Source organism: Sinohyriopsis cumingii, chromosome 6 (genome assembly GCF_028554795.1).
Source record: "Sinohyriopsis cumingii isolate HCF-2022 chromosome 6, ASM2855479v2, whole genome shotgun sequence".
NCBI lineage: Eukaryota > Metazoa > Mollusca > Bivalvia > Unionida > Unionidae > Sinohyriopsis > Sinohyriopsis cumingii.
In genome coordinates this window covers 27,367,394-27,504,816 of record NC_142966.1, presented here as the reverse complement: position 1 = coordinate 27,504,816, position 137,423 = coordinate 27,367,394, and the positions used below count along the sequence as shown (strand labels likewise).

Here is a 137,423-nt window from a genome sequence, read left to right as displayed (position 1 = left end):
CTACCAGCGCATGTGTATTCTGATCTGCTGTTGCATTCGTTTCGTTGTACCAATTATTACTGATGATAAGCGTATCAACTGATCTGTCAGCGTGTAATGCAACAGACTGGGATCTACACTGATGTATCCATGATACAGTTGATCTGCCGTATCATAATGGGACCATAGATCTAGATCTTATGTTGTTCGAAAATGGGATCCGCTTCTTATATAGAAAAATGCGGGCATTCCTTTTCAATCAGCCACCATTATAAAACATTATCACCAGCAGCATATCAACGTACATAATAAGACTAGAAACAAAAAGACTGAACACCGATGGACGTCATGATTACAAAAATAGTTTCTATATCATGAAGGGCGGGGTAAAATTTTTAAGCCATGACTACTCTAAATAGGGGTTTTCATCAGAAGACTTCTTATCATATTTATATGTATGGTCCTAAATGAAACTGGTGCCCATCTTGCATCAAGTATATCCTGTTATCGCCACTCGAAGAGGAAAGCCATATAACAATTGGGTCTTTATGTATTCAAAACCAAAATGGTGCCGATCTGATGTGAAATTTAATCACAATGACAGCCATCTTGGAAGACGTTTATCTCGCTACTCTTTGTAGATGAAAAGTCATGTCGACATAGAATCGCTCTGGTGGCCTAGTGGTTAAAGCATCCGCATCGGGTGCGGAAAGTCGCGGGTTCGAACCCAGGCCGAGCCATACCAAATACCTATAAAAATGGTACTAACAGCTGAATCACTAGGCGCTCAGCAATAAGACGGTAGTCTTAGGACTAGTCGGCCTGGTGTCAGCATAATGTGACTGGGTGGGACATCATGCTACATGTCTGCGGCATGATGCCCCAGTGAGGGACATCACTATAAACTGCCACACTGCAGACATCATAGCAATATACTGAGAAATTGTTAAAGCTATGTTAAAAAAACACACACTTGTCACCATAGAGTTTTCATCAGATGATGGCTGACTTCGGGGGGAGGGGGGCTACATATAAATGATGCCGATCTGATATCCATTATGTGGTCATTTTGAAATTCTCGTAAGTGAAATTGGTGCTGATATTACACCTAATATCAATCAATTAAAGGATTTAAGTCGCCGAGTGCTTTTGCGACTGTACACCTAATATGACGGCTAATTTTAAAACTTGTTATTGCTAAAACACAACAGAGATACTTTCCAGCTCCCAACAGTTAAAAAATATAGTTGTATTCTGAATTCCTGGAAATTCATTTCGGTTGGGTGATAGTCACTCATTTATAGGGAATCTTGTCCTTAGAAAATACAAAGAAGTTAATGTTCTTTTTTTAAAATTAATAAAATCGTTTAAGAAAGGAAATTACAGAACTTTTAAAATCCTTGGCTTATTCATCTTCTGCACAACGTTTATTATACGTGTTCGGCGTATCGTATTTTCAAAATTGCTAACAAAGGGAAATTTCATGGAATCAGATTTTCACATCATGAGATGATATAAACATCTGATTTAATATCAAAATATCAAGGTCACATTGAACTAATTAAAAGTGTATCATTAAGTCGTTTATCCGTGTCAAAAATGAATGGCGGAGAAACCCCTTTTACATTGCTGTGAAATACGGAATATTACTTGTCTCTAGAAAACAATTTATTACATGTTTTAAGCAAGGCATAGAACAGAATGTTGCCAAAGCAACATGAAATTAAACCATTTTAATCAGATCAGTTGACAAGGTTATCTTGGAAAAGCTTACATTAACAATATAAATGGTTCTAAAGTGGTCAGCGTTTATCTACTGTAATGAAATCGCGTATCACGAGATAAACGTTCATACCAGTCGGTAACTTAGCGTAACTTACAAGCTTCCGCCCCGATAAGAAAATTCTGTGGATAAATGTGTTTAAAAAGGAAAATCAGAATGGTCCAGGAAATACAAGTGTACAATGAACGGCATATTTTAGGCTGCTCCGTGTTTAATAGTTCTCTGTGTAGGAACCCGTATAGAATGGTTGACGTTGAAGATTAGTAGCCGACGGGTCTCAATGTCTCGACCTTTGGCAAGGTATGCGGTCATGAACGAAACTTATTATTCAGAAACCTTATTTTCTTATTAGATTTACCATGACCTTTAGACGCCAGGAATTTTATACAGTTTCCTTTATCACAAGTGCAAGCCATCCACGTTTGGTTAACAAATCTAATCTAGAACAAACGTTATCCCGCATAACTCGTATTTCTCTGAGACATGATGACTTTAATATTTGACTTATTGAATCCACACTCATTAGACGGCTTCTTTACCTTAAGCGAAAGCCCTCAACACTCTCTGGGCATGGTACTTAGTCTACCACCAATATTATTGTGCAAAATGTATTTCCCCACTACCAGAGCATGATATTAAAAAGACAAAACAAGAATAGAACAAAAAGAATACAATGTAAACAAATTATGTCAAATTAAACTTTGAATGAAAAGGATTTACTGATTTAAGTGTACTGATATTTCCAGTTGTATGTTCTAGTTCTGGTTGAAGCAAGAGTCAGCTATTAGTCAGCAAGAATGTCTACAACGTTGTGGGTGATCTTATATAGCAAATTCAATTGTGCCTTGGTCCTTCTGGATTTCAGTGATTCCCATTGTGGGCGGTACAGCATTGGGATGACGCTGTTGATATTCCTATACCGATTATTGGTAATTTAGCAGCCCGTAGCTATCCCATCTCCAGCTTGTGTGTCCGACCCGTGGTATTGGGTTTCCGGACGGTTGAGCAGTGTTCGAGGCCTGGTCTCACGAGAGAGAAGTATGATGCCCTCTTTAATTGCTTATTCGAAGGTTGCGTTTTAAGAAACCCTAGGTTACTGTTACCATTCATAACTATCTTGTCAATATGGTGTTTCCACGACAGGTCCTTGGATATTTCCACTTCTAGGTGCTTTGCAACGTCCTCTGTATTAAGGATGTGCTCCCTGAGTGTATAGCTGGAGACGATTGGAGACTTCTTCTCGTATACTCTAAGGATGTTAAATTTATCTGGATGAAAGTTCATACACCATATTTCTCCTATCTAAAAGTTTAATTAGGTCATCTTGGGGATTTTACAGTCGCTCAAAGCATTGATCCGTCGATTGGCTATAGTCATCTGCAAGCAAGCTCCTGCTGGACGGAACGGTTGGTGGAAGGTCGTTAATGAAGACCAAGAAGAGGATGGGTTCAAGTACACTGCCTTGCGGCACGCCGCTGAGGACTGGTTCAGATGTTGCTCTATCAACTGTAACTATCTGCTACCTGCCTGTCAGGTTGTCCCTTATCCGTGAAAGAGTTTTACTCTAAATACTTGTCCATTTCACATGAAGAAGTTCTTCATGGTAGTCACGATCGAAGGCCTTGCTGAAGTCGAGGACCGCAAGGTCGTACTGTTTCCCTCTGTCTAAACCTTTGGACAGCTCATCCACCAGTGTAAATAGCTTAGCTTCGCAGCTCCTCCTTACGCGCAAGCCATGCTGACTATCTGTAAGGGTATGATGCTTCTTTACTTTCATTGGTCGTAAGCTACATCCAATAAGGGGCGGTTCTTGGTCCCCAATAAATGGGGTAATTTCACATTAACTGATGAGTGTCGTGTTGTTAGTGAAGAAGAGGACAAAGATATTTGATGAAGATTCTGTGATTCTTGTAGGTGCATTGACAACTTGCTCCAGGTAGGTATCTTTTGTATCCGTTAGAAGCTGTTGACTCTGGGCGCTGTTTGTAGCATGTGCACCAGGCTCTCGCTTTTCCATTCTACGTTTGGGATGTTAAAGCCAATTCCAAGATATAGATGTGCAGCCCGAGGAATCCTTGACAAATATCTGGCGTTGCTCTAAGTAGCTAGGGTAAATTTTGGACGGTGGTTTGTAAAATCAAATATAGAGACAAACCTTACTTTGGTCCTTACCATCTCAGAACTATTTCCTATGAGCTCTTCGGGTTCACAGTTAGAGTGCTGATCCGAGACCAGTATAAACACATCACCCCCTTGTCTACCAGCTGTACGATCTTTTTGATAAACTTTGAAGTTAAACGGGAAAACGTCAGCTGACAGGACGCTTTTTGTCTAGTCAGGATTTTGTTCCAATAATGTTTGCTTGCGTTGATGATATCATGTTGCTTAACAGTTCTTTCTTTCAAAGTAATTTAAACAATCGACAAGTTATGACAAAAGTTCTCAAAGGTAGATAGAATTTCTGCCCAGGAAGAGTATCTGCTGTAGATGATATGCATTGTTTATGTGATGATGTGGTATTTAGATTGTTGAAACACATTTCGCTGTCTGTTTAAGGACAGTCAATTAAGCAGGAATATATGTTGCTGGATTCAGGGAGGGCTATGTCGAATATTCCAGTTGATTAGTTTGGAGCTCCACATTGAAAGCACTCCCAACTTACGTTGGTCAAGGCCTTGAAGACTCCATCCACTATACCCATACATTTTTGATGGTACCATACTTCGCAGGTGTCACAGCAGATGCAAGGTGTTGACGGTTAACATGCTTTATTACAGACTCCACACGGGAATTTAATAATTATGGGTCCAGGGTGGCTCAAATGACGCAGCCAACAATGAACTACATAGATATAATATGACCAGCATCTACAAGATGGAAGTCTTATCTTGGGCATTTTTAGTCTCATGCTAGCTGTGAGGTAGGTGGAGAGCGATGACCGTGGTTTATCAACAACGAAAAGGGCATGTGTATTAACTGTTTCATTTCCCCATGGTGAAATGGTAAATATTTTGTTTATGACTGCCAATGTACTTTGAAAGATGTACTGTGACATTTTACCTTCGCTATAATTCTGTATAAAGCTTACCGCAAGTGTCAGATGTTGACACCTAAAAACATTGCTTGATGAGAAAGTTTATCCTGGGACCCAATTACTGTCCGAAAAGGAATTTTAAAACAAAAGCTCTTTCCAGAGTTTTCTGAGTGAATATGCTTATATAATCTTACTCAGGAAGCATTCATAAAGTAAAAATAATTGTTACGTGTTTGGGCTTTTACAAAACGTAACAAAAAAAAGTGAAGACAACAAGTTTTGTAAAATTTAACAAATAATTTATTTCCCTCGAAAACCAAGATAAAAATGAGAAAAAGAACTTATAGTTTTACGAATCAAATCCAAAAACAATCCAAGCATTAAAAAATAGAAGTCCTAGTAATGAAAAAGTGCTAATTAAACTTATTTCGAATCCCAATGAAATCCAAAATGGAAGGTGATGACATATGTTGTGGTCAGCATCGTACTGATGTGTCAACAGTTCTTTGTTGAATCACAAAAAAATAATATTCCAGTTCTTGAATTCTGTATAAATTTCGATAAACGTCCATGTCAAAGAATTAATTTAGAGCACTAGTATTTCCAGGGAAAAGAACCACTTTTCTTTGAATAAAATAAAATAATTAGCCCAAAAAATGGTTACAACATAAAACACATGGACTTCTCCAGTGTTAAGGCAAGTATCACTATTATTTCTCAAAACATCAACAATAATTCTAGCTACAACGCATAACAGATGCCTGGATGTGAGTCAATCCTCTGGAAAAACCTAATTGATACATGTTATTTAACACTAATCCAAGTATGGCCTTGATTCTACGTATTGAATCTTACTCTGAGAAAGAATTTTAAAAAACGTTGTTTACTACAAACAAACACTGGTTATGAGTCAAGGTCAGGAACTAGATCAGCATTAGATACAATGTTTCTATAAAGTTGTTTACCTCAAAAATAAAAAGAAATTAGTCAGTACTGAACTCTATTCCACTAAATAAAGTTACATTACAAAAGCATGTAATGGAATACAATTTTTTTTAAAACAAACAAACAATTAAATTAAATCAAATATAAATTAAATCAAATATACATATCATAATCAAAATATTAATGTTGCAAAAAATGTCTTCTGTCCATATAATATAGAAATGTCTGGAGATAGAAATTGGGAAGTAACCACCCATTTGATTGTCAATCACGATTGTAGAACAAAATTTACATCAAAGACCTTGTCAATAAATAACCTGTTTATGTTGCTGTGCACTAAAACAATAAACCTATCCAATAATATTACCCTTTAAATAATTCTTACAATTCTATTAATCTGAGCATAGTGTTTCCATGATAAGGAAGTTATGCCTCTCTGCATCTTCATTTAGAACAATGCTTATGTGAGGTAGTGATGCTTGCATGTCACTGTTGATTAAAAATAATATTGTTTTCAAATTAAATTGAAGATATACAAGGCAACAGTTACTGTCTAAATCACAACTTCATAGTCACTCCATATGGATACAATCAACAACTATGAAAGGGATTGCTTGGTAGGGTGAAGTACTGTAGGGGTCCATCCCTTGCCACCCAGCCAGTATGGTAGCCATTAAGGCCTGCTACCAATCCAGAAATGCTCAGCTAATACGGCTCTGGTGAAGTCCATACTGGCTTAAGTAGGGAAAGAACTTAAACACTAGATGGAAATCAACATTGCTTTAGTCAGAGGATGACTAGATAAGGAAGTATCTCCACAGGGTGAGAGGTAAAATCTTCACCAAACCTGACGTCTTTCTACCCTACGTTTGTCTGGTGAGCTACTAGAGGTAACAGTATACAACAAAAGAAATAGATATGAGTTTCGCCCAGTATAAAATCATCCCACCTCACTTGTTGCATGATTTAACAAGGGGCATGCAGCCTAAAACTGTATCATCCAAATGTTTTCCCGCCACCAATGAACTTGAGGCTGGAAAAAACGACACAAAAGGAACAACAATTTATAACCATTGGTGACAATATCTTTACCAACCTTGATTATGCTACAAATCTGACTGATTAACATTAACGTCATGCAAGAGGAAGTATACATTTTCAGCCCTGAGATCAACTGTTGCAAAAACAAAACTCCAAACAACCAGTCAACAAGCCATCATATCTGCAAAAGCACCAATGGGGCATGCAGGGTCATTTATACACATCAGCTTCATTCCATAGCTCAGAGAGCCGAGAGTAAGAGATCTGATGCCACACAGAAATTGTTCATGGCTTCATGTAAATCATGGAGAGATAGGTCTGGCACTTAAAGATCAGATTTGTTACAAAGATCTGACTGTAAAATACATATTTCTACCAGTCTTCATGTATAGTGTGTATACATGGATGTTTACAGAGGCGATGACTTAAACGAATAATACTTTTGACCCACCGTGGCTCTGCAGTATCATTCACATCACATACACCCAACACATCACAAATGCAGAGAACAGTGACAGAATGAAGCAATCTTCAGATACAGCAGATCCCATCAGGTCCAGACACTTGAAGCTGTCTCTTCCTGGCAAACAATTTCAGAATGACAGCTTCCTACTCTAGATAATGTCAATCTTTCAAATAAAGAATGAAAAGAAAATCAAATTATTGAAGATGTCTTGGAAAATCTGAAATAGCTAGAGTCTCACAGGTCATATTTCATATTTAGTTTGTCAAGTCTTTTCATGCATTGATGTTTCCAGGTCACAAAAGGTTAGGTAGAGCCAAATGAAACCAGTTACTTTGTGTGTCAATGCAAACTAATTATCAACGCATAATCATCTGCCTCAGAGTAATGCCTAACACTGAAAGTAACCTATCACTGAATGTAACTCTACACTTAATGTAACCCAACAGTGAATGTAATCTAAAACTGAATGTAACTTAATGTTAAATGTAACGGAGCATTGAATGTAACCAAACAGTGAATGTAACCCAGCATTGAAATTAACCCAACACTGAATGTAACCAAACAATAAATGTAACCCAGCATTGAAATGAACCAAACACTGAATGTAACCAAACAAACAGTGAATGTAACCCAGCATTGAAATTAACCCAACACTGAATGTAACCAAACAAACAGTGAATGTAACCCAGCACTGAAATGAACCCAACGCTGAATGTAACCAAACAAACAGTGAATGTAACCCAGCACTGAAATTAACCAAACACTGAATGTAACCAAACAAACAGTGAATGTAACCCAGCATTGAAATTAACCCAACACTGAATGTAACCAAACAAACAGTGAATGTAACCCAGCATTGAAATTAACCAAACACTGAATGTAACCAAACAAACAGTGAATGTAACCCAGCATTGAAATTAACCCAACACTGAATGTAACCAAACAAACAGTGAATGTAACCCAGCACTGAAATTAACCCAACACTGAATGTAACCAAACAAACAGTGAATGTAACCCAGCATTGAATTTAACCCAACACTGAATGTAACCAAACAGTGAATGTAACCCAGCATTGAAATTAACCAAACACTGAATGTAACCAAACAAACAGTGAATGTAACCCAGCACTGAAATTAACCCAACACTGAATGTAACCAAACAGTGAATGTAACCCAGCATTGAAATTAACCCAACACTGAATGTAACCCAACACTGAATGTAACCAAACACTGAATGTAACCAAACACTGAATGTAAATGGTTCATAGCCAAAATATAGCTGTATTTCCAACTGTAACTTGCCACAAAACTTAACCATCTAATTGTAGCCATTGATGAAAAGTATGACTTTTTGACTTGGAATAGTTTAATAGATTCAGTACTTTGCCACTGGGATAATGCCAGACCTATGAATACGAGGAACACTGCTGTCAAGAATTGTTACGTTCATGATTTAGGGTATTTTTTTAAAAAGTTGTCATCATTTGATCCAAGTTGCATAATCCCTTTTTATTTGGACATAACACTAGGGTGTAATTAAAATACTTGTTTAAAATGTTATATAATGAATAAAGAATGTGATAAACATTTTAAATAACATTTTACATGTGATTAATTTTATTGGATTCTAATTTGTGTTATAGTTTGGGATGACTGATGGTGACATTTTACTGCTTACATTTAGTCATGTTATAATTTTGTACCAACTAGTGACATTTTACTTGTTACATTTTAGGCTGACTGGTGACAACATATTACAAAATATATTTAGTTGTGTTACAGTTTTGGGCTGACTGGTGACAACATATTACAAAATATATTTAGCTGTGTTACAGTTTTGGGCTGACTGGTGACAACATATTACAAAATACATTTAGCTGTGTTACATTTTGGGCTAACTGGTGACAACATATTACAAAATATATTTAGTTGTGTTACATTTTGGGCTGACTGGTGACAACATATTACAAAATATATTTAGTTGTGTTACAGTTTGGGGCTGACTGGCAACAACATTTTACTGGTTACATTTGGAGTTTCCTTACTTTTTCTTGTAGATTGTTATAACATACATTCATGAGAGTATGATTTCTATCCAAGCAAATTAAAACCAGATGCACTTTGTCAGGCCTAGATTGTACACAATGACTGTTGATAAACAGATCAAATTCAGCTTTTCCACTCAATCATTGTCCTGATATCTTACTCTCAAAAGATTTTTGAGTTGGCTCAGTTCCAGTACATATTCTGATTGTTAAGATAAAGGTTAAGTTTGGTTAATCCATTTTTTTATCTTTTGTAAAATAGAACATTTTGAGGACTGATGAAGGATGGTATGCAATATTACATAATATATGTAAAGCTTTATCATATATATTTAGTCCCAAAGACATGCTTCTAATCATGCATTATGCCTAGTCAATATGTCATATATAAAGTCCCAAAGCCAGGATTTTAATGATGTGTTGTGCCTAGTCAAGATATTGTATATGTAGTCTTAAAGCCAGGATTTTAAATGTGTTGTGCCTAGTCAAGATGTCTGACCTATTGCAGCACCAAATAAATGAGGTAATTGAAATCATGTCAACTAAATGACAAGATCCCACACAAAGTTATATTTTGATTTAAACTTCTAAAGTGCAGATGTCAGTTTAGTGTAGGAAGCTGAAACATCAAACTGATACTTCCTTTCAAAATGGTATTTTTTAAATAGCATTAACAAGATCCACACTTCCTCTCCTCCATGGCTGGTGAAATCCAATGCCACTGAATCTTCTAAAGCTGTTTATTCTTGCTGCTGTCTTTACACATGAACAGTTATCCCTTACTGCCCATGTATAACGCACATCCAATTTTAAACAGCATAGATTGCTGCAGTATGTGCCAGCAGACCAGAGTCTAACCTGCTCAAAAACATTTATTAGTAGAACAAGCATAGATCAACGGGCACATTTTGCAGTGGCCAATTTGGGTCTACACTCTTCACACTGGAGTGCACTCTGTATCCAAGCAATACAGTAAACTTCTTGAAACATACAAAATGTATGGTATATCTAAGTGGTTTCTAATTGGAACTGGTCCCCTGTTGTTTATGTAACATCTGCAAATCAAATTACACTTAGATGACAGCTAAAGAGGTTAGCTGTAAACAAGATTATTTTACTCAGAATTGAACAAGATCCCAAAAAGCTGTTGTCTTAATCACACTCTGATAAATGACTTTTACCCCCACATAAAAGTGGGCATGATTCTTCACATGTCAGGAATGAGTGAATCATCACATAGCACTTGGACTGAACACGAATTGTATATGCATGTGAATAAATAATATGCATGTGCATGTGTGATATGGATTTTTAATGTCCTGGAGGTTTTAACAATTTTTCAGTCCTATCTCTACAATGTCTGCAGTGTTGCAGTTTGTAATGATGTCTAGCACTGGGGCATCATGCTGCAGACATGTGGCATCATGTCCCACCCTGTCAAATTATCCTGATACCAGGCTGACCAGTCATATCACTAATCTCTTAATGCTGAGCACCAAGTGAGGCAGCTGTTAGTATCATTTTTATAAGTCTTTGGTGTGACTCGGCTGGGGTTTAAACCTGCAACCTCCTGCATCCAAGGCAGACACTCTAACCACTAGGTCACCGGAGCAGGGTTTGTGTGAGTGTGTAAATGGCGTGCACACTTGGATGCTCCTAAATACACCTAATCACTAATCAACACTTTCTCTTTAGACAGATAAGAGTGACATTCCTTTGCATAAGGTCAATCAGAGATAACAAGACATTCATTCCAATTTGTCACAAAGAAATTTTAAGCACAAAAATAAAAATATTCAGTCACAATTTACATCAGACAAACTTCAATACAACATACTTAAAATCTGCATTATTTCAACATGTAATTGTCAAAATTCCTTGTAAACAGAATATTGCCCAAGTAACTTTTGATCTCTTTAACTCTTCAGTGCTTGGAAACCGACATTGTTTGTAAATTATCAACCAATTTCTTTCCCACATATGGGCCTGGGATTTTGTAAAAAAATTCTTTCACCAAATAATCTTGAAAAAGACATTCTTGTTTTCTGATTTGTAACATGAAGGAATTAATCCATTATATTAGCTGAAAAAAACTGAATTATTATGAAGTGCAAGGAAAGAAAATCCCTCGCTCCAAATACTAACCCCTAAAAATGTTTAATGGTAGATCCTTTATGACAAGTGAAATGTCGATTAATGTATACAAAGGCTTTAGCTACATTTCTTATAAGCAATAATGCAACATTTGTGTTTGTTTTCTTTTCTCATCTGCTGATGCAGTAATGTCCATTGATCAATACATTTGCTGGAAAAGATGACTTACAGGTATATTGGCAGCCTGACAGACTTTCAGGCCTAATGTCTACCACAAATCCAACTGCCGCTGTTATCATACACAAATTCTGATCATCATAAGTAACTATTTTTCAACCATTTGTAATGAAACTTTCAGTATGTACTAAAACTAAACTAATTCATGCTGGGTATGTGTCAACATAAAAGTAATTAAACTGAATTCATACGATATGCTATGCTAATGAAAGGGCATGGTTATGTCTGATCTTTTACATGCGGGGAAAATAAAATTACGAAACAACTTTTGATTATGATATTCATTTGCATATTTACAGGACAATAATTTTAATTAGAAATTTAGTGTCAAATTATTTGCATATCATTATCTAGCATTTTAATGAGATCAAGAATTTTCTTTTTTATTGTGTGGGAAGGGCAAATTTCTGGCGATCTATGAAGTACACATTGACATGGGCCAGATAACAATTAATTAGATTTATGGGGACATGCGCATATCAAATCGCCATACTGCCATGATCGGTAATGTCTTTTTAAGGGGAGAATTTTATTCCTAACTAAGCATTCATTTATTTAGCCAACAGATGACTGGTGGAAACAAAAGGTAACTTCCATTGCATAGTGTAAATGTCAGGATTGAAAGATTGCAGAACTCTGTTACTTAAACTACAAGGTTAAGTTGACCACAACTTTGGCGCCTCTGGAAAAATGTTGTTGTTGTATGGTTTAACGCCATTTTTCAGCACACGATAGGCTATACATGGTGGCCAGTATTAATGGTGGAGCAAGAACCTGGGAAAACCCCGGAAAGAACCACTGACCCACAAGAAGCTACTGGCAAGCTTTCTCACATACCCACATTAGCCGAATCCGAGACTCGACGCCTCTGGAAAAAGGCGGCAGATATATTTAATCCTGATTGGTTACGCTAAATAAGAGGCATGTTTCCCACACTAAATTTCCTAGTTTTAATATCGTCACATCAAAAATTTTAATCAGTCTAAGCTTTTCGGCAAGAGAAAACAAGTGTAAGAAGACACCAAGAGTAAATTTGGGAGGAATTATCTCGTAAAACTGTTGTCCTAGAGGACTGTTTATCGAGGAAAACCTACAAACAAATTTGGTGATAGAAGCGAGGAACGCTGAAAGCTCAAAGGTATTTGTGATAATTCCATGTAATTTGTGATGCCCATATATAATTCTGTGCTGAATTTATTTATTTAAATTTGCATGAATCTATTTGCTACAGTCGTATATCAATTTGCTTTATGAAGTATAACTGTGTTGAGTTTATGCATAGGAAGTCATACATTAATCTTTAGATAAGTTTGATGAATTGTTTGAATTTGTCGTCTTATTTGCTTAAGAATTAGGTTCTAAGAATTTCATGCATTACATTAGTTAATATGAATTATGAGAATCTGTGTGAATTCACTGAATTTAGAAGATTCAACATATGATTAAGGTTGAGCGTCTATTGACTGAAATGACATAGTAAGACATGTAATGTATCTCATTCATTCACTTGTGTATATTGAGGCTAGCTCGGAATTGTTATGCCTCGTGTGGTGTTAATGTGTGGTGTTAATGCATGATGATATAACCATTAAACTAACTAGGGTTATTATAGGACATGTGCAGCCGACTGATAGCCTTAGCATCTGTTTAGCACCAATAGTAAGATCTGATAACGAGAGGGGGATGATACAAGCCCATTATCATAAACAAAAGAAAATTTAGGTTGTCTCTTTTTATATTTTTTTAAAAGGGAGAAAATAGCTCCTGTGACATATTATCTCTGCGACGTATTTTGTGACGTATTTACTGAGACTTATCCTGCGACGTATTATCTCTGAGACATATTCTGAGACATATCTTGTGACGTATTATCTCTGAGATGTATTCTCAGACATATCCTGAGACGTATAGTGAGACGTATTATCCTGAGATCCCGGTATCTGTGAAACTACGTGCCACGCATAGAGTGAGGACCGAAAGAGGCAAGACAGAGGGAAGCTGAAGGAACAGCTACAGTGGAAGTGGAGTTAACCGGAGAAGCAGGTTATGCAATTGTACAAGGCATTGACTTTGATTGTTCACTGATTGATGCAAGCGAGATTTTTTAATTCTGTGTCAAGGATTGCCCAAGTTCCACCAAATACAGGCCCAGCAGTATTTTGTTTTCAGTGAAATCTTAAGACTGAACACTTAAAATAGAATAACGTTTTGGCTGAATATTCTGAGCTTGTAGTTTTCTTGAGTGTACTCAGGTGATCTTAAACATTTCAAATATGAAAAAGTATTTTTGTCTAACATTTAATCTGTGGAAATTTATACCAAGTAGATTGGTTACCATAGTAAAATGTTTAAAACAATGCAGTAAAATTCTAAGATACTGTTGTTGTTTTGGATTTAAAACCATTTCACAGTGCAAAACAGGTCAAACTTGGCAGCAAGTATAACTGGTGGAGGAAGAACCCAGGAAAACCCCTATAAGAATCACTGACCCATGGGAAGCTATTGGCAAGCTTTCTCACATACCCAAACTGGCTTGAACCCACATGGACAGAGATGAGTTGCCAGCGACAGATAACAGCGGGATTTTAGACCAATTGACCAGCTCGAATAAATTAGGCATAATGATACGTATATCTTGAAATAATCACCTACAATAACTTTATAAAATGAAACCAAATAATGAATGGATAAATGATTTTATCTGCCTCAGACAATTTGATTGGTTATCCTGGAAGTATGTGCTCTTTAGTCTGTGACAGACAATCGGTACTTTAACTTTTCCCCTTTCACTAACATGTAGATTTACAAACCAAATTAAGTTATAAAGACATTTAAAGATATCTCTTGAGTGCACAAACAAGTTTAGTCTCTTTTTCACTTCTCAAACTTTTCTATTTGGACTGTTTAAAATTACTTGTATGTATCACTGTATGTACTGTATTCTGTACATCTAAGATCTGACACATTTTCATGAAACTGAAACTTGAATGTGTTGTATATACCTCAAAATAATTTTATATCCATGTACTATCATCATTGTTTTTGTTGAGTAAGTTACCAACATGACATCAATTTATCCCTTCTCTATATCTTTTATCGACAAAAAAGTATGATGCAACCTAAGTCTTATCCTTCTGTCATTTTTCTGTGTCGAATATGTTTGCTGAGTTTTCAAAATCAGAAAATTAACTTTTAAATCCTACCCTCTCATTATCATTGCTGAAGAATTTGAAATATGTTTCTCGGAGCAGTAATTAAATTGCTACTGATTAAAAACAAAGGACTATCATATCTCTGAAAAGCTAGGGTGGGGTTGGAAGGGTGGTGGCAACAGATTATGAAATCAATATTGGTGCGCAATATTTAGTATATTTCACAGCTTTAACAGTTTTAATGGCTTTGAAATATGAATTGCTTGACTCACTCATTGAGAGACTTGCTATTATGAACGAAATTAATCAAAAATGATATTTGAAATTATATGAAGATTTAAAAGTAATGAAACATGTTTCTCCATGGACAAATACAAAATTTTACTGCAATAAACAAGCACTATTTATGAATGGGGATGAGCAGAATTGGCCGTGCCATGTGGCTAACAGTGTTTCCTTGTTTCTAAAAAAAATCGATGAATATACAAAAATTTCATTTTTGTGCTGATTAGTGTTAAAATTTGCCAATAAATGTTTCTTTAAATACTGAACATCCATCTTTTTGATGAATTGGTGGTTCTTGATCATGTATGTTTGCTGAATGATGGATATAAACTTGAGAAGCAAACATATAACAGTAAATATTTTTGGTCTAGAGCCTCATTCCAAAGTTTTGAAGTTTGCTCTAATATTCCTTTCTTGGTGAAAACTTGATCACAGTAAATGTTAATTCAAAGAATGTCATAATCCCATGTATATTATCACAAATATCTAATCTGTACTATTCAAAATTTCAAATAACTTCACCTTGCAAAATGTAAGATGCAGAGCGCATGTTTACCAATGGCAAACATGCTGTTACATACAACTGTTGAGTGTAGACAGAACAGCACATTTGCTTTAATCCTGCTGAAAAACTAATTATATGCTTCATATTTATTTTCTAGATTCATTCTCCCAGTCATATAAGTGATAGTTTTGCATAAAAAGACTTAAATTTCGTAGTATTCGGTATCTTAATTGGATTTGTCATGAAAGGCGTCATTATACAGTAATGGGTTAAAATGCAACAAATTATCTGACTTCTCATCTGTAAAATTAACTTTTATTTACCTAAATCTCTTGATGATTATTTTCCATATATATATATATATATATATATATATATATATATATATATATATATATATATATATATATGTATGTATGTATATATACACACACACACACATGTATACACACACACACACATATGTATACACACACACACATATATATATATATAAATCTCTTGATTATTTTCCATATATATATATATATATATATATATATATATATATATATATATATATATATATATATATATATATATATATATGTATGTGTGTGTGTATACATATGTGTGTGTGTATACATGTGTGTGTGTGTGTATATATACATATATATATATATATATATATATATATATATATATATATATATATATATATATATATATATAATTTCTTTGCATGTTTATGAAGAAAAATGGATAAAATTGAAAAAAGCCAGCATATATTTAATCTCTTATTATTACAATACATATATTTTTCAATAACATAATAACTTGCAACCAACTTCGTAAAACATCCAAATCTGCATCAATTTCCAAACTATGATTTGCACATATATTTGACATTGAAATATCTAATGCTCTTTGATCAACAAATATTGACCCATCTATTATATGGAGAGATAAGAGACGATAGTGTGTATTCTCAAGAATTGTAAATATAAATAACATTAATTTTGTCTTTCTTTGAGAATTTTGCCATCATTTCTTTCTCCCTTGCCAAGAATATGAAAGGAGAATGAAAATGTTATATTACCATATTATTACCATATATACCTGTGCGACACCTGGATCAAACTGAAAACTGCATAGACCCATTAATGATGTCACAGTGTACCAGCATATGCTGTTTGTTAGGGTTAATAAGTAGAACAAAACTACACAGACCCTGAACTGCAGTGCACTATGTGATAGCTGGTCATGGTCAATGTTGCTTGCAGTTGAACTAGACTTAAAGGCAAGTATTTATGGTATCCTTGTTTGTTCCTCCAGGCACTTGAATTCTGCATTTTGATCAGTGTGGCATGTCATTTAGGTGACTGTGACATGATATTTGAATTCCATGAACACATTTCCAGTTTAGAATATAAACTCTTTAGTACTGCTCTTTATAAATTTATGTTAGCAGCATTTTTTCAAATGAAAAGCATCAGAATAAATAAAACAGACCATGATATCTGTCCATGTAGATATAGCAGACCATGATATCTAAGTAGATATAACAGACTACTATATCTGTCTGAGCAGATATAACAGAAAAAATCTGTCATGTAGACATAACAGACCATGATATCTGTCCATGTAGATATAGCAGACCATGATATCTAAGTAGATACAACAGACCTCTATATCTGTCTGAGCAGATATAACAGAAAAATTCTGTTCATGTAGAGATAACAGACCATGATATCTGTCTAAGCAGATACAACAAACCTTGATATCTGTCCATGTAGATATAACAGATGATATCTGCCCAAGTAGACATAACAGACTATATATCTGTCCAAGTAGATAAAACAGACCCTGATATCTGCAAGTTTCAATGAATTGTCAGGCTATTTCTAAATATCATAGCTCTGTGTGGGCACCTGGCACTCAGATTCCCTTTTCCAAATATCCTAGCTCTAAGTCAACATCAATCATTCTGAGTCCCTTTTCCAAATATTATAACTCTGTGTGGACACCTGTCATTCTGGGTCCCTTTTTGATTTCTTTTATTTTCTTCTTATCTTTGCTATCGTTCACTTTTTTCACTGGATCATCTGTATTCTTCAGTATGCTCTGCAAGTAGAAGTTATTTTTCAGTAATATTTTGTTGTATTACAGAATTTTGTTTAGAGTATATGTATACTTAATTTAAATCTCAGTAATGTATCCATGACAAAACCAAGATTATCACTCTTCTTGACAATCCCAAATTACATAGATAAATGAATGATTTTATTTGTTATGACATCATTCTGTATGAATTTGTGACACCTAAATCTTCTAGCCATTTAAAAGCACTAGCCTAGAAGAAATTAAAACAGCAACAAAACAAAAACAAAACCATGGGTAATACCACAATACTGGAAAAAGAAATCAATGGATTCTTGGAGTAAATATGTGACTTAAATGAAATTTGAATTTCTCATTTTAAAGATGAATGAAGATATCAAAAAAATGGATGTGTTCAATGAATATATTACATTGGTTGGTTTTTGTTTGCAGACATTTGTTACCAATACTAAAACAATGCAATTCAGAAATGTGAATAAATGTATCAGTTGACTGCACAAATTATGTATATATGTATGTAAATGTATACATGTCAGCTAAATCTTTGTATTAAATAAAACCTTTGATCTGAAATGTGTCATGAAAATTTGTTGTAACATATTTTACAGTTTTGATAGTTCATGCAGATCTCCTTTTAAAGACTGCTTCAGTCTTCTGTTACATACTCATTCTATAAATGATACATAAAACCGTTGCTAAGCCAAATAAAAAACTTACATATATAACTTGAAGGTTGTTTACATATAACTCAGATTACTTACATAAAACTCACAGATTACTTACATACAACTCATAGATTACTTACATATAACTCATAGATTACTTACATACAACACATAGATTACTTACATAAAACTCATAGATTACTTACATACAACTCATAGATTACTTACACCCAACCCATATATTACTTTCATACAACCCATAGATTACTTTCATACAACTTGTAGATTACTTACATAAAACTCATATATTACTTACATAAAACACATAGATTACTTACATACAACTCATATATTACTTACATAAAACTCATATATTACTTACATAAAACACATAGATTACTTTCATACAACCCATATATTACTTTCATACAACTCATATATTACTTACATCCAACCCATATATTACTTTCATACAACCCATAGATTACTTTCATACAACTTGTAGATTACTTACATAAAACACATAGATTACTTACATACAACTCATAGATTACTTACACCCAACCCATATATTACTTTCATACAACCCATAGATTACTTTCATACAACTTGTAGATTACTTACATAAAACACATAGATTACTTACATAAAACACATAGATTACTTACATACAACTCATAGATTACTTACATATAACTCATAGATTACTTACATAAAACACATAGATTACTTACATACAACTCATAGATTACTTACACCCAACCCATATATTACTTTCATACAACCCATAGATTACTTTCATACAACTTGTAGATTACTTACATAAAACACATAGATTACTTACATAAAACACATAGATTACTTACATACAACTCATAGATTACTTACATATAACTCATAGATTACTTACATAAAACACATAGATTACTTACATACAACTCATAGATTACTTACATATAACTCATAGATTACTTACATACAACTCATAGATTATTTACATATTACTCATAGATTATAAATAACTCATAGATTACTTACATCCAACCCATAGACTACTTTCATACAACTCATAGATTACTTTCATACAATTCATATATTACTTACATACAACTCATCAGTTGTTTACATAACTCATAAGCCACTAATATATAACTCATAAGCCACTAATATATAACTCATGCACTACTTTCATACAACTCATAGATTACTTACAGCCAACCCATATATTACTTTCATACAACTTGTAGATTACTTACATACAACTCATGGATTATTTACATATAACTCATAGATTATTTACATATAACTCATAGATTACTTACATATAACTCAAAGATTACTTACATACAACTCATCAGTTGTTCACATAACTTATAAGCCACTAATATATAGCTCATACACTACTTTCATACAACTCATAGATTACTTACAGCCAACCCATATATTACTTTCATACAACTTGTAGATTACTTACATACAACTCATAGATTATTTACATATAACTCATGGATTATTTACATATAACTCATAGATTATTTACATATAACTCATAGATTACTTTCATACAACTCAAAGATTACTTACATACAACTCATAGATTACTTACAGCCAACCCATAGATTACTTTCATACAACTTGTAGATTACTTACATATAACACATAGATTACTTACATAGAACCCATCAGTTGTTCACATAACTCATAAGCCACTAATATATAACTCATACACTACTTTCATATAACTCATAGGCTGCTTACATGAAACTCATAGTTTGTTTATATATAACTCACAGGTTACTTACATTTAACTCATAGGCCACTTATAACTCATATACTCCTAGGTCAGGCCCCAGGTCTGAATATCTCTAGATTCTGATGCTTGCCTGCCAGTGTTTGCTTTATATGTCATCACCTTGTTATCAGCAAGTGTGAATTTCACTCATGTCAAATATAATTGCTTTTAGACTCCCAGCTAACTGTCCAGTTATAATGCCCCTGTTTCAGTTCCATGTTTGAAAGCTAGCTTTGAATATGGGATTTCTATATTGTATTGGGCATAAAAGATTGTTGGTCTATATTTTGTACCAAAATAAGATTAGCTGACTGTTGTTATGATGTATTTGATTGACAGATGCTTCAAATACATTGTCTAAATAGTTTTGTGACTTTTTACAAGAATACTTACAGTTTTATCTTGAAGACACGGAGTATGTAATATCATCAAGATTTTAAAGAGGAAGAAATGGTAAGAATTATATATTACTTGCAATCAGTAATTTGTATTATCACTTAGTGTATCATATTGATACACCTACTATTGTGAGTTTCTATTTGAGATACTTTATATATATATATATATATATATATATATATATATATATATATATATATATATATATATATATATATATATATATATATATATATATATATATATATATATGGAATTGTAGAAATATAATAGTTTTTATGCCACAGTAATTTGCAACTGTTTATAGAATTAATGTATCAATCCAGTTTAAATTCATTGACAGTTCAATAATAATGAGTTAATTTCAATAACAGTCCTCTCTCCAAAATCCACAAATCAAGAAACCCAGTATATTGGAAGTGTATCATCATTAGATAGTAGTACCTTTTTGCCCAATGTATATTATAAGTAGCATAGACAGAGACTATGGTAATTAGCATATATGTTTGTAAATGAACATGGAAGCTTATGAAAGGCATATAATCATACAGTTGATTATTACTGACACCAGCTTTCTGTAAATAGCATTCAGGCAATGTTGAAGCAATTGATAAAATGGTCCTATGTGTTTGTAGTTTATATTTCTGTCCATCTCTCATATCCTTGATCAGTCATACTTGTAATCTTTAATCTTCCAATACATAAAATCTAGCATCAAAATTCTAACTTTATATTTTATGTGATTACCTAGTTTGACTGAATTGTTGAAGTCAAATAGTTAAATAGTTCATTGTTCAACAGGTTTCCATCTGTATACCATCACTAGAGTCTCTACCTTTCAACAAAATCGAAGATGGAACTTTCATAGCCATATATGATCTTGTAAATCTAACCATTCGATTCATGACAGGAAAAAAATTGTGATGAAAGAAAATATTGTACAAGAATTACAGAGACATGATACTGGGATAATCCAGAGAGAAAAAAAGAATTTGGTTTCGTTGTCATCTTTCTTTCAATATATGTTCCATCACTATGATGACTTCCATGTTTGCAAAGTGGTATGTGATGAACTCTTAGAAAAACAAACACAGTCTATAACTTCAGACAAATGGAATAAATCAACATGGAACCTTTATCAACAACTAGCGTCTGTTGAAATTTTAAGTTTGGGTCTGTATGAAGAAACAATTAATAAGCTACAACTTTAATTATTGATTATAAAACACAGATCACCGACAGCGAATGGAATAAAATTCAATTGTTTGAATGGCATTATAGTTCCATTTGTACGAAAGAAGCGTCAGACTATGAAGATGAACGGGGAAGTAAATGAGAATTCTTTACATTATGCAAAGAGTTGGCAGAAAAGGGACAAGAACTCAGCCAGTTGTGCTTGAAGGTCTATCAACGGAATGTTGCTCGGAAGTTTGCTGCTGATGCAAAAATGGAATTACTATCCATCTTGAAAGTATCCATTGACCTGAGAAAATTGAAACTAACACAGAAAATGCTCTTAGAGACATACCTGCTCCTCAGTTTCAAAATATCATTTGTTTTCAGTGCACAAATGTGTGTGCACATATAGCAGGAGTACACATTGGTATCGAATTGCAGGAATTGCAACATAATGTTGAAATGTATGATGATATGTCTATGATAGTTCGTGCCTCTCTGAAGAAAAGTCACAATGTTTATGTGCCTGTCATACCCTTCTTTTCCAAAGGATGCCTTCTGCCTGGTGAACGTTTTCTTGCAAGAAGTCATCTAAAATCTGGAAAACTCCAACCCCATTATGTGTCCCTTTCATCTTGTCTGGATGACCAAGACCTCCCAGAGGAATGTAGAATTCTTGACTCCTTTTGCTTTCAATGTTTTAAAGAGAAGAAACATTGGCTTGCGGACCCCTTAGATATGAACCACTTTAAGATAATGAGAGAATGACGCTTGCACGTTCCTTTACTATTCCAGTGTTTATTAGAACAAACACTACTGAACAAAGACAGCCTCAGGCGTCGATCATCAGATGATTTCTACACATCAAAACTATCCTCTTTATATTGCCATTTCGATTCATCACTGAACCTACTTAACAGAAATTACAGTGGTCTCATACAAGATATTGTCACAGATGAGTTGTTCGTCAACTACTATAACATCATGTCTGTTTTTTCCATCACATCAGCTAACAATATGAGTCAAAGTTTGCGAAATGGAGACAGACATCTTAAGAAAGCAGCAGATCCAGAACACTGTCACTTTAAAACGTATCTGAAACCATATCCACTTTGCTATATGAAAGCAAGTGACGTCTCATCTTCTGAACATTTGGTTTAGAGACTGCCATCTTATATATTTCATGGACAATCTGGTCCAGCTCACCATCAGTAACAGACCCACAACCTGGTGAAAGGAGAATAAATCAACTATGCACCCTGCCCATTACAATCAAAGACATTCCAAAGAATTCAAACAATGTATTAACATGGCATCTTCCACCATGTGAAGAAAAAGAAGATTGTGCATGCAAGGAAGCACCACAGCTGAAAAAAGAAGTCATGTGACTAGTAATGCAAATGGCGAGTACTGGGTCAGGTTTCATCTACGCCTTCTGTCATCAGAATAATGACATAACGATTATAATATTTGCCATTTCTGAGAAATTAAATCATTTTCCTAATGCAGGTATGAGTCAATATAACATAAGTTTAAATTTTCTAGGCCCGCTGGTAAGCGACTGCCATATGTCGCTACCGCACGATGGCTGCAAATTCCAAATTTTTTATATGCAGTCGCAATGACCCTACATCCCAACATAAATATCCAAATATGAAAAATGTGGTGGGAATATTTGGAGGAAACTTGAATTTGGAAACGGACTGCTATTCGTTTTAAGCCAAATTTGTAGTCCAAATCGTTGAATCTCATATCTGAAATGAGAAATTGTCATTCCTTGAATTAAAAATGATACGAGCCCCTGTATCAATACAGGTTTGGGGACTGGTTTAACGAATTACAAGAAGACAAGTTGATTTTACAGAAAACTCAGTCGTTGTTGATACAAGAGTATATAATTTTGAAGGTCTTCTGTGAAAATTGTAACTCAACCCTTTTGAATATGTTTTTTAAATGATGGATTTTTAACCAGATCGTCTTAAGGAGATTAGGTTGTTTTGAAAAATCTTGTTTGGGATTTTATTGACACAGATAAATTCAGAGTTAAACTATTTTCGTTACAAGACAAGAATCAAATTATTTACGTTTATTGATTTTTTATACTGTAATAGGAAATGTTACTTTATCTGAGATATATAATTCTTTAGAATTAAAAGTTTGAAAGGAAACAAAATATAATTTATGTTCATTTTGTTGTTCCCACTTAGCAACATAATGCAGCAAAACAAAGTTAGAATTTTTATTCTGTACCTTGAAATGACTTTACATGCTAATTTATAGGAATATTGTCAAACTTGTTTCGTGTGATACATTTTGTGGTTTTGTACATGATCATCTTTTCTGACTTAGTTGTTTTGGAGAGTCTTGAAAGAGAACCATCTTTAGATTTAGAAAATGCATGTTTTATAATCTAAAATTTTCTTTAATTCCATTTAATAATGGTCATATCTGAACTTTGAAAAAATTAATTTCATCCTGTAAAAACATTGGAAATGACCTGGAAATTTATCTTTAGAAAAGCATGGGAACCATGATAATACCCAATGAGAATTAAATGATGGCCAAATTTCAAGTGACAAGTGAATATATATGTGTGTATGTGTGTGTTTAGGGGGTAGCCTGGGGTGGCCCTGCAAACAGTTATATAACATAAATATTACATATACTGGAAGGTGATACTGCAAGAAATCTCATATAATGTATGATCTCGTTCTATGGTTAACATAAACTTCATTTTCACCTCATATATATATATATATATATATATATATATATATATATATATATATATATATATATATATATATATATATATATATATATGTGTGTGTGTGTGTGTGTGTATGTGTGTGTAATTAGTCTAAATGGAGTGTGATTTGGATTTCAGTATGTACGAAATGTTTATGTAAACTTTGAAAATATTTTTAGTTTACATATCATCATTTGGAAAATAAATATCAAGTTCGTTCATTGGACTTTATTGATTTACAGTTCAGTCTGCAAAAGATGTTGAACATATTTTGTACAAAAGTGTTCCAGTAGAAGAGTCATATGTAAAAAATGTAGCAAAAGACTTTTTCATAAGTTCATGTGTTTACCATCTTAGAATTTCTAAAAGTATTATGTGATTTTTTTAAAAAATTTTTTAAATGTACATTCATTGAAATTAAGAAAAGCAGGTGCATCATTCTTTGCGACCAACACAATTACAATGTTGGATGTAACAACATTTATATGGACAATTCATAAAACCATTTGAAATGTTTCTTTGTGGCTGGAAGAAAAAAAAGCATGAAGTAATAAGCCTTTATAGTAATGAAATGCATATAAAACGACACTTATTATATTGTCCAAACACTTGCTTCAATTGCATGTTTGGAGGTTCTGTGAACTAATAATCGGGTGCATACAGCAGTTTACACCAGCCTCATCAGGCTCACACAGGCACCAGCTTGGGATGTTAATAGCAGAGGGCCATTCAGCTGGGGTGTCATATTACCATGGATAGAAACTATCCAAATTGGGGCCTGTCCTATGAGTATTTTTTACATAGGCTATTTGCATACATATAACAAAGGTTGCCTACATATAACACAAGTTACAAATAACTCACATGTTGTTTACATGTAACTTACAAGTTATTCACCTATAACTCATAAGTAACTTACATACAACTTTTGTAAGTTGCATATATACAACTCATTGGCTAGTAACTATGTGTACTTACACATTACTCAGGTTATTCATACATAACTCATAGGTTATCCAGATAAAAATCAATTGTTACTCACATATAACTCATCAGTTACTTGCATATAACTCAAAGGTTACAATCAAAGTGGTGACTTTAAGATAGAGCTTTGTTCTCTAAATAATTTTCATGGGTACTAATGGGACGGAATACATATCTGCTTGCCAAGTGAAACCTTACTCCAAGTTTGCAAACAGGGATGCTTTTCTCTTCCGCCTTGTAACTCAAGAAAACACAAACATCATTAATCACTCAACATCAACCCTAAACCATATATACTCACATGTATGCAAAGAACACAGACCTAGATTTGCCAGTGCAGAATCAGATCAGGGTCTATGTTATTTATTGTACTGATTAGTCTTAGTAAACAGCACAAACCAATATCTGCCAAAACATTGTGCACTGGCAGATCAGGAACTGTGTTGTTTTTGAATGGAATTCCAGTGTACATGGCATTACAATAAGCTATAATTTCCTGTATGTTGTACCTATATTATTTGATGTCATGATAGCTACAAATCAGGGCCTTAAAGACCAAGCAAAAACAAATCTGGACTATAAAAGACTAAGCAAAAAACAAAATAACCACTTAAGAAACAAGAAACCATGAACATCCATGAAAATAAGTACCAAAAATAACATCATTTTTTGCATAAACACAAAAAATTGTGCCTATTATACACAACAAGAATAGAACAGCATACTGTTAGTACATGCATGTTCAGAGAATTCAATTTTCACATTAAGTCTTACCACACAGGCTCGCTTTTAAGTACACTCCAATTACAATCGGTACAGACACAAATCTCTGTGGCATAATGTGCTGACAGATCTGGGACTATGCAGTTTTCTAGCAGTAATCGGTAGAACAAACACCATCTGCTGGCATTGCCAGTTTTCTAGCAGTAATCGGTAGAACAAACACCATCTGCTGGCATTGCCAGTTTTCTAGCAGTAATCGGTAGAACAAACACCATCTGCTGGCACTGCAGATCATGGTCTATGTTGCCTGCAGTTGGACTCCGCTTAAAAACATGTATTGATGGCAGTTACTCCATTTAGCATCTATTTCGCCATGGCTGTATTATCTGCTGCTACTATGATTCTGGCAGTCCAATGACTTGATTATATTACCATGAAAGGAAATCATTCATGTGTGTTGAATGGGACATTGTTGTCTTCTCTGCCACTGAAGTACAGTTTGTGTCCCTCCAAAGTAGTTGTTTCTCCAATGTTCTTCCATCATATCTCACAGAGTCCTATGATATTCCAGCGGTATCTGTTCATTTCATATGTAAGCTCCTTAAGTTTTCCTGTTGTTCTCAGTGTTCTCACATTCCAGGTGCCAATGATGACATTCTTCCTGACACGAATCTTGCTGCTCTGAGCACCAGTCATACACTTTCCACCTTTGCCCTGGTGCACGAGGAAGGCACTGCCCTTGTTGAATGGGGCGACGACTTAGCCAGTAAGGGATGAGTAATGGTTGTCATTTTTCATGTGGTGTGTAAAGGGCAGCTGCTGCCTGGTGGAGCCCAAACCTCTCCAGGCCTCACCACAGATGATTTTTATCCAACCTGGTGGCTCGCCTTGGTCATGAACATGTAGCCGTTGAGCTGTTTGGCAGTCTTTCCATTTGGCTGTTGAATTCATGTCGGAAGTTCTTCTGCCCAGTTAATATCACACTATTTATCCATATCTGGAAGACTTGTGGAGGGCGGGAGTGTCTACCTTCCCGTGCAAGTCCGGATGACTTGCCCATTGCCCAATCATTGTTGGAACAGCCTGTGTTAAATTAGATGCTGTTAAAACAGCCTGTAGTAAATGGGTTAATGTTGGAACAACCTTTTTAAGTGAGACACTGTTGGAACAGCCTGTGTTAAATGATGCACTGTTTGAATAGCCTGTGTTAAATAGGATACTGTTGGAACAGCCTATGTGAAATGGGACACTTGGAATAATCTGCATTAAATCAGATACTGTTGGAAAGACCCATGTTAAATGAGACAGCTTGAATAGTGTGTTTTAAATGGGATTCTGTCGGAACAGATTGTGAGCTTTAAAGACCTCAAACATAATTGCTTCTATTCATTTCAACAGTACCAGTAGTCTCCAGGATATGGGAATTTGGCCTCTGAAGACAGGTGGCTACATAAAAAGGGTTCATAACTATACTAATTTACTTTATTTGACCTTGACAACAGTGTCTTTAACAAAGAGGGTTACTGAACCCTGCATTTATCAACACAAATTCTCTTTTTTTAAACTTTTTAAATAAATCCACATAAAATCAATCAGTGCCAGCTAGAGGTGTGCTGTATTAGCATTGGTTTACCACAGTATTCTTCTCCAGTGGCATTTTTTCTCTGTACCAGTGTCACAGGTCCCCACCCACCACTGAATGTTTGGGGTGGGGGAATTAGCTATCTGGTTCTTTCCCACTATAACACAACAAATGTAGTTTCTGTCAGCAAGGAATGTATGGAAATTCCCAATAGATCTTGTAGCACCTTAAATGTTATTAAGATATTCTCTCCATTATAAAAATAGTTTACATTTTTTTTTAAAGGGTTGTGTCTGTCAAAAATTAATGGTGAATATTACAAATATAGTTTTATTACATACTCACTTAACCTTACATAGCCTGATTTGGCATGCAATATAAATGTTTAATCTGATTCCATATCCTATACATAGCCTGATTTGGGATGCAATACAAATGTTTAATCTGATTCCATATCCTATACATAGCCTGATTTGGGATGCAATACAAATGTTTAATCTGATTCCATATCATACACATAGCCTGATTTGGGATGCAATACAAATGTTTAATCTGATTCCATATCCTATACATAGCCTGATTTGGCATGCAATATAAATGTTTAATCTGATTCCATATCATACACATAGCCTGATTTGGCATGCAATATAAATGTTTAATCTGATTCCATATCCTATAGCCTGACTTGGCATGCAATACAAATGTTTAATCTGATTCCATATCCTATACATAGCCTGATTTGGGATGCAATACAAATGTTTAATCTGATTCCATATCCTATACACAGCCTGATCTGGCATGCAATATAAATGTTTAATCTGATTCCAAATCATACACACAGCCTGATTTGGCATGCAATACAAATGTTTAATCTGATTCCATATCCTATACATAGCCTGATTTGGCATGCAATATAAATGTTTAATCTGATTCCATATCATACACATAGCCTAATTTGGCATGCAATACAAATGTTTAATCTGATTCCATATCCTATACATAGCCTGATTTGGGATGCAATACAAATGTTTAATCTGATTCCATATCATACACATAGCCTGATTTGGCATGCAATATAAATGTTTAATGTGATTCCATATCATACACACAGCCTGATTTGGCATGCAATACAAATGTTTAACCTGATTCCATATCCTATACATAGCCTGATCTGGCATGCAATATAAATGTTTAATCTGATTCCATATCACACACATAGCCTGATTTGGCATGCAATACAAATGTTTAATTTGATTCCATATCATACACATAGCCTGATTTGGCATGCAATATAAATGTTTAATCTGATTCCATATCACACACATAGCCTGATTTGGCATGCAATACAAATGTTTAATCTGATTCCATATCATACACATAGCCTGATTTGGCATGCAATATAAATGTTTAATCTGATTCCATATCACACACATAGCCTGATTTGGCATGTAATACAAATGTTTAATCTGATTCCATATCATACACATAGCCTGATTTGGGATGCAATATAAATGTTTAATCTGATTCCATATCACACACATAACCTAATTTGGCATACAATACCAATGTTTAATCTGATTCCATATCATACACATAGCCTCATTTGGCATGCAATACAAATGTTTAATCTGATTCCATATCCTACACATAGCCTGATTTGGCATGCAATACAAATGTTTAATCTGATTCCATATCATGCACATAACCTAATCTGGCATGCAATATAAGTGTTTAATCTGATTCCATATTCTATACATAGCCTGATTTGGGATGCAATACAAATGTTTAATCTGATTCCATATCATACACATAGCCTCATTTGGCATGCAATATAAATGTTTAATGTGATTCCATATCATACACACAGCCTGATTTGGCATGCAATACAAATGTTTAACCTGATTCCATATCCTATACATAGCCTGATTTGGCATGCAATATAAATGCTTAATCTGATTCCATATCACACACATAGCTTGATTTGGCATGCAATACAAATGTTTAATCTGATTCCATATCATACACATAGCCTGATTTGGTATGCAATATAAATGTTTAATCTGATTCCATATCACACACATAGCCTGATTTGGCATGCAATACAAATGTTTAATCTGATTCCATATCATACACATAGCCTGATTTGGCATGCAATATAAATGTTTAATCTGATTCCATATCACACACATAGCCTGATTTGGCATGTAATACAAATGTTTAATCTGATTCCATATCATACACATGGCCTGATTTAGCATGCAATATAAATGTTTAATCTGATTCCATATCACACACATAACCTAATTTGGCATACAATACCAATGTTTAATCTGATTCCATATCATACACATAGCCGGATTTGGCATGCAATACAAATGTTTAATCTGATTCCATATCATGCACATAACCTAATTTGGCATGCAATATAAGTGTTTAATCTGATTCCATATTCTATACATAGCCTGATTTGGGATGCAATACAAATGTTTAATCTGATTCCATATCCTATACATAGCCTGATTTGGGATGCAATACAAATGTTTAATCTGATTCCATATCATACACATAACCTAATTTGGCATGCAATATAAATGTTTAATCTGATTCCATATCCTACACATAGCCTGATTTGGCATGCAATACAAATGTTTAATCTGATTCCATATCATACACATAACCTAATTTGGCATGCAATACAAATGTTCGTTCTGATTCCATATCCTATATATAGCCTGATTTGGCATGCAATATAAATGTTTAATCTGATTCCATATCATGCACATAGCCTATAATTACTTTTACAACTTGAAATATTACATGACAGCCCACTTATAAAATATCCAGAATGATACAAATACATCTTAAATTATTAAAAAATTCCTTGTAATTTTAAGAAATGCAGTCATATTATTATTGTTATTATTACTATTATTATTATTATTATTATTATTATTATTATTAATTCTTATGATTATAGGTTTGAAAAACATAAAATGATGTACAAGTGATACGAATATTTCCATTATAATTTTAAACATAGCACATGGAATGATGTAAAAGAAATATAAAGATTTCCATTATAATGTTAAACATAGCACATAAAATGATGTAAAAAACAGATTTCCCATCCATCATCAGTTTGTCAAATAACTACCTCAGTTTATCAAAATAACAGCTCTCATCAGCAATCATGGGCCACAGGAGCAAAGTAAAATTATCCAAAGATAAGGATGTTATTATAAGATGGTTGCCTGGTAACTGAATAATGTGATCTGTCTTTCAATGATAAATTGATTCCTCTCAAAAGATTTTACAACAGTATGCATGTGACTTAAAAATAGAACTTTTTCCTACATGTCTACATCAATAGCTAAATACCGTAAATCTGAACAAGATTGAAATACAGTAATACCTGTCGAGAGAGAACAATGATATGGGAGATTACCTGTCTTGAGAGACCAGGTTCTCCATGCAGATTTATTATATAGTATTATGACCTGTCATAAGAGACCACCTGTCTTGAGAGACCACTGTTTTGGCAGAAGGGGTGGTCTTTCAAGACAGAATCTACAATATTTTTGAAATATTTCAAGCAAAAATAGTCTTACAAGGTAAACTGGATTGCAGCCAACCATATTTTGACTACCTATTGTTTCTTGCCTAAAAGATATTGTCAGCATTGGCAACACAAGTAGGTTATTTAGTAACTGACATAAAGTGTCTGCGTCAATAAAAGTAAAGTGCCTTGCTCAATGTCACTGAATGGAAGCAACTATCTGCTAATGTGATGGCAGGATTCTAACCCATACCCTTTCAGTCACGAATCCAGCACACTGACCATTCAGTAACCATGGCCCCTAAAACTGTCAGATAAAACTGTTAATATAAAAAATGCCAAGAACCAAAAGCAGGTATATTTGAATTATATCAATTTTGTACCTGCAGTGCTGTATACACTCAATGATATGTAGAGTCCTACCAATAACTGCATAGTCCCAGATCTGCCATCACATAAAACATTAACAGATACTGACCTGGACAGTTAAAGTAATCAAACAACATAGACCCAAATCTGCCAATGTATTTCTACTGGAAGATCACTGTCTATGCCGTCTTTAACTGGATTTGACTTATATGCAAGTATATATGGCAATCAAAATAGTATCAAGATATATATTAAGACTTTATATATGCCAGGGAAAAAGCTGAATGCCGTGCCTCCATGAAATGGTACATAATAAATTCTGTGATTCAAAGTATGCTTTGATTTGCCAATAAAAGAAGGCAAATACATAATTTAGGAATTGCAAATGTAATTTAGAATCAAAGAAATGTGGGCATATCTTGATCATAGCAATGGTAATGCAATCTGAAAGATTTATCTACATCAGCCACTGATGGATGCCATATGGATGTCAAGGTCACATCTTTTTCTACCATGTGACTATCAACCTGCAAACTTAGACTGCCACAAGTACATTGATAAGCCCACCATGCAGCCTGTAACTCAAGGGGGAAAATCAACCATCCAAGTCTACTTCTTTCTGACTGGGGTGACTTGACAATACTTTAGTCCGGACAAATGTCCTTTCAGTGGGTTCTAGACATAAAAACAATCTGCTGCAGTCAGGTTTAGAAGAAATTATTTTGTGGAATGTCCATACTTGTGTAGTTGCAAAATCTTGAATGCTTGCTTTTGCAGAGTAAAATACTGATATGGAACCTGGATATATGGGTCAGCAGTTTTGCCCTTAATCCATGTTCACATTTTAGACCCAGATACACATATTAATGGGTGAAGTTGATGACATCACAAAAATTTTGTATTTAATCATGTGTGCATCAGCATTGCAAATAAATTACAAAATCAGCCATCCCTTGACAATTTGTAAGAAATTTCCAAAACCCTTGTTAAGTGACTTTAAAACTAGTGCAAACTTAATGATAAAATCATTCTAGCAAATGAACAATTCAACATTTTTATTACTGACAAACAGTCAATTAAAAGCAAACAGGAAGTATACATAAATATTAATTGCCTACCACCAGGCAATTAGACTTCTGTAAATTGTATGTGTGTATGTGTGTGTGTGTGAATGTTTGTGATTTGGATTTTTAACAAAGCTTTAATAATTTTCAGTCATATCACTATGATGTCTGCAGCGTAGCAGTCTACAGTGATTTTCTATCATTGGAGCATCATGCTCCAGACATGTAGCATCATGTCCCACCCAGTCACATTATCCTGACACTAGATCAACCAGTCCTAACACAAACCTCTTATTGCTGAGTGCCTAGCGAGGCAGCTGAAGGTACCATTTTTATAAGTCTCTGGTATGACTTGGCTGGGGTTTGAACCCACTACCTTCTGCAGTTGTAGATTTTGTCAAACAGTATATGTCAAAGTATTTGTCATAAATGAACTAATTAAACTGAAATACCAATTGTTTTTCTCAGCAATTACTGTTGACCTAAATTAGCTTACAACAATGTAAGTATATGTTGAATTACAATATTTACTTTGAAGCTGCATTATGCATCAATTTTCATTTACATATTATGTATATTTCATATTAAATGAAGATCATTCCCATAAAAAAAATCTGTGATAAATTTAAATTTCATTTTTAAATAAAATGATTTTGAATCAAATATTTTCATGTTTGTGTACTGAATAAAGAATTCAAAGAGACCAATACACCTTAAAGGAAATTCCTTTATTTTGGTGGCGCTAGCTCAAGTCATCTGTGATAAGGTTAATGCTGCATTTAAACATTTATGGAGAAAACAGAGAGAGAGAGCAGAATGAATGGTGCACCAGGTATTTTCTTTTTAAATTTATAATAAGGATTATAATATCAGATAAATTAGTGTTAATGCAGTGCCCAATAATTGATTGGCAGAGCAAAAACTACAAAGTTTTCAAACACAAGATTAAGCTACAAAATAGACAAGTTGTGATTATATATAACAACCATAGATTTGCTAGCTGAACAAGTCAATTTTGAAAAATGTCATAACATAAGCTATAATGAAGATTTTCCAATGTAAACTTTATAACTTTAATGAACTGTTGTCACTCTCCTTATATATATATATATATATATATGTCATGGCCAGACACCATAAGACATTCTGATTAAGTCTAAGACTTTCTGATATCCCACTGCATGTTCAAAATATTGAGTGTTATTATTCTCAGAAAATCTAACAAAGGTTGGGAAAGGTCAAAGGAAATGTGGACTAAAGTATTTATTCACTTGAAGTTCTCGCTTAGTAGTTATACTTATTGTTCATTTTTTTTGTCTTTACAAATAAAATGATAAACTGCAATTTTTTAAATTTTTTTTGTTGTGGAAATATTTATTATTAAAAGCAAGAAATATTTAACCCCAAGTTTTTGGAGTTAATTTGGGATATATTCCCAGAATTACTAAGGTTGTGAGCTCAATATGGGACAACACAGATAAGAACTACAAAAATGGAGGATCTTCACCAACCAGAAACAGGGTAACCCATATGTAACCATTATGGATGCCATCTGCTGCTATGCTTTGAAAATGAAACCTCAAGCCATGTAACCTATGCCACTGCACTCTATGGGGGGCAAATAATTTAATTTTGTGTTTGAAAATATTCTGTACTGGTTACATAATACTGAAAAACAAGCAGCACATGTTAAACAAAGCACAATATTGACAGCTAGACAAATGATAGAAAGGTGAAGAAGGTAAAACATTAAACAATCTCCACCCAAGCAACAAACTGCAGCTTGACTTCTGTTTGTCAGATCCTATTCATTAAATTTAACCTAGGGCAAAGCAGACTGTGCCACATGCATTTATGCATTTTCTAAACGAACAAGATACAGTCTAAGTTTGCTAATCCAATGAAATGGTTCCTATTAAAAGTATGAGGTTAACCCAAATATCAGAAAATTATATAATATTAAATGACCTGGAGTAAATTGTTCCTGTCTTGGTGTGGAAAGGAAAAAATGTCATAATTATCAAACAAGAAAAACCCAAACCACCCAAATTTTGATCATTAAAAACAGTGCATTAGAATAATGCTTGTACGAAGAAAAAGAACCCAGATGATCAGAAAAAAACATGATCTTCCACCTTATATTAAAATGGATGTGTTTTTACACAATATATTGTATAATGTGCAACATCCAAACAATAATAAGTGTAAATGTTAAATTTTACACATTTGTGTGTTACATCAATAACTAACAAATAATAGGTGTAAATGTTAAATTTTACACAATTTGTGTGTTATATCAATAACCAACAAATAATAAGTGTAAATGTTAAATTTTACACAATTTGTGTGTTACATCAATAACCAACAAACAATAAGTGTAAATGTTAAATTTTACACAATTTGTGTGTTACATCAATAACCAACAAAAAATAAGTGTAAATGTTAAATTTTACACATTTGTGTGTTATATCAATAACCAACAAATAATAAGTGTAAATGTTAAATTTTACACAATTTGTGTGTTACATCAATAACCAACAAATAATAAGTGTAAATGTTAAATTTTACACATTTGTGTGTTATATCAATAACCAACAAATAATAAGTGTAAATGTTAAATTTTACACAATTTGTGTGTTACATCAATAACCAACAAATAATAAGTGTAAATGTTAAATTTTACACAATTTGTGTGTTACATCAATAACCAACAAATAATAAGTGTAAATGTTAAATTTTACACATTTGTGTGTTATATCAATAACCAACAAATAATAAGTGTAAATGTTAAATTTTACACAATTTGTGTGTTACATCAATAACCAACAAATAATAAGTGTAAATGTTAAATTTTACACAATTTGTGTGTTACATCAATAACCAACAAATAATAAGTGTAAATGTTAAATTTTACACATTTGTGTGTTATATCAATAACCAACAAATAATAAGTGTAAATGTTAAATTTTACACATTTGTGTATTATATCAATAACCAACCAATAAGATGTGTAAATGTGCAATATCCAAGCAAAAAGATGAATACATGTGTCATTTTCTTACAATGTGTACTGTATCATCCTCGAATCAATAAGACGTATAAATTTTTCATTTTCATACATGGTGAGCTATATCATTATCACAAAATGTGTAAATGTGTCATTTTCTTACATGGTGTACTACATCAACCTCCAATCAATATGACATATAAATGTGTCATTTTCTTACATGGTGTACTACATCAACCTCCAATCAATATGACATATAAATGTGTCAGTTTCTTACATGGTGTACTACATCAACCTCCAATCAATATGACATATAAATGTGTCAGTTTCTTACATGGTGTATTACATCAACCTCCAATCAGTAAGCTATAGAAATGTGTCATTTCAAACAAAGTGTGCTATATCAACATCACAAAAATGTGTAGCTGTGTCATTTTCATACATGGTGTGTTATATCAACCACCAATCAATAAGATTTAATATGTGTTTTTCATACATGGCATGTTATATCAACATCTCAAAAATGAATAACTGTTATTTTCATACACGGTGTGTTATATCAACCTCCAATCAATACAATGTATAAATGTGTCATTTTCATAAATGGTGTGTCATATCAACCTCCAATCAATAAGATGTATAACCATGTCATTTTCATACATGGTGTGTCATATCAGCCTCCAATCAATATAATGTATAAATGTGTCATTTTCATACACGGTGTGTTATATCAACCTCCAATCAATATAATGTATAAATGTGTCATTTTCATACATGGTGTGTCATATCAGCCTCCAATCAATAAGATGTATAACCATGTCATTTTCATACATGGCATGCTATATCAACATCATAAAAATGAATAACTGTTATTTTCATATATCAGCCTCCAGTCAATAAGATGTATAAACATGTAATTTTCATGCATGGTGTGCTATATCAACCTCCAATCTATATGATGTATAAATGTGTCATTTTCATACATGGTGTGTCATTCAACCTCCAACCTATATGATGTATAAATGTGTCATTTTCATACATGGTGTGTTATATCAGCCTCCAGTTAATAAGATGTATAAATGTGTAATTTTCATACATTGTGTGCGATATCAATATCCTATCAAAAAGATGTATACCTGTGTGATTTTGTACATAGTTTGCTATATTCAACCTGCCAATAAAACTCAGTCTGCCAAAACATAAAAGCTCAGGGAGGTGTTTGAAGGCATGCTCTGGCTATTCAGACATGTACTTACCATTACATGTATACTGCAATCAATTTTTAGCATAGCAAATCATCTATGAAAACTGCAGTAAAGCACAAGGAAGAAGCTCAATCAAAAATGAAACCATTACACATTAACTCTATTCTATAATTCATGTTTTGGTATAGGGGAATAATACATCACACATACAAGCTAATTTTCAAAAACACAAGCTATTTTTTGAAAACATAACATAAATATAAATTTATCAAGTACTTGTTTCTTCTAAGTCAAGTCCAACTGCAAACTGCACAGACCCAGATCTGCCATCACATTATGTGCTGGCAGATCAGGGTTAATACATTGTGTTGGGAGTAATCATTAGAACAAACAGGGTATGTGTTGTCTGCAGGTGAACTCAATTTGTAAACGAGTATATACGGCAGTAATAATTTAGTAATACTTCAATCACATTGCCTATAACTTAGACATCTTGAAAAATGAGAACCAAAAGAATATGGTGTTTCTAATTTTAGAAAACATTTTATAGCCAAGGATAAAGTTGCCAAAAAAATATACAATTAGAGTTTTTCTTACAAATGCATATATTCTTCACCCTCCGAACTGCAGTATAAGATTCAACTGGATGATAATCAGAACAATTTGCTCCATCTTAATAGTCATATCTTACAGATGACACCATATGCTGTCTATGGAGAGACACTAGAAACAGCAACATACACATTAGCTTATAAAAATTATCTCCACTGATATGGTTATAGCAGCAAAAGCAATAATTGGTTGTTTATTGTGTACAGGCTGCTTTTGAGATGCCATGAAAAAGTTATCATGCTTATCCACCAGCAATGTGTTAATAGTTCTATACAGTCTTTTGCCTTGCACATGATCAAAGGTTTTCTGCAGTGTTTAGTTCTGTTACCTAAATCTTTACCCTCTTGTGTGCCCTGGATCACATAAAACAAAAGCAAATAAGCCCACTACTTTTCTTCAGTGCACGTCAATCCATGTATATGTTGGCATTAGCAGATATCACAATTTTGGCACTAACCGTGATCAATATTGCTAAAGGCATCAATTAATGTCTATGCTGGCACAAGCAATGACTAAAATTGTTAAAGACATCAATTCATGTCTATTCTGGCATTAGCAAAGACCAAAATTGCTAAAGGCATCAATACATATCTATGTTGGCACTTGTAGTGAACAAAATTACTAAAGGCATCAAGTCATGTCTATTCTGGCACTAGCAATGACACAAATTGCTAAAGGCATCAATTCATGTCTATGCTGGCACTGTCAATGACTAAAATCGCTAAAGGCATCAATACATATCTATGTTAGCACTTGCAGTGACAAAATTGCAAAAGGCACCAATATATGTCAATGTTGGCACTAGCAGTGATCAAAAAATAAAACAAGATATATGGCAATCAAAACATTCAAGGCTTGTGGTAGTTTAACAATCAGAACATTCTAGGTGTGCTAATCTGGTGGATTTCAATGTAAAGTCTTTGATGGCTGCTAGAGTAAAATATTTTTGAGGTTGAAGGCACATCTATAGTAGTGATGACTTTACTTATTTCAAAGTTGAATTAATAACAAAGTTGGACTTAATTGTTGCAAATAAACAATTCATCATTTATTCAATTAATTGTTAATCTCAAAGAAGTATTTCAGAAAATAATGGGGAATTTTCATACAAAATGATGGTGGATAATGAGCGAACACTAATTTAAATGGGAGAATGACACAGAACAGACAATTCATAGCACAGCTAATTTCAGGTCGACCAAATATTCAAACATGTTTATATTTCATGAGTTACTTGAGCACTTGACAAAAATGTGCACACCCATGGAAAATATGATAGCACAGTGTAGATGAAAAAGTTAAGGGAGCAAAGCTGCTGAAGCAAATAAAAATATCTAACATTTTTGCACATCCAATGCACTAAATACTTTTTATTTCTAATTTTCTTGTTAAGATTGTGTATCCTCCAAATTTGGAGAATGGCAGACACAGTGTCCCTTGTCCAAGGCATTCTAAATGTGACATTGCTCTATGAAGCATAAACCATTTTCTTCTCTCAGTAACAGTGACTAGGACCTTTGATCTCTGAACCCAATATCAACTGGCTTCTTCCTTACCCTACTTGTTGTAAACCATCCAAAATAGATGGTCTATGTCTGTCAGAAAGAACTGATGTTATTATGTGGAAACTGTTTTTCTTCTTCCAGTCACAATGACCCTGACCTTGAACCTCTGACTCAAAAAAATCAATACATTTCTTTCTTACCATAAGAGCAAGCCATTGACAAGTATTGGTCCACATTTTGTGATGTAGATTATTAGTATCTATGTTGGAGTTTTGACCAAGACAAGGAAATCTCAGTCAAGGGGTTATATTATTTACTCAGCATAGCCTCATGGGGAGACAATGTATCCCCATGACTGGGATTTCCTTGTCTTGGTACAAACACCAACATAGATTATTTTTCTCAATTTTTTCGAGCTAAATTAAAATAGCCCTGCACCCTTGCAATTTAGTTAGCAGATTCAAAGCACAGTATTCATCAGGTACTATTATTGCTTCTCACTCTACACAAAGGTCATCAGTTTTTGTACTCTTTATTGAAAATCAGAATAATTATCTAAGAAGAATCTAGATATAAATATTACTATAAGAATAGAAGAAGAAAAAATAAAGAAAAAAGTTATAATTGATATGTGTTGGAAGTGTTTTGCTATGAGCATTTAGAGCCACATGCTTTTGTTTTTTCCAAATACTGTGTATTAAGACAAATATGTTAATGTGGCCAATGGGATGAGCTGTCAACCCTAAGTACACAAGTAGTCTTACGCATGAGAAAATAGAAACATAAAAACATTTGATATTATTAATGAATTATCACATTTAATCGATGGATGTGATATGAAATTAACAATAAATAACAAATATCTTTTATACAGTTAAATTTGAACTTTCAGCAGTTCTAATCTGGAAAACGTTATATGGTAAGCAATGTACTGTGCTGTACATTATGCCTATTTGGCACAGTTCTAATGAAGTGTGGAGTGACATCAGGAAATTTCTCATGACTTTCTTGGAAATTTATATTTTCTGTCCTGGAAATATTGAAAGTGTTGCTATCACTAGTGCAATGATATGATACATGGAAATCTGTTTGTGGAAAAGCATGTGGACTAATGACTGAACTGAACCACTCTGGTTGGTAAGTGAAGGAGTTTACATTGCAATGGTATTATTATGTTTGATTTGACTGGGGCAGATTGTGAGCGTTTGACAAATTTAGAGGAAACCAGTCTGACATAACACATTTCTGCTTTTACTGGCTTTGCAGCAGCACTTGAGAGAGTTTGGATTTCTGTGGCCAGTGATGTGTATTACTTGTGTGTGTGGATCTCATTCAAATAACATGAGTTGTATGTGTATGTGTGTGTAGTTGTGTGTGTGTGTGTGTGTGTCTAGTTGTATATATATATATATATATATATATATATATATACATGTCTGTGTGTGTGTGTGTGTGTCTCAAAATGTTTTGTATGGTGTTATCAAAGTTGCTTTGTGAGTGAATTTTTTTCTGTTTATATATATGTTGTTGTTGCTGGATTTTATAGCAACTCCATCAGGCACAGCTGAAGACAACAAGAGATGTATCTTTAAAAGTAGTTCCTAGCATATGGACACCATGAATGAGTTGACAGGATTCAGATAGCCAGACAAAGATGGGAAATGTAAGGTTAGCAAAACAGGAAGATTTCTCTCTTGCATGGCTGAAAACAAATGTTAATTATAGGAAACCTTTGTTTTCTTCAATCACAGCCACTTTGACCATCTAATGCCAAGATCGACAAGGTTTCTCCTTACCCCAGTAGCAAGCCAGCCATCAAGATTGGTAATCACAGATAATAAAGAACTCATGCTACTGTGCAGAAAGCATATTTCTAGTTCCAGGCAGTGACTTTGGACTTATTGACCCAGAAATTAACAGGTTATTAAGTCCTACACAAAGTCTGGTCAACTGTAGATGGTAGAGAAGCTGAGTTATTGTGTAGAAGCCAATTTTCATCTTTCTTTTACAGTGCCCATAGCCTCAAAGTCTGAGCTCTGTACCAAAATATTATTCCAAGTGCAAGGCATCCACACACAAAGTCTGGTATCTGTAAGTGGTGGACACTGGAGATACTGCATGGAAATTAATTAGGAAACAGACAGAAATGCATGTTAGTTGATATATATCAAAATACAACAGAATTAGCAACTTGTCATGTACAACTCCTCCTAAACATGAGTTAGAAGAAAAGAAATGAGAACCGATCAAATGATTTGAAGTTATTAGGAAAGAAACTGGCAGTTCAAATAAGGCAATGTTAAATACAATCTCAATTCTGAGTGTGTGATTTGGATTTTTAACATATCTTTAACAAGTTTTCAATCATATCGCTACAATATCTGCAGTGTGGCAGTTCATAGTGATGTCTTGCACTTAGGCATCATGACGCAGACATTTAGCATGATTTTCCACCCAGTCACATTATCTTGACACTAGGCCGAACAGTCCTAATAAGAACCTCTTAATGCTCAGTGCCTAATGAGGCAGCTGTAAGTACCATTTTTATAAGTCTCTGGTATGACTCAGTCAGAGTTAGAACCCTGTGACCTCCCACATCCTTGGCAGATGCTCTAACCATGATCTCCATTTAACAAAAAGATTATGCCCCATTCTAATATTTATGTGCATGACTAGTCCAGCATTAATATAGCACATGCATATATAATGTGCTTTCTGGTTCAATGAACATTATTAAACCATATATACTCAATTTTAAGTTGGGTCTAAATAAAAAAACTTAAAGGAGACCAGAAACAAAAATTTTCCTTTTATGTATGTAATTCTCTACAAATTTTAATTGGACTGGGATGTTTATAAATTAAATATTGTAGGCGGGTAGTGATTACATTGTGAGGAAGATATCACAATTCCAGAAATTGTCGAGTTTTTCCGAGCTTTGATGAGACGACAGATCACATGGTCCTTTGACACAATACTAGCCAGTCCTCAAATACAAACATACATGGCGAGCGAGACAGACAGGAGGAGACCAGATTTGGGTTGCTAAATCAAAAGTTGAATATGCTTCCGAGTCATGCTTATAACTATATCTGTTGAATTGTGTGTTAACAATGTGTTTAAGACATGACAGCAGAAAAGTACAACAGTAAGGAAGGTGCTCATATTTCATATTTTGGAATTTTAAAAAAAAAGCAATTAATTTTTAAATAATTACTTATACATCGTATGCTGTGCAAAAATATAATAAGGATTAAGTGATGGTGCCCAATGTAAAAATTAAAAATTTACCACAGTGCAATAAATTCATTTAAGAAGGATGAGGTTCAATCGTATTATATATAAATGACATATTCATTACCTACCCCCAACACACACACACACACACCACCACCGAAGGTATGATATCTTGAAATATACATCCAACACTGAAACACTGAGAGATAATACTGAATTCTGGGCGAAGAGACTAGAACAGGGACAGACTTGTGTGTTCAATATCCATTACCTTGCGGTATTTCCACACCTACCTCCCGATCTCGTACTATTTCCCCAAGTTTTCACAGGGAACTCCCTATTATTACATTATGTCTGCCAATTTTCATTTCTCAGAAAGAAAAAAACCCATACATAAATAGATAAAACATATACAATCCATAGATTGTAAATATTGTAGTGATGAAATAATAGATATCACACGAGTTTTTTTCTTCAGTAAATAGAATGTTAAGATTAAACATTATTCACGTAAATTTCAGATTTTTCAAAACACTACAACAGAATTGTAGTATTAAAAACATTTAAAAAAATAAAATTGTCACCAATCAGCTTAAATCCCATGAATGATCACTGAATGTTGCCTACTTTTTCTGCAAACAAAATCAAAAGCTCCTGTTCCACCAAAGAAACTCGGCCAGTTAACGCCTGACATTCCTCTACTGTATATGTAAAGTTTAATTACCATGATTAAATTCAAAGGAATAAAAGAAAATATGCCACGCAGTATATGTGCCCCCAAAGAACTAATTCAGAATAAATATTTTATTCAGTAAACAGTGTTACATGCCATAAGACTTAAACATAAGAAAATCAGGTGGGATTTAAATGTGTGAAAAACAAATTTTAACTGTTAAAATGAAATCCTAGGCATTGTAAGTTATAATAAAATAGGGCATAATTTATTTGCCAATCTGCTGATGTTTACACATACATATTGTAGAACATGGTTTCTTTGAAGTATCTCCGAAGGTCAGTACCTTTCACAAGATAAATAAATTGATAAGGATTAACTGTTAATTAGTCACACTGGCTTTATGCTTGTGTACTCAAGTCTAACCTTTAGCTATTATGCAGTTTAACCATAGCTGACCAGAATAAGATGCAAGGGTCTTGTCCTGGGGGATAATAAGGCGTATCACAGGGAGAAATGGCACATCCCATGGGCACTCGCACATCGGGGCAAGGGGTGGGGTCAATAGTAGCCTCCCCCCAATTTCTATTGTCAGCCAGTTAAATTGAAACTTTGATAACTGACTTATTTTCTTTTAGTTGCTGCAATTTAAACATCCCAAGGGATAGTTTTATATCAGTTCCAATCACTACAGATTACCGTTTATACATACTATGTGTAACATGCATAGACTGAATTATTATTTTTAATCTTTAATTTTTGTTTAAGATTACTGAAAATTGTGTTTTCTCGAAACATGACCGTGTCAGGGGTTTAGAATCTTATTTTTAGCAAAGCTTCCATTTGATTAAAATCAGATCTCAATTTTACCTAGGAGAGAGGTGATTTGATTTTGATTATGCCGTGTTAAGGTATGTATGTCAAAATCTTGAAAATACATTTACTCATTTCATCAGTGCGATCAAAGTTTCCTCAGGCAAACAATTTTTTTCTGACAAACCTCACGGGCACCTAACTTTGAATACAGGATGGGTCCGAACTAAAATTAGAGGGACCCCGGGTGTCTGGCTATCACATTTTTAGCACTGCTGGTGTAGATAAAAGATCTGTGAATTGATTGTTGCATTTTGTGGTCACTTACTCGACTTTCTGCCTATTTTCATAACTCACATGTTTAACACTTTTCCCAGGATTTAAAATATCCAACAGCATGTCTGGAATAGCAACAACTTTTAGTCTAGGCCTAGCATTTGCATATCCTAGAGCTGTCATTTTTTTCAGGATCATTCTCGTAACATTTGTTTAGAAATGTAATGATCACAGAGTGCTGTATGGTGTTGCTTTGAAATCGATTCACTTGTAATAATGTATCCATACTTTCTTTATGCCTTCATCTTTGGAAAAGAAAAAACAAATGTTGTCCACAGGCTTTTCTTAATGTGCTATTACACCCATAAGCAATGCAAAACGGCATTGTCTTTTACTCTGGCAACTCCCAGTTGGGATGCTGGAGTCACTACTATGACGTCACACCCCGAAAGTAACTGAACAGGCGCGGAAACTTTGCATACAAGGAAACGGAAATTCAGCTCCTAGAAGATATGCCAAAATTTAAATACTGGCATTACGGTCGCAGATGATACTTCAGAATCAGGTTTTCTTACGTAGTGATTTTATTATTATTCTGTATTTCCATTGGTTTCTGGTCTCCTTTAAGACTCTGATCCAACATTGCATAATACACTGGCAGATCAGGGTCTATGCTGCTTATTCTAATGAGTATTCCTAAAATAAAAAAAAACTGCACAGACTCTGATCTTCCAGTGCAATCTGCAGTTGGACCATACTTACAAGCAAGTATATATAGTGGCAAGAATGCAATGATCAGAAAGTCTGATGTTATTACAAAATGACAGCTCTCCCTCTGACATACCGTATATACTTACCCATAAGACAAGTCCAGCTGCAAACCACACAGACCTAGATCTGATGTTGCATGATGTGTCGGCAGATCTGGGTCTGTGCAGTTTGTTAGGAGTAATCAGTAGAACAAATATCATGGACCCTGATTTGCAGGAATAATAATCTATGGCAGATAAAGATCTCTGTTGTTCGCAGTTTATGCGAGTAAATACTACACTGCAAAGAAGGATTACATTTTTGGCTATATTTCAATCAATATTTGTCAGATTGTTTTAGAACAAGGAAACAATCTCTGTATTTATGGATGTTGATGGCATTTAACTCTTGCAAAACTATTTTATCACTAATGCATTACCCCTAAAACTCCATCTGCAGCATTAAAACCACAATTAACATCCTCAAAGGCAACACTGTAATTTCCTAATTGAAGACCATTAAATGCATGATTGCTAAGCTTTACTCATTGCAGGATATAAAGGACATACAAGAATTTGAAATGAAACAAGATATAGTTTTATACAACTCTCCCAAAATTGGTGCAACCAACCTCAAACCCCTAGTTCTAATGTCTCCATTTTAGAGTAATGCAAGACACCAGTAACTAGTGATTGCGTGAGTACTGTTCACAGTCCACTCAGTAATACCATAATGGTTGTCTAATGATCTTTACTTACTGCTTTCGATGATCTGACTTTGTATGGATTGATATATCCTTCCTCTTTTGGTATCAGATCGATTTCTTGAGACATCTGCAACAAGAATAAATACCAATGATTTCAAAACACTATATTTCCATACAATTTGTCCTATAAAAAAAAGACAAATAAAAAAATTCTCTAAAACTATTTTCTGTACATAAAGAAAAACATAACCACATGACATGCATTACTTTAATAAACTAAGACCAGGAAATAAGTATAACTAGCATTAAGTGTCTATAGGTAATTTCCCCTTTTTAAACCCCAAAATATCACAAACTGATTGTACATTTATACCCACAATGTGTATTGTTATTATTGTTATTATTATTATTATTATTATTATTACTTTTACACAGTGTTGGTTGGCTATGCAGCTACTAAGATGCAGTATTCATTGAGCTTGTGAACTATGCCACTGTCACTACAATCTTGATATCTGACCTCTAAACCAAAGTCTTTAGGTTTCCTCATTGCTTCAAATGCAAGCCAGACAAATAATTTCCAATAAAATAGGCTACTTATTAATCTTGGACTGACTCTTCCTAGAGACATTGTAACCTTGACCTTTGATATCATGAATCTGACATGTCATCACTGTCCCAACTGCAAGCCATTTACATAAACAAGGCAAGATGAAAGATATAGAACTAAAATTATTTTGCAAAAGACATTTTTATTTCAGTCTTTGTATCTTGACCAATCAAAATAGAGTCCTTTGTCATTTCAAATACAAGCCATTCAAAAGCTGACCATGGTTTTTGGCACAAGACTTGAGTTACTTTGCAGAAACTTAGATCTTTGACTTTTAAACCCTAGTATGTATAAGTCTCTTCCTCGTCTCAAGCAAAAAATCTGTCATGAAGTACTGAACATCTTTTATAAAGAATAAAATGTAGGTCACAGAGACCATTTTTGGTTGATGGGTGTGATGAGGGATTAATGCTCATCAAGATGAATCCCCTCAACAAGTTTCATAATTTGTACACTTGCAAAAATACTACATAGTCATGAGCTTAAATACAAAAACTTAAATTAAGTTAGTAAAATGTCAAATGTAGGTCACACTGGCCTTTATTGTACAAGTGTGATACTAATAAAGATGCATCCAAATTAATGACTCTAGTATAAACAGCTGAAAGGCAAATTTAACAAAACTCAATGAAGCATGAGAGATGGGTCACAGTAAGTTACTTTTGTGGTGAGGGTGCAGGGTGTAATACTGATCGAGATGCATTCCCTGACCAAGTTTAATGGTTCAAGGTTTAACAACAAAGAACACACTTGGTCAAGAGCTCAACACAGAAACTTAACTAAACCATTAAAATGTGAAATGTAGGTAACAGTGACCTATATTTTTGTAAGAGTATAGCACTAATAAAGATCCATACAATCATTTAGTTTGATGAAACTATCATAAACAGCACACGATATAAATTTAAAACAAAAAAAAAAACAACATATGTCAGTTAGTGTGAAATATTGGTCACAGTGACCTATTTTTGTGAGGAGCCTATAGTATTCATCAAGATGCATCCATTACCAAATGTTATGCCCCTAGGTTTAACAGTATGCATGCATGTGGTACAAGCAGAGATTTATACAATCATGTAATTTGATGATTCTAACAGTGAATGAGAAATAAATCTAAAACAAAAAAAATGAACTCCATGTCAGTGAAGTGTGAAATATTATTGGTCACAGTGATCTATTTTTGAGAGGAACTTGTAGTAATAATCAAGATGCATCTCTCACCACATTTCATACCCCTGGGTATAACAGTAGGTGGTCATGAGCTAAAAGCAAAAAAGATTAAAGCCAATAAACTCTGAAATATAGGTCACAGAGACCTTTATTGTATGGTTGGTACTAAAAGAAATTCATACAGTCATGAAGTTTGATGGTTTTGACATAACATAAGCTGAGAAATAAACTTAGAACACAAAATTTGACCAGAGTTCATGAAGCATGAAATATGGGTAACAATGACCTACTTTTCTGATGAGGATGCAGTATAATTTAATATGCATTACCATCAAGTTTTAAAATTCCAGGTACAACTATATAATGTGTATACATATAATTTTGATTAGCTTGAGCACCAAATGATCTATTAATAGTGATAAAATCTTCAGTGAAAACACTGCTGCAATTATTCCCAAAGTAGTGTACTGGAAGGAAATATATTAGATTCAGATTTGCAAAATAAACGCTTTATAGAGGGAATGGTAACTCAGGTATGAGATATTTAATCTAAGAATGGAAGATTCATGACAGGACAGGCTAATGATGATTACGTGCTTACAGACACTCAAGCCATACATTTATTACTCTCTGATATAAATATTTATTTTTCCAGCATTATATACTTTGAACCAGTCATACCAGCAGCAGTTTGGTATAATTTATTGGTGCCCTAAATTAAGGACAACCTGAACAGTGGATGTGGACAATTTAGTCCACAAAGAACTGCAGACAACCATGCTGTAGTCTGACTCCATATTGACTAATTTAAAGCTTTTAATGCTGGAAAAGCAAATATTAATTGCACAAATTAACAATTAAGCAATTTACTCTGACAATGATGTGTTTGAATTTCTTGAATAAACAAGAAAAAGTAAGAGCATTTGTAACCACTATTTATTTCTAAATTACCTCACCTTTCACATGGTAGGGAATATTGGGCCCAACTTTGTCCATTTCTTGAATAAACATTTTTACATGACCTTAACCAGGAAATGTGATTCCATGTAAAATGGATTGAATGTCACAAACCATGATGTCACAATAAATGGGTCACCATGTACTGGATAAAGATTGTAACTATACCTTGCACTGGAAATGATTAGACTTGACATCCATTTTTCTTAATATAATTTCGTGCCAGTTTTTGTCCTGAGGTTTTGTGATGACAACTAAGGTGCAGATTATTCACTGATCAGAAATGAACAGCATTTGGAAAAGCCATTTTAGTATTCAGTTTTAAAACAATATTTATCTAAGATCAGTAAAGATGCCTACATGACTGCACTGAGGTATACTTGATGAGTGCTAAGAACAGTATGTGTCAGAGAGAGACAGACAGACAGAGAGAGAGAGAATGTTCACTACTTAAGAAACATTTCAGTTTTAAACATGTTAAGTGTCCTTAAAGCAAGTTTACTTTGGGTTTTTTCAGAAAAGGACATAATGCATAATTGGGAAAGAAAACAATCTCTAACATACACACACACACATGAACATACACACACATGCCTAAAGAGAATGAGTCTTTTTACTCTCACAGATACTTATAAATAAGGCAAGTCAGCAGGCATGCAAATATGATCACACCAATGTAGTCATGTTATAGATAGGTTATGTGAAGACTGTAATGCTGACTGGCACATACTGTATGACTGCTAGTTACCAGGTAGCAGGCAAGAACATCACTGGTCACATTTTATAACAGTAAGTGACAAATATGTCACTCAGACATTAGAACTGAAATCCATAGTAACTCTGACTACACAGCCCATCCCAGGGGCTACATGGCCCATCCCAGGGGCAGGACATAAGGACAAACTACTGGGACAGGAGTTATTAGGAGATAAGATGGGTACCCCGTATGTGATGATATTATTTTCCAAAACTATAAATATGAATTGAGCAAGCAGTAATTGAAATGAAAGTGATAAAAAAAACTTTAAACACACACACACACATACACAAACACCCACTTTAAAAAGACAAGCAAACATAATACAGATTCCCACAACTCTAGGATAAAATAAATTATGGAATGGTCAAACCACTATATGCCTCCATCCTAGTAATGTATGAGTAGCTTCTCTTCTGTAATCAAAGTTTTCTAATTCCTACACATCTTCACATTTTCATAATCAAAATTTTCTAATTCCTACACATCTTCACATTTTCATAATCAAAGTTGTCTAATTCCCACACATCTTCACATTTTCATAATCAAAATTTTCTAATTCCTACACATATTCACATTTTCATAATCAAAGTTTTCTAATTCCTACACATACTCACATTTTCACAATCAAAGTTTCCTAATTCCTACACATATTCACATTTTCATAATCAAAGTTTTCTAATTCCTACACATCTTCACATTTTCATAATCAAAGTTGTCTAATTCCCACACATCTTCACATTTTCATAATCAAAATTTTCTAATTCCTACACATATTCACATTTTCATAATCAAAGTTTTCTAATTCCTACACATACTCACATTTTCACAATCAAAGTTTCCTAATTCCTATACATATTCACATTTTCATAATCAAAGTTTTCTAATTCCTACACACATTCACATTTTCACAAAGTTTTCTAATTCCTACACATCTTTGCATTTTCACAATCAAAGTTTCCTAATTCCTACACATCTTTGAATTTTCATAATCAAAGTTTTCTAATTCTTACACATCTTCACATTTTCATAATCAAAGTTTTCTAATTCCTACACATATTCACATTTTCACAATCAAAGTTTCCTAATTCCTACACATCTTTGCATTTTCATAATCAAAGTTTCCTAATTCCTATACATCTTTGCATTTTCATAATCAAAGTTTTCTAATTCCAGCACATAATCACATTTTCACAAAGTTTTCTAATTCCTACACATCTTTGCATTTTCACAATCAAAGTTTCCTAATTCCTACACATATTCACATTTTCATAATCAAAGTTTTCTAATTCCTACACATCTTCACATTTTCATAATCAAAGTTGTCTAATTCCCACACATCTTCACATTTTCACAATCAAAGTTTCCTAATTCCTACACATATTCACATTTTCACAATCAAAGTTTCCTAATTCCTACACATATTCACATTTTCATAATCAAAGTTTTCTAATTCCTACACACATTCACATTTTCACAAAGTTTTCTAATTCCTACACATCTTTGCATTTTCACAATCAAAGTTTCCTAATTCCTACACATCTTTGAATTTTCATAATCAAAGTTTTCTAATTCTTACACATCTTCACATTTTCATAATCAAAGTTTTCTAATTCCTACACATATTCACATTTTCACAATCAAAGTTTCCTAATTCCTACACATCTTTGCATTTTCATAATCAAAGTTTCCTAATTCCTACACATCTTTGCATTTTCATAATCAAAGTTTTCTAATTCCAGCACATAATCACATTTTCACAATCAAAGTTTCCTAATTCCTACACATCTAGACATTTTCATAATCAAAAATGTCTAATTCATATGCATTTTCACATTGTCATAAAAATAACACCAGAATAAACAACTAAAAAATGTAGTTTCCTGTATGATGATTTTATATATTACATAAATATTCTCAGTTTTGTGCAGCCTTTCCTCAACTACTACATAACTGGATAAGAGTAGTAATTTACTTTTGACTATTTGCAGTAGTGTCTGTTTGATTTCAGAATAAACTGAAGCATTTACAAGGTGTTGATATCATATTATTAATACAAAGTTTATGAGAAAAGCCGAGTAATCATTTTAGGTGGAAATATTTTTCAAAATTGGTGAACAAGAACAGAGATCCAACTTATTATAATTGGGATTACACATACTTCAAAAAGAATGAAATTTAAAAAAAAAAAGAAGAAACAAAAGGACATTTTACAGATTTCGTTAAGTTGTAGAAGAACGCAAGCTATGCAACTGTAAAATTAAAAACAAAACATCTGCACTAACACAATTAAACAAATCTAACAATAATTTTTTTTTTTAAAAAGCTGAAGAAAGAAACTTAGGAAAATACCAGATGGAGTAGTTTTTTATGGGCTCCATCATATATTTTGGACTCATTGCAAAACCAGACAGCCCAGCTTATGGTTAGCCGCCACTCATTGTTTTTCTTGTAGATGGCATGCACTATGTCCGGAAGCCTCAAGACCAAGTCCCCAAACATGGCAGTGTTCTCCAGAACTAGGGCTACAGCTGGAATGGAGAGCAAATTATGTATATGTACCATCATTACTCAGTTTCTGAAGCATTGACTGAGATCTGCCATTGCATACTGCACCAGCAGATCTGGGTCTATGCAGTTTGTTAGGACCAATCAGTAAAACAAACACTGACCCTGATCTGTCAATATATTATTTTTTGTATCAGATAATAAAGTACTATGTGGAAAGCAGTCCTTCACATAGAAGAGAAAATGAAATTCATAATGTCCTTTATGAGTAAGTGTCCTTTGTATTAAGGTATATGCTAAGGTATGTCTTTCAGTCATCAAGATCATATAATTACTAGGCACAATAAAAATTTAAACTCTGTGTGTGTGTGTGTGTCTGTCTGTATATATATATATATATATATATATATATATATATATATATATATATATATATATATATATATATATATATATATTGTGTGTGTATTAGTAGCAAAGTAAATATTAAATATTTTACAGAGATCTGATATATTTAACAGCAGAAAAGGTAGAAATAATAAAACATTTTATTAAGATCCTATAATGAATTCTAAAACTCATTATACGAATGTTATGTTTGCTTTTCACTTCTACTGGATGTAAACTTGGATTCTCCTGACACAATGATAATAGAGATGTGATGAACAATCATTTAACATGTGTTCTTGTGATTGTGTTTCAAAAGGCTTTCATCAAGGTAAACTAAGTTTATGGAGATTCTATCGATTCTATTCATAATTTAAATTAATCAGCATTTGGATACTTGATATTTCGACATATTTTTATTCATACAACATGCTCAGCATTCTTCATATTCAGGCAATAGCTTGTAAACAGTTGTGGCAATATTTTGTACTTGCTTCCATTAGGAATTTTGACAATCCATTAAGAAACAATGCAAGATATAATACACTGCATTTGACCTTTACACTAAAGACCTTGACTGTTAACCTACAGATAAAAATATTTTTTGATAAGGTGTAGACCTGGTTAAAGCCTCATCAAAATTCATGAATGGAGTAAAAATGACTTACTTGGTTCAAAAAAGTATACCTGCACATGGATTTATATTTTCCCCTGCCATGACCTAGACCATGTTATTTTTCCCTGCCATGACCTAGACCATGTTATTTTCCCCTGCCATGACCTAGACCATGTTATAAATGTACATGGATTTATATATTAACCTACCATGACCTAGACCATGTTATAACTGTACATGGATTTATATTTTCCCCTGCCATGACCTAGACCATGTTATAACTGTACATGGATTTATATTTTCCCCTGCCATGACCTAGACCATGTTATAACTGTACATGGATTTATATATTAACCTGCCATGACCTAGACCATGTTATAACTGTACATGGATTTATATATTAACCTGCCATGACCTAGACCATGTTATAACTGTACATGGATTTATATATTAACCTGCCATGACCTAGACCATGTTATAACTGTACATGGATTTATATATTAACCTGCCATGACCAAAACGATGTTATACCTGCACATGGATTTATATTTTCCCTTTGCATTTTTATGTTGTTGTAGGGTTTAACGCCATTTTTCAGCACATGATAGGCTATACATGGCAGCCAGTATTAATGGTGGAAGAAGAACCCAGGAAAACCCCGGAAAGAACCACCGACCCACGAGAAGCTACTGGCAAGCTTTCTCACATACCCACATTGGCTGAATCCGAGACTCAAACCCATGCAGACAGAGGTGAGATGGCAGTGATCCGTAACGGACAACGCTTTAGACCACTCGGCCACTCGGAGGCCCCCTTTTCCCTTTGCTAGGCCTTTGTTATTTAGCAATTATGAATGACATGTGATTATCATACATTTTATCCAGTAAATTTCTTGTTTTACCGTTTGTAATTTAAATGAATGACATTGTTTATCTGTCATTGGTGCGTCAGGTTATAAAATTGTTACAAATGAGGAAATTTTCTCAGGTAGACAACAAAAATTAATCCTATAACCAATTAAATGTCCAAATAAAAGAATGTTATAATGAAGCTGTTGGAATACATATTAATGAATATGTTGGCCATCAACATTGTATGCATGTGTGTGTGTGTGTGTGTGTGTGTGTGTGTGTGCACGTGCGTGTGTGTGCGTGTATATGAGAGATAGAGTTATACTCCTGGAAATGTTATAAGTTAAAGAACAACATTTTCTATTGCAATGGTCTTGATAGTGAGATAAAAGGCTGAACTGTGTACTAATAACAATCTTGGGTACAGCTTTTTTGAAATGTCTCCAACAATTATGAAGTTATGGGCCAGATAAGCAAATGTCAAAAGACCAGTGTACATGCAGATAGACAGACATGGCCACATCATGTTATACCTGGCTTAAGATATGCATGTAAAAATATTGTCTTCGATCTAATCTAGCTCAAAATCTTCAAGAAACAGGAACTTTTTCAAACCTCTATACTGTAAGTACCAACCTGTCTAATTTACATGTATGCCACATAAAAAGCCTAAATACTTAACTCTTTGATAGACAGATTAAAGGATTTATGCTGGCTTGTTCCCCATATTTATAGACAACTTGACCCCAACAATCTCCAGAACTTTGAAGCTAGTTTTTATCTACAAGGCTAATTGACATATCTCCACAAAATACCATCATCTTCAAATACAAACATACCAAAATCTCCAGTATCATTTAATTGCAGGGCCCCCCAGTGAGCTTACAGGAAGTGAATCCAATGGGTGCCCACCTTTAATATCATAATCATAACTGTCCAGAAGTCAAAATCCTGTGCCTCCATGGGCACTGGAGTCAGAGTTCTAACAGACACTGCCTGCTAGCAGATAATAAAATTACCCTCTCCCTGCCTAATCTGGCTCATGTCCACTTTTAACCCCCTTAATCATTAATTGAGGCAATTTATTATAGCTTGCCAATATGAGTATTAGTAATGTCCAGCTCTCTGTCCTGCATGTATAATTTACATACAACCAGGACTAGCAATTTAACACAGGCCATGGACAACTAAAATTTGATAAGGATGTTCCTGTAAACATGCATTACATGCAAGCTGCCTAATTAACATACATAGCCACTTTTAATTTACGTCCAACAGCAAATATGAATGACCATGTCCTGCTGTTGCACAATGCATTGGCAGATCTGTGTCTGTGTTGTCTGTTCTGCTGACTACTCCTAACAAGCTGCATAGACCCAGATTGGCTGGTGCATTATGAGATGGCAGATCTGTGTCTGTGTTGTTTGTTCTGATTACTCCTAACAAGCTGCATAGACCCAGAGTGACTGGTGAATTATTATATAGGACTGTGTTTTCTGTATTTGGACTTGATTTATAAGCGAGACTATATCGTAATTATCAACTAACTTATGGATGATTGCTTCAAAAATGTTGGGAGTATTTCACATTTTGAAAAATGGATACTTCTACATCCAAGAAACCCATGATCACTAAAAATGTATATATATAGGCTTTTTGTGCATTTTTTTAAAAAAGTGCTCTTACCAGAATATCCATACAAAAAATATGCATCACTACCGGTACATAGATGAAATTACCCTAGCTGTAAAACAACAAATCAGTATTTAAAAAGTTTCATTACAAAAAATTCCATAGATTGAAGATATCGACTTTTATGAAATAAAGAAATGGCTATATTGGTGGTTGGTGAGAGAATCTTTCAGATCATGTCTTGCAATTACACCAGTTTTCCACACCAGAAACACTGCACAGGAGAATAGAAGGCAAGTTGTAAATCAGTAAAGGTTTCCCTTCTTGTATACTTTTATTTAGCGACAACATGGGTTTCTTTCATATGTCTGTCAATGGAATTACTTAACTTGCATTAGCATTTTTCTTTAAAGTCACAACAAAGTCATTTGATTCAGATCCTGTGTCAAGTTTAAGCACTATCATTTGTAATTAACCCTGACATCATATCAATGACATCATAATAATGTTATAATCAGGTCATTCCAGACTGTGCTGATCATTTGAGAATATCCAATACAAATTTTAAGATTCTTAAAAGTTACTTGTGATTTTAAATTGGACTGTTAGCTTTTGCAGAGACTTTATGAACCTGACTTGTTTGACTGCAATGCGTATACATATTTTTTTAATACTTTTGTAAGTTTTTGGACTTTGTGAACTTGATATCTTTGGCTATAGCAGGGATATACATATTTTTAAAACACTTTTTAAATTTTGGGGGACAGTTTGAACTTGATTTGCCTGGTTGCAGTGGGGGTATCAATGTTTTTCAGACACTTTTGTATATTTCTGGACACTGTCAAATTCACTAGCATGAGTTTATTTGGGGTATACATGTTTTCAAATACAAATCTAGCTCTGTAACTGTATGTTCATTTTTCCTGTTTTCGTTTTTGCTGGTTTTGATGGCACGTTTAACATTGCTAGCTATATAATGCCAAGGAAATGGTAGACAGGAGTGCCTTTCCTGTGGCCAGGTGTGACCAGGACAAAGAACCATAATCTCCTCTCCCACGAAGGGTCCAACCGCTTAATTTTCCAGTTGAGAAGAGATGGGTGGAATTTCCAGACCAATAATGAAAAAAAAAAATAATCACAGTTTAAAAGAAATCCCTGCCATTCCTACTTAAATTAAATGACCAGATGCTAAATGCATCTTTGCTACATACCAGCATTTACGCAGGAGTCTCCAACATACAAATTATATCACCCACATTTTGATCAATACAGCCTAGAAATTTATAATACAAAGAACTTCTCTTGAATGACCACCCCTTCTGCCCAAAAATTATGGTCTCTCATAACAGGTCATAACACTATATAATCAGTAAATCGGTGTATGGTGAATATGGCCTTTCAATACAGATGGTCTCACATAGCATTGGTCTTTCAAGACAGGTTTTACTGTATATATTCACCTAAAAGTAAAATTCAGCTGCAAACAACATTCGCCATCACATAAAGCACTAACTGATCAGGGTCTATATTGATCAATCCAAACCAAAATGTGTAGACCCAGATCTGCCAGCACAGTATGTGATGGCACACTTTTTTCTATGATGATAGCAACTAGCTCTAACTTATACATGAGCGTATACATTACAGAGTGAAACCTGCCTCATAAATTTCATCCTTCATACACAAGACAGCAGTTCATAAAAGATCATACCCTTTACAGATGTCAGCTTTCATAGTTTGTTGACCCATGTTTGGAATATAATAAATTTCAGAAACACCAGCCTGTAATCCTTCCCTTGATATTTTTTTCCTTCTTCTATTGTTTCTAAGTATGAGGGATCTGTCATTTTATAAGTTTCACTTATCATTGATCATTTTGGTATTTTCTTGCTTCACTGAACAATGTATACTATCAGCATGTCAGTCTGATTTTGAGATATTCATCTTTGAGTTTTGTTTCAGAAAGTCTCCCTATTTTTCTTGTCAAATTTCAGGCACTGAGCTTTTAACAGCTATAAAACACTTTAAAACACCATTAAACACAAGATGATACTGAGAGAAATTGCATATGACAACAAAATATATGAGGTTTCAAATATGCCTGGATGTTGTTCTCTTCTAGTAATGTATGAAGCATTGCCCAATAGACTAAACCAGTCAACTCAAAAGAGAATGAGGTATAAACAAAACTAGGTGTTAATATAAACAAAACTAGCCAGAACATAAACATGGCAACTCTGTTCAAGGTGAATTCAACCCTTTTACAAACTACCAGACTCCCTAATCCAACCAAATCCAGAATTAAGATGCATTCCAAGAATTTCAATAATTCCTCCATCCAACTAGCGGTCAGAGAGAGTTTCTTGAAATGAGAAGTTTACTATCTTTACTTATCTGTACTGGAATGCAATAAATTCTTTATACTGCAAAGCAGTGCTAAAAAATTCCTGCGATAACATAATTTGAAGTCAAGAAATCAAAATATATCTTACACACACACATATTTTATTTCAAGTAAGTAAACATTATAATAGATATAACTGTGGAGCATAATTCTACAATATAGCAAAATGCTTGCCTAAAATAAAACATATGCAAGTAACCTTGACGATCATGTCCTAAACAAAATTTCTGACAGGCAAAAGGATAGATACATGAACACTAAACATAGAATTGCTCCAGATTTTAAATTTATGGAGTAAGCAATGATAATATAAACAGTAAAACAGATAATTTAAACTTTTTCCTGCTAAATATTCACTGAAATATTTATTGACAACAAATTATACACTGTATATACTTGCTTAAAAGTCAGGTCCAACTGCAAACAACATACATCAGGGGTCGGGAACCTATGGCATGCATGCAACAAGGCAGCACATCAACAGGTTTTGTGTGGCACCTAAAGGGTAGCCAAAAGTCTTGATTTTAACAGTGTTACTCTCTTACTGATGGCACACATTCATTGATTTTGTAATTAATCCAGAAAGAAAAGTTGCATGCTATGTAAAATAGGTTGCCGACCCCTGATATAGACCATTACCTGCCATATCATAATGTGTCAGCAGATCAGGATTAACGTGGTTTGTTTATTTGTTATTTCTAAGACCCAGATCTATTGGTGCATTATGCATTGTCTTTTCAGTTTGCAGTTGGACTTAATTTATAAATGTATACATATGATGAAACTACACTGATATCACAATGCAATATCTCATTCCATTCAAAAATGCCCACACTGAAGACACTGACACCCATTCACAAAAACAAATCCAAACAAAACAAATTCTATAATAAACAGAGAAATCTGAAGCCAGTCTTTCACAGATCCATCACCTCCATCCCTGGCCTATGTAAGATTTGCCAAATAAGCATTTTCACTGGTTGTTTAATGTTGCCAAGAGTCAGTCAAAGGTTACTGACCAAGCACCTGTTGATTCTTTGATTGGTGGAATGTTTTCAAGTTTGTGCTATATGAGCTAGAACAACCCAGAACATTTCTAATGGATGAAAGGGGTCACAATGTCTATTTTTTTTTCCAGTATAGATTCCTGGCAACTGTGCCCTCAGTCAAATCACCATAAAGATTTTGATTGATGTCTCTCATAGCAGAATTCATGATTTAAATCCAAATGAAACAGCATATTTTTAAAGTCAGATGTCTGTCTGCTTGAAATAAATCGTTTCAAAGTTATCAAATAAATGAATTTTAGTTTTTTTGTTCCGTAAAACAAAGACTAATCCTTTTACCAACATATGGTCTCTAAAGAAAAGTGGTATTTCAATAGTTTTAATTACTTTCTGTCCATTAAGTATCTGGTCTTAATTGACAGGTGGCCTCCTAAAAGGCAGTTATCTTTCAAGTCAGGTTTTTCTTTCATCATGTTGGAAACATGAACTTGATATTTAGCAATTTGTTCAGCAAAGATAGGAGTAAATGAATTTGAAACTTTCTAAGATTAGAAAAGGTTAACCGATTACAAGCACTTTAACAGGATATTAAATCCCAGAAGTCACATTTTGTTAAATCAGTAAAATCTGTGATATCTTTAGCCTGAAGTCAATATTAATTAAGATCATTAATATCTCTATAGACTCATTAATGTTTTCATTATCTTCATAGACTCTATATCTTTATTTTCAAAGACGCATCCTCGTGGGCACTTAATAAGCAGGATATTAAATCCAGAATTCACATTTTGTTCAATCATTAAAAATCATTATATCTTCAGCCTGAAGCCAATTTAAATTGTCAAAGATCCATCAATATTTCCATAGACTCATTAATATCTTCACTGACTCATCTTCAGTCTCATTAATATCTTCACAGACTGATTAATATTTTCATTATTTTCATAGACTCAGTATACTCAGACTATTTAATATCTTCATAGACTCATCAGTAATTTCATTATCTCTATAGACTCCTTACCCGCATTAATATCATCACAGACTCATTAACATCTTCATAGGTACATTAATATCACAATCGACTCATTAATAATTTCATTATCTTTATAGACTCATTATCCACATTAATATCTTCATAGACTAGTAATATCTTCATTATCTTCACAGATGAAATATCCTCACAGACTCATTAATCTCTTCATAGACTCATTAATCTCTTCATAGACTCATTAATGTCTTCATCCACTCATTAATATCTTCATCCACTCATTAATATCTTCAAAATCTTCATAGACTCAATATCCTCATAGACTATTTGATGTTGTTGTGGGGTTTAACAACATTTGTCAGCACACGATAGGCTATGCATGGCGATCAGTATTAATGGTTGGGAAGAACCACTGACCCACGAGAAGCTACTGGCAAGCTTTCTCAGAAATCTACATTGGCCGCATCCTAGACTCAAACCCACGCAGACAGAGGTGAGATAGCAGTGATCTGTAATTGAGAGCACTTTAGACCACTCGGGGCCCCCTCATAGACTCATTAATATCTTCATAGTCATTAATATCAACATAAACTCATTAATATCTTCAATGACTTATTAATATATCCATCAACTCATTAATATTTTCATTATCTATATCGACTCAATGTCCTCCCAGACTCATTAATATATTCATCAACTCATTAATATTTTCATTATCATCATAGACTCGATATCCTCACAGACTCATTATCTTCACACTCATTAAAATCTTCATTATCTATATACTGGCAGACTCAATGTCCTCATAGATTCATTAATATATTCATAGACTCATTAATATCTTCATTAACTTCATAGACTAAATATCCTCACAGATTCATAAACTAATATCTTCATAGATGCATTAATATTTTCATTATCTTCATAAACTCAATATCCACATAGTCTCATTAATATTTTCGGACTCAAATTCATAGGCTCATTAATATCTTCACAGATTCATTAATATCTTCATAGACTCATTAATATCTTCATAGACTCATTAATATTTTCATAGACTCATAGTCATAGGCTCATTAATATCTTCACAGACTCATTAATAGACTCATTAATATCTTCATTAACTTCAAAGACTAAATATCCTCACAGACTCATTAATATTTTCATAAACTAATATCTTCATAGATACATTAATATTTTCATTATCTTCATCAACTCGATATCCACATAGACTCATTAATATTTTCATAGACTCATATTCATAGACTCATTATCATCTTCATAGACTCAATAACATCTTCATACTTCACAAAACATTAAGACTTTTAACTACTGAACACAAAGATAAAGTTAAAAATTAAGTATAAAAACAGAGTGGGCACCACCTTCTCCAACATCTATGAGCAAGAAATGGCATTATTTTATCTGTTACTGTTTTAAATAAAGTTAATAACATTATGAAGTATTTGTTTCCTGGTGTGCACTGCTCTATATATGTTAATAATTTCATAATATGTTTATCAATTGAAACATGTGCATACAATTGAAAGATAACTGCAACAGAATGTAAACAAGATTCAAAATTAATTAATCTTAAACTCACACTGGACGGAAATACTTATTCTGGTTTTTCAGAAAACAATGTTTTTAGGTATTGTCTTCAACAGAAAACTCACCTTCATTTGACACAATAAAAAAACTGAAAGCTAAATTCTTGAAAGCCTTTGATTTATGCTAAGTAGTACTGCACACTGACTGGAGTGATGTTAAGGATATAAAATCTATAGTTTATCCAAACTGGACTATGTTTGTCTTGTTTATGTTATAGCCAGAAAGTCTTATACAGATGCTTGACCAAAATTCAACATCAAGCAATATGACTTGCTTTGGGATTGATTAGGACAACTCCATGTGAAAGTCATATATTTGCTTGACTAAAATTCAACATCAAGCAATATGACTTGCTTTGGGAGTGCTTAGGACAACTCCATGTGAAAGTCTTTTGGCTGAAGTGAATGAGCTATCTCTATCTGATCACAGTTAAACATTATCTTTACAATATTCCCTAACATTAATATACAGAGCCTATTATAAATCCAATCTGGACTATGTTTGTCTTATGTTTCAGCTATAAAGTCTTACTTTAGATACTAAAATTATGATCCGACCCATTCAACCCTGCATTTGCATGTTTTCAAACCCAAATACAAACATTATACCAAAATGAAACAAATGGCATTCCAACATTAGAATATCTTCCTGCCTTGACAATACAAAAAATGACCTTTCAAAAATCCAAAAAGTCATTTGTTCTCGAAACATCTCCCTGGCATCTAAAATAACAAAAGGAACTTATTAAGTTCTTAAAGGATAAACATCAGAGACAAATTCTTCCATTTTTCATTTAAGGAATGTCTCGCCAAATTTATGAACTACACATACTACCCAAGAGGTTACAATGACAGCTCAAAGGATGGTACAATGGTGGCTGCAGCCTGCATTAGTGGAGATGGTGCATTGATATTTTCAGCAGAAATCAGGGCAATATACATTGCACAGAATTATATCTAAACAAAACATTTTAAGCTCCATTATTTTCTCTAATTCATTAACACTACTTCAGTCACTACACAACAGGAAGTTGAAAAACCCATTATTTACCAATATTCTCGTCAAACATACTGAGCTGTGTGCCTTCTCACAATTTTAAAGTACTGTATAATGTTGGTTACCCAGCCATGTCAATATCAAAGGTAATAAAATATCAGACAGTGCTGCAAACATTGGCATATCTCTACAACCATCTGATCTTAAAAATCCCATACACTGATTTTAAACCTGGTTTTAAAAAATCCTTTTTTGGTAAGTGGCAGGCCTCATGAAAAGATGCCATCAATAGCACGTTCAATGTGATCAAACCTACCTTAGGTGAATGGCCTCCTTCCTACAGAACCATCCACAGGGACCAGACAGCCAACATGTGTACTGTTAATCACTGTTATGTATATTTAGTCTATACTGTGTACTTGGCCTTTATCCATGATTGAGGGTACAGTTTTAGCTTCTCTGACTATTGTCTTGGCTGGGGGCTGTGTCTACCAGACTTTTGTCATTTTTTTAAAGTTGTTTACATGAATTTGCGTTCAAGCCCTGACCATGTTTAAAACAAATTAGTGAAATATTTCCATTTGGAATGACCCACATCTTGTATCTGTAAAAAATTAATTTAGACAACACTAACTACAATTAAATTTAAAAACTTTGAATCACAAGTACAACACACATCATGTATGCCATCATGTCAGTGGAAAGGATGTTGTGTTGTTTTTCAACCTTTCAGCTAATCACCCATGGAGACCACATTCAAGATCTTCAGGAAACATGATAAAGAAATCCATGAACCTCCTACAATCGACTGGTGTAAAGAGAGACAATGATTGATCACATTACATCAAAAGTGAAAATATAACATGACATTTAAAGAGTTTCTAAATGCAGCAAAGCTCAGTGTGTAGACGATGTGTATGTTATTGCTGTATAAGTTGTCTTCTAAAAACTAAGTAAAGTGTGATAATTACATTTACACTATAGCTGAAAACCTCCAATCCATACATTAGACACATACATTAGAGGGCTTGTTGATAATAATAGAAAGTATTTACAGTGAAGCCAATAAATTACTAGGCACAATATGAATGATACAGTAATAGAAAGGGAGATTTGATGTCAACATGCCAGTTAAGACATTTATCAGAGAGTGCCATAAACACATTGACTCAACAAATGAGAAAATAGTTAATACATTAACGTACATTAACATATAACTTTCAAAAATTACATTTTGTTCTCCTTGTTTTAATAAACATTTTATAAAATGTTCTGGCCTTAATATCTTTCACAACATAATTTCCACTGCCATGATGTCATATGTGATGCATGTTGTTCATGTGATTCAAGGTTGATAAATATAATTGTGATTAGTGTTGTCCAAATTAATTTATGACAGACAACAACTATTTTGTAAAAACATTAATAATATTTGGAATTATTTTTCCATTAGAATTGGAAAGATACATAACATATTATTAAATTCCTAGAGGGGGCCCCGAGTGGCCGAGTGGTCTAAAGCGCTCTTCGTTACGGATCACTGCCATCTCACCTCTGCCTGGGGCGGTTCGAGTCTAAGATTCAGCCAATGTGGGCATGTGAGAAAGCTTGCCAGTAGCTTCTCGTGGGTCGGTGGTTCTTTCCGGGGTTTTCCGGGTTCTTCCTCCACCATTAATACTGGCCGCCATGTATAGCCTATCGTGCTGAAAAATGGCGTTAAACCCCACAACAACAACATTAAATTCCTAGAAAACTTTGAATCTGTGCATTCCTTACTAATTGTAATTAATGAAGTACAGGTGCAGTGAGAAAAAAAAAGTACTGTCACACATTCCAATGGAAAAACATATTGTAGTAAATAGGAATGTTGGTAATATTGCACACAACATAGAAATTAGTACCATACATACATGTACTAATAAGTACTGTATATACAAACAAGTGCCATACATACTAATAAGTACTGTACATACTTATTAGTCTGATCAAACTGCAAACGTCAAAGACCCAGATTTGCCATATATGTGTTAACAGATCTGGGTCCAGGCAGTTTCTAGAAGTAATCAGTAGAACAGACACTCTGATCTGCCTACACATTATGCAGTGGAAGAACAAGGTCTATGATGTTTTCAGCAGGACCCAACATATAAGCAAATATCTACAGTACATGTAACATTTTATGATTTTCCAGCTTGGAGAAGCCTTATTCAAGTAGTACAAACCACCATGACTCTAATTCTATGCATCTTGATGGCTATGTAAGATCAATAAATGTTATCTGTGAAGATTACAAACTTGATATATTGGTATATACAATCCTATTTTTATCTGTGTCATCCAGAATTTCATCTGTATAAACTATCTGTATATTATATCTATGGCAGCTGTTCTTTGTCCATACCACATAGAGAGATCTGACTAACCCCACATCTGGTCTTTCTCAAATTTGAATAAAGGAGGTATTTACTAAACATTCCCTGAGGCCATGTAGTTTCAGAAAGAAACATTATGGAAAAGACATGATTATTTTTCTTCCAATGTCTATTTGAAGTCAGGGCCCCCGAGTGGCAGAGTGGTCTAAAGCGCTCTCTGTTACAGATCACTGCCATCTCACCTCTGTCTGCATGGGTTTGAGTCTAGGATTTGGCCAATGTGGGTATGTGAGAAAGCTTGCCTTTAGCATCTCGTGGGTCTGTGGTTCTTGTTGGGGTTTTCCCGGATTCTTCCTCCACCATTAATACTGGCCGCCATGCATAGCCTATCATGTGCTGAAAAATGGCATTAAACTCCACAACAACTAAACTCATTTGAAGTCCTGAAATAAATAATGACCAAAATGACTAAGCAGAGCTAGTTGTCTTTAGAGAGGTACATATATGAAGTAAGGCCAATTAGTTGTTTACTGTACAGCCCAAATTACACCCATAAATCACACAGCAAAAAATAAAGGAAATAAAAGCTATTTAATAATACAAGGTCTATTCTAAATAATCAAGCCCTTTGCAAGGAACCAAACTGCAGAGTGGAATCTTCAGGATACTTTAAACACCTTAGCAACAATGACTAATGTAGAGTGCTCATTCAACTGCATGGTTCTATTGAGTGAGTGTTCTCACAGTGATGAATTACTATCATTTCCAAACATACATGGAATATTCGGAACTTGTGCTGATATCCTAGTTAAATACTGGTCAGTTTCTCATATATTTTATGTGGCCAGTTTCTCAAGAATTCTATGTGATCAGTTTTTAAAGAATTTTATGTGGCTAGTTTCTCAACTATTTTATGTGGTCAGTTTCTCAAGAACTATACGTGGTCAGATTCTCAAGTACAGCTCGCTATAGTCATGTTACTCGGTACCTGGATCTAGATGTCAACAACCCCAATTTTCCGAAAGCTCTGGTGGCAGGGTGTAACTTAACAGGCATGCCAGAGCAAACTTCTTGTACCAATTTAATGTGCCATAATAAAACAGGGACTGTGCATATTGCAGAAGCAATGTGATGACAACTTGTGGTTAAATGCTTGTTTTGCATAATCTGTATGTACTTAATGATTTCTGTATGCATTTGTAGTGACCCTGTTTGCAGAAAATAAACAAATCCACCACTTATTAAGAGTCCTGTTTGTGCTGTCATTATCAAACTACTTACAGCTGTAGAGTAATTTGTAAGCAGTCTAGATTGGAACATGATTAACAAAAGTTAATAATCCACACCCAACTTTCAACAGCATAGACCCTTTCATGTACACACTGTTTCCAAAAGCACAGACCATTTGATACACACTCTATTGCCAACAGCATAGAATCTTTCATGTACACACAGTTTCCAAAAGCAGACCATTTGATACACACCCAACTGCCAACAGCATAGACCCTTTCATGTACAGTTTCCAAAAGCACAGACCATTTGATACACACCCTATTGCCAACAGCATAGACCCTTTCATGTACACACTGTTTCCAAAAACAGATCATTTGATACACACCCAACTGCCAACAGCATAGACCCTTTCATGTACAGTTTCCAAAAGCACAGACCATTTGATACACACCCTATTGCCAACAGCATAGACCCTTTCATGTACACAGTTTCCAAAAGCACAGACCATTTGATACACACCCTATTGCCAACAGCATAGATCCTTTCATGTACACAGTTTCCAAAAGCACAGACCATTTGATACACACCCTATTGCCAACAGCATAGACCCTTTCATGTACACAGCTTCCAAAAGCACAGACCATTTGATACACACCCAAATGCCAGCAGCATAGCTCTCTTAATGTACATCCAAAAGCATAGGCCTTTTCATGTCCACTCAAGTGCCAAAAGCAGACTCTGACCTTCCATTACACGAAGCACCAAGACATCTGGGTCTACACTGATCATTATACAGACGATTTCATGTGTGCAACTAGACCCAGATCTGCTAGTACAATACATTTAGAGAGGAAATTTTCCCTCCACTTAAAATCTGAAAACTATTGTACAAACCACCTTTTGGGTAGCAATAAAAGACATACAGAAAAGAAAAGCTACAAACTGTAACACTGGGGTTAATCTATGGCATAGACAGACACATGGATGGACATGTACCAAGCTACTGCCATGATGCCTTCGATCCATTTGCTCAGTAATTTCTTTGAGAAATTAGAGTAAATCCTGCAATAGCCCATTCTAGAAGATACCCTGCACAGGTTGTGTTGACAAATTCTAGAAGATAAGGTTTCAATGGTATATTGTAGAAGACACACTGCACAAGTTGCAATGGCACATTTTAGAAGATTTCCTACACAAGTTGTATTGACACATTCTAGAAGATACCCTACACACGTTGTATTAACACATTCTAGAAGATACCCTACACAAGTCATAATGACACCTCCTATAAGATACCCTACACAAGTTGTATTGTTACATTCCAGTAGATACCCAACACATGTTGTGTTGACACATTCTAGAACATACCCTATACAAGTTGTATTGACACATTCTAGAAGATACCCTACACACGTTGTATTAACACATTCTAGAAGATACCCTACACAAGTCATAATGACACCTCCTATAACATACCCTACACAAGTTGTATTGTTACATTCTAGTAGATACCCAACACATGTTGTGTTGACACATTCTAGAACATACCCTATACAAGTTGTATTGACACATTCTAGAAGATACCCTATACAAGTTGTATTGACACATTCCAGAAGATACTCTACACAAGTTGTGTTGACACATTCTAGAAGATACCACACACAAGTTGTAATGACACATTTTAGAAGATACTGTGCACAAGTTATACTGACACATTCTAGAAGATACTCTATACATGTTGTATTGACACATTCTAGAAGATACCACACACAAGTTGTATTGACACATTCCAGAAGATACTCTACACAAGTTGTGTTGACACATTCTAGAAGATACCACACACAAGTTGTAATGACACATTTTAGAAGATACTGTGCATAAGTTGTAATGACACATTCTAGAAGATACTGTGCATAAGTTGTAATGACACATTCTAGAAGATACAGTGCACAAGTTATAATGATACATGTTGTATTGACACATTCTAGAAGATACCACACACAAGTTGTAATGACACATTTTAGAAGATACTGTACACAAGTTGTAATGACACATTCTAGAAGATACCATACACAAGTTGTAATGACACATTCTAGAAGATACCATACACAAGTTGTAATGACACATTCTAGAAGATACTATACACAAGTTGTAATGACACATTTAGAAGATACTGTGCACAAGCTGTAATGACACATTCTAGAAGACACCATGTACAAGTTGTAATGGCACATTCTTGAAGATACCCTACAGATGGATGCAATGGCAAATCTGTGTCTACACTGCCTGTAGTTGGGTGTTCATACATACACATGTCTTACTTCTGCATTGCAGACATGTGTAGAAGAAATCAATTCCAAAATGTGCAAAAAAGCATTCACACTATTATTAACATAAAAAGTGTAACTATACGGTCCACTCTCAATGCTATTGCTTTTTGCACTTATACAACATCTGGGTAGCAGTCATTACAGAAAAATAAATTAAAATATAATGGTTTTTGAATAAAATTAAAACACTGCTTGCTCTATAAATGTCACAATAAACAGGTAAATTGATGAAATAAATATGTAAATGATGAAAGGAAAGACCCAATTCCTCAAACATCACAATTTTTTAAAAAAATCCAGTTAGTGGTCTAATTCAAATACTAAGTACACAAGTCTATTCAGTTTCTCCCAACAACGTGTATCATACACCTTTAAATCCCAGTTAATGATGATAGTAAAACCCTGCCTTTATCCTGAAGGGAGATAACTCAAAATGCAAAGAAAATACTGGAGTAGTACCTAGAACAATTATCTTTCCTTCATTCAGAAATAATAATAATAATAATAATAATAATAATAATAATAACAATAATAATAATAATAATAATAAATGATAATTGATTTATAAAGGGTGATTCAGTCAGTCAAAAACTGAGGCCCTCTTTAGAAAATGTGTAACAATCTGCATAATACACGGCTATAATAGTAATTACATGTATATATTTTATTTCTTGTGCAATAATGTATGGCATTATGCATGTATATTTATGTGACAAATGTCATGAGATTGCTGTTGTCCATTCATTGTGAAATGTTTAGTATGATACAAGAATGAAAATCTGATGCAAGCAAGACTGCTGATAAATGTGATAGTGATTTTCAACTTTAACAATTCTCAATCACTAACCATGTCATTCCTTAACTTTGTGTGTAAGCAGAAGGAATCAAGGAAAAGATCACAGTGTCTTTTATGTATCAATTAATCTTAATTCCATACACAGTGTCTTTTATGTATCAATTAATCTTAATTCCATACACAGTGTCTTTTACATATCAATTAATCTTCATTCCATACACAGTGTCTTTTATGCATCAATTAATCTTTATTCCATACACAGTGTCTTTTACATATCAATTAATCTTCATTCCATACACAGTGTCTTTTATGCATCAATTAATCTTTATTCCATACACAGTGTCTTTTACATAACAATTAATCTTCATTCCATACAGTGTCTTTTATGTATCAATTAATCTTAATCTTTTACATATCAATTAATCTTCATTCCATACACAGTGTCTTTTATGTATCAATTAATCATTATTCCATACACAGTGTCTTTTACATATCAATTAATCTTCATTCTATACACAGTGTCTTTTACATATCAATTAATCTTTATTCCATTCATACTCTCTTTTACATATCAATTAATCTTTACTCCATACACAATGACTTTTACATATCAATTAATCTTCATTCCATACACAGTGTTTTTTACATAAATTAATCTTCATTCCATACACAATGACTTTTACATATAAATTAATCTTCATTCCATACACAGTGTCTTTTACATATAAATTAATCTTTATTCCATACACAATGACTTTTACATATCAATTAATCTTCATTCCATACACAGTGTTTTTTTTACATGTAAATTAATCTTCATTCCATACACACTGTCATTTTTATTTCAATCATTAACTAACATTAATAAATTCTCTGGCCATGGGAAAGTCCAATTCCATGATTCATTCCATGAATCTATTTCTCAGGGGTACTATTTTTTATATCAGAATTAGATCTACCAATGTTCTATCTGCCACTCTTGCTAGAATCATATTCAGCTGAAGTCTTAGAGATGTTATCCAAGAAAGTATGCAAGGTTGCCATTGGAAAAACATATATTAAATTTGATAACTGTTCAAAACTGAAAGTAAATCTGCAAAACACTGACAAAAATCTCATTTGTGGACAAATTTTGAGCACATTTTGATAACCTGGCCACTACATGATCAGATCAAAAGAAAGTGGGGTTATAACTCTGTACTTGACTCATTCAACAGCATTATCTCTATGTTTTTCTAAAGGTTATTTTTAAATCTATGATTTATGCCATACGTCAATAAAATGATAGCCTGTAATTTTTGTAGTGAAAATAGACGTGGCTTGGACAGTTGCTTATCTTGATAAACATCCAGACATGGATATTGAAAAAAGAAAGTATGTCAACTTTACACTCAAATCATACTGCAATTCAAAATTTAACACGAACGTTGACAATGATACTGTTAGAAATCTAACTGCTATGTCCCATTTTCCAATGATGTGGGCTTGACCAGCACACAGGGTAATCCTAACCCATGCAGACAGCAATTGTCCCATTTTATTCTATACATAATTCTTACCTTCCCTGACTGTTTCATTTTCTGGAAATGGATCACCTGGTAGATATCCCATCTCTGTCACATTCACTTTGGCTGTACTTAAAACCTGTAATACATTTTTTAAAATTATAAAATATCATTTTCCTCATATTATAATGCAACCATAAGCTAAACAATTTCTGAAACAATTAAAACATTACCACTCAATGGATATTGTTCCATTACCAATTAACAATGTTACCACTCAAAAGAATATGTTCTAATATCAGTTACAACATTACCACTCAGTGGACAATGTTCTAACACCAATAACAAAATTACCACTCAGTGGATATTGTTCCATTACCAATTACAACAATATCATTCAAAGGCAAAGTTTTAACACCAATTACAAAATTACCATTCAATGGACAATGTTCTAACACCAATTTCAAAATGACCGCTCAATGGACAATCTTCCATTACCAATTACAACATTACTATTCAATGGACAATCTTCCATTACCAATTACAACATTACCACTCAATGGACAATGTTCTAACACCAATTTCAAAATTACCACCCAATAAGCAATGTTCTGATGCTAATTACAACACTATCACTCACACAAGTTACAAAATTACCATTCAATGGACAATGTTCTAAAACTGATTACAACATTACCACTCAATGGACTCTGATCTAATACTGATTACAACATTACCACTCAATGGACAATGTTATAATACTGACTACACAATTACCACTCAATGGACAATGTTCTAAAACTGATTACAACATTACCACTCAATGGACAATGTTCTAAAACTGATTACAACATTACCGTTCGATGGACAATGTTCTAATACTGCTTACAATATTACCACTCAATGGACAATGTTCTAATACCAATTACAACATTACCACTCAATGGACACTGATCTAATACTGCTTACAACATTACCACTCAATGGACAATGTTCTGAAACTGATTACAACATTACCACTCAATTGACAATGTTCTAATACTGCTTACAATATTACCACGCAATGGACAATGTTCTACTACCAATTACAACATTACCGCTCAATGGACAATGTTCTAGTACCAACACTATTACTCACACCAATTTCAATATTCTACTCAATAGACAATGTTCTAATATTGATTACAACATTACCACTCAATGGACAATGTTCTAATACCAATTACAACACTACCACTCAATTGACAACTTTTCACTTAAAGTGGTGAGAGAGAGAGAGAGAGAGAGAGAGAGAGAGAGAGAGAGAGCTACACGTTACAGGTAAAGGAAGACAACCTGTACCTGCTAAATATATTGGTATCTTAAAGTGGTGTCTCTAAATCAGCTGATTGTACAGTTGATGTTATTCTTATTGTGGGGTTTAACGCCATATTTCAGCACACAATAGGCTATGCATGGCATCCAGTATTAATGATGGAGGAAGAACCTGGCAAAATCCCGGGAAGAACCACCGACCCATGAGTGATTGTACAGTTCATAAAAGTTGATTATATTTAAATTCAAGCATACAAATTATATTTGCACTTAATTTCTTTGGAGAACATTTTGAAAGGTATAAGACAGTGTAAGACCATTAAGCAAACTCTGCATGTAAAACACACACTGATACAATGGTAATCTAACATGAAAATGAAGAAAACAAATATGTTCTCTGAAATAGTGTCCAAACAACAGTTTCAAACTTTTCCATAAATCTTTAACACATATCGTTAACCTACTATAAGTACATAATATTGAAGCTCAACTAAAATACTTTGGCTGGTGCTAATGTGAGAGTCCAGTTATGCAATCTAATTAGCACTGAACGTCATCAACTACACGTTTTCCATTAAATTAAATATATTATGACTCAGCTGAGTAGAACATTACTACCAATCACAGAGTTCTGCCAGCAAGCATTATTCACTAAATTATTTGTCACCAAAATAATATTATAGAATACAAAGCATCAGTTATTCTCCATAATTTTATGTGACCAATTTGTATAATCAAGTATTTATTATGATTTACAAAATATGCTAATTATGATTTACAACATGCACTGATTATTATGACTTGCAAAATCCACTGATTATTATAATTTACAATATCCACTGATTATGATTTGCAATATGCACCAATGATTTACAATATCTGCTGATTATCATGATTCACATTATCCACTGATTATTATGATTTACAATACGCTCGGATTACTAAGATTTACAGTTGTAATGATTATTATGGTTTAAAATATCCATTGATTATTATGATTTTCAATGTACAATGATTATTATGATATACAATAAACACTTATTACTATGATTTGCAAGATGTACTGATTATTAAGATTTACAATATGTACTGATTAATTTGATTTACAATATGTACTGATTAATTTGATCTACAATATGTACTGATTAATTTGATTTACAATATGTACTGATTAATTGGATTTACAATATGTACTGATTAATTTGATCCACAATATGTACTGATTAATTTGATTTACAATATGTACTGATTAATTGGATTTACAATATGTACTGATTAATTGGATTTACAATATGTACTGATTAATTGGATTTACAATATGTACTGATTATTAAGAGTCACAATATGTACTGATTAATTTTATTTACAATATGTACTGATTAATTTGATCTACAATATGTACTGATTAATTTGATTTATAATATGTACTGATTAATTTGATTTACAATATGTACTGATTAATTGGATTTACAATATGTACTGATTAATTTGATTTATAATATGTACTGATTAATTTGATCTACAATATGTACTGATTAATTGGATTTACAATATGTACTGATTAATTGGATTTACAATATGTACTGATTAATTTGATTTACAATATGTACTGATTAATTGGATTTACAATATGTACTGATTAATTGGATTTACAATATGTACTGATTAATTGGATTTACAATATGTACTGATTATTAAGAGTCACAATATGTACTGATTAATTTTATTTACAATATGTACTGATTAATTTGATCTACAATATGTGCTGATTAATTTGATTTACAATATGTACTGATTAATTGGATTTACAATATGTACTGATTAATTGGATTTACAATATGTACTGATTATTAAGAGTCACAATATGTACTGATTAATTTTATTTACAATATGTACTGATTAATTTGATCTACAATATGTACTGATTAATTTGATTTACAATATGTACTGATTAATTTGATTTACAATATGTACTGATTAATTTGATTTACAATATGTACTGATTAATTTGATTTACAATATGTACTGATTAATTGGATTTACAATATGTACTGATTAATTTGATCCACAATATGTACTGATTAATTGGATTTACAATATGTACTGATTAATTGGATTTACAATATGTACTGATTAATTGGATTTACAATATGTACTGATTAATTGGATTTACAATATGTAATGATTATCAACATTTACAATATCTACTTATTATCATGATTCACAATATCCAGATTATTATAATTTGCAATATGCACTGATTTCTAAGATTTACAATATGTAATGATTATTATGATTACACTATGCACTGTGTACCAGTTATTATGATTTACATTATATACTGATTATTATGATTTACAATATCCACTGATTATGATTTGCAATATGCACCAATGATTTACAATATCTGCTGATTATTGTGTACAAAATACGCACCAGTTACCAGGACTTACAATACCCACCAATTATTATAATTTACAACATGTACTGATCATTATGATTTACATTATCCACTGATTATTATGACTTACAATATGCATGGATTATTATGATTTATAATATCCACCAATTATAATGACCAGGTACTGTAAAATAAGTATCATAAGAATAAGTTGAGCTTTTATTTATTTTTGAAGGCTATAATTACACCTTTCTATAAATATTCATCAACAATGCAACTTAACAAGTGCACAGCATGTCATGATGTGAATTCTGTACTTTATTAATACACAAAATTATACTCTAATAAAAAATAGCACTTGGCAACAAATGTTACCTTATAGCATTGAATTTATTACTATGGTTTCTAGATAAAACAAACTGATGTTTTAGTATTTCCATTTCTGCATTTACAATTCATTAAGCTATATGAAAATGTAAAGGCTGATGTTGACTTATTTGTGCAACAAGAACATGGAAAGGTTTATGTTGACTTATTTGTGCAACAAGAACATGGAAAGGTTCATGTTGACTTATTTGTGCTACAAGAACATGGAAAGTCTCACATAAATTTATTTTAACTAGATGAACATGTAATGGCTCATGTTGACTTATACTTGCTGAAAGAACATAGAAAGTCACATGTGCACTTCTATTCAATATGACAAAATGGGTAGAAAATCAGTCCACAAATTGGTACATCTGGGTTGATAGTACTAATATTAGTATCATTACATCTTAGATGGGGCTACAATATTTTAGCTATGTGGGTGGGTGTTGTCAACATTTACGGTTGATTATTACCCACCATTATTCAATACCAAACAAAAACTGGTATGATTCCCAGAAAAATTTCATATTTGCTAATAGACTGATCACAAATCATCATTTGAATTCTTTAAAGTCGTGATGATTATGATGGCACTCTATAGTTTCATATTTTGCATCGGGTTCAATTTAATTTTAAAATTTCCTTAATTGTTCTTACTTGTTATACTGGCTATTTAAAAAGACCTTGTATATCTTTGGTATTATTACCAGAACTTTTAATTCCTTTTATTTTTGGTGTATGATTGATGGGTGTAATATGGGTAATAGATTATACAGTTTGGCCTTACTTCAAATGTGTGCCTATCCAAAAACTGCTGGATCTGCTTGGTCATTTTCACTTCCTGGACTTTTGAGATAAATTGTAAAAATGGAAGAACTGATAAAAATTTTTTTACTTTACATGTTTTGTACTTCATTCATTGCTCATTCTGGAGCTGGTATTGTCTAGCCTGTCAAAATTCATTTTCCTTATTATAAAAACTTCTCAAGATGGTGTTCTTTAGACTAAGTCAGGATGACTTTTAAGCAAATAGGACTAGCAATTTGACAATCTGCATGCTTAGATCATGTATAATTTCCAAAAGTACTAGACCATGTAGAATTTCCACATCCAGCTTAATTTCAGCCACAGTACATGAAAGTAATATATCATATGCCAACAATCTCTCCACTGTGCATGATGTAAACCAAAACAACTTCACCACGCACCTGCTACTCTCTCTGAAGGAAATAATATTTGTAGAGTGCCCCATGTGCCAATGAATCCATGTATTGCATAACTAACCTAGGTATCAGCCATATGGACACTCCCATGATTATCTCACTTAATGGTCATTTACGTTATCATCCATTTTGCATTGCAAATTTTGACCATTTAGACATATATTCATTGCATGCACACTTAGCAAACACTCTAAATAATCAATGTTTTTAATCTCAATTAATGATTAAGGTGTGGTTTTGTTCTTGTTGGCAGCATAGTATGGTTGCCCCAGGAAGAGTGTGCCTGCAGAATCTTCCCAGTCATTGCTACCCAGCAATCTGCATAATTTTCCCTGCCAGGAACACAGTTCTGCAGAATCCCATTGGAAGTATAAAAGAGCTTGTCACATTTCTGCTATGACCTGGTTGAGTTTCCGAGGGTTGTGTTAAAAGTTATGTGTGTTCAGACAGTGCATGAGAAAGTCATTTTACTATTTTACTATGAAGTCCATTTAAGGCAGTGTGCAAAAGAAAGGTAACTCTCTTGTTTCTTATTTTTCAATGAATTAGAATTTTACAGTTATTTTATGATGTCTTTATAAATTGTTGCCATGAAAATTAATACTTTTTCTTAGTAAATTTTACACGTCTAAAAGTAAATTTTGAAATCTGCATGTGTGTAATCTGAACCTTTAAGGATATTTATTCATTCATTTTTATTTTTAATAAAGAACATTAATTTAAATATTTGCATAATCAGTTGATCTATATTCAGACAGTATTTTCTTATGATGTTGTTAAGTTTTTCTTGTGGACCTTATTAAAATAATACTACTTATTAATTTTCAATAGAAATATGAAATCACATAAATAATAATAATAATAATAATAATAATAATAAAAAGTGCAAGTTTGAGTATGGAGCCACTTAGTGTTTCTCAAGGCTCTTTCCAAAAGTTATTTGTTATATTCTAAAGCTGTTGAGTGTTTCTTAAGGCTTTGTACATATGCTGTTAGTTATTACTGTTATAACCATTAAGTGTTTCTCAAGGTTCTGTTTCAAGTTAACCCATACAAATTGAATAAAACATTAGCCTATGTTTCTAAGCCTATCAACATGCACTAGTTTTAATATAAAATCTGAACATTACAACTTTATTTGTAAATGTTTACATCCACTTCTAACATAATACACTTATTTACATTAAGTATGTTTGTCCAAATGCACACTACCAGTGTGATATCAGATACACTCGAAATTTGAGTCTTGAATTTGTTTCACAGCCATATGATTTTAGGACCGCTAAATTATCCATAAGAAATATTCTGAGTCTTTGTTTGATCTTTCAGTAAGGCTTGCCCATTTCATCAGAGACCTTTTGGAGTTCAAGTTTAATTTGGCCTTTTTTTGTAAGGATAGTTTATATGCCACTAAGAGCACAGAGAGTCACTGACTGGTCAACAAGTTAATGGAAGCACTATCATATAAAAATATGCTTATTTTCACATATGTGTTTATTATCAAACTTCATATTATTTGTTAAAGGTATAATAAAACAAGACCAATTTTGTAACATCTGCCATTGCTGTCTAGCATTTCCTCCTAACACTTAGCTTTCTCTGTACTTTAGGACTAATGTCCAAAACTTGAAGACAGATTTTTCCTAATAACAAAACCTAATTTTGCATACATTTTACCTGAAACAGAGCTTTAAGCATCTTGTCCACAAGTTTGTACATTTTGGCATAATCTCCAAACCCCTGGATGCGTTTCACTGCCTCAAGCTGCATATGCCTATGCTTCTGAAACAGCCTTTTGTCTTTTATGTAAGTTAAGTAATCATGATATTGTATTCACATGTAAGTCAAGTAATCATGATATTATATTCACATGTAAGTCAAGTAATCATGATATTATATTCACATGTAAGTCAAGTAATCATGATATTATATTCACATGTAAGTTAAGTAATCATGATATTGTATTCACATGTAAGTTAAGTAATCATGATATTGTATTCACATGTAAGTTAAGTAATCATGATATTGTATTCACATATAAATTAAGAAATCATGATATTATATGCACATGTAAGTCAAGTAATCATGATATTATATTCACATGTAAGTTATTTAATCATGATATTGTATTCACATGTAAGTCAAGTAATCATGATATTGTATTAACATGTAAGTCAAGTAATCACGATATTGTATTCACATATAAGTCAAGTACTCATATTATATTCACATGTAAGTTAAGTAATCATGATATTGTATTCACATATAAATTAAGAAATCATGATATTATATGCACATGTAAGTCAAGTAATCATGATATTATATTCACATGTAAGTTATTTAATCATGATATTGTATTCACATGTAAGTCAAGTAATCATGATATTGTATTAACATGTAAGTCAAGTAATCACGATATATTGTATTCACATGTAAGTCAAGTAATCATGATATTATATTCACATGTAAGTCAAGTAATCATGCCCATATATTTAGATGTAAATAAAGTAATCATGCAATTACATGTATATTCACATGTATGTCAAGTAATCATGCAAGTACATGTATATTCATAAATATGTTAAGTAATCATGTGATTACATGTATATTTACATGTATGTCAAGTAATCATGCCATTATATTCCAATGAGAAACAATCAAGATGTAAAAGAAGTTTAATCTGTAGCATTTAAAATAACGGAAGTATCAAAACAAAATCTAAATAAAGAATGCACATGGCAGCACAAGACTGAATATTATCTACTGAACCATTTAGCATGCATCAATATATATATATATATATATATATATATATATATATATATATATATATATATATATATATATATATATATATACACACACACACTTTTATTTTGCTGCACGACTCCTTTATCAAAATGTCAATCATCTAGGTAACCATTTCCAAAAGGCAAAAGGTTGCATTTGATGTGGGGAAATATTGTAGCAATATAATTTCAACAGGCTGATGAGTATGTGTGATTTGGATTTTTAGCATAGCTTTAACAATTTTTCAAAAGGCTGATGATATTTGAACAGCTACAATGTACCTCACCTAGCAAGTCTATTGACACTGTCATGTACATAATACGCTTAAAGATATCCATGCTGTGCAATGTCTACCTGATAAACAAAAAGCTAATGGAACCTTGGTATAGCGTGGAATATAGTTGCGTGGGAATAACTAGCCTAATCAACATGACATCCATGTATTTAGCATGATGCATGTTAACTTGTTACGTTTTTTTAAATCAAAATGGTCAGAAAAGCATACACCATGTCTTATCTTTCATAAAAATATATTTCCTTTCTCTAATCATCTACCTTTAATGCCAATGTGTAAGTCATTGGTTAAAACTGGTACATAATTACGCTCCTGGATGTCAGAAATATTGCTCTTAGTGGATAGATGGCAGTCGTTTGAACAGATATTGTCCAATTCAGTATACACGTGCCATTGGAATCTAGACAATTTCATTTAAAAAGCAAATACATGGCTCAAGGTAGCTACGATGTCGTAGCTTCAACTTGATTTGTTGTGGTAGGAGTAAGGGTACTAATATTAGTACTAGGTTCAAGGATACACATTTCCACTGGTGTGAGTTTTCCCTTTATGCTCTCCTTTTCTGTTTTTATTCCCGGTTCGGCGACTATTCCATCCCCCAATTTGTGTCTCTCATCAGCCGTTTCAGAGTCTTTGGTGTCACATTTGACGCCCATCACTAGCAACAAAACAAGAAAGAGTGAACACATTTCTTGATATATCCACTTGAACAAGACCGAGACCTCAGGGAATTGAAAAAATATTGAAGCTGCGTATGTGAATACACGTCTAATAAGCTCAATATTTTATCCGGAGTCTACTTAATTGAAAAAAAGCATTTTCTTCTGAACGGGTCTGTGAGCTTGTACACGTTATTAAATTGTCGCAACCAACCAGAAGTACGCACGTGTGTTATACCTCATGTACATTGAGATTCCCCTTTGGGCCAGAACGAGGTTGACTCATTTGGAATACTACTGGATGAAAGTAAATTGTAGGGTAAATTAAGAAAATGCCGAATGAAGAGTAAGAAGAGTTACGTCACTAAGAGATTCCCCAAAAATGGCTGACGTGGAGTTTCACAAACAAGAGGTTTCTGTGTTTTAGATTGAAATTTGTTTTTTATTTCGTCAAGAGCACGGTTCAAGTATTCCTTTATTAATAATACAAGAGAATCATCAGATATGAGCAATGTTTAATGATATATTTGTTCTTTAGAGTTGTTAATAACTGAATTTGCACGAATTAAGTCTAAAATACATGTACAAAAACTGTGACAGTAAGTTGTACCATGCAACCTCAACCTGAAACATAGGGGACACAGAGAGATGTTAAGAGATGAATTTTAATGACAAAGTAATTGCATTTTGTTTGAATTATAGTTTGTCATGGTACTGTTGTTGCTATACAACAATATAAAGGATCCGGTATGTTGACGTGTCGAACTCTATAGTGTTCGCTTACCCTCCCGTTTGTTTGTACACAGGAGTCTGACGTTTTATCAATAAAGTACGGCCAAATCTCTGACAATATGAAATCCCCTTATCGGTAATATAAATAAACACAAGGAGTGCAAGCGTGACTGGGGCACCGAGTGGCTGAGTGGTCTAAAGCGCTTTCCGTTACGGATCACTGCCATCTCACCTCTGTGTGCGTGGGTTTGAGTCTAGGATTCGGCCAATGTGGGTATGTGAGAAAGCTTGCCAGTAGCTTCTCGTGGGTCGGTGGTTCTTCCCGGGTTTTTCCTGCACCATTAATACTGGCCGCCATGCATAGCCTATTGTGTGCTGAAAAATGGCATTAAACCCAACAACAACAACAGCAAGCGTGACCACAACCCTTCGCTCGATTCGACTTTTTCTCACGCGTCTTTTATCGCTTCAGAATCGCAAGAAGACTGAAAAACTACATATATACATTCAAAAGACAGTAACATACCAACGCATATCTCTTAAATGACCATGTCCTGAATCCAATCTGGTGAATTAACCTTTATTTTCACCACTACAGTCAAAATCCCTTTCTAGCAAAATCGGCTAGACGGAAGTAGCACATTCTACCCTGCAGTAAATATGCTGAATAACATGATGAAAGTAATTTCACAAGATACACATTATCCAGCAACAACAGAAATGCTGCGTAATGAGAATTAGTCACTGAAAACTACTCAAAGCATGTTGATGAAAGAAAATGAAACTCTCCACACCATCACCGAGCAACTTAGAGTTAAGCTGATGATCTTTGAGTAAACCCATGTCTTATGCGGATGTCGTTCGCATGCATAGTCCAGGTATAAGTAACCTAACATGTAGTGCCAGTGGATGTGGTGATCAACGCTCTCCATCAATTGCAGCTCAGAACAAGATTTATGTGTCTAACTGTTCATCTCCCGTCTTGATCGACTCTAACAAAACTGGTTGTGATACACACTGCTGCCTATCAAGTGAATCTCAGAACAGAACTAGTGTCCAACTGTTTGTCTCCCGTGTCGGTTGAGGCTGATGACTCTACCCCAGGTACAACGACAGTGGAGTCACAAACCGGCGTAACGGCCCAACCAGCTTTGGAAAAAAGGGGGGTCAGTGCTCTGCAAACTCTGGTTTCAAAAAGTTCGGATATAACTTCACAGACTTTTGATAGAAGACATATCACCCCCTTCGATGGAAATATCCCCCAGATTTATAAAGCCAATGTTCATCCTGATGTGACAAATGTCGTGCACACACCCATTCGGAATCAAAATAAACTGTTAGCCCACACCGAACGGCTTTCTGAACAGGGGACTTCGACTTCGACCAGGATAGAGCACGTTAGGCATCCAATGGCTAGCAACAGTAATGTGAAAGGTATTGACTTGAAAACCCCAACCCCTCCTAGCAAGATACCTACCGTTATTGGGGGTCAGGTCGAAAGACCTAGATCATTTGGTAAATCAGGTTTAGAAATCAGCTCAGAGAGTATTGTTGGACATGAGGATGTTGATGACTATGATGAGAATGTTGTATTTGAAGGTGTGGTTAGATGCAGAACAAGGCGCTTTTATGTGGGTGGCATTGGCATCAAATCTACTGCTGAAGGCCTCAGTAAATTCTTGAAAGAATACGATATAGATCTGTTATCCATAAAGTTTATCCACAGTAGATGTAACTGTCTATTGGCCAAGCTGACTGTATATAATTCAGACTGCAACACTGTTGAAAATGATGTAACATGGCCAAAAGATGTTTACGTAAGAAGGTGGCATGGGAATAAATCCTGGCGAGACAGGTATAACAATCACGATCAGGAGGCAAATGAAGGTGCAGGATGCGATATTCCATGACTAGGGTGATAGTGAATTGTTCATAAATTTGCCATTATGTGCTGTCGTAAGTTAATGTGTTTTGTAATCTTTGTCATTTTAGTCCTGCTTTCACAATGCATAAGTAATAATATGCCTATATTGCAAGTTAATATGTATCTTAATGTACTGAGCTTTAATGTTAGATGAATTATGTACTCTGCTCTTAGCTTTAGTGCAATGCTGGATAAATATAATGTTGACATAGCTTGCATAACTGAACATAAACTATTACAGCACCTACTTCCATTTTGCGATACTATTCGTTCTGATTATAAATGCACTGCTAAGGCCGAGGATATTTCCTCTAATAGCACGTTAATAAAATGTGGTAAAGGAGGAGTTGCAATCTTCTGCAAAATTTCTTTCATGAGATATGCTAACTTTATAGATGAAGTTAATAGTGACAGAGTTGCTGGCATAGAATTCAAATTTCCCGATATGCAAAATGTATATATTTTTTGTGTATATATGCCGACCCTACTGTATGGCATAGATTGTTACAAAGCGCAAATTGAGTTGATTCAAAATCTCTATGATCAGTACTAACAGCTGGGGGCGTGTATTTTACTGGTGATTTCAATGCAGTAGCTGAACCAGACACTTTCAAAGATTACAAAGATAGAGTATTTCATGAGTTCTTGCGATATAATAATCTAGTGAGTGCTGGACATTTAATAATACACACTGGTTCCCATTATACGTTCACCCCAGCAAGAACGATGATTGATCATTTTGTACTGTCGGATCAATGCATAGGTAGATTACTGAGTGTGCACATTGTTTCAGATCACGAAGAGCACATGATATCTGACCACCTCCCTATCCTTACTTCCCTTTGTACAGTGACCTGTGGGAGAGACTTCAGACAGTCTATGAAGAGAAACAACATAGCCTGGAATAAATTAAACGCTGATATCTTGAAAAACTATCAATCTGAGCTGGACCTTCACCTCAAAACTTTAGATATAGATACTATTTTATAATTATTCCATCGCAAATGCCTTTGCCAGATACTATGAGGACATTCAAATGCCGAATTTTAACCATAGTTTTGACGGAAACTTTTATGAATTTATAGACAGAGAATTAAATCAGGGTCTACAGGACGGAGTAAGCCATATCGAGGCCTTACAGACCAGTATCAGTTTAAACGATGTAAAAGAAATCATTAAAAGTCTAAAGAAATCAAAAGCATCGGGCCATGATCAAATTTGCAATGAACATTTGATCTATGCCAGCGACTACCCCATCGAGTGTATGCCAATTTTATTTACTTGGATGATTGATCAATCTTACATACCTGCAGATTGCAAAAAAGGATTAGTAATACCACTGTACAAAGGTAACAGAAAATCAAAGAACTCCCTCGAAAGTTACAGACCTGTTACTTTACTGCCCGTTCTCTACAAAACCTGAGAAAATTATTCATGAACGTTTGGTAACTTGGCTCAAAGATACTAATTCTAGTATACCCAGTTCACAACAACATGGCTACCAAAAAGGTTTAGGCTGCACAACGAGTTTTGTGCTGTTGCAATCAGTACAGTATAATGTAAACATGGGTTCACGGGGTTTTGCTGCTTTTCTTTATACAAAAAAGGCATTTGATACAGTGTGACACAAAGGACTGCTTTTTAAATTATTCATGTTGGGAATTACAGGTAAATCCCTTTTGATATTTTTTAACATGTATACAAATTTACAGAGTAAAGTTCTTGTAAATGGGCACTTTTCAGACTGGTTCTCAATTGGCCACCGAGTGAGACAAGGGGGTGTTTTGTCAACCTTGATGTACACAATATTTATAAATGACTTGCTGCTACAGTTAGAAAATAGTGGATTTGGAGCAAAGATTGGATCCTTAGCTGTGGGAAATCCAACCCTAGCTAATGATATTTCACTTTTGGCTATATATCCTAGCAATCTACAAAAGCTGTTAGATATAGCATATGACTACAGTAATAAGTGGCGATTCGAGCTTAGTGTCACAAAGTCATACATTATCATTTTCGGTCCCCAATACATGAATTATATCAATATGAAATGGTATCTTGGCCGATCATGTTTGCCGGTTACTGATTCGGCAACACACCTGGGTCACCGGATTAACTCAAAGCTGACGTTGCATGACGCAATACTCGATACATGCAAGAAAGGAAAAAAATCTTTTCACGGTCTGTTTGGTATTGGCATTAAACCGAATTAAATCCTTTGGTTGCTGCAAATGTAATTAAAAAGGTAATTTTCCCTTCAATGTTTTACGGAAGTGAATTATGGTGTAACATTTCAAAAAGTGACCTCGCTTTATTGGATAAAACTCTGAGGTATTTTGCCAAACATTTACAAGGTTTTCCAATACATACAAGATCAGACATCACCCTGGGAATGCTAGGATGGACATCAGCGCAGTCCGAAATTGATAGAAGAAAATTGATGTTTTTACACAGATTTGTGTTTGATGCCTAACAATGTACATACTAAACGTGTGTTTAACGTTGCGTTATTTCACTTCATTTTGAGCGGATGCATGTCAAACTACGAGTTAATTTCAAATTTATATTACATCTCAAAGAAGTTTGACTTGCTCAGGTATCTAACTGATTATTTGCATCATTCTGAAATTCCAGATAAACATAATTGAAAAGAAATTGTAAGGTCAAAACTTGTTGGTCTTGACAATAGCCTCTGGAGAGTTCGTATGTCTAATCAAGCAGATTTTGATAGATTCTCTTTGATACACGAATACTTACGACCTGCCTCAGTGTGGCAGTCGGCTAAAACCAGACAACACACTAAGGTATTTACACATGTACCTAAACTATGGGCTGCTGTTCCTCAAACACAGCTTGATATGTGTATTAGATGTGGGAATGTTTATACAGACTTGATACTTCATTGTTGTTTTAGTTGTCCTTATATGTCAAATTTTAGAAACTCTTTCTGGGATTTCCTTACTGATAAATTTCCTGAGCCTACACATTACGTTATTTAATGCAGAAGATCAGCTTCAACTACAATATCTTTTAGGTAAAAGGTTACCATCAGGTGTAATCGACAAAGAAAAGTCCAAGCTATTTGTCCTGTATGTAGCATACTTTGTCATGCAGTGTGCAGCTATCTTCTGTAAATAAGGTACTGAAACTTGCAACTTATGCAGTTGACGAACACTTTGTTAACACATATAGTGTAAGAATTTGTATTCTAATATATACTTTTTTTTTCTTCTTTTTTTCTATATTTTTTTAAAATACTTATTTATTGATTGTATTCAGATGATTTATTCTTATATCATGTAATCTTCCATGGAAGGAAATAAAGGTTATGATGATGATGATGATTATGATGATTTATGTCAATGGATAAATCTATGAGTCATCAACCGTTATTTCTACTATCAAAACTTTGACTACATATTTCTGTTCTGGAAATTTAAATAAAATTATAAAATGATACAATCTGAAATACAAAGCAAGATAAACATTTTATCTTGTGAAATTACTTTCATCATGTTATTCAGCATATTTACTGCAGGGTAGAATGTGCTACTTCCGTCTAGCCGATTTTGCTAGAAAGGGATTTTGACCGTATGGTGAAAATAAAGGTTAATTCACTGGATTGGATTTAGGACATCGTCGTTTAAGAGATATGTGTTGGTACATTACTGTCTTTTGAATGTGTATGTGTAGTTTTTCAGTCTTCTTGCGATTCTGAAGCGATAAAAGACGCGTGAGAAAACGTCGAATCGAGCGAAGGGTTGTGGTCACGCTTGCACTCCTTGTGTTTATTTACATTACCAATAAGGGGATTTCATATTGTCAGAGATTTCGCCGTACTTTATTGATAAAATGTCAGACTCCTGTGGTTTGTACCACCACCCAACGAATTTAAAAGTGAAAAACATTAAGGATATAAAACATTTGCAAGACTTATTCCTTGAACTCATCAATTTATAATGTTTATCCTGCTTGTTAGTAGGTATCCTTAAAATTATCATTGTATAGTGGCAGGGGACAGTTTTGTAAATTGGCCCCAAGCAAATTTCATAAATTAAGGTTATGGTGTGACTTTTTGAGCTATTATTGTGTAATAATTATATATATGTGTGTGTGTGAATTTGGTCTTTCTAGCTTGTGTTCTTGAAATCATTGTGAGGCATGCACACCACATATAGTCACTGCACAGTATGTAGCCAGTGAAATACCAGTAGTCAGCTAGGAAGTAGAGCTAGTCACTTACTGCAGTAGACATGTTGGTTCAAAGCAAGTAGAATATCTAAAAACCTGCCTGGATGCCTTTGGACATAAAAATGCATGGATAAATTTGGGGCTGGGGTGCATCAACTTTTTATTATATCAATTTCCACTGACTTGTCAGGTCAAGAGAATGATATCCTTATGTTTAGCTTTAATATACATATCCAGAAATATTTTGACCTCACTCGTGTATTTTATTTTTATGACTTTTTATATTATGCAGGTGTATACAACATTAAATTTGTGCATAAAAACTGTCCCTTGCACCTTACACATGTTTCAAACTAGATGGGAGTTTTATTTTCTAACAATGCATTATATGTATGTGGGCATCAGAATTTTTTTCTAAAGACAACAGATGTGATGTAGCATACTGTCTTTATTAAGCTCTAAATAATTAATTAAATTTCCATTACATTTGGAGTTACATCTCTCCAAATTTATGTAAGAACTTTTTATTTTGTGCAACTTTTTTGAGAAATATTAAAACTAGACAGTGACAGTACCTATTGGTTTAAAATGTTTATAAACTTGGACTGTTTTACTTAAGCCTAGAGGTTGTGATAGCATTTACTGAGGTGAAGTTTTTATTTGCTCACTGTAGTTCTTCAGTTCATGTTTTAGAAAATTCTAAGTGCAGAGCAACAAAAAAAAACCAAAAGTTGGATGTGCAGAACTTAACCAGGAAAGCATGTGATAACTTATTAGACGCCTTGCTGTTTATATTATAAATGTTTCAGTATGTGTGAACCATTTGAAACAGCATTGATATCGTATGTCAGCTATTTGGTCATCATTTATGGCATCAATACAATTTTCTCAAGTATGGAACATGCCATTTGAATTATTGCAAAAGAGTGATTTCCCTTTTAATTATTATGAGATTATATAAATAGTCGGAATGTTGCAGAAAACTGAGCATTTGAAAATTACATGCTGGAGAATGTGTTTTTGATTTAGTCTCTGCATCAAAAATATTATTGAAAATATTAAACCAGTACTTAATTTGCCGCTTAATTATGAATTGAAGAAATAATGCACAAGGGCATACTTGTTCATTAAGCAATTGTTATCATCAGATACATTTTGGTCTTTGTTTAAAAAATGGACTGTAACCATTTTCTTTATTTAAAAGTTAACTTTTGTTGCACACATATATCAAAGCAAATACAGGATATTTGATTTTGTAATTTTATAAATCATTGAATGAGAATTGTGCATGTTTGTTGCATTTAAAATATTTATTTAGATATGCAGTTTATTGGCCATTTTACAAACCATCACATTTTGTTTCCTACAAATTGTTTTTAATAAAAATTTGTGAATAATGTTTATAGCAGCATCACCATCTTCTCCATATTGTATATATCTTCATGTCAATGGCACAGATTTTGAAAGAAAAAGGGTTGAATCATAGATTTATCCATCGACATAAATGTAACTGGGACATTAGATTTGTTTGACAACTAGATAAATATTCGACAGATTAATAAGTAATTAATCAGATATGCTGTGTTTACTGTATATGTTGGGATACCATCAGTTAATTTCTAAAGCTATTTTATGTGCACTGTTTGTTTTGGGACAAGTTTGTTTTTAAGTCATACATTTTGAAATGATTAATAATGGTATCAGTTCTATGAAGTCATTCAAAAATTGCAGGTCAAAAAGTGTACACAAACTTAAATTTATTAAAAATAATGAAATAATAACTGATCAGTGATATTCACACCTTTCTTCCTTAGTGCAAACGTTTGAAGAACAAATCTTTATAAATCTAGTTGAAATATTTGGAGGTTTGCAGTATGTACAAAATACTTTAAATTCAAATATTTCTTTGTTATCTTGCCACTATTCCCATCAAGAAATGCATAAAAGCTATGATATGAACTGCATTTATCTATTTTATTATGACAATAATTACATGGTACTATTGTCTACATTTATGTAGATTTCAGTAATGTAAAATATTAAATATTACCTGCTGCAGTGTGACGTGTCAAACAATATTGTTTACCCTTGAGTGTTTACTGGTATGTATATTGCTTCCATTTTTATACAAGTCAAAACAACTCATTTGTATCATATTTTGTGTTTTCTTGTACACTGTACTTAATGCTATAAAAATTCTCATTTGATTTGTATTTGCAATTTGTTATGGCAGGTCTGATTCCCAAGTAATATTCCCTTAGTTATCGGCCAGCACAAAGTCCATAGCTTGTAATGGCGGCACTGACTTTCATTTATCCAGCTGTTTGATCGAGCCACAGATTTTGTACTTGCTCAGTACAAAGTACTTCTATATTCAATTAACAGTTTCTTTGAACTTCCTGTAGTCATTCTGCACAAGTGAAACCTACTCAGTTGCGGCATATGCTAAATTAGATTTTTAAGAATGTATGCTCAAAGTTTCAGTTACAGACAGAAATTTCTGCAAATACTGGTGAAAAGAATTGAAGGTTGGGTTCTTCAGGTCAACCTAATATGTATACGAAAAAATCAGCATACTTTAAAGAATGTGAAGTTGGCATCTTGGGTTGACTTGCTTGGTATATAAAATAACCTTTTTATTTGATAGCCCAAGTTGAAATATGTTTGTTATACACTGCTGTGTGTTTAGTCACCACCCAGTCTTTTATTGTTTGACACCTTGTTTTCATAATTGATACAAACAGGCATTGATGTCTGCAGTGTACAATATCATACACAGCATTATTATTATCAAAGCATACCTTTGTAAATTGTGCTAGCAAAAATATTGTCGTTTCTGCCCACAGTGGATGCAGTATGGTTTTTTTAATTTGGTGAAATGTTGTTAACCTGGATATAATACACTCTTGATTATTTTGCACCTCTCCATATGCTGTGTCACGTGTGATTAACTGGTGCCTTGAAGCAGTCATTTCTCTCACTTGATTGTTTGTGATTTTCATGGATCCATTTTTCAGTTTGATAACATGATGAAACCCTTGAGGAGAACCAACATGATTCATTTATACATCTTTACGACAATGAGCAATATGTCCAATGTTTTTATTCATTTCCTTTGCACATTATTTGCTTATGAAGATTGAAAAATAAAAATAAATAAGAACAGTGCAAGGTTATTTCTTTTAAGTGTATTATGAAATAAGTGTTCTGTTTTACCTACTTTATTTAATTTTGATGGTTGGGTGATGGCAAATTGAACACAATTTGTCTGTACATTTTGGGACATATGGTCAAAGTTAAGTTATGGGACAGGAAAATATGATTTATTGTCCTAATATATGCAATGCATCAGACATGAAGTAATAACCTTGCAGGCAATTAGCATGCAGTAATTATTTTCTTGTCTACCTGGAAAGGTTTAGGTATATAATTACCTATATTGAAACAAACCTTTATGACATATTAGTCAGGTTAAGATGCAACAGCATAGACATTGATCTACTGTTGCTTTATGTGTTGGCATAACTAGGTCTGTGTAGTTTGCAGCACAGACTTCGATCTACTGTTGCTTAATGTGTTGGCATATCCAGGTCTGTGTAGTTTGCGGCTGTATCTGATTGTATTCGTATATATCTACAGGGCTCAAATTTAATGCTAATCCACTATCCTACATTTATTGGTTTTGCCATTAAAATCCAGCCATCACTGATCCATTGTACAAATGAAAATGTACAGCTTGCTATCATAGCAGTTAAGAAGTGGTCATGGATAGGCATTCCTTTCAGTGGTTAATTTATCATTTTATTGTTTTAATTGAGTAGCTGCTAACATCCTGTACTTCACATATGTACCATAAAATGCTTGTGCCACAAATAGGTTTTAAATCACTCATCCAGTAATGTAATTATTGTCAAAACAGTCATAGCATATGTGGGTTTTGTCTGTTGTACTAGCCCCAAGCACTGATTTCATTATTGATGATAACAAAGGGTATAGAGTCTCAAGCTAGATATTGATCAGTTGGAAATGATCACATTTACTGACTTTATGAATAATTCAAAATTATACTGAACAATGTGTTTTAATAATTATGTTGTTGATAAACATTTAATGCATTGTGCAGTGACAATTTTAAGCAGGTGGAAGTATTTTCAAGGTGCACAGCTACCACCAAAACTGTATTTTAGTAATCCTATTTGATTGTGGAAAGAAAATTCTCAATTTGATGTCTTGATCTTCGTTAGTTCATTTGTGAATTTTGAGATCTTCATTGTTTCATTCCCATTATTTTCAGGATTTAAATGATGTCCCTTTGGAAGGAGATATAACTGTGCCAGGACTTAAAACAGAGGATGATGAGATCTCTACCCTGGATGAGCCTGTGAAAGATACCATTGTAATGAAAGCAGTATTTTTCTTTCAATGTTTTCTCTTGCCTTTAGGTTGAACATAAATACTAGTCACATTGAAAATTTTCAAATAAACAAAAAAAGAACTTCACACAAAGGGTTATGTACTGGTTATTTTCAGCTGTAGATGAAATAATGAAATTATGCAGTCTTGTGTGGTATGTTGATCAGAAAAGATATATCCACATAAATGAGCTGCATCAGTAAAGGAAACTTTTCAAATTGGTATTTGATGTATTACATGTTTTAGTTCAGCTTACTGTGGACCAGTTTTCAGTGCAATTAATGTGTATACCACACAGGCTATAGTTTCTGTGAATGCTTTGTCCAGCATGAATTATGCAGATATTTGGTTTAAGCATCTGTAGCTAACGTGTTATACGATCACACAGATAGTATATGGTTTGTTGACACAGCTAATGTGATACTCAGTGGTTTAAGAGATGGCTAGAGTGCTTCAAGGCCACACAGATATTGTAAAATTTAAGTGGCATGGTTGGTGTTACAAGCAGTGTATCCCCTAGGGGTGCAAGACTAAGAGTCAAAAATCTCCTTGGAGTCAAAACTGGGGGTAAGACTGAGTAAATAACAAACTTTGGTATCAAATATGGGGGTCAAATTAAAAATTTGGGGGTCTCTGAAGCACAAATGAGGGTAAATGGAAACACTGAGTTACAAGTCACATAATGTATAACTTAAGTGACATGGCTAAAGCTTTAAAATAAGGTCACACATATTCTTAATGGGTTAAGTGGCATGGTTGGTGTTATAATTTAAGTGTCATAACTAAAGCATTACAATAAGATCACAGATTTTTGTATAGTTTAAGTGACATTAGTATTACAAGAAATCACACATATTGCATTGTTTAAGTGACATGACTAGAGTGTTACAAGGTCACACATATATTGTATGGCTAAAGCATTGCAACAAGGTCACACAGATCGTTTATAGTTCAGTTACATAGTAAGACTGTTATGTGAAGATCACAAAAATATTGTTTGGTTTAAGTGACATGGGCCATGTGACTTAAACCACACAATACTTATGTAACACTCTAGCCATGTCACTTTCTCCATACAATATATTTGTGACCCAGTACTTGTATAGTGTCAATGACATGGCTAGAGTTTTACAAGCTCACACAGATGATGTGCAAAATGATTATTAATTTTCAAACTTTAGTACAATGAGAATGTTTATCTAAAATCCCATTCATCTAGATTATCATTAGCATACCAACCATACAACGACATGTCACTACTCCCAAATCCCATGACATGGTTGTGTTTTCAAACACATGAACTTAAGTAATCATCAGGTAAAAAAACTACACCCCACCAACCCCAGCAGTCACAGCTTCAGTATATATGTAACATGTATAAACAGTAAACAGTCCTACTTAGAGTTATATAAAACTATCCTTGCATGGGGAAGTTTATACAGCAAACTGTCATAGAGGCAATTAAATAGCAAAGAGATCCTGTATTGTTGTTGTTGTTGTAGGGTTTAACACCATTTTTCAGCACAAGATAGGCTATACATGGCGACCAGTAGTAATGGTGGAGGAAGAACCCGAAAAGAACCAGCGACCCATGAGAAGCTACTGGCAAGCTTTCTCACATAACCACATTAGCCGAATTCGAGACTTGAACCGACGCAGACAGGTGAGATGGCAGTGATCCATAACAGTGAGCACTTTAGACCACTCGGCCACTCGGGGCCCCTAGATCCTGTATAACAACCTGTATTTCAGGCATAAATTGATTAGATGACAGTAGCTAGGGTGATGTGTTACATTCTTTGAAGACTGCTAGGGGGAAGCCCATTGTGTTAATTTGCTTAGATAGTGCTCACTAAGTGGAACAACTCAGTTTTAAGTTAACTTATGGATAAATCAAAGAGATGATAAATGTATTCTGAAGAACAGAAGTTATTACACATCAATGCCTGGAATGAGAAACTTAAAGCAATTTGCGATAAAAATTATTGACAAGTTTGTAAACAGTGGCAATGTCTCAGTTGTCGGAATAGTGTTCAAGTGTGATTCATTTTTTAAGTTGTTTCAGGAAACAATAAGCTATCAGCAAAGCAAACAAAAACCCAACATAAATACATTTCAGAATTCTTGGTTGAAGGAGTTTAAGTTCGTGAAGCACAGCAGTAGTGGGGAGTATTTAATTCATTGCACATACTAACATATCGACATAAGTCATTCTGGAGCATATGATGTCCTCAAAATAACAGTACATGTAACATTTTCAGCACATTGAACATTCAGATTAGTTCTTTTTTTATTAGTATTCATTATCATAATCTTGTTCAAATAATAACTGTTAATTGACCCATGCAGTTTACAGTGAGTTTAGCCATGTAATAGATTGATGGAAAGACAATAATAAACATGCACTCATAATTGCATGGTTGATTGTGTTGATTGATTGTTATTACCCATGCTGGACAGAAGTGTTATAACTGCTATAATACCTGTAAAGCCCCATTAAACTTGACAATATTTATGTCCCCTTTCCACACCCACCCCCAAGAAAAGGGTCAATCCCAGATGTGATATATAATAATTTTCCTGTAGAGGAAAGCATATCCCATGGTCAAACTGCATCATATACCATTCTTAAAGTGCTACCATTATGGTCATCAGGAACTTGATTCTGACCAGTATTTGCTCAGACTCCAGCAGGGATATTTGAACAACACTACCATCCAGTCTCAGATGAATTCATTGATGAGCACTAATGACACTTGCATTACCTTCAAACCTATTGCACTATTGAAACCATTACCTTCAAACCTTCTGTCGCACTATTTAAACTATTACCTTCAAACCCTCTATCGCACTATTGAAACCATGAAAGATTGCATCTAATCTGGCACATCGTTGCCATCAAATGGATTTTAGAGACAGCAACTTGGTGTTTCTTTTTGTTTAATGCCAGTGTGGTTGTGATTATATATGAGTGTTTGCACATGTGTATGTATATGCTTGCTAAGTCTTTCAGATATTTGTTGTCTTTGTAATTGTATTAAATGCTTTGAAGAAAATGGAGAAGTTATTATCATCATTGAAATTACATTGCATAGCCTGAGAACATATCCGTAGAGATTATCATCAGTTCATTCATAGTACATTGCATAGCCTGAGAACATATCCGTAGAGATTATCATCAGTTCATTCATAGTACATTGCATAGCCTGAGAACATATCCGTAGAGATTATCATCAGTTCATTCATAGTACATTGCATAGCCTGAGAACATAAAGATGTGCTTTGACCAGATTCCCATTCATCTAGACTATTATCCATTCATTTAAACTAAATGCATGGTTGCAAAGTATATGGATTTAATATAACCAAGTACAGTGTTCAGTCACTATTAAAAGTTGTAGCACAGTACTGTCCCCTCCAATAAAATTTTGTTGTGATCATGGATTTGGTTGTCAAGTTAGTCAAATTTCACATTATTTTAGTTACTTGTTCATGAGAGCCAATTCATACGTGATTTAACATTAAATATTTTATTGATAGATTTATTGGTAATGGACCAGAAGAACCTGTTATGGCCTGTTGTACATTGTAATCCACTGTCATTCATGTTAGCACATGTGTCTTATTAATGCTACAGTAACTCCTCCTAAACTATATAAAGGATTGCCATGAAACTTCATAGAAACATTCATCTCAAGGTCTAGTTGGTTCTAAATGAAAATGGTGTCACTCGGACATCAAATATGACTGCTATGGTTATAATCTTAAAACTCTTCTAATCTTGTCCAGAAACAGATAATATCAACATGAGGTTTTCACCGAAACTCTTTTTGTAATGTTCATTTGGTTCTAAATGAAAATGATGCCGATCTGACATCCAGTATGATTACCATGGTGGCCATCATGAAAATCTCATAGGTGCTCATGACATAATGACATTGGGTTTTGACTGTCACAGAATAGAAACCGAGTGGATTTTTGGACTAAATGAATAAGACAAACACAATGTGAGAAAGATGTGAAATTTATGAAATGAATTAATAAAGAAAAAAAAAATATATGATGTAAAAATATAATGATTCCCTCATGCTCTCAACATACGACTGACTCAAATCACTCTACACAACATTCACACATTGAAAATAAACCATAAATATTAAATCAGTATGAAGTACAGATCCAAGAAACCTCATGGACTGCAGATACACTTCAAACAGCATTTTACACTGCAAGAGAGATTCACATAATCTCGAATATGAACTCCTATTAAGATTCAAAATAATCTTATGAACACAACAAGATTCAAAATAATCTTATGAACACAACGAAGATTCAAAATAATCTTATGAACACAAGTAAGATTCAAAATAATCTTATGAACATAAAAATGCAATTGGAACAACAATTGAACCAAACATATGCTTCTAGACCCCTTGTACAGTCGCACGATTCCTTGGGTTGGCCCACACTCTTATCGGCCAATCGCACCCTTTATGGATCCACCACATGTACAGTCATACGTATACACACATACAGACAGCATATATCACCCTTTTTAATTTGCTACGTCTATGTCCGTGGCACAGACATACGTATGTACATACATACATATTGACAGCACGCAGCCTTAAATACTCTGGAAACTCCAGACAGCTCTAAACAACTTTAGACAGCTTCAGACAGCTCTAGTCATATTCAGCCACAATCACAGTGACAGTCACAATCACAGCAACAGTCACAATCACAGCGACAGTCACAATCAGCTACAGTAAAACCGAACTTGTCATAATAATAGTTTCTGTATAATCTCTAGATATATGATAATACTTTAACCTCTAATAGTGACTTGTAATTCAAAGTTCAAATCTGCGTTGTAATAAATGCATTAATACATGATAAGACATTACAAACCGAATAAGCTTTGCATATCAAATGAAATGTAAATTTAACACTTACCCCTATGGCTGGAGAACAGTGGAGAGCGTACACTCCTTGACGTGATCCAAAATGACCAGTGTCGGTTTTAGAAATTGATCTTACTTAAATCCATAGGAGAGTGAGCAAAAGTCAGAGTAAAATACCCGTGCATATCATGTTATTAATGTTCCTTCGTCACAAGTAATTTCTGACGAGGTACATGTTAATACAGTCGCTTACCTGGAAAACCACGTATTCACCCTAGATAACATTGTACGCATGTACAATGAGAAATAGTCAAATAGTTCTAAGGCAAAACCAAGTTATTTCTTTGCCTAATTCTGTGACATTGACTGAAAGAATTCATATTTTATCCTGTTCTTCCTAAATGGAAATGGCCTTAATAAGATTTCCAATATTGTGACGAACATTTAAATTTTGTTGTCAGTTGACATAATTACACAGGAATTTCACTAAAAGACTTCTTGTGATATCTAGTTGGTTTTCAATTAGGTGCTTGATTGGAGACCTACAATGGTTTCTGTGGTAACTATATTGAAAATCTTGTTATAGCTACTTTTGGGAAACTTCTTGTGATATCCAATTTGTCCCAGATAAAAATGATACTGATTGGAGACCTACAATGGTTTCTGTGCTATATATATTGAAAATCTTGTTATAGCTACTTTTGGGAAACTTCCTGTGATATCCAATTTGTCCCTGATAAAAATGATACTGATTGGAGACCTACAATGGTTTTTGTGCTATATATATTGAAAATCTTGTTATAGCTACTTTTGGGAAACTTCCTGTGATATCCAATTTGTCCCCAATAAAAAATGATACTGATTGGAGACCTACAATGGTTTCTGTGCTATATGTGTTGAAAATCTTGTTATAGCTACTTTTGGGAAACTTCCTTTGATATCCAATTTGTCCCAGATAAAAACAATACTGATTGGAGACCTACAATGGTTTCTGTGCTATATGTATTGAAAATCTTGTTATAGCTACTTTTGAGAAACTTCTTGTAATATCCAATTTGTCCCAGATAAAAATGGTGCTGATTACTGACGGTCATCTGAAGAATCTTGTCATCACTTAACTTACCCGTATGAAGGGAGAAGCCACAGTGGGTAGCATGCCAGACTTGTGACATAAAGGGTGTGGGTGCAGATCCTACCATCAGATCAGCCTGGGTCAGCTACCATGGTTTGTTCTTGGACAATGCACTTGACTCCAATTTCCTTCGCACTAAACAAGTTATTTGTGTTGTGCTGCTGTAAAGCGTCAAACCAAAACTTCTTGAAGGGATAGTTGCATTGATGTATGGTTTTCACCAAAACATTTCTCATCAAAGTAGCTGGTTCTAAATATGACCTCCAAGTAATTGAAAAATCTTAACAGCTACTTCTCCTTAAACAGATTGCGATACCAGCACTTGAAAAACAAAATAAAACCTTTCCTGCAATATATAGTCATTCCTAATGTAAACTGATGCAGTTCTAACTTTCAAAATGGCTGCCTTGTTGGCCATCTTTAAAATCATCTCTCTTTCTGGATTCTTCTCTGAAATGTAGCTGGTTTCGACTGAAAATGGTGTTCCCCTCACCATCAACATTGGTACCGTGGTAGCGATCTTAAATATCTTGTAATCACTGTTACACTTGTATAAATTGTAAACATCGACATGAAATTTTCACTAAACACTTCTTGCAATATTTAATTGATTTTTAATGAAAAAGATGCATGTCTGACCAAGAGATTTTTAAAAAAATGGGCCTAAATTATATTGAAATCAAGTAAACATTTATTGCTTTCATTTTTGTTCTTTTTTGGACTTCTGGACATGGTGACTTATACAAATGAATATTTACTTTGTTTTTAGATGTATTCCATTGAAAAGCTTGATGGGCAGCACTCAAGTATTGATTTTGAAGCTGAAGGCTTTGAGATGTACAGGCTTTAGAGTATGATAAGGCAAACAAGTATGAGTGGATTTTTATGGAACACAGTTTGTAGATGTCAGATGAATATCTTACATGATTTCACTTTGATAACATTTTTGTAAAACTATAAATTTTAGTTGTAACTAAACATAGCATGTGGGTATAGCTTGATATTGTCTAAGACAAGTTTTCTGATTTTCTGTCCATGGCATCAGGTTCAATGTCAAAGGCTATGACAAAGAATTTTGTACAGCATTATTTTTTAGGTGTTTTGTGAACATGTTAACTCTGATATGTTTGAAAATATTTTTGTTCCAAAATTTAGTATCTTGAAATTTCTCATGAACATAAGATATTTTTCCAATACTCAACAATTAAAAAAGAAAAAAAATGAACAGAACAAATGACCTGGTCTTGGATTACCGGCAGTTCTTTTCAGACAGTAGAATGTTAGTCCTTTCAATGGACTCTGTTTTTTCTCAGTTTAATGGACTACATGTTATAGGACTCAATCTTGTGGAACATCACTTAAAAGAAAAATTCCCTCACTCAATGCGGGTTACATTATGGCTTACTTGAGCAATACTTTAATGAGGGAGTACTGTTTTTAACTTTAAAATTCATGCATCCTTTGTAATCCATTGTAATCAATCTATTTCAGCTTCGAGACGTAAGAGCTGTTGGAGTGAAGTTCTTCCATGTTTTGTATCCTAAACAGAGTAAAGCATTGTTGAGAGAATGTAAGTAACCATTCTTTTGCCCTATGATTTGTACTGCATTTTTTGAAAGCAATAATTTTTGTTTTCAGTGTAGAAAATTGTAGTTTTAATATCAGTAATATATACCTGTTGCTATTGCATAGCTGGCTATTTTCTGGACACAAGATACCCAGACCATTTGATGAGAATTCATTCTCCCATTAAGATGAATCAGAAGATTATAAAACACTAAGTTGCCCCTGATCCACCCCACAGATACCTTGCCCATGCACACTGTCATTCATTCTTTTTCCCCGTCACAGACTATAATAGCTGCTTTATTTACATCAAAGAAGAATCACTTTCACTTGATGTGTTAAAATAATGACTCAATTTTATGTGTACTATCTTCATGTGTGGGATGTTCAAATTGAATTCTCTATCCAGTTATTAGCATTTTGTTCTGGCACAAATTGTGTGCTACCTTGCATTTGAATATCACACAAGAGTATTAGCATACAGTTTTTGTTGACAATTAGTTCTAGCTAGGGCAGTTATTTAGTTAAAATATCCCTATCCTGCCTAATTTAGTCTATGGACTCATTTTGATTCATCAGATTGTTCATTATAGTTAACAAATCATTATAACTTACATTTCTTTTTTGTGAATGGTGTTTTTATAATTCAGAAAAGAAGGATACACGCCACTTTTGCACTATATTGTGTGTTTGGTGATCATATGTATATTAATTCCCATAATTATGATAGAATATTTTTTGTTCATATAATCCTTTTTGTTTAGCAATATTACCAACTGGTTTTCTGCTAATTTAGACATCCTCAGCTTCCAATTAAGCCAGGTTGATTTCGTTATCATTTAATAATCTTCAGATCTCGGAATTGCTTGCCTTTTTGCATTAAAACATCAGTGATTGTTTTAATTCCTTGAGAAGCCACACCAAGGAAAGGGGAGTTCATGCTGCTATCATGATAAGCTTCAATTTAGTTCATCCAAGTGTCATTTTTACATATATCTGCATATAAGTTTTTTAATAATTCTTGTTAGCAAATTTGTACAGCAGTGTCTAAGCAAAGCATGAGAAGGTGTGACTACAGGAAGCCCCTTGTTATAGAACCTTCTCATTCTTATCTTGTGCAGGGTTGAGAGGACAAATGGTTGTCCCTTTTTGCAACCTGTGATTGGATATAGTCTGGGATGTCGCTGAGCACAGCAGTTCCTTCCTCATTTTCTTAAGAATTTTAGAGCTTTTCCTTCTCTGAATCCCTCAGGTATCAGACAAAGATAACCAAAGTCTCTATGGAGAAGGAGTATTCAGATTCTTGTGAATAAAAGCTGGAAAGTTCACGATTACGTTTATTGGACGTCACATGCCAATTTGAGTATGTCTCATGGCAGGAGATTTGATTGCCATTGTCATGTGAAATGGAAAAGAATTTCCAAGAAGTACGTAAAGCTGAGAGGTAGCAACAAGCCATTGAGCTGCATAGGTTTGGAACTAGAGTTTGTACAATTGTACTAGTGGCAAATAAAGTCTACACGTACTTTACAAACTTTTTAGTTGAACATAATGTTTATTGTCGATGCTACAAACTTTTAATTATGTTTTCCAGCTTTACAATAGCAGTTATTGATATTTTGTTACACCTTACAGAAAACTGGTAAATGTTTCAGAAAAAAAATCAATTGCCTTACTGAAATGGACTCATAAGGGTTGGCAGGTCTGCACCTGCAAGGGAGGAGCAGCACCCTTTATCTGCCTGTAGCTTTGTGCAGGATAAAAGTGAGTTGTGCTCCCACCCCAACCCTTGTAAGGGGAGAACAACACCCTTTCAGTCCCCAGGGTCCATGGTCTGTGACTGGATCAAGCCACACAATAAGAGAATGGGGAAGAGTCTCCCTTCAGATCTGAGTTGCATGAGTGGTCACTGACCAGGGCACTGGGTACCAGTCACCAGTAAATGTACTACCAGTCACTGATTATATGAGCCCCCTTCAGTATGGGGATCAGGTTGAGACCTCCTATCTCCAGACTGCCGTTTCATCCAGCTGGGCTTCTGGAAATTGGCTTACCGATGTCATATTAGAGAAGGGCATTGGATTGGCATCTACACCCCACCCCTGTCCTATCATCCCTCTAAATTCCTTTAGGATGTAGAACTTTCCACCACATGAAAGTGATTGGCCATTTCTCTGCATGCATCCATGGTTTTCAGGACCTTGTTCATGTGGTAGAGAGGTTGAGTCTACAGGCTGTGAACTAGCAACTTCCTGTTATAAAGTTGAGTCAAAGGAGAGGTAGGGGTGTGGACCATCTTCTCCCAAACACCCCAGAAGGGTAGAGGTTTACTCTCATGCATGAGGAGTTACAGGCTCAGGTTTCTTTTATTCCCAAGTCTCCACTGCAACACTTAAACATTGGATCTAAAAGTCCTGACTTCCTGGGCAGAGAGCAGAGTAAATTTATTCATCTGTTCTCAGTAATTTGCATAAGTTTGATTCAGAACAGGCCAGCATAGCATACCCACCCTTTTGGTCTCTTGCCTCCTCTCACTTGTAAAGTCAAGGTGGCATAGGAGGAAGAGAGCTGGTCTTTTAACAAAGTGATAAATGAAGCTTACACTGTTGTTTGTTCAGTGACCACAATTCCAGACCTTCATGCTCTGCTGTCTTTAAAATTCCTTACAATTTGGAGACACTTTCTGGGCAAACGCTTGACCAGATCTCTTGCTGCTATCTCAGTCTGTTATGATAAAGGAGCTTTCCCGTAGGTTTAGCAAGGACTGTTGCCTTGGCAGACAATGTTAGGTGCGGTCTGTCCCCACCTTCTACATTGCAACCCTTGGTTGCTACATCTAGTGATAAGATTCCTACCCCTTCCTGGCCCACTAAAAGCTCAATTTGGATACAGAAGCAGCATAAGTGGGTATTTCTAGAGAGACCTGGGCTAACCTAACCTAACAGTGAAAACACTAGAATCCTTGGAACAAACAGCTAGATCAATAATAAATGTAGCCTCACATGCCAACCTCTTTGCAGCAGCCTCATTCAACCAGCTGAAGGAGGAATTTCTCTCCAATTGCACTTAATGAAGCAGTAGCAAACACTTCTAGGCTGCATTATCCTGGTCCATGATCTTGTCAGTGGAGCTTCTCCACCTCCATAGAGTTGTTGCTCTAGACATATACTCAAGCACAAAAAGAACCTTTTGAGGACTGATCCCTGGAGACAGAGGCTCTCTTCAGAGGACTTAGTCCCTTGATGGTTGCTGAGGATTTAAGAGACCAACAACATCCTAGCATCCTCACACAGAGAGTTTACCAAGGTCACGGGAGTAGTTGCACCCATTTAAGGTCACTAGGTATCCCCATCCTCCATTAATTTGACGATTGCTTGATTCACATATCGTAATGTCCATGATTCAGAGTAGTGAGTCTCATGTCCCAATCAGAGCAAGTTTGTATAAGATTGAATGGAAATTATGAGTCAGTTTCTCTTCTTTGTCGACAAGTTTTATTTTTTAAGCAAAGAAAACAACTTCATTTGCTTCACTCCCATTTGAGATCCATAGTCTCAATTGTATCTGTGTTGGGCAAGATCAGGTTGGTCCTTTATGCCAGTTCTGGCTTTTCATTGTTTGTTTTTTAATTGCAGCTTCTAAAGGGAGATGAAAATTTAGTAAGCATCTCTTCCTGTTCTTTAAACTATCAGTTGATATTTTCAGCTATCACCTTTTGATGTTGGTTTGTAAAAAAATATCTAGAGAGCAAATCAATCCTGATGAATATGGACCTTTCATTCATGAAAATTGAAGTCCATTAGGTTCAAGGCTTTGCTATATCATGGGTCTGTCTAACTTGTACGTCTTTGAAGAAAGTGATGAAAGCCATGTTTTGCCATTCTCGCACTACCTTCTCTTGCTTTTACCTTTGTTAGCTCACCAAAGCAAATGCATATTTTCCCTGAATCCAATTGACTTGGCTCACAAAATAACCCATGCTGATACTGTCTGGCATTCATCTTAGACTCTTGAATGTAGGTGAATATTCCTTGCTTTTAGAAATACAATCACTGTAGTTATTCTAACGGACATCAGATGCTTTTCTTCCAAGGGGGTTGAGGTTTGAATACCTAACATCACTTTTTGACTGAAAATGTTTGTAAATTAAGTTGTTTTGATACTTCTAACAGTCTTTGGATAACTCGCATACTATTTTAAGTATTTGGACGTACCATAATGGATATATATGTATCTATAAGATATAATAAGGTTTGAATTTTTATGGGTTTCGGCAGGAAAAAAAGGAGAGTGCATTTTTTTGAAGGGGTGTCAATTAGAAAAACTACTGCATGTATTTCTGGTTTGGACCAATGAGACACTATACAGGAATGGGGTTGGGGGAAGGGGTATAAGGTATAGTAATTAGGTTGGGTATTTAAAATGGCAAACAATTGAACTTGCTTCTTATATCTTTGGATTACACTGTTAAAAAAGCAAATATGTAACAAGTAACAACAGTAGCAGTGAATGGGAGTTTGGAGATAGATATGCCTGACTAGATTTTAAAAATCTGGTTACATTTTGTTTGCCATTGCTGAGATATTTAGTTATTAGCTGGTGGCATGTATAGTAAAAGATCTAAAATATACGTTTTTCAATTTCATGTTGGATTAACGTTTTTAAAGCATTGCGTGTCTGAAGAATTGACTTTACCTATTTCATTGTTGGTGAACAAATAATGTCCTACCTATTTCATTGTTGGTGAACAAATAATGTCCTACCTATTTCATTGTTGGTGAACAAATAATGTCCTATTTATTTAACTACATATGATACATAGTATGTATGCTTGCATGAACCATCTTAACATTGTCTCTGTTTTTCAGGGGACTTGTGGGGTCCATTGATCCTTTGCACATTCATGGCAATGTAAGTATAGGAGGAGAGCATTCTAATGTCATTCTCTTGAGTACATGCAAAATTAACAGATCATTGTTTTCTTCATTATGGTTATTAAGCCATGGGCACCTGTATAAACATATAATGTAATCTCCTGTAACTGGATCTAATCCACAAATATAGAGCATGGTTAAAAAACATGCACACTACCACTTCTGTATAATGACAATTCTTTCCTGATTTGTAACTTGAGACCTTCTTGAAATGTAGACATTTATTTTGTCCTGTGTACTCATTAGTCCAAAAAATACTTGTATATGGAAATTAATTTGTTATAGGAATAAGAGACAAGTTTCACTCTGGTTATTGATGTTTAAGTCGCTGCTTAACGTTTTAGAAGACATGGATATGTGACCCATACAAAGTATGGTTGCTACAGGTAAAGAAAACCGTGTCTGGAGTCCTTGCCTGTGTGAACAGTCTGTATTAATTGTTGTTGTGTGATATATCTGACAGACTATCAAGAATTGTAGATCAGGGGTTTAGCTCCATGATTCTTGAGTAGGAATGTGGAAGAGTTTCTCTTTCCATAGCTTATTATCTATGTAGAAACAGCGGTGGCTCAGTGGTTAGCATGAAACAGTGCATGTTCAAATTGCAGTGTTTCCTTTGGGCAAGGTACTTTAGTCTGCTGGCCATTGCACCAAACACATTTGTGTTTCTGTGGTTTGAAAAACACAAACAAGCCAAATCAAGACCAGAGTTACTAGATCTTTCAAATTGAATAGTTGTGACACTGTTTCGCTGTATATTGGAGAAATACAGAGCCCCTAGTTCCACTCGGTGGCATACATAATTCATTGTCAAATACACTTCAGTAATAGTTGATTAGATGATAATCTGTCATTCTTATTCAGAACATTAGTCATTAGAATGAGCCGTAACCAGGACTTAGCTTGATTCAACTTTTTTAGTTCTTCTACAGAGCTAAGTCCAGGTTGATCTTCATGACTTGGCTGTATTGCATTCATAACTGAAGTTCAAGCTACTACAGAAATTGATTCTAAATGGTCTTCTCATATCCTTTCTATATACAAAGTAGAACCTTTCTCATGTCCAAGCCGTTATATTAAGGATTGGCTTGTGCAAGATCACTCTATACTGCACTTTTTGAACAACATGTTCGTTTCTTTATTACCTTATCAAAATAATGTCACGTATTACCAAAGTGTCTTGTAGAGCCATCAATCCTTGATTATACAGTAAAACTCATTATAACTTGATTCGTTATAACTTGATTTTGCTCATAACGAGATGGCAGCATGGCTCCCATTTTTAAATTTAAAGTGATCTCGCTTTGAAGTATATTTGATGTCTGATGAAACCTTGCAAACAAAACAGATGATATATGATCAAGAAGTTAGTTAAAACTGATGACATTGAAATTTCAATGCACATTTTCTATGGGGAAGTTTTAAAAAAATTGTTAAAGCGATCTTGCTTTTATCACGATGTTATTCTTTGGACCCTGAGCATCATGTTATAACTGGTTTTACATGTATAATGAAAAAGAAAAATTTTCATACAATTTTAATAAGCCTATTGACATATGATCGATGAAAGAAAAGTGCTCATACAATTATAATAAGTGTATTGACATGATCTATGAAAGAAAAGTGCTCATACAATTATAATAAGTGTATTGACATGATCGATGAAAGAAAAGTGCTCATACAGTTATAATAAATGTATTGACATATGATCGATGAAAGAAAAGTGCTCATACAATTATAATAAGTGTATTGACATATGATCGATGAAAGAAAAGTGCTCATACAATTATAATAAGTGTATTGACATATGATCGATGAAAGAAAAGTGCTCATACAATTATAATAAGTGTATTGACATGATCGATGAAAGAAAAGTGCTCATACAATTATAATAAGTGTATTGACATATGATCGATGAAAGAAAAGTGCTCATACAATTATAATAAGTGTATTGACATATGATCGATGAAAGAAAAGTGCTCATACAATTATAATAAGTGTATTGACATGATCGATGAAAGAAAAGTGCTCATACAGTTATAATAAGTGTATTGACATATGATCTATGAAAGAAAAGTGCTCATACAATTATAATAAGTGTATTGACATATGATCAATGAAAGAAAAGTGCTCAAACAATTATAATAAGTGTATTGACATGATCTATGAAAGAAAAGTGCTCATACAATTATAATAAGTGTATTGACATATGATCGATGAAAGAAAAGTGCTCATACAATTATAATAAGTGTATTGACATGATCTATGAAAGAAAAGTGCTCATACAATTATAATAAGTGTATTGACATATGATCGATGAAAGAAAAGTACTCATACAATTATAATAAGTGTATTGACATGATCGATGAAAGAAAAGTGCTCATACAGTTATAATAAATGTATTGACATATGATCGATGAAAGAAAAGTGCTCATACAATTATAATAAGTGTATTGACATATGATCAATGAAAAAAGTGCTCATACAATTATAATAAATGTATTGACATATGATTGATGAAAGAAAAGTGCTCATGCAGTTATAATAAGTGTATTGACATATGATCAATGAAAGAAAAGTGCTCATACAATTATAATAAATGTATTGACATATGACTGATGAAAGAAAAGTGCTCATACAATTATAATAAATGTATTGACATATGATTGATGAAAGAAAACTGTGTCAGATTAGGTAATATGAGATTTCGGTACATATTCTCTAAACAGACGATTTTAATATATGTATTGTGATGAGATTGACAAACATAAAGCATTATGATTGGAACTTGATTCCACTCTATAAATCCTTTTAGACTTGCAGATTTCCTGGAAACTTAAGCTAGCCCAAAACAAAATTTTAGCTTGTCTCAGAAGTCAGGTAAATGAATTTATAAATCTCTGGTTTTTATGAGTATATTAAGATTATTGAATATATTCCAGTGTTACATTTATTAAGATTATTGAATGTATTCCAGTGTTACATTTATTAAGATTATTGAATGTATTCCAGTGTTACATTTATTAAGATTATTGAATGTATTCCAGTGTTACATTTATTAAGATTATTGAATGTATTCCAGTGTTACATTTATTAAGATTATTGAATATATTCCACTGTTAATATATTAAGATTATTGAATATATTCCAGTGTTACATTTATTAAGATTATTGAATATATTCCAGTGTTACATTTATTAAGATTATTGAATATATTCCACTGTTAATATATTAAGATTATTGAATATATTCCACTGTTAATATATTAAGATTATTGAATATATTCCAGTGTTACATTTATTAAGATTATTGAATATATTCCACTGTTAATATATTAAGATTATTGAATATATTCCAGTGTTACATTTATTAAGATTATTGAATATATTCCACTGTTAATATATTAAGATTATTGAATATATTCCAGTGTTACATTTATTAAGATTATTGAATATATTCCACTGTTAATATATTAAGATTATTGAATATATTCCAGTGTTACATTTATTAAGATTATTGAATATATTCCACTGTTAATATATTAAGATTATTGAATATATTCCACTGTTAATATATTAAGATTATTGAATATATTCCAGTGTTACATTTATTAAGATTATTGAATATATTCCAGTGTTACATTTATTAAGATTATTGAATGTATTCCAGTGTTAATATATTAAGATTATTGAATGTATTCCAGTGTTACATTTATTAAGATTATTGAATATATTCCAGTGTTACATTTATTAAGATTATTGAATATATTCCAGTGTTACATTTATTAAGATTATTGAATGTATTCCGTGTTACATTTATTAAGATTATTGAATATATTCCAGTGTTACATTTATTAAGATTATTGAATATATTCCAGTGTTACATTTATTAAGATTATTGAATATATTCCGTGTTACATTTATTAAGATTATTGAATATATTCCAGTGTTACATTTATTAAGATTATTGAATGTATTCCGTGTTACATTTATTAAGATTATTGAATATATTCCAGTGTTACATTTATTAAGATTATTGAATATATTCCAGTGTTACATTTATTAAGATTATTGAATATATTCCGTGTTACATTTATTAAGATTATTGAATATATTCCAGTGTTACATTTATTAAGATTATTGAATATATTCCAGTGTTACATTTATTAAGATTATTGAATATATTCCAGTGTTACATTTATTAAGATTATTGAATATATTCCAGTGTTACATTTATTAAGATTATTGAATATATTCCACTGTTAATATATTAAGATTATTGAATATATTCCACTGTTAATATATTAAGATTATTGAATGTATTCCAGTGTTACATTTATTAAGATTATTGAATATATTCCAGTGTTACATTTATTAAGAATATTGAATGTATTCCAGTGTTACATTTATTAAGATTATTGAATATATTCCGTATTGCATTTATTTAGATTATTGAATATATTCCGTGTTACATTTTCTCATATGTAGCTGTTCTCCTGAAAGAGTTTATGAGTTTGAAATACTTTTGAGGTTGTTTTGCTAACCACGAAGGAAGTTTGCTTTTGTAGAGTGAATAATGAATATATTTCTTCAGATAGGTGAAAATACTATAGTTTTTCACCAGTGAGATGAAATTCATATATATTATTCATTTGTAATATGCACCACTTTGATGGCCAAAGTGTCTAGAGCGTCCACCTCAGATGCAGGAGGTCGCAGGTCTGAACCCCAGCCAAGTCATACCAGAGACTTATAAAAACAGTACTCACAGCTGCCATGCAATAAGAGGTTAGTGTTAGGACTGGGCGGCCAGGTGTCAGAATAATGTGACTGGGTGGGACATGATGCTACATGTCTCAGGCATGATGCCCCAGTGCTAGACATCACTATAAACTGCCACACTGCAGACATTTTTTCGATATGGCTGCAAAATTGTTAAAACTATGTTAAAATTCCAAATCACCCACACTTATTTGTAACAAGCCGGTTTTCTTTATATTTTGTGTTCAGATGGGTTGGCTAACTAAAGTGTACAATGGGTTGAAATAGATTTCTTGTGTTAATGTAAGCTGTTAGCAGTTAGCTTCTGCTGTATTGTGTGCATGCACACAGTAAATATGAGTATTAACATAACTATCCTGTTTGAAGGTAAGAAAGGACATATGTGGAAAGAAAATTGAAGCATCATAGTGGGACTTGAACATGGCTTCCAGTGATTAACATTATGATGGGTGACATTCTTTGCTCATAATGTTGCTGATCTCTGTTGAATAAAAGTTCTTCAGTGAAAAATAAAGCTATATAATTCTCTTTGAAAATTCACTAATAACTTACTAGCATAAAATAATAGACCATATTTTCAGTGAGATTGTGACATTTACTTTTTCTCTTTCTGCAGGATGCTACAGGGAGACTCAGGTGATGTAGATAGTACTTCAGATGGGGGGCCAGAGTTTGCAGAGGTGTTTGTCATCTACTGGGTTGGTGCTGTTGTTGTCACAATGAATAACAAATTACTAGGAGGAAACATGTAAGTCTGGACCCTGTTTCTCAACTTGAGAAAGATATCAACTACCCTAGAGTGAAGGAGAAATTTTTTGAAGTAAATTACAAATAATGGGGATGGGATTTTAGGACATGATATAAAAATTTTGACAATGCAGAAATGAGATTGATGATTATAATATTAGTCATGTAAAGGAAGTATTGTCCTGTCATGGGGGGGGGAGTGTTTATAGCAACAAGGCAAACAATAATTGAGGTCCTATATATTAAAGCTCATGGGAGACTTCTTAGTAATTCCATGATAATGCACTCAGTCTGCATGTTTTAGTGGTCTTAGGTTCAATAACCATTTCTGGTATGTATAGGTTATACCTGGTCATCCATTTAGACCCATATTTTTAAGCTGGATTTTCCAGTATTGTTTGCTTCCAAGACTCACAAAAATTGGAGTCTTTGAGAATATTAAGGTATTTAATTTGACTTTTTTGTTGAATAAGATGAAATTCTTTTTCGTTACACTCATTTCTATATCATAGTTGTCATGCAAATACAGTAAAACAAAAGCAGTAAACACAAGGATATAAATAATTTACAGTTAGTTCAAAATGAATTCATAATACCCAAAAAGTGAAATATATTATCTGTAATATGTACATTATAATAGGGTTGTAAGAAATTATTAATACAACAGTGTATTTATAGGGGTCCCTCGTTTATTATAAATATGTACAATATTATAGTGTAAAAAATTAATAATACATCAAGGTAATTATAGGGGTACCTGATTTAATATAAATATGTACATCGTGATAGGGGTGTGACAAATAATCAACACAAGAAGGTAATTATTAAGGTCCCTGGTTTATTATAATTGTGTTTTACTGTAGATATGATCATGTATCAGATGATACAGCAACCCTGACTTAGCATAATAATTAAATAGCTCTAAGATTTGTCATGTTTACTACCAGTTTCAGAGCAATGGTTAAACAACGCAATTCTCAGAGGACTTGGGGTTTCTTCCTATTGTATTGTCTTGTACAAAGACGATTGACTGTCTGTCCACAGTATTTGGATTTCTTGACCCATACAGTTACCTCATACCACTATAAAAACCCATATTCATGAAGTTCCACAACATCAGTATACACTCAAGCTCAAATATTGTCTGATAATATATAATGTACCTTTGGACCTTAACAGAATGATCTATCAATGTTTTTTCATTCTTCCACCTTCTTAAATGAGGCAGAGGTGTATAGCAATCCTCACATACATCCAAACATCCATTTGTCTCTCCGTCTATCCTTCTGTCCAGAATCTCATAACTGAAGCTTGTTCAAAAGTTTTTGGATGGATCACAGTGAAACTGGGTCAGTATTGTTGTCATTGCCTTATATTCATATTGACATATTTGTTCCTGCAATTGTTGTTAGAATTATTTCCTTTTTGGCTTTGTAGCATTGTATTTCACAAGTGCCTTTATTTCCAGTTTTGTATGGCTTGCCATGAAACTTGGTAAATGTCATTTAATCACTGTTTGCTCAATTTATTTATAAAAGTTATCACCATTTTTTACCTGCAGCTGAATGTAGTTTATGACAATTTTGTGAACACAACTAGTCCAACAGATTTCCATTGAAATTTGGGATGTGTTATAATCTTCAGCTGAAGATGTGCATATCAACAAATTACCGTGCTCATGAAAGTTTCTTAGAGTTACTTGCCCTTTTTGGACAGCTCCAGCGGCCTAAGTGGTTATAGCATCCACCTTTTAATGCAGGTTCTAGCCCCTGCTGAGTCATGCTAAAGACTTATAAAAATGGTACTAGCAGCTGCCTCGCTTGGCACTCAGCATTAAGAGGTTAGTGTTAAGACTGGTTGTCTTTGTGTCAGGATAATTTGACTGGGTGGGATATGATGCTACATGTCTGCAGCATGATGCCCCAGTGCTAGACATCACTATAAACTACCACACTGCAGACTTTGTGCCAATAAGAATGAAATTTTTTTAAAGCTATGTTAAAAATCCAAATTACTTACATGAATACACACTTTCCTTTTTTGACTTGGATCATGATATAACATATGAAAGAATCTTTAAAACACAACTTGTCTCATAGTTTTCAGTGGATTGTGAACATGTTATGGTCATCATTTAAGGTACGCTTATCAACAAATCACTCTTGCAGTTTGATTTATTTATTGCCTCCTATGTCCTACAGATAAATGCAGCATGAGAGGTAGTATTGTGAATGCAAGTTGTCTTGCAGTTTTGTATTGATTGCTGTGAAGAAAAAGTGCATCTGATGGTCATTATCTACAAATATACACATTAACAAATCTTTGTACTTCCATGAGTTTTGCACAAGAGTTGTTGCCCTTTTAGTTTACACGTGGATGCAGTGTATAACAGAATCTTAATGAATTCAGCTGTTCTTGCAGGTTAGGTGGATTGCCTTGAAATTCAGTACATACTCTCATCATTGACCATCATTTCCCTTGCACTATTTTCATGACTTGTGTTGTTATTTTTTTTACTTTAGATTCATCTCCAGCATGAAGTAGGGATGGGAGATGGGATTTATTTATGTGAGCAAATTCATAACCATTCCAATGGTTTACAAGTTAAAGTTAGTTTTAAGTTATAAACATTTTGTAAGTAAATCAGTGTGCACATAATCACCTACCACTTTGAGCTCTTACGTTGAACTGTATAATTTAGTTTTTAAAAATCCTTTTGTAAAGTCTGTTATATGAATTTTTTTATATTTTCAGCTCATTTTTTCAGAGTGTATGTGTACTTGGTTACTGTGTCAGTCCACTTGCAATATCCTTGATAGTCTCGCGTCTCATCTTACTTGCTCCTGAACAAACTACAGTATTGTTTGTCATCAGATTTATTCTTGTGGTCATTGCTTTTGCCTGGTCAACATTTGGTAAGCATATTGTTGTTTCGTCTTTGTTTTCTTACTTTTAAACTGCTTTCAGAGGTACTTCATTGTAAAATAGTGTTTAGACTAGACCATGCACTATTTGCCATTGAAACTTCATTTGTTTTAAATGCTTAATCATTCTGAACTTGGGAGTAGATCATTCTACAAAAAAGCAATAAAGAATGTTTTGGTTCTGTAAATTAACAGCTGTTGTAATTTTTATGGAACACAAAAGTCACAATTACATCAGCTTTTAATCCAAAATCAGTATAATCAAGTGGATGATTTATATAATTAATAACTACTTTTCAACACAGACTCCAGCATATACGGTAATTTGGCAATTTAAGTTATTAAAGTTCCAATCAAGATTTACTCCCTCAAACACATCAGCTGTCAACAACTAGTTTAAATTCAAAAAAAAGATCTGGAAACATTTGCATTCTCTATTCAGCTAGCTTAGTGCATATTAAAACTTGAGACATGTGGCATGAAGGTAATACGAGAGATTGTTGTTATGTTGTTATAGAGTTTAATGCCATTTTTCAGCGCAAGATAGGCTATACATGGTGGCCAGCATAAACGGTGGAGGAAGAACCCGGGGAAAACCCGGAAGGAACCACCAACCCATGAGAAGTTACTGGCAAGCTTTCTCACGTACCCACATTGGCCGAGCCTAAAACTAGAACCCATGCAGACAGAGGTGAGTTGGCAGTGATGCGTAATGGTGAGTGCTTTAGACCACTCTGTCACTTGGGGCCCCTAACATGAGAGAAATATGTCAGGGTCATCAGTTTTATCAAGAGTATATTTGGCAGTGTTATCATAATGGTATCGTCAGGGTCATCAATATTATCATGAGGTAATGTGTAAGGGTTATCATTGATATCATGAGGGCAGTTATATCAGGGTCATCAGTGTTACCATGTTGGATTTGTGTCAGGTTATCTGTGGTATATTAAGGGCATCATGTCAGGGTCATCAATGTTATCACAATGGCATCTTATCAGGGTCATCAATGTTATCATGTGGGTATCGTATCAGGACATCAGTGTTAATATGAGAACATTGTGTCAGGGACATCAGTGTTATAATGATGGTATCCTGTCAGGGTTATCAATGTTATCATTGGAACATCTTGTTGGGGCCATCACTATTACATCAGTGTAATCATGAGGTTATTTTGTCAGGGTCATCAAGGAATACATCACATAGTTATCATGACGGCATCGTGTCAGGGTCATCAATGTTAATATGATGGCAATATGTCGGGGTCATCAGTGTTAATATGAGGGTATCATGTCATGGTCATCATTGTTAATATGAGGGTAGAGTCATCAATGTTATCATTGAGGACATTATGTCAGGGTCATCATTGTTAATATGAGGGTAGAGTCATCAGTGTTATCATTGAGGACATTATGTCAGGGTCATCATTGTTAATATGAGGGTAGAGTCATCAATGTTATCATTGAGGACATTATGTCAGGGTCATCATTGATAATATGAGGGTAGAGTCATCAATGTTATCATTGAGGACATTATGTCATGGTCATCATTGTTAATATGAGGGTAGAGTCATCAATGTTATCATTGAGGACATTATGTCAGGGTCGTCATTGTTAATATGAGGGTAGAGTCATCATTGTTATCATTGAGGACATTATGTCAGGGTCATCATTGTTAATATGAGGGTAGAGTCATCAATGTTATCGTTGAGGACATTATGTCAGGGTCATCATTGTTAATATGAGGGTAGAGTCATCAATGTTATCATTGAGGACATCATGTCATGGTCATCATTGTTAATATGAGGGTAGAGTCATCAATGTTATCATTGAGGACATTATGTCAGGGTCATCATTGTTAATATGAGGGTAGAGTCATCAATGTTATCATTGAGGACATTATGTCAGGGTCATCATTGTTAATATGAGGGTAATGTTATGACTCTTTGCAAGTTTATTAAAATCAACAAATAAATTTATTTTAAGTTACAAAGTGAAAATTAAGAGGAACCTGACAGTATTGTCAATTAAATATCGAATAATCCTAAAGTTTCTGTCACGAGTTAAAAACTATAGAGTATTCTGAATCAATTCCAATATTGAATGTGCTGATGTAGCAGTATTTTTGAATGACCTGATGTACCACCAGTCTTGATGTTTCACAATAATATAATCCAGAATATCTTTGAATGAATTTAAATTATCCCAAAATAATTAATTTTGTCCAGAATGGCAGTGAGCACTTTGTAATTCCAATGAATAATTTAAATTAATGTTTCCTCTCAAATTATATCTGAACACAACAGTAAATAATTCCACAAACTGAACTTAGAAGGGAAAAGTAAATTTTACCTCAACCTTATATAAAGACCTACGACACAATAAAATGACCAGGATATGAATCAAACGTTTTATTTCAGAACATTCTAAGTTTGTAATTAAGGCTAGACCTTGAACTCAAATATCAGTAAACAACTTTTAACAAATTATAAAAGTCAGGTACGCCATAACTACTTGACCCTCATTCACAGACAATGATCAGACACAAAGTAAATTATATGTACATAACAGTATTGTGTCTGGGTCATGAATGTTATCATGATGGGATCACATCAGGGTCATCAGTGTTAACATGGGGGCATCATTTCGAGGTCATCACTTTTATGATGGTGTTATGTTGGTGTCATTAGTGTTATCATGAGGGCATTGTGTCAGGGTCATCAGAGTTTATGAGTTTATCATGTCAGGGTCATCAGACTTATGCATCTTCTCAGGGTTAACAGTGGACAGATATTAATTGATTTTTGCATGATCACATTTCTAGTGAAGCTTGTATCTATGTTACATGAAGAGTTTTTGTTTGGATAGAAGAGCTTAATTTCATGAAGAATAATGATACTTTAATTAGGGAATTTGCATTTGTTAAATAATTTCAAATGATCTTACTGAAATTCAGAGCCCAGGTAGATCAGTTGGTAGAACATGCGTCTTGTAATCCAAGGATTATGGGTTTGATACCATTATGCTTTATTGTATCCTTACGAAGCCACTTGCTCCCATTCCATGGAATGATGCAGCCAATAATGTGTTCAAAATGCCATTCAAACCAACAAAAGCAAACAAAACTTGTTCAAATATAGGCCTATTGGACTTTCATATAAATTTGATTTCAAGGAAGACAACTCAAACAAACGAAATTCTTAGATTGACAGAAGTTATCTCCCCTAAACAGTGTCCTGATGATGATACTCGTATAAAAGTAGAAAATGCTTATAAATGGTAACTACTAATGTATCAAATAATTTTTCCAGTTTTAATATAAATTATCTTGTGACATGAAGAAGTAATTTTAGAAAGATTATTTAGAGTACTCAATTAATAATAAAAAGGACATTCATGATTAGTACAATTTGTATCTTATGTGTATTAGTATTACTTCAAACCCAGCCACCCTAGCCATTAGCATTCTTATCACTTTGATTTCTACTGGTGAGTTTTCTAATATTTTTTTCCATTTCTGTTATGTTAAATGTTGGCAGTTTATGACAAGTCACAACATTAGTGTCTACGAAAATACATATTTCTGGTTTATACAATATTTAAGCAAAGGACATTTTCATCAGAAATACCAAAAATTCTTGTCTGTATTTTAATGGGGACCATGACTGGTGAGTGCTCTAAGGTGCTATGATGTTCACCTTTACAGATCCCTGTCATCTGTTTTTTGTGATTTCTAGTCTCAGGCTTGGCGAATGTTGGTATGTGAGAAATCTTGCCAGTAGCTTTCTGTAGGTCAGTGGGTCTTCCAGAGTTTTCCCGGGTTCTTCCTCTGCAAGATTTACTGGCTGACATCTATAGCCACCTGTCATGTGCCAAAAATGGTGTTAAACCCATAACAACAATAGCAGCAGCATTTTAAACTTAAGGTAGGATTTAGTGGAAATATATTTTGAGCCAGCTACATTTATTATCTGTCCATATCTGTATTTGTTCTAATGTTTCTTACAATTATTTTTTTTCTTTCTATTTGTAGCATCAACAGCATTTTTATCAGATAGTCAACCGCCTGGAAAGAAAGTGCTGGCAGTTTATCCAATCTTCTTATTCTATTTCATAATAAGCTGGTTGGTCATTTCCCATACTCACAGCTGAGGATACAAAGTGGTACAGATCAACAAAACAAGCATTCCACACCTCCATTTTTTGCAAAAGGAAATCCATAATGTTTGTTCAAAGCCATTTAATTTTCTCCGCTGGCATGTCAAAGTCTATTTCCAAGTAAACTATTCAACAAAATCATAAGATATGCGTACATGTTGTTCCATCCCAAATTTATTTTTACGCAAGAATATTGTACCCTGCTCTAAATCTATCATGTAAATTCAGTCATCACTGGCTTAAAATAATCTTAGGTCGTTTTTTGCACCATGACAAAACACTACTTTTGCCTGTGATATAACAGCAGGCCAACTCTTTGGTAACTGGCTTATATAAATTAGGTTTAGAAACAGCTATTCACACTTATGTAAGAGGCTGTGATGAATAGGGACTCAAAAGAAGCATATATGGCAGTTGAACTATACTTTCACCTGCATTTACATACATTTTAAATATTGAATTACCCTGACCATAAGAAAGATGTAACTCATATCTCTTCTCAAAGATGAACGTTTCTCATAATAGATAGTCTTAAATCACAGGCAAGTACATGATGGTATTGAACAATGCCTGTCATACTGGCACAAAAGGTGACTTAGATTCAGGGCCGGATTGAGGCCTTCCAGGGCCCTGAGCACTGTAAATATTATGGTGCCCCCACACACACACACACAAAATGTGAAACTTAATAAAAAAATAAAGGTAGGAAAATACCTGTGTTGCCATCATTCCAAATCAGATAACTGGCACACGCAGATCAAAAAGGTCATGCAATTCAGTTTTATCATTAATTTGAATTTTGGGATGTTGCCCTAAGCACACGCCTAGTATGCTTAATGGATACTCTGGTCCTGCTTACATCTATGCTGCTGCAAAATGACTGTTTTCCCACCATCCAACAAATGAATTGCACAGACCCTCTCCTGTAAAATACTTTCACATCAGTTCACACCACATGCTTTTATCTAAACAATGCCTTGATCAAACACATTTAATTTATATCCCTTGAGTGATTACTGTTAACATGCTGCAGTGACCACTTAAGGTCGGGAGAAATGACTGTTGTTTAAGAAACAGCTGGCCACTGACCAGAGAAGGCATGTGACTGTTTTATACAGGTCACTTACTTAGCACATATATCTGAAGAAGTGACCAGGTGACCATTAGAACAGATTTAACTGTACATGTAGGTGAGTTAGCTTCTTTTGTCTCTTCTGAGAACTCTTCTCTTTGGAGGTTCTTTTTTTTTTTTGGCGTCATGGTAATGCCTAATACAATATACATAGTTAAACCTCTCCCAAGGGTCACCTTTACTCAGCAGTAGCCTATTCACAATGACCATTTAAACTCACCTACCCCAACACACACATAATTTCCTATATAAATATCTTGCATTCCTACTCAAGCAGTGGCTTCTCATTGCTTTAAGTGCTTTTGGTTCTTGAGTGTAGTCCAATACAGCTTCTTTGGATTTCTTCTTCATCAGAGTCTTTTCACATAGACCAACTGTCTTTTGATATCTGCGAGTTAAGCAACTTATCCAGACATTATCTTTGACGTGTGACGAGCTGTTTCCATGACAAGCTTGTACAGCCCAGCAGATGAAAGAGTCATTTCTCTGACTTACAGTCATACGTAGGCTGTAAGTCAGTAGTGAAATCATTGGTTTGTCCAGGTGCACAAAGCATACTGAGATCAGTGATTATTTTAAGTTGGAGAAGATTTATTATATAGAATGAATTAAAGTGAGCAAAATACAGTAATCTTTTGTGGAACAAGAATTTGGAAAAGAGCAACATATGTGTATTTATGATTGTTTTTATTAGTACACACAAAACAATAATAATAATAAAAAATAATAATGATATTTGGCTCATTGTATTAGTTCAGAAACAAATTTTAAAAGGTGAACCTGTGTACAGAGTTTATCAGTATACCACAGCCAGTTTTGCCTGTTGACAGGTTTGACAAACTCTTTTCACATGTATGACACTTTTCATTACATTGTACATGTAAGATAGGTTTCTGAGACTGATTTCACTCAAGAGTTAGGTGGTATTGATACAATAGACATGCTTTGGGGGCAAGGTTGTGAAAATATGACATTTCTAGACATATTTCAGTGCCAGCTTTCTTCATATAAGGTATGTCATTGCTTAGATAATATGATGGTGCACTGAAATGTGCCGTGCTTGCCTACCCTCAAAATTGGTTTGTCGGTTTTGATGCATGTTGCTGATTTTAAGGTGACTAGTTGATGATGGTTAAATGTAAATCATGAGATTTCTGATAATAATTCCATGATATAAATCACAAGATTTGTCACAAGTCTGTATGTCTATATGGAAATAAAATAAACTTGACAATGAACCACATGGATTTCTGGGGAAAAAATCCCATTTATATATTAAAACCTCTATCATCCACTATGTCAAGAAGACATAACATATTTTAGTTTACCCTTTGTTAAAGTATCCCATATTTTATTTTACATTATGTTATAAATTTCATTTTGATATTATGATTTCACATTTTTGGACAAGCCCAAATCTTGCAAGTTTATTTTTCCAGTCAGCTTGTTGTTGGGCTAGTCAATTTTTATTAAATTTGCCCAGCTATGACAGAATGATGTTGAACATTCAGTTTGGAATTCATTTTCCTATGACAAACAGTCTGTTTGGTACCAAATTTTAAAATATAGGATGATTACTGAGCCATTGCATTGAGAAGGATAATTAATATATATGTTTTGTTTGTACAGCTATTGGAACAAGGGAATAGGTACATGTACATTTTAAAACATTTCTTTAAACATAATGAATATATCTTATTCCTAATACTATTAACTTTTTCAGAATCTATGAAACACAGAATAATCTTATTTTCTCTGCATAGAATAGCTGTCAGTGTTACGGACTTATTCTTCGCCATGTTGAGCCAGATAATGGATATTGTGCATTTGTTTTTATTAACATTACTTACATCACTGGATATTGATGTGTCTAACAGGCATATGAGGATGTACATTTTTTTCTCATTGCTGTGTAAATAATATCATTTTATTTATGTTATAATATCATTTTTGATTTTCTGCTCATTATTAAAATACTCTTCACATGAACATGTTTTCTTTTAAGTTTGTTTGTATTTGTCTGCAAAAAATGGTCATGGTTGTCTATTTCATCATAATATAGCAATAAGTAATTTTGTATACACAAGTCACCAAGACATAGGCAATGCAATTTTAAAGTCGACTACATACGTTGTAAGAAATGTAACTGTTGAAGCATGTCTGTATACAAGTTCTTATTCTCTTTACGGATATATAATTTACAAGCACAATTTAGAGCCAATTTTGAATTATTACTTTCTTTGAGATAAACTTTCTCATGCCGTTGTGATAATTCTTCATATTACATAATACAAAATCAGGGCTATTCCAGTAAAACATACATGATGCCCATGGTGGTCACATTTGGCCAGTTGAGTGGGTAAGGTGCTTGTTTTTACAGATCACTGACATCTCACCTGTGTTCATGTGGGTTAAAGTTTAGCTCAGCCAACTTGGGTATGCGAGAAAGCTTACCTGTAGCTTCTTGTGTGTCAGAGGTTCTTCCAGGGGTTTTTCTGGATTCATCCTCCACCAGATATACTGACCACTATATGTAGCATATCAAAACAAAAACTTCTCTGTTGCTTTCACAAAATCAAATAAGACATGGTATGATGGTTGGATGGGGAGAAAATTATTTATTGTGGAGAAACAGAATTATCAATTTGTTTAAATGACAACTGATTTTTTTCTAATTATTTTAACTTAAATTCCCATTAATATCCTAGTTAACTGCATCTGAGATTTCAGCGGTCATCCTTCAGGTTAATACAGTTTTTAAACAAGAACCTACAATTAACTAAATGAACAGATGTTAGAGCCAAATGAAAGAATAATGAATAAATGAATGCACAAGAAGATGAGACAAATAGGAAAATTTAAACATATATGACTGCACAAATAAGGATACACAAGATAAAGTGAAATACATTTAGATGTAAATTACAGGAATAAAAGATGTTACTTTTGAATAACGGTGAATCAATAAAACAATTATATTAGCTTGTCACTCTCTGGTCAGGCCTGAGCTAATATTATTCTCATCCACTTAACAAGGACAAGTGGTTTCAGAAATTCACTTGTGCCACCTACCTTTTCACTTGTCCCAGAAATTTTAAACCATTATTGTCAAGATTTAATAAGACGTATGCACTTTAACCTGTACGAAGAACAACTTAAATAATGTACACAATTTTAAAAAGCGGTTAATTTTTCAAAAACGTAGGCTATGTTTTTTTTACTCCAGATATTTTCAGATTTCCGTTGCCCATATCTTACATTAACCATTTTTTGCTCTGATATGGTAGCATCATTACTTCAACAACGTAAATGGACAGGAACTTACTGAAATTCAGACTTTTCCCCAACTGCTTTACTAAGACTTGATCAGATGATAAAATGAAATCTTGTGCACTGAATCTGTTCCTATAATTAGCACAAGTTCATCACCATTCTTTTCAGCATTTTCATATCAGAATATGGTTTTCCATAACTGGCTAGGCTGTAAGCAGTGCTAAAGGGAGCTCATTGTTTTGATGTGGCCGTTCCTAGTGGAGTGTCAGCAAAATTATCTTCAAGGATTTTCAGCACTTGCAGGCTTGTCATACAATATGCTACACACAGACCTTGTTTAGTCAGATCTGATACGAGACTGATTGGTTCAATCCTGATTTTGTCAGTTCCATCAACAAACACATAATTTCCAACCTGTGCCAGTTAGGTATAATGCTTGTAACAAGTCTCTTTGGAGAAATAATTATCTCACACTCAGTGGCAGTCTTACATTTTACTCATCCACATGAAGTTTCCTTTACCTAGTGTTCATTTTTAAGTTCCTTGCAAAAATAACTTTGTAAAATCAGTTAGGAAAAATAATTAGTGATATCACCTCATTTTTAAAGTGGTAATGACATACATTTTGTCCTTTACATCAGACAACTCCTTAATAGTGTAATTGTTCCGCTTCAAATATGATATTGGGCATGGAAGTTAATCCATTCAGTACAGTCAGTTAAAAAAAGTCATTGCTAACACATCATTAGTTCATAATGGGAACATATACTAATGTCTGTAAAGTGCTTTTCATCAAATGATTTGACATTAATGGATTAAAAGCAAATAGTGGGTGGTTTGTGAAGATCTGGTTTGAGTAAACACAACAAAGACATTTAAAACGGTGCTAATTAATCATACTGGCTTTGTTTTCTTCACACGTTTTGACTGGCCAATAATTAGGTCAATTTGCCCAATATGCAGTTAAGTGTTAATAAAACATGCCCACAAAACTGGCAGGTGTGATACAGAATGTAAATAAATAATGGGGAAGTGTTGAATCAAGTATTTAGTATGCCTGGAGGGCACAAATGGCCAGATAAAGGTAGATTAAGTGATTATGGCATGAAAATAAGCACTTCACATAACTTTGAAAATTGTACTTGCTTGACTTCAACAAAGAATGGTCTGAAAAGTGATGTGATGTGATTTTGATTTTTTAACGTAGCTTTAACAATTTTTCAGTCATATCGCTACGATGTCTGCAGTGTGGCAGTTTATAGTGATGTCTAGCACTGGGGCATCACGCCGCAGACATGTAGCATGATGTCCCACCCAGTCACATTATCCTGACACCAGGCCGACCAGTCCTAACACTAACCTCTTAATGCTGAACGCCAAGCGAGGCAGCTGTTAGTACCATTTTTTAAGTCTCTGGTATGACTCGGCCGGGGATCGAACCCACGACCTCCCGCATCCGAGGCGGACGCTCTAACCACTAGGCCACCGGAGCGGTCCTGAAAAGTTGGACTATGGGATTTGCTCACCTCTACAGCCCACATGCATACACATTGAACTTGTAATATATATGACAAGGTACGTATCTCCCCTAATTAGAGTACAATAGACAATAAACAATTCTTTCTTTGTATTTAATCTGCCATATCTTGTTGGTACACATTGCAATTTAAATAGTGAAAACAAGTAATATGTGTTATGATCTAAATAGCATTAGTTCGTGGACTGTATTAAACTCGTAAGAATAAACAACATGGATGTAATTCAGACAAGCTGCTGGGCTTTTCATTACTACTGCTATACTCTCATACATGGCAATCTGGCAGAAAATCGCTTTGAATAACCACAAGTGTCAAGCATGGATAAGGTACAGATCAGTATTTATAAAACTCCATGTTTAGATTCAGGTTAAAGCAAACTGACTTAAATTTTTTTTTAAAGATGTGCAGACAAAAATGGCAGTATCCTGTTAACTTGTGTCCTAAAAGTAAGTTGACACAGATGTCATTACCTGTTAAGACAAGGAAAGGATGAGTGGCACCAATGACATAAGGCAAGGATCTTTAATTACCGGTATACTAGTTTTACTGATCATCAACTGTTTAGGTGGTTGCAACTTCAAATCATAACTGAACTACTACTTTACATTTACTAAACCAACTATCTACATGGATGTGTCTAATAAGAAACTATTATTGGTATAATGTAACAACTTCATTTCCAATAAACTGACCAAACCTTACCTTTAAAACCAATCTGTGGAAATATCTGAACAAGATCTTGAATTATACCAGTTTACTAACTTGACCTTCTTCTATCAAAAAAAACCATTGATTTCAGATTGAAGCAAACTTGGCATGTGGGTACATCCTGAAATCAAGACTAAGTTTAATGATCTCCTGTCCTTATCAGGTTCATGGACAAAAGGCCATTGTAAAGAATTCAGTAATTTGCTTAAGGCTATCTTATTTACATATTAACTTCAGTTTGTAGATTGGAGTCAAGGTCAAATACCATAATGAAAAAATGTAATGTATTTAGTCATGTTGTGAATATGCGAGCATGAGCATGTATGAAGATAATTCTACAACCAAATTTGAATACATTTAATCAAGAAAATCTTAGATTGTTTCAATACTTGGCAATTAAAAACAATAAAAGGGCAGAGGAAACTACTTATCATGGATCTTTATAAAATCTTGTTGGCCTGAACTGCATCAGACCCTTTCCAAAAGCAGTAGCATTATTTATTGGCAAAACTATTTTATTTCATTCTACACAGCATTGCCAATCATATCTATGTTTGCTGCTTGGTGAATTTTCACCCGTCAAATGTAGCTAAAAATAATGCAACTCATTTCACGCATCAAGTATTTCAACACTAATAATAAAATCAATATTACTGCATAACACGTCTCATTCAGTACATCCTGGAAAAAGGTTGTTCTAGTTACATCAAATTCTACAGCCATTACCTACGGAAGAATTTTTTGTCAACAGTTTTCCTATTCAGCTATCTTCAGTCCTAATGCAGTTGCCTCCCTTGCCATTTTGCAGATCCATCACTATACATGTACTAAAGTTATGTCACACAGTATGATTCTCACAAATCAACAGCAGAAATTTATAATAGTTCATTGTTTTTACAGGACATATTTCATTTCAACCAAACATCCACGAGCAGTTAACCATTTTAGAGGTCATACATTTCCATGGCATACTTTATACAAGTATTGATATACTACCGGTACATACAAAGTAATTTAGCATTAAGACAACTTATTACATAACTTGGGCCAACTGGCAGCACGATGCAGGAAAATATTTTTTAAACAAGTAAGTACAACATTTTGATATATACTATACTCTGAACACATGCAATCAGCTTTAACATTTACATCGTCTTCTGAAGAAAAAAATCTTGAGACTATAAAATAAATAAATGAAAAAAATAAAAGCTTCTTGACATGTGGATATGAATGTGAAAGTTTTGCTATTTACTACTACTGCAAGTACTCAAAGATGGCCTGACAAAAGGATTTTTTGTTGAAAAAACAACTGTATTTCAACTTGAAACAATTGAAAAAATATTTAATCCACTTTTATCTATTGTATGGTTAACTTTCCATGGTCCCTTTTTTTCTCATATTTTTATCTACCTGTATAGGAATGTTAAAGGACAAATCATTCCAGATGGGTTAACTTCCCTGTATTTAAAACCCCTTTCAAGTCAGTTGTTCGAAGAAGTAATGATGCTGAAAGAAAATGCCATCCTAATGCAAGATGTCATCATCTATAAAAGCTAATTGGATTTTTTTATCCTTGTGACAAATTATCTTCACAATGATATAAAATCTCAAGACATAATCTTAACCACTGTCACTGCACACCAAATAGATTCATTTTCTTAAAGCAGGGATGCTGAAATACCTTTCAAACAAATCGTCATTTGGCATAGTTTCAGATTTTCTTAGAAATCGCTTATCAATTTAAAAGCTGGTTAAAATATTAAAATGAACTGAACTAAGGCATTACATTATGTGGCAGAGAAGGTAATGTTGTGGCTATTTTGAGCTTAACACCATTTTCAGCACATGACAGACTACACATGGTGCCCAGTTTATCTGATTGAGGAAATAACCTGAAAAACCTGCAAGAACCACCAATCCACTGGAAACTGGCAGCAAGTTTTCTTGCATAGACTCAAACACACAGAGGTGAGATGGCAGTGATCGGTAGAAGCAAACACCTTAGACCGCATGGCCACCTGGAGTCACTTAAAGAAGGTTGTGCCATATTGAAAGCTTTTGAAAAATGGAGGCCATGATTTAGAGTTAACTTGTATCTTCATTTTCAGATTTAAAAATAATTGTGACATATTTATTGTCCAAGATTAAGTCATGATAAACTCAACATGATATCCATCAATGTTAACCATAATACAACTGCAACTTTTAACAAGAAATCAAAACCATGTTGTTACATAATTATTGAAAATATTATACTGTGAGCAAAGCATTGTCACTGATTGGGCAGGTACTGACAATTACCTAACCTAACTAACATTGCTCATCTAAATAAATTTCTCCAGTATGATTGTGTGTTTACTTTTCATACCAAATGAAAAAAGCCGATGCGTCCATTTTCCCTATACTGTTATTGTGAAGTTAGGTAGAGATGAAACTGTTCACTTTTAGAGTAAATGGTCACAACACTTGTAGTATAGAGTACATAATACAACCATTGTTAGGCTTTACTTCTATTCAGGTCACACTGATCACCATTTTGGTTCCCTTGTAAAAAAAGGTGAGACACAAATCTCCAATTCATAACAACTCGTATATATTGGTACACACCTGTATGAAATCCATAGGAATATGATTTATTTTCTCAAAAATCGTGAACATAGCATTCGTCACGTCTTTAATCTGCTGCCAGACTAGACAAAAGTATGTCATTGCTGAAATTTGACCTGGACCTGGCCATTTGCATTCCGAGTCACATGACTTCACAAATCTCAGAACCTGCATGTCAGTGACATCAGAGGTCATATAGTCACGTGATATCGACAATAAACAAATTTGGACATATTATATAGAAGTCACTTAATGTTTGTAAATAAATATAATGCATACTTAATTCTCAAAATATTTATTCTGAGAACAACGAACAGAAATCTGTCGGTATCACAGCAGGGTGGAGAAAACCATTTTCAAGAAGTACCGAGCACGTGTCAAAAAAAGTTTAAAAAATGATATTTATTTCCAAGATGCCCAAGCACTGATTAATATTATTCTAACTGGTTTCAACAATCCTTCGCATGTACATGAAAATGTGTATTAAATCACTACGTTATGTTGTTGTTTAGTCTGGTTTCCTGATCCATATGTACCTTGCTTTGCTCTCTACTATTGTGGAATGCAATGCAAAGATCATAACAATCAGAGAACCAAACTATTTACTGATTCAAATTCAAACAGGATTCCTTTAATAAAAAAAACTAAACATTTAGTTGGTGAAACAGCATTCAACATCAAAACTTATTTTTTTTTAAATTGCTCTACTAGTACAATACTTATGCCATGATTTCGTTACAATTAATAGTAAAACATCTCAACTGTGAGGAATTCTCCAACTGCCAATTCAGGAATTACAACTACAAACTCTAACATTAGCTTCTCATTAATAAAACGTATATGTGAACCAAAATTTTATTTCATAAAGTATTCATTTTGCCTGGTTGTCTTTCTATCTTTGATTACATTTGTGAACGAGTATGCTAATTTAAGGTAGTTTAGTTATATTACAGTCACAAAAGAATTATGTGTTTAATTGATCACTTCAAATGAGTTGACCTGCCACTACTTGGGCTGCTGTTGATCTCTTATGCAGGCTGGATTAGCAGAAATTTTAACTTCTCACCCCCTTTATTTCATACAAAAGATTTAACTTGATAATACAAGATCAGCTTTTAATTCACTGCAACAACACAACAACGACTTGCGCAAACAGGTATAAAAACTAAGTCAGCACTTAATTTAGTTCTCACAGAAATGCTCATGGTCATAAATGTTATGGTAGATTGATATATTTCACGTTTGAATACATCATGGCATATTGTATTTACAATCATTACACTTAAACTGATCTAAAAGATACTCACTCAAATTTCACTTGATAAAAAAACCTTATTTGGTATTTATTTTTATAATTGCTGCCAGAAGTAGGCGTTGGTGACATTTTAATCAATTGAAATTTTGTTTTATGCTGTTGTTTGGATTTTTTTAAAAAACAAAACACACGACTTATTAAAAGTTGATAATTTCATAATGTTGCCTCGTATTTCCAGGTCTTATCAACCGTTTTTGACAACAGAACAAGCAATATATCAAGGTATACCAATTTTTATCGTGACTGTCTTCTTTTGCAACAAACAGGGGTAAATGTTTGGCTACTTTCTAGTAAAACCAAATGGGATCCATGAATGACATGGCATTACAAGCGGGTTCACAAGTTGCTGAGAGAGTGGTTATTTGGAATAACAATACACAATTTTTGTAATGGGTCGATGACATTCAGTGTCAAGTGTTTTGCTGGTCACTGACCAATTTTGGCATAACTCTTATTACTATCATCATTAGACTGGTACCGTTGTATTACTGTCATGTTCTGAAAACTTGTCTTTTAGGCTGCATCTTAATTTTGCATTTTTATGATAAAATGAGGATTGATATGAAAGATTATGAGAGGAGATCACAGCAAGCAAGTGCAGCTTCAAACCAATTCGAACAATATTCAAGGAAGCTGAACATAAAAGTTTTAGGGCTGGAGGAGGAGGAAAATGAAAATCTGAGAGAGAGAATTCCGAAATTGGTGAAGGAAGTTACAAAAATTAATTTAGATAACAGGGACATAGTGGCTGTGCATAGGATTCCAGGTCGACAGGGACAACCAAGGCCAGTGATTGTCAAATTTTGGAGTCTGGATTGTAAACTTCCAATTATCAAGAAGAGGAAGGATTTTCTGCAGTACAAAGGAATTAGACTGGTAGAGGATGTAACCAGGCTGAATACTGAACTTATCAATAAATTATCTAGGCATCACGAAATTGACAGTGCATGGTATTTTAATGGATCTGTGTATGGTAAAACCAAATCAGGAAAAAGGATAAAATTTGACATCTATGATGAAATTGATGAGAAAATTAGATTATAAGTGTAATATGCAATTCTATGAACTTATGAAATTGGCCGAATAGGTATGTGAACTTTCGTCTTTATACTCCTTTTTCTACTCTAATTTGTTTTAATATTTTGTTTATAAGACATTTCTTTCCCTCACCAATTTTATCCTTAATTAATAGGTTTGTTTATTCGCTGGTCCACTGTTATATCTCTCCCTAATAAATTCCCTCACTAGTTTATAAATCATCTTTCACTCTTATACTCTCATATACACATTTACTCAGTTGTTTACTCACTTTTCTCAACATTACTCCTCCACGATAAATCTCTCAGTCTCACTTTTTTTGCTCATACATTCAATCACCCACCACTCCCATGTATGCGCTCTTTCACCCTTTCTTTTTCTTCCCTTTTACCCCTTTTTTCATTCATTAAGTTGTAATTTATATTCTTTTTAATCTGTGCTGTTTGGTTTACAAAACTGTCTTAGCTCCGGAAAGGTCTGTCAGAGGTGCATAAGAGTTATCGCAAATGGAGTTGTTTCACTTGTTGTCCATAGTATACTGTATCAATGTTAAACGCAGCCAAAGCTACAGCATTTACTGTAACACCATGGATGATTTTATTATGGATGTTTGTATTCTGTGTGAGTGTGAGTGTGAAAGCCATGCATATGATAAACTCAAGGTGATAATTACTTCATACATTCCTGTACAAGAATATGTATGTGTAAAATTTCTGCTGTTTTCATGGATAATAACATAAAAATTATATCTATTAATGTTAGAGGCCTGCAAGGTTCAGTCTTAAAACGAAGGGATATTTTCCACTGGGTAAAACAGAAGAATGTATCTATAATATGCTTGCAAGAAACTCATAGTACAAAGAACGATGAAATATATTGGGCAGCTGAATGGGGATACAAATGTATATTTAGCCACTGCTCTAGTAAGAGTGCTGGGGTTGCAATATTTTTTAGAAATACTTTTGAATTTACAATCCATAGAGAAAGATGTGACAGTCAAGGGAGATTTATTATTTTAGATATTACAATTAATGGCAACAGAATAACCCTCGTGAATTTGTATGGTTATAATGATGATAATCCTAGCTTTTTTAGAAAGTTAAAGGAGGAGACTTTATTTTTTGAGAACTCATCAATTATAATGTGCGGAGACTGGAATACTGTTCAAGACTTAGATTTGGATACTTATAATATTTTACATGACAAACACCAACAGTCTAGGGCAGCGATTCAAGACCTGAAAAACGAATTGGAATTAATTGATCCCTGGCGAAATTCCAACCAAGACTTAAAGATGTATACCTGGAGGCAAAAATCTCCCTTGAAACAAAGTAGACTAGATTACTTTCTTGTATCGGATGACATTCATATGAATACAGCTGATGCATGTATCTTACCAGGGTACAAGACTGATCATTCAGCTATTGTTTTGAGTGTGGCGTTTTCAACGTTTCCAAGGGGAAAAGGATATTGGAAATTTAATAACCAATTGTTGAGGAACACTGAGTATACTGATTTGGTCAAAAAGTGTATAACTGACACTGTAAATGAATATTATGTAGGGGGAAATAAAGATGACTCTCTCCATGTTTCTCTTTCCTGTAACGACCAAATGTTCTTTGAAATTTTGAAAATGAAAATAAGATCTGAAACTATATGTTATTCTATTAGGAAATCAAAAGAGAAACGGGAAAAATTAAAGAAAATTGAGCAGGAAATAATAGAAATTCAGGGGGGACTGTCGAATAACATAAATGAGGAAATTCTGGAAAATTTAGAGAGAAAAAAAGCAGAATTAGAGGAATCTAGGAAAAAATACATAGGTGTTATATTAAGATCTAAAGCTAGATGGTATGAATTTGGGGAAAAAAAGCACAAAGTACTTTTTAAATCTTGAAAAAAGAAACTATGTTAATAAGACAATAAAGGAAATTATTTTAGATGATGGGACAAATATATCTGACCAAATAGATATTTTAGAAGCACAAAAACAGTTTTATATGGAATTGTTCAAAAGTAGAATAGCTCAGCTTGATGACGAGGCTACTCAAGAAACTCGAAATAGATTTTTTGATCACAATATTAAACTTAGTCGAGAGGAAAGAGAATCATGCGAGGGTCTGCTTACAATTAATGAATTCGGTATGTCTCTAAAACGGATGGAAAATGGAAAAAGTCCTGGCTCGGATGGATTCACTGTAGAGTTCTATAAATTCTTTTGGAAGTCTCTGGGGGGATTTATATGTAGATCAATAAATTACGGATATACTGTAGGAAAACTTTCAGATTTTCAGACTCAAGGAGTCATCACATGTCTACCAAAGGAGGAAAAAGACAGAAGATATTTTAAAAACTGGAGACCTATATCACTTTTAAATACTGATTATAAGATTGCTTCGGGAGCAATTGCAGCTAGGATTAAAAAGGTTCTTCCATCAATAATCAGCGATACTCAGAAAGGATATATGAAGGGTAGATTCATTGGAGAAAACACCAGACTATTATATGATATCATGGACCAACTTGAGAATGAAAACAGATATGGTTTATTATTGTTAATGGATTTCGAAAAAGCCTTTGACTCAATTAACTGGATCTTTGTGGAAGAAGCTCTACAATCTTTTAATTTTGGTGATTCCGTTTGTAAGTGGTTTAAACTGTTTTGTAATGACTCTAATAGTTGTGTTATAAATAATGGACATATGTCATCTTTTTTTAGGCTTGAAAGAGGATGTCGTCAAGGAGATCCCCTTGCACCTTATTTGTTTATCATTGGGGTTGAGATTTTAGCTATAACTTTAAAGCAAAACGTGGATGTACGGGGAGTAATCTTTGACGCCAGTGAATATAAATTGGGTCAGTATGCCGATGACGCTTTTATTCTTCTTGATGGATCTAGTTTTTCTCTTGAAGCAACTATGAATATCTTGCAAGGTTTCTCTCTATTATCGGGACTTAAATGTAACATAACAAAAACAAAAGCTATTTGGATTGGAAACAGGAAATTTTCTAATGAAAGAATATGTCCCGAAATGGGCCTGATTTGGTCCTCTTCGAACTTTACACTCCTTGGCATAGAATTTTCTCCAGATTTACAACAGATGGTGGAAATTAATTATATGAAGAAACTAACAAAGGCAAAACGAATACTGGCAAGCTGGAGTCAAAGACATCTGTCAATAGTTGGTAAAGTAATTGTTGTAAAGACTCTTGTTCTGCCCATATTCATACATCTTTTTTCAGCACTTCCTAACCCATCAGCAAAAGTTGAAGCAGAACTAAATCGCATGTTATTTAAATTTGTATGGGGTGGAAAAGTAGAGAGAATAAAACGTGATATACTAGTTTCCCCAGAAAACGAGGGAGGACTAAATATGATACACATATTTTCATTCATTAGGTATATTAAGATAAGATGGGTTAAAAGATTGCTGGAAAAGGAAGATGGAACGTGGCAGAACTTAGTCAATACAACTATACTCAGAAATAAAAAGGATATTTGGAATTTAGGGAGAAGGAAATTAGAAGAATTTAGTAAGTTCATTAAAAACAGTTTTTGGAGAGATGTAATTTTGGCAGTATCTAAATGGAAAGAAGAACCGCAAAGTCCTAACGAGTATCTATCCATGAGTATTTTAAATTTTGTCCCCCCTAAAATGATTTATCAATACAAATCCTGGACAGAAGCTGGTTTTGAAATTCTGAACGATCTAGTAGATGACCACGGTAATTTAATACCTTTTGAGATAATAAAACAAAAAACTGGAAGCGATGATTTCTTGAAATACTTCTCCTTAATATCCAGAATTCCTAAAGCATGGAAAGATGCCATAAAAAACCATCTAGTACATAATAATTTTGATAAGCAGGAGGATAAAATAACGAACTTGCGAAAACAAGATTCACTCAAGTATGTTTACAAAGATCTTTTACAGGAAACTAAAAGGCAACACACTGCGAAGCAAGAAGCTTGGATGCAAGTATTTAATAAAAATATAAGTAGTGAGGAGTGGTCTGATATATACAGCCGGGCAAAACGCTGTACCAAGGATACCAAGTTGATCACTTTTAACTTTAAATTAATCCATAGAATAATCGCTACTAATGATTTTCTTAAAAGAATTAACATATTTGATGACAACAAATGTACTTTCTGTAAGAGTGAAACTGAAAGTATTCAGCATCTCTTTTATGACTGCAGTATTACTTCACAGTTTTGGTACCGTTTTATTGAAGATTTTGCACCTTTTTGCCCAAACATTGTACATCTGTCCAAAACAGAAACATTTTTAGGAAGTGAACAACTGGACAGTTTGGGTAATTTTCTGCTTATTTTGGCAAAATATTATATTTATACTTGCAGATTCAATATGAAAAATCCTTCTATTTTTGCCTTTAAGCAAATAGTTGCAATGCATAAGAACATTGAAAAATACAATGCTAAGGTAAATAAAAAAGAGGACCAATTTCTTCAAAAATGGACCTCAACAATGAACATTTAACTTGTCTCTGTCTTGATGGTAAACAGGAACAAAATATTGTAATATCACAAAGGCCATGTCACCTAGATTGTGTGCCATATGCATGTGTATATCCGTGTGTGTGTGTGTATGTGTGTTTTCTTTTTTACTTTCTCTGTAGATTATATTTATTATCCCTAGATTATCTGATAACCAGAAATGTTTGATTGTAAGGTGACCCTGGGATGGTTCCCCGACCCATTGGTCAACCTATTACGGGGTTAATAAAAAAAAAAAAAAATGTACAAATGGTTATAACTGTCATTAAAGATTAGTGTGTTTTTGATTGGAACACAATTCTCCAATTAGCCAACAGGGTTATTTACTTAAAAATAGGAGGCACAATTTTATCTTTCATATATTTATATTAAAAACAAGGATGCTTTACCTTGAGCAGTAAAAGTTATCGAATAATTGAATGTATTATTGGGTTATAACTACCCTGATTAACACTATGTGAATAAAAGGCAACCATTGACAATAATGATCTTGCATAATAAACTAAAGGGGCTATATAACTGTATGTAATAGGGGCAAGGGCAACTTAAATATATGAATTCAACCAAATAAATAAATAAGTTTTAAAACACCACAAATAACACTTAAGTCAAACTATTCAGCAGTCATTTACAATATTATACAAGACAACATTTGGAACAAGTGAAATAATTCAGTAGAAAAACATTATTACTAATATTACTTCCAAAGCTGCTTGCTGTTCATTTCTGCATGTTCAGAAGTTTAAATTCATTTTAAAGCAATCTTTTGGTTGGTTTTTGTTCTGGACACAGATGGTTTAAATTGAAGGTGAATGATGTCAAGAAAACCACAAATGATATAGATATTTCTTTACTTGTGGCATGCAAGATGAATACAGCTGATTGCATGTACTTAGATCACTCTTTTTCAGTACGTATCAAATAAATGGTGTTGCACTGTATGTCAATGCATATTGTGTTTATATCATTCATGTCTGAATAGTTCAGTACTTTTAGCCACATTCTGAGATGACTAAAATATTCGATAAGAAACAGGCATGGATATCATTCGCAAATCTGTGAAGAATGAACTATAGTGGTTTAAATTTTAAAGACCTAAATGCCAAGATGCTCTTGCTCCGGTTACATTTTAGTGGGTCACAATTTTTACTTGATGCTTGATAAACATCATTTAACCAGTCTGAAAGGTTTTTATTTAGGATGCTGTTAAATTTGGTTTGAATCGGTATAAATATGTTGCTAGGAAAAAATGACTTCTATGTTTTGCTCTTTCAGCAATGTTGGCTGCATTTGCCTCATTGTTCAACACCTGGAAGGACTTGACTTCAAAGATGTTGACAAATATGGTCACAGCTGGTTTTGTAGTTTTTGAGAAGAAAAAGCAAGCAAATGCTGACAGACATTACATGATGAATAATGAACAATGCAAGATGGATGCAGGGTTCACCTTGACTTGCAGCCTGGCGAGATTAAATCAAAACACAAGTAAATTTCCAGGTTTTTTTTTTTTATTGGATAGCTAGTCCCTGAACATCACAGAATTTAATCTTGAACAACAGTGGTCTTCTCAGACACGTAGATACCATCAAGGAACTTTCTGATGTCCTTGTTTTTCACTGTTGTTGACTGCTGGATGAGTGCAGCTGAAAAGTACATGTGGTAAGTATAAGAAAAACAACTTACAAAATAACTTAAAATGCATGTTTATAAGATGTAGAGAATTTAAATGCATTTTGAACTGTACAAAATGCATCACCTTCCCAATGTCAATGTGTTTGACATTTCTGGAAGTGATGCAACTACTTTAACAGATTTCTTAAAATGTCTGAGATTTGTTTTTATTTTTTGACAGGAAGTTTCCATGCCATATTCAATACAGATATAATGGAGGAGTTCAGTCTAGAGACAGTTTGTCCTTGTGCTTTCTCTAATGGTACAGTGTACTAAAGCTGAGTATGTACAGCATTTATTCAGCTGCTGGCCTGACAGAGAACCTTTCTACCTTTTAAGCAATATTGCATGCCTCATCAAATCATAGTTTTCTAACATGTTCAGGCACACTGAAATTTTGGGTCAATTCCAAAATGCTTCCATAATTTAACTCAAAGGGGGTAGCTCCCCCCTTATCACTCTTCTACATTTAATTTGAAAATGCGGATGAATATGTGGTAGATGGGCATGCAGTTCTTGTCCATCCAGTATATACATGTCACTTGTATTAAACATCATTTTTAGGTTCTAAATCAATTTCATTTTCCTAGCATCACTAACGAAGATGTACAAAAGTAATAAGTTTCATCCTTAATTACAAAAATATTTAGAGTTGAAGAGCAGAAATGAAAGAAAAGACTGATATACAACTACTATGCATATCCACCCCTTTAATCTTTGGAAATGGCAGCAAACAACAAAATCTTCAGAAATACAAGCACTGATGCAAGCGCTGACCTCAACCACAATAGTTGCTCCTATTTCTCACTCATGCAACAGAAAAAGATATGCATAATCCCAATTTTTTTTTTTAAATCTTTCTATCAGGTTGCCACATGGCAATTTGGTGACAATTAGCACCACCACATGTTTATTATTATGCATTCTGCTTGTTCTGTAGTTGAAGAGATAAAAATGTTTACTGTACCTGATCTGGATACCAGTTCAATATCATTGCCCTCCAACAAGAATTCATCCTTGTTGCCTGCACTAAGCTTCACTCCTGGCATCATATCGACACGACGAGTGAATTTCTCCCCTAAGAAGTTACGGACCTCGCAAGCTGCTCCATTCTCCAGGATGGCAACGTTGATGGGGAAGTGGGCATAGACAGATCTCATCTTGTACAAGTAACCCTGTAAATGACAAACATTTGTCACTGTCTAAACATATTTTTCAACACAATAATAGAAGAACTGATAAAATCAACCTTTAAATTATAGATTCACCCCACCCCCAGACAGTGACTAAGGGGTTAACTACATTCCATCCAGGCTCCACAGCACAATCTTCAAACAAAATTCAAGCCTTTTTCCAAGACGAAACAGATGAAATGCAAGGTTTCTCCATCTCCACATTGTGTGTGTGCGAGTTGGATTTTTAACGTAGCTTTAACAATTGTTCAGTTATATCGCTACAATGTCTGCAGTGCGACAGTTTATAGTGATGTCTAGCACTGAGGCATCATGCCTCAGACATGTAGCATGATGTCCCACCAAGTCACATTATCCTGACACCAGGCCAACCAGTCCTAACACTAACCTCTTAATGCTGAGTGCCAAGCGAGGCATCTGTTAGTACCATTTTTCTAAGTCTTTGGTATGACTCGGCCCGGGATCAAACCCACAACTTCCCACATCCTAGGTAGATGCTCTAACCACTAGGTCACCGGAGCAGTCATCTCCATATTAATAGAAAAACTTTTGCTCGGAAACCAAGATCAAAGTCCAAATAACTTCAGCCTGTAAAAAGTCTTTTTTTCGATACAAACTGTAATCAACTGACAGGAGGACTGCTTAAGTGCAATCTGGTTCAAGTCGGATCTCCACGCTCATGCATGATTGATCTGATTGTGAATGCTTAGGGGTCATGTTCTGGTGACCTATGTTATTAACATAATTGCTAATTTTATCAGCCAATCAGATAGTCTTATACTTTTGCATTTGGAAGACTGGGCTGTATGACTGAAGAGCATCAATGTGTGCCAAATGATTTGATTCTCTTTCAAATTTCTGAAAACTGCATTTCCATTGGCTAATTTTAAGGTCAACAGAACATGACCCCTAAGTGGTAACTTTAAAAATCATTGTTATCATCACAAGCATCAGCCATTATTCAAGGTTCAAACTACATCAGAATGTCTGTTTCAGTGCCCCAACATGCCAATCAAATTTACTCTAACAACTATTCATGCAAAGTCAAGAAACCCATATGTGCAAACAGTTGCCAATGGTATCTGCAATGAGATAGCTGTTGAGACATATACTATGAAACTTCCACTGGTATCATAACTTGTGCCAAAACAAACACTTCAAGCGTCAACAATTAAATAAAAATTGTATAGTTCTCAGGGTACATTTTTATATGCAAGACTTTCAAGACATTTCTCACACATCACCACTCTCCCAGTGAAAGATTCCCACATTTGTGCACTATGTCAGCATCAATTTAACTGTCATGATTTATTGGATATTAGTCAAAGAGCAAGATCTGTAATACAAACAAGCAAATAAATATATAATACTTATCAACCATAAGTACCTGTCAATTTGATCTTTAAATGAATATTAATTATGGCTTATTTTACGCACCTGTGAAAAGCGCTCAATTACTGTATTCAAATTCGTTTTGTCCAGCCAATTTTAATACTTGCATGAAAGTAAAAATATGCTCAATTATAAGGAAATAAAAGTTTCTTCAGATTAGTTCCCCTGTCTCATAAATTTTGGGTGATTTTCATTCAAATCGTGATGCATTGATTTCATTTTTCTAATTCAAAAATAATTCTCAAATTTAGTCTTCATAAATGCTTCTTATGTTTTGTGTTACCAGGTATCAAAAACATGATGTATGGAATCCTTAATTTGAAGGCAGTTTTTGGTGATATCTGGTGTTGTACACATCAAAATTTACCTATATACCAGGTAACATGATTGTGGCAAATATACTTGAGAAATGGCCCACAAAGAAATGTTCAACATGAGGTTTACCTCTTGGTTGTCGTCGTTGGGTTTAACACTCCCAGCTATCAGGATCAATGCAGAGGTTCTTCAGTGAAGCCTTGAGGGTGTCACTGTACCTCTTTTTTTTGACCACCATGAGAAATAACTAATACTTAAATAAGAGCTGATCAAGGAGCAACTCATACTCAGAGTGATGGAAGGATCGAAGGTGATTTATTAGAGCATAATTGCAATGGCAGTAGCTGGTACAGGAAAGTAACATTTCCATTGGCCAGAATATAACGTGATCAAAATGAATTGCGTTCATTTCTGTATGAACTGTAAGGAGAACTACTTTTCAACTTCTATAAATAGAGTAACGTGTATAGCATAAGATAAACACTGCCAATGAAGGCAGACACGAAGTAAGCATTAAAGAAAAACAACATTCTTACATTTTTTTAATAACAAATCTGAATAAATTTGGCTTCCATTAGTTGAAGGACTGGTATTATGAAGACCTTATCAGGATCAAGCAGGACAATATCAAATGCTATATATAGCTACGTAACAGAAAAACCCAAACATGTATTACTACGCTCAATTAAAATTTCTATTTTTTAATGATGCAAGCAAAATAACAACAAATAATTGAAATTTCAATTATAAGAGTTTAACGTTTTTTCTGAGTTTATCATGGTATAAACTGTCAGTTGTTGACTCACACAGCTTACATAACGCCCTTCGGGCATTATTTGCTGTGTGAATCGGCAACTGACAGTTTATAGCACAATAAACTCAGAAAAAATGTTAAACTCTTACTGAAGTTCTATACGAACGAGCATTTTTGCCGACTCGTGTTAGCCTTTCATTGCAGACATCACAATTTGCCTTCAATTCGTCCACAGCATTTATAGTGAAAAAGTTCCAAATCTTGCTACATAATTTCG

At 33.8% G+C, this 137,423-nt stretch overlaps 3 protein-coding genes across 3 annotated transcripts in view; 1 reads left to right on the top strand and 2 right to left on the bottom strand.

Annotated features, from left to right (window-relative positions):
• Positions 1 to 16,318: 16,318 nt before the first annotated feature.
• On the bottom strand, positions 16,319 to 79,528 carry LOC149796546 (coiled-coil domain-containing protein 134-like). Its single transcript, XM_089961248.1, has 6 exons — positions 79,151 to 79,528; positions 77,223 to 77,344; positions 70,293 to 70,377; positions 51,355 to 51,533; positions 45,561 to 45,635; positions 16,319 to 17,668 (listed from the first exon to the last, which is right to left on the bottom strand). Exons 1-6 carry the CDS (start codon positions 79,317 to 79,319, stop codon positions 17,552 to 17,554), a joined length of 747 nt encoding a protein of 248 aa, XP_089817374.1. The 5' UTR covers positions 79,320 to 79,528; the 3' UTR covers positions 16,319 to 17,551.
• Positions 79,529 to 79,593: 65 nt separating this feature from the next.
• Positions 79,594 to 118,812, top strand: LOC149796545 (protein YIPF6-like). The gene is made up of 7 exons (XM_089961250.1): positions 79,594 to 79,701; positions 90,431 to 90,532; positions 98,077 to 98,155; positions 103,020 to 103,062; positions 108,483 to 108,614; positions 111,368 to 111,528; positions 115,567 to 118,812. Exons 1-7 carry the CDS (start codon positions 79,672 to 79,674, stop codon positions 115,683 to 115,685), a joined length of 666 nt encoding a protein of 221 aa, XP_089817376.1. The 5' UTR covers positions 79,594 to 79,671; the 3' UTR covers positions 115,686 to 118,812.
• Positions 118,813 to 133,311: 14,499 nt separating this feature from the next.
• LOC149796544 (large ribosomal subunit protein uL6-like) overlaps positions 133,312 to 137,423 on the bottom strand; it is an 8,822-nt gene continuing 4,710 nt past the window's right edge. Inside the window, exons 3-4 of the mRNA XM_089961247.1 lie at positions 134,460 to 134,667; positions 133,312 to 133,464 (exon numbers count right to left, since the gene is read on the bottom strand). Coding sequence (XP_089817373.1) covers positions 133,364 to 133,464; positions 134,460 to 134,667 — 309 coding nt within the window. The 3' untranslated portion in view covers positions 133,312 to 133,363. The remainder of the gene's footprint in view (positions 133,465 to 134,459; positions 134,668 to 137,423) is intronic.

What these genes read in the sequence shown, in the direction of transcription:
- LOC149796546 (XM_089961248.1), bottom strand. Translation starts at nt 79,319, where the DNA reads ATGTGTTCACTCTTTCTTGTTTTGTTGCTAGTGATGGGCGTCAAATGT. An exon ending in ACTCACACCAGTGGAAATGT is followed by an intron (nt 77,345 to 79,150) that starts GTATCCTTGAAC and finishes CTTACATAAAAG; the next exon opens with ACAAAAGGCTGTTTCAGAAG. An exon ending in TGCTTAAAGCTCTGTTTCAG is followed by an intron (nt 70,378 to 77,222) that starts GTAAAATGTATG and finishes AATGTATTACAG; the next exon opens with GTTTTAAGTACAGCCAAAGT.
- LOC149796545 (XM_089961250.1), top strand. Translation starts at nt 79,672, where the DNA reads ATGGCTGACGTGGAGTTTCACAAACAAGAG. An exon ending in CTTTGCACATTCATGGCAAT is followed by an intron (nt 103,063 to 108,482) that starts GTAAGTATAGGA and finishes CTCTTTCTGCAG; the next exon opens with GATGCTACAGGGAGACTCAG. An exon ending in TTTTGCCTGGTCAACATTTG is followed by an intron (nt 111,529 to 115,566) that starts GTAAGCATATTG and finishes TTCTATTTGTAG; the next exon opens with CATCAACAGCATTTTTATCA.